Below are 124,768 nucleotides of genomic sequence, written 5' to 3'. Positions count from 1 at the left end.
CTCTCTCTCTCTCATGGTGCTGTAGTTAAGACAGAGGGAGCAGCTGTTCCTGTTGTGCCAGATGGACCTTATCCACAGCAGTGGGGTTCTGGTGTGATCCAGCACCTCCAAAGCAACTACAGGGACTGCCATGACTTCCTTGACTTCATGACCTCTGTGGGTGACCCTTGTCACATATCTTCTCTCGATTTCCCTCTGTGGTTGCAACTTAGCCAAATTGTCTGCACCAAGATTATATTTGTGGCAGTTATTGGAGACTGGTTCAACCTAATTTTCTAATGGTAAGACACCATCTGCTCACTGTGTTAATTTATTTTCTTTTTTTTACACTTGTGCTGCCATAACTAGTAAAGGGAGGGAGAGATAGTGCATGCAATCTATGTAACATTATCGGGATAGATGCTTATAAAATCATGCTTTTTTCTGTTTAGGGGACACATCTTGTTATATAAATGTTAATCTGACTGTCTCTTGTTTTTAGAATTCTGTTTGGCCAGTGGCCATACTGGTGGGTGCAGGAAACTGTCTTTTACCAGAATAATTCACTCCCTCAGCTGGAGCAGATCCACATTACCTGTGAAACAGGACCAGGTCAGTGTAATTTCCTGTCTGTCAATCATTATGATCATAAATTCTAGAAATTGATCATTACACAGGTGCACCTTGTGCTGGGGACAATAAAAGCCCACTCTAATGGCTTGCAAAATGGCACAACTGTCTGATGTATTGTTGTGTGAACTGAATTTTATCTTTGTGAATATCTGATTGTGCGTCCTGCTTGTATGATAGATAAACAGTGTTTATTTGTATTTATACAATGGGTGGGTCTAATCCTGAATGCTGATTGGTTAAAAGCGCATTCCAGCCGGTGTCTATTCCACAAGTTACCACTGGCTAAATCTATGACATTAAAATGCCTATTTACTCTGTTCCATCTGACAGCGCAATCCACTGTCTCATCAACCCAGCCAAGCAATTTATTAACTTGATCTCAACTATAAAAAGCATCTAGACATCTCACATTTCTTTTAGACTAACATTTCGTTTTCAACAGCGGAGATTTGTATAAACCTTGCTGTCTGTCTCTCCGACATTTGCAAAATTGTTTCAATATTCAAATTTGATCTCCAGCTGTCCCATAGTAATGAACGTGTTAGGAGTCGGGACGAGACAGACAGGCAGGCAGCGTTTCTCAGCCACTCGAAATCATCGATCAGCAGGCATCATTTTTATGGATATATACAAAGAAATGTCAATTGAAAAAAGGTCAAACGAAATGAAGTGCAGCTAGTTTGCGGTCTTTACAGCTTCAGTTTGAAGTGATTGTGTTAGCTTTGTTGTTGGCTAGCTCCTCTGAACAACAGTGTCCTGACGAGAGAGCACATTTTCTATGCCAGGCGAAATCGTGCCTCATTAGCTCATTGTTATGGATGTATCCAAATAAATGTCACTAGAAAACAGCTTAAACAAATGCAAATGCAGCTACTGTTATTATTCTGTCTGCACTGTTTGACGTGACTGTAAGTTAGCCGTAGTTGGCTAGCTAGCAAGCAAGGCATAAGAACGTTGCCAGCCAGTATGGCAATGGAACATTTAGAACGAACGACTGGGTCGTGTCCATAGATACAGAACAAAAAGATTGAACGACTGGGTCGCGTCTCTGGCAACGGAACCAATAGAACGAACGACCAGCCGGTTTGAGTAGCAACCCTAGATTTGTGTCGGGACTATATCTTGTGGAAGGATGAAATAGTATGAATAAATTCATCAAAATAACGTTTTTAATGAAAATATGTCAATCATTATTTGAAAATGTTGGTAACCCGTGTTATAAAAGTGATAATGCCCTCGAAGCCAGTGTTTGGAGGATATATTGGCATGGTTTGCCGGCCCTCGACTTCATCTTGGGACTAACAACACCCGTGCCAATATATCCTCCAAACACCGGCTTCTCGGGCATTATCACTTAAAGGCAGTCCTCTCGGTCACTTGTTCAATCAACTTCAATCAGTGTAGATGAAGGGGAGGAGATAGGTTAAAGAAGGATTTTTAAACCTTGAGACAATTTAGACATGGATTATGTGTGCCATTCAGAGGGTGAATGGGCAAGACAAAATATTTAAGTGCCTTTGAACGGGGTATGGTAGTAGTTATTCATGTTCATCTGTTTCCCGTGTATATCAAGAATGGTCCACCATCCAAAGGACATCCAGCCAATTTGACAAAACTGTGTCAAGCATTGGAGTCAACATGGGCCAGCATCCCTGTGAAACACTTTCAACACCTTGTTGAGTGCATAATGCTGATAAATCAGCAGGTGCTTTCAGAATATGCCCACTAATCACTTGGCAAACGGAGTTTGTGGAGGACATTGTTTGGGAAAGATCCTGGTTCTACTGTAGGCCTACTTATACCAAAAAGTATGTACAATAACCTGGTGGTTTGTGAAGGTTGTGTCAGCACTTAGTACACAATTGAGTTCGGCATTTCAAGACTGCAGATGAATGATAAACTACAGTTTGAGTCTCCAGAGAATTTTACCTTATACATACAGTTCATCCTTCATTTATTCCGTTAGATATCCATCAAGTAGCTGGTTCAATGTCTTTTTTTTCATCAAGGAAAAGGACAGAAATAAATGAGATGCAACAAAGGACAACAGAAAAAAACATTGCTGGACGTTATCTGTCATTTAGGGTGGCAGCACACCCTATCAACATTACACTATCACTTTCTCAAGGACAACACAATATACTTTTCCCAGTGTACGTAGCTTTCCTTTAAAAAAACTGCATTTTGAAACTAATAATGTATCTGTATAAATGAAATAAAATGAATCATCCATTACGACATGGATTTTCCTATTTGACAAAAGATCAAGCATCAAACACCAAACATTCAGTCTGTCAAAGGTTAATAAAAGCAAATATATTTTTCTGTAAACAAATTAATACAAATAAATATTTAAATCTGCGAGATATGATTCATACCAATAATTGTAACCTTCTTGAGCAAAAGTATACATTGGACTACAAATTACTTTAATTAATTACTTTAAAGGATCCATCTGTTTTGCAAATGGCCCTATATATTGAGTGTACAGAACATTAGGCCCTTTCACCCTGTTAATGGCACACATACACAATCCATGTCTCAATTGTCTAAAGGCTTAAAAATCATTATTTAACCTGTCTCCTTCCCTTCATCTACACTGATTAAAGTGGATTTAACAAGTGACATCAATAAAGTATTATAGCTTTCACCTGGTCAGTCTATGACATGGAAAGAGCAGATGATCCTAATGTTTTGTACACTCAGTGTATAATATCATATAAAAAAACTCAAGAGACATTAGGTAAATGAAGAGTATATCAAGCAAAGAAAGCCTTTCCCCCCATGGACTTTGATGTTTTTTTTCCATAGTTACTCTCACTAAAACGGCACATTTATGTACTTTGGTTAGTGACAAACTCCATCTCCTCATAATGCATCCCCTCTATAGAAAAATGACACCTACTCAGGTTTAGCTGATCGGAGCCCCTGTTGTGACTAGTTTGTAGTAGGCAGCCCTCTTAGCCATGAGTTCCTCATGTGTCCCCCTTTCTATGACAGCACCTTGGGACATGACGGCTATGATATCTGCCGTCTGGATGGTGGACAGTCTGTGGGCTACGACAATGCAGGTGCGTCCACGTCTGGCCTCATCCAAAGCAGCCTGCACTGTCTGTAGTGGGAAAACACAATGTCAGAAATAAGTTCAGTTGAGTCTGTTTGTTTTCATCATAAGGACATTCTATATTCTCTCTCATGTAATACAGTACATGGCATGCTGAGAAAATAGTATCTAAGCAAATGCATCATTAAGCTGTGGATAGAGTGATTAATCTGATAGAAAGGATAATCAAGAGGTGTTAATATTTACTGAACAAAAATATAAATACAACATGTAAAGTGTTGGTCCCATGTTTCATGAGCTGAAATAAAAGATAACAGAAATCTTCCATAGGCACAAAAAGCAAACTTCTCTCAAATTTTGTGCACAAATTAATTTACATCTCTGTTAGTCAGCATTTCTCCTTTGCCAAGATAATCCATCCACCTTACAGGTGTGGCATATCAAGAAGCTGATTAAACAGCAGGATCATTACACAGGTGCACCTTGTGCTGGGGACAATAAAGGGCCACTCTAAAATGTGCAGTTCTGTTACACAACCCAATGACACAGATGTCTCAAGTTGAGGGAGCGTGCAATTGCCATACTGACTGCAGGAAGGTCCACCAGAGCTGTTGCCAGATAATTGAATGTTCATTTATCTACCATAAACCGGCCTCACAACCGCAGACCACGTGTAACCACGCCAGCACAGGACCTCCATATCCGGCTTCTTCACCTGCGGAATTGTCTGAGACCAGCCACCCGGACCACTGATGAAATTGTGGGTTCTCAGGGAATTTCATCTGCACGCTCGTCATCCTCACCAGGGTCTTGACCTGACTGTATTCGGCGTCGTAACCGACTTCAGTGGGCAAATGCTCACCTTCGCTGGCATCGTGTGGGCGAGCGGTTTGCTGATGTCAACGTTGTGAACAGAGGGCCCCATGGTGGCGGGTTATGGTATGGGCAGGCATAAGCAACGGTCAATGAACACAATTGCATTTTATCAATTTGAATGCACAGAGATACCGTGACGAGATCCTGAGACCCATTGTCGTGCCATTCATCCACCGCCATCACCTCATGTTTCAGCATGATAATGCACGGCCCCATGTCGCAAGGATCTGTTTACAATTCCTGGAAGCTGAAAATGGCCCAGTTCATCCATGGCCTGCATACTCACCAGACATGTCACCCATTGAGCATGTTTGGGATGCTCTAGATCGACGTGTACGACAGCGTGCTCCAGTTCCCACCAATATCCAACAACTTTGCACAGCCATTGGAGAGGAGTGGGACAACATTCCACAGGCCACAATCAACAGCCTGATCAACTATATGCGAAAGGAGATGTGTCGCGCTGCATGAGGCCAATGGTGGTCACACCAGATACTGACTGGTTTTCTCATCCATGCCCCTACCTTTTTTTTAAGGCATCTGTGACCAACAGATGCATATCTGTATTCCCAGTCATGTGATATCCATACATTAGGGCCTAATTAATTTATTTCAATTGACTGATTTCCTTATATGAACTCTAACTCAATAAAACCTTGGAAATTGTTGCAAGTTGCGTTTATATTTTGGTTCAGTGTACATTGGTCTGGTCTGTGGGTACCTTTTCACTCTCTGTGTCCAATGCAGAGGTGGCCTCATCCAGAAGCAGGATCTTAGGGTTTCTGACTATTGCCCGAGCGATGGCGATGCGTTGTTTTTGCCCTCTGGAGAGCTGGGAGCCCTGGGCACCAACCTGAGTCTCATATTTCTGCCAGAGTCAAAGATAACACAGGAATGTCTAGTACGCTACTTACATTATGAAGAGAACAGTATCAGAAGATAATTTCATATTCCACCACAATAACATGTTTATTTTTTTACATTCTTCACTGTATTAAGGGAAGTGGGATAGTATGACATAGAAGTATTACAAAGATAGTACAATTTTAGTTCCACTACTCACATCTGGCAGAGTCATCACAAAGTCATGGAGATAAGCTTTCTTTGCAGCATCAACAATCTCCTCCATGCTCATGTTCCTGGTGTTATCACCATACTGGATGTTTTCAGCAATACTGCAGTCAAACAGCACTGGCTCTTGGGAGACAATGCCAATCTGAGCCCTCAGGAAGGGCACGTTGACAGTGTGTGATGGACGGCCATCGATCAACTGAAATGGGAATAAGGAAGTGTTTATTGTAAATACAAATAATAGTAATAGACTATGACAGGCACTGTGGGTACACTTGATGAATTGTACCTCTGATTCCATCTACACTGAGTGTACAAAACATTAAGAGCACCTGCTCTTTCCATGACATAGGCTGACCAGATGAATCCAGGTGAAAGCTATGTCACTTGTTAAATCCACTTCAATCAGTGTAGATGAATGGAAGGAGACAGGTTAAAGAAGGATTTTTAAGCCTTGACACAATTGAGACATGGATTGTGTATTTGTGCCATTCAGAGGGTGAATATGTAAGACAAAAGATTTAAGTGCCTTTGAACGGGGTATGGTAGTAGGTGCCAGGCGCACCGGTTCGTGTCAAGATCCCAGCAGGGTTTTTCACGCTCAACAGTTTCCGTGTGTATCAAGGTGTTCCTAATGTTTGGTATACTCAGTGTACATGGAAGATAAGGTAAAGCACAGGAGGTTGGTGGCACCTTAATTGGGGAGGACGGGCTTGTGGTAACGGCTGGAGCGGAATCGGTGGAATGGTATCAAATACATCAAACACATGGATTCCATTTTTTTTTATGCCATTCCATTTGCTCCGTTCCAGCCATTGTTATATGCCATCCTCCCCTCAGCAGCCCCCACTGAGGTAAAGGTAATGTAAATTAGGTTGGGTCTGGTCTGGGGACTCACCACTCTGCCCTCATCTGGATCATAGAACCTCTCCAACAGCTGCACACTAGTGCTCTTCCCACAGCCACTACAGCCCACAAAGGCCAGGGTCTGGCCCGGTTTCACAGACACCAGTAGTCCATTTAGCACCTGGATGTCAGGCCGGGTTGGGTATGTGAACTTGCAGTTGATGAATTCTAACTCCCCTTTGAAATCATCCTGGAGAGAGGGCATGGCATTATTACACACCAAAGTTTTTGATGTCAATGTGAATAATAATCATTTTCCACTTTTACTGAAAATGTCTGATTGAATAAATATACTTTTTTATGGAAAGAGTTTGACATGTTTCTCTCACCCATTTCTCCCCGTCTGTCTGACTCATGCTGATTTTGGGGACTCGGTCCAACAGTTTGAAGAACTGGGCAGCTGCAGTCTTGGCTTTGGCATAATCTGGGGCGAATGAGGAAGCTTTTCCCAGTGCTGTCCCACTGATCACAATGGCAGAGATCACTCTGGGGAAACACACAACACATTGGCATTAGTTTGATAATACAGTAAGCTTTTAGAACAGTTTACAGCAAAATGGATATGTTTTTGAAAATGTACAGTAAACATGTTGACCTATTCAGCAAAACAAACAAATTTACCTGAAGACCACCAGGTAATGTAATCTTTCAGAGCTGACAAGAAAGCCTCCATATCTAAACGAGGCGGCGTACGCCATAAAGATAACACACTGAGCAAAGGCAAAACAGATGCCATAGATGTTTGCCTTCTTCTTGGCAGACATATAGGGAGCCTCCAGCTGCTGTTCATACGTATCCACAAATGTGCTCTCCTTGCACAGCCCTGCGATGGTCCTGATGTTGGCTAGAGCCTCGCTGGACACCTGTGGGAGAGAAGGCAGATTGTCAAGTCTCTAAATCACTAGAGTGAATAACACTCTGGACCAGTGCCTCCTACGAGGTTATTTCATTTTACAGAAATGTTTTAACAACCCATTTAGGGACCTTTATTGAATTCTCTTACCGATAATGGGGTGTTTAACTCACCTGTCCTGCTGCTTCCATTGCCTTCTTATCCTCGTTTGCGAAACCTGTCAGCATTTTGACTTGGAAGACCCCAGACAAGCCAATGAGTGGTAAAAAGCAAATCACTACCAAGCTTAACTTCCAGCTGAAGGAGAACGCAATGATGAAAGACGCTCCGATGTTGGTCAAGGAGTTCACAATCATCCCAATCTGCGATCCAGTTGCCTGCAGAGAAACTAGTATTCATTCTCAAAGCTCATTACATAAACAGAAATATATACAGTATGAGGCAGAAGGAAATATTTCAAAAACAACCTCTTTGGATCAACTCATAATTTGTTATAAATAATTCTAATGGGTTCCAATGTACTGGTCCACAGTATGTGTCCCTGACACTTACCCCCTGAACCATGGAGGCATCGGTGGCCAGCCTGGTGGTGAGAGCTCCTGGGCTGTTCCTGGGGTCATCAAACCAGCCTACCTCCTGTTTCAACATGGCCTGGAAGCCCACCTTCCTTAGCCTGCGGGTCAGCAGCTCCCCAGACTTCCCAAATGCATAGCCCTTAAACAGAACAATAGTGTTCACACACATTACTAGCGCCTGTCCTCTGAATCACAGGAAACTGCTGAGGGGAGAATGGCTCATAATAATGGTCAGAACGGAGCGAATGGAATGGCATCAAACACCTGGAAACCATGTGTTTTGATGTATTTGACACCATTCCACTCATACCGCTCCATTCATTACCACAAGCCCGTTCTCCCCAATTTAGGTGCCACCAACCTCCTGTGGTCTGAATGTTAGCATCTTACTATGGACTGTAACAGCTTGATGTACAATATATCTACCTGTAAGAACTGAGAGAAGAAACTTGTCACCGCCACAGCGCAGAACAGGATACATATTCCATTGATCTGCACTCTCTGTTCATCCAAGTCACGTATAGAGAACGTCTGAAAATCAAAACAACAATATGGATGGAATGAAATTAATTTAAGGGAACAGCAACACCTATAAGTATCACTACTACCAGCCCAATTAATTTGAAACTAGATTATAAACATTGGCTTGATATGTACATAATCCATAGCCACTCACCCCAAGGATCTGGCTGAATAAAATAGCATAGATTGGATTGACGGAGCCGTTGATTGCAGCTCCTATAGATCCCAATAGCATGTAGGGCCACTCTGACTTGTTGTACTTCAGGATTCGAGCCACTGGTGCTGGCTCCACCCGTTCCTCTGCTTCCTCCTTGGAATGCTGTGGGAATATACTGTATGAGGGACACTCATTTCTCTCAGAAATTACGAGGAGGGAAAATTGACTAAAGTACACTAATACAAAACTGATAATACAAGGCTGCTTATAGAATGACCTCAATACCTTTGATCTTTGAGGTTCCATGTCGTTTTCCATTGTGGCAAGGAATTTGTCTGATTTAATTTTGATACTGCCAGCTATAGCATCAGGGATGAGTTCGTTTGAAAGTTGGGTGTGAGATCGCAGGCGAAGAGATTGCCTTTAGGAGAAAGAGTGAATAACACAGGCTTTACAAATTAGCTTTGCTGAATCATTGTTAATCATAAGCCTGTTCTGACATGACCATTAGATTTACCTCAACCCAGATTCATAGCTTCCTCGACTGAAACTCTGAAGGATTTCTTCCTCAATGGTTTTATTGTCCGGACCTAAAATTGAAAATGAATATGTTATTTTTATCCATACAAATAGACTCTATCAAAAGTGAACAATGAATCATTCTGAATGTCTCTTTATGTCAGACCTACCTATGTTTGCTTTGTCATTGGGCATGTCATTTCCTTGGTTCTGAAGGGTAACAAGAGTAAAGTAGACACCCTTCTTTTCTAGAAGATCATTGTGTGTACCGCTCTCCACTGCCCTTCCGTGCTCAAAGCCAATAATGACATCAGCATTGCGGATAGTGGAAAGGCGGTGGGCGATGGTAATGGTTGTCCTGCCCATCCGAGCCTGCACATGGAAAGAAATTCAATCACAAACATGATCCGTTTTGTAGTTGAAGTAAACATTAGAACATGGGTAGACCATGATGTCAAATTGGAATAAATATTCAAAGCACTGACTTTGTGGTGATATAATGATTGATAGATGTTGTGCTTGGAGTCACCCACCGTGTCAAGTGCCTCCTGTACAATGGCCTCACTCTCGTTGTCCAGAGCCGAGGTAGCCATGTCCAGCAGCAGGATCCTGGGGTTGCGGATCAGAGCTCGGGCGATAGCGATCCTCTGCTTCTGTCCTCCACTCATCTGACCACCACCCTCACCCACCAGCGTATCAAACCTCTGTATAACGACAGACAAACATTTACTCATTTTGACATTTCAATGTGTTTCTTGTATAAGACAGTATCCGAATAATCCACCGTATTTATTTGCTAAAGGTGTGTCTGTGGAACCTGTGGGAGGTCCATGATGAAGTTATAGGCGTTAGCCTCCTTGGTGGCCTGGATGATATCGTCCATGGTGACCCCAGGTCGCCCGTAGCGGATGTTGTCAGCGATAGTTGTGGCAAACAGCACCGGCTCTTGCTCTACTATACCAATCAGAGAGCGAAGCCACTGGATGTTCAGGCTGCGGATGTCATGGCCATCCAAAGTCAACTATAAATGAGAAGCAATATGTGCATCAAACACAATAACATCTTGTGCTGGGCTTTAGTCATACGTTTAGTGTCCCAACCACATTGCTGTAATAATGTGATAGTGAACATAGGTGTATCTTCTGAGCCTTATTACCATTCCTTCCTTGGGGTTGTAGAATCTCTGAAAGAGTTGAACTGTGGTGCTCTTCCCTGATCCGCTTGGCCCAACAAAAGCTGTGGTTTCTCCTGCTCTGATCAGCATGCTCAAAGAATCTAAAATCTAAGTAAACAGGTGGTGGTTGTACATTGAGATATCTTTTGAGGATGATTTTAAGTTAAAGAAAGTGAGCGAAGAGTGTTTACCTTCACTTCTGGCCGAGAGGGGTAGTTAAATGTGACGTTGTGGAATTCAATGTCACCCTTGACCTTGTCTAATTTGTGGCCCTCCTCTGAGAAACAATCGATTTCTGGCTCCTGAAAGTTAACAGATTTATAAAATACTTCAGAACTGAAATTGAATTGTTCTTAGTTCCTATATTTTCAAAAATTCTGGCCTTACCCGGTCAATGGTATCGAAGATGGTCTTGGCTGCAGCTCGACCTGAGGCGAAGGCTTCCAGGCAGGGTGAGGCCTGACCCAGGTTCATAGCTGCCATGAGAACTCCAAAGAATACCTGGAGACAAAAATACAAACACATCCTTACATTTTCACCACTCCTATTATTACGTATTGGATACATATATATTAAAGGAATATGTGAGTTGCCATACCTGGATAAGAGTACCAGGGGATAGCTCTTTGGTTTCGATGACCAGTTTTGAGCCATACCAGAATGCCAAAGCATAGCAGAGGAAGATGATACACCACAGGTATCCTTGAAACATCCCAATGATTGTCCCTTTTTTCACACCCCAGTTCTGAGCCTCAATAAGGTTTTTGTCATACCTGTTCAAATGTGAAATGCATATTTATAACTAATTTCAAGCGCTAAGACATTGAAGTCAGCAGGGAAGGGAAGGTTAATTTGACCAGTTTCTCACAGCAGGAAAATAATCCTACAGCAACAGGAAATGTGAATTATTGTGTGGATTATAATTAATGGACGTTTTTGTAGGGGTTGATAGTTAAGGCAAATCAAGTCTGACATTTTAAAGTGGAAATTACACTACAAGTTAGTATTTCCTGCTGTGCAGCACATTTTCTGCAACAACAGGGTGATCAAATTAAGATCCTACATCTGTACAGTATTTCAAGTTACCTTTCAGCCTCCTTGTCCTCCCCTCCAAAGGCTGCCACTGTTCTGATGGATGACAGTACCTCATCAGCTACCGCCCCTGCCTTGGCATAGGCCTGGAGCTCCCGACCTGTCAGTCTGGCAACAGCCTGAAGAGTGAATGAGTGGAGATGACTTAACAACATTCTCACATTCAAACCAGACTGGTTTGTCTGGTTTATCTGTAGTACATTTTAAACATCACAGAGAATACAGAGGTGGTGTGAGACTACCTCACTAACAGACTCAGAGGCTGTTACAACAGAATGAGTGACCATCACCAAATAAAGTAATTTAATACATTGAATTCAACCCATCTCACCATGGCCATTAGTCCAGCAGCAATTCCTATTAGTGGGCTTACTGCAATGACCACCAGAGTCAACTTCCATCCTCCAATGAACCCCACCATAAAGCCGAAGATAAAAGTGGAGATCCTCTCGATGAAGATAGACACCTGGTCAGCTATCGCATTGTTGATCTTGTTGATGTCGCTGAGGTGAGAGAACAAGTTCAATCACACAGTTGTTGTGGTCCGATTAGAATGGGTCAAACCCAAAATGTAAGGGTTATTTATAGAAACATCCTCCAAACATGCCCTCAATCATTCACACATCTCTGTTGAAAAGAACCCATGGGTTTAGGTCTTACTCTGATATCCTGGTGTTTAATTCTCCAACTGAATTGCAGTCAAACCAGCCAATCTCCATTCGCATGACCTTCCTAAAGTAAGTCTTCCTGATTCTCTGGATCTGTCTGGCAGCAGCAGACACCCAGAGGGCAATCTACACAGAGCAGCATTGAATACAGTTATTCAAATACCAGTTATAGATGGATTAACCTATTAAGAAGGTTGCAAAACTCAGTGGAGAGAAAGCACTTTGAGCATGAAGTTGAACCCACTTACTTGGAAATAACTAACAATCAAGACTCCTAATCCAATACCAACATAGTAATATGCAAACATGGTCATCTGTGCTTCGATATCCACCCTGTAAAAAAAAATTATGCTTAGCTATATATATTTTTATGAACATTTTATGATCCATAACCCATTCCATTCTAATCAGGAACTTCAGCATCAGCATGGACAGTAATATGAATAGATCAAAATAGAAAACCTTGACGCAGGAGTAAAATATAGTCTTTAATAGGAAAGTGTCAACTCACCCACAGAAGACTGTTGTGTTCTCTGCTATTTCAAATATGGAGCCATTGATCCAGGTGATGGTGTTGTTAATGCAGGTTTTGTTGGGGTCTGCCAGTTCTTGGACCTCTAGCTCGTATGCCACAAAGGTGTTTGTCATCATGCCGTACACCAGGAGCATGAGAGGGGAGGCTGCTCCGTGGACTAGAGCACATAAGCCCCCGACTACCATCATCAGTCTGTCCTTCCATGTTGCAAATCGAAACTGGATCAAATAGATAGGTTACATTCCTTTTCAAATAAAAGGAAACATAATATTGTGCAATCATAGCAAAAAAACATCATTATTAATCACAAGTAATAATAATTAATAATATCTTAAGGGTACAAAATAAATACCAGTTGAAAGAATCCAACGTCCAAGAGCTTTTGTTTTTTCTTTCCATCTCTGCAATCAAAACTATCAAATGAGAAAAGCTCTTGCATGGTGATGATTGAAGTTTATATGATACTTTCATGATGATAGAAGTGTATAGCTTTATGATAGATATTATGCTAAGAAGAACCAAGTTACAATTAGAAGAGTTTTGTTGAAAAGTACCCGTGTTATAGAAAATAAATAACAAATGGTCTGTGATATGGTCAAATTTCGTTTGTGAGGTTCATTCATCTGTGAATGAGGGCAATAATGCAATGAACGGAATGGAGTTTGACTTGAGTATGAATAAAATGTTGTTATTTGAAAAGTTAAAAAGAAGAAGAAAAAAGAAGCATAGGCCTACTGTTATTTCAATTCCAATCAAAAACAGACACTTACCCTTTTTCATTCCCTGTTCAAAAAGAAAGGCCAAAGTTAAATTGAAACTTTAGGAAGAGATTTGCAATATGATTCCAACTCTTACTGGGGCATAATCATGTTAACATTATGGTATTTGTGGTATAACAGGAAGAAATGGGACACTTACCTTTTTCTTCTCTGTCTGGTTTTGTTTGCCAATATTCTTTGTCAGTGTCGTCCTGTAGAGAAGTGACCTTTTTCTGGTAAATATGATCCTTCATTTTTGTAGCTTTAACTCTGGCAGGCACGTCCTCACTGGGCCTAATGGGAGAGAAGGGTCATTTTAGCTCACCGTCTTCTTTACAAACATCCACAAAATATACATTCACAGTCTGTAGTGAACAGTCTGTTCTACCATCCAAATGTGACTTCTATGATAACGCATTTTGTGGGATAAAATATACAACAAAACAATCTTAAAATCTCTGGAATTCAAAATTCAATTCTGTCATCTGTTTGTCATGACCATAGACTGTACAATACTGGGAATCAGGACTTTTGGACTATGAAGGACTTGATTACAAGTAGTTGTATCCTTGACAACACCATTATAGCCATATAATAAGTCCTTAGTGCTCTATTACATAATATGGACAAAACATTTGATAATTGAAAGTAATTTTATTGAATAGAAAAACCATAGAATGAATAGGATCTCTGTAAGAAAAAACATTGTTTATAAGGAGCTATCCTGACAAATTCTAAAATGTTTTTTAAAAAAAGATATAAACATGTAAATTACAGTACATGGATGGAAAAACAGACATACACAGAAAATATCAGTTTAGAGAGTTACTAACAAGTTCAACACATGCATGACTCATTTCTTATCAGAATAAAGAGCATTATTACCATAATACACAAGAAAATGCAAACAAAATAATATGTAGAATATAGATATGGAAATATCCAATATATCTACCATGAAGATCCACTTCAGCTACGCAGAATAATAATGTATCATATAAGCTTTCCTCCCTATCTTACTATAGAATGAAGAGCAAACTATAGCGTACCTGTTTTGTCTTCCTGTCAAGGACGCCTCTGATATCCTACAAGCCTTTCGTCACTACCAACAATAAATAATCCCTCCTACCAGAGGAAATTCCTATCTTATTCTCAGTGTACGTCTTTCCCACTATCTCCCCTTCTATTAGACTGATAAGAGTTCTATCAGCATTATGTCTCTAACTAAGGAGCTTTTGTGAGGCAAAGGTATATTCATCCAATCAATGAGTTAATATAAGTTAATGTGTTTAACCATGCATTGATTAATATGAGCATTACTCCGCACCTGTCTGACAATTTGTTCTCTTAGAAAGATTCAGGTGTGCAGTGTCTGCTGTATTTTTATAAATACATTTGAATAAACTTGAATACTGAAGTACATGTGCTTGCATCAAATTCACCAAATATCTGAATTACATGTTTAAATATGCCTCTTGATTAATATGGAATGAATGTTCAATGAGATGGAAAATATGAATGCAGTTAAAGTAAATTCTATCAATATTATTTATATGTAAGTCAACAGTTGGATTGTTGAAAGAACTTCTCCTGTTCCAGTGATAGGTGTGGATCACCTGGATGTCATCAGCAGAACGTTATAAAATGAGTGTACTGACCTGAAGGTCATTAGTCTGTACAGCTAATTCCCCCAGAGCCACCATGATACCATTAATTAATAACAGAACCACACCATAGAATCACACCATGGATAGTAAAATGAGTGTAATGACCTATGGGTCGTTAGTCTGTAGAGCTGATTCACACAGGGAATATATTGCAACATCCATCAATCAGAGATACATAGCTATTATGGATCAACTCCCCAACCTTGGACCAAATTAGGCTAATGAAAATTTAGAACATGTAATAAAGTGACAAGAAACTTGAAGAAGTATCAGGTCATAGTGTGAATGCATGTGGTCATTTCTTTGTAAAAGGACCCATGAGCACCAAAATGTGAAGTTCATATGTGCATGTCAAATTGGGTGTCAAATGAAAACCAAGACTCTATGTTTTTGAGAAATTAAGACGTAATCAGTGAGGGAAAAAAGTATTTGATCCCCTGCTGATTTTGTACGTTTGCCCACTGACAAAGAAATTATCAGTCTATAAGTTTAATGGTAGGTTTATTTGAACAGTGAGAGACAGAATAACAACAACAAAATCCAGAAAAACGCATGTCAAAAATGTTATAAATTGATTTGCATTTTAATGAGGGAAATAAGTATTTGACCCCCTCTCAATCAGAAAGATTTCTGGCTCCCAGGTGTCTTTTATACAGGTAACGAGCTGAGATTAGGAGCACACTCTTAAAGGGAGTGCTCCTAATCTCAGCTTGTTACCTGTATAAAAGACACCTGTCCACAGAAGCAATCAATCAATCAGATTCCAAACTCTCCACCATGGCCAAGACCAAAGAGCTCTCCAAGGATGTCCGGGACAAGATTGTAGACCTACACAAGGCTGGAATGGGCTACAAGACCATCGCCAAGCAGCTTGGTGAGAAGGTGACAACAGTTGGTGTGATTATTTGCAAATGGAAGAAACACAAAATAACTGTCAATCTCCCTTGGCCTGGGGCTCCATGCAAGATCTCACCTCGTGGAGTTGCAATGATCATGAGAACGGTGAGGAATCAGCCCAGAACTACACGGGAGGATCTTGTCAATGATCTCAAGGCAGTTGGGACCATAGTCACCAAGAAAACAATTGGTAGCAAACTACGCCGTGAAGGACTGAAATCCTGCAGCGCCTGCAAGGTCCGTCTGCTCAAGAAAGCACATATACAGGGCCGTCTGAAGTTTGCCAATGAACATCTGAATGATTCAGAGGAGAACTGGGGGAAAGTGTTGTGGTCAGATGAAACCAAAATCGAGCTATTTGGCATCAACTCAACTCGCCGTGTTTGGAGGAGGAGGAATGCTGCCTATGACCCCAAGAACACCATCCCCACCGTCAAACATGGAGGTGGAAACATTATGCTTTGGGGGGGGTTTTCTGCTAAGGGGACAGGACAACTTCACCGCATCAAAGGGACGATGGACGGGGCCATGTACCGTCAAATCCTGGGTGAGAACCTCCTTCCCTCAGCCAGGACATTGAAAATGGGTTGTGGATGGGTATTCCAGAATGACAATGACCCAAAACACACGGCCAAGGCAACAAAGGAGTGGCTCAAGAAGAAGCACATTAAGGTCCTTGCAAATGAAACATTTGAAATTAACAACTGGTTTTCAGCTGTGGTAGAAGTGTAGTTACAGCTTTTATAATGTCCAGCAGATGGAGTACGTCGACCGTCCATAAAACATTTGTTAAATAAAATGTCTTCACTCACCGGAAGGTGAAGAACACAGAGAAAATAAAAACTATTTCAGGACAAGGATGTTACGCTATTACCAGCCACTCAAGAAGCGCACTGAGGGGAGCGCAATTCTGTCGCCTGTGGTAAGTTTTCAGTGTTTCTTTGCCATATCTGAGAAAGGATATTAATCAGGCAGTTTGATGAACATGAAATGTTAAAAGCTCTTGGTTAAAAGAACAAACGTTACTCGAGTTGATAAAGTTGCAAAAGTCGCAGTTCACTGAACAAGTGATTCGAGCCATTAATGTATCCCATCTTTCAAAGAAGTGGGCTAACTGCCTTCTTACATTTTAGTCATGTAGAAGATGCTCTTATCCAGAGCGACTTACAGTTAGTGAGTGCATACATTTTTCATACTTGACGTGGTTATTGAAATATGTGAGTAACTATAATGAGGTGATTTTTAGGTCTTGGCGTCTGAATCTGATTAACGTTCCTCTTTTAAACAAACTGTTTTTATCGATTTTAAATAGTAGGCGTGGCTTTGCGTAGGTGTTGTAGGTCATTGCTGTCACGTGAGGTGCAAAGTTTTCTTATTTTTTTTTAACCTGTAGGCAACAATGGAGAGCCTACTGTATTCCAAGGGGCTAGTAACGTAGATGTGGGCTGAACATTTCAGGCATTTATCCAACTTATTTTTGCTCAATAAATACTAGGCATAATCTATTAGATAACCCATAGTGGTCAAAGATCATTCATGGTTAAAATGATAAACAGGAGATCTTATCATTATTTTAGATGTTATGTAAACAGTTAATGGTTTTGTTCATTCAGGGAATAGGGCAGGCTAATCAGTTTGGAGGTAGAATACTTTATAATAATACATCATCTTTTGTAGCCAAGTGGATTTACCCATCAAAGAAAGTTTCCTCTAATTCCATGCCTCACTTCATGTTCAAATGGCCATGTCATCGGACTGTTAAACTGTTCAGATTTAATCAGATATAAACTGTAGGCCTACTATATATTTCACTTGGAAATATTCTGTAATTACTGTAGGCAAGTGGTTCTTTGTCCTGGGGACCCAAAGGGGTGCACATTCTTGTTTTTTCCTAGCCCCTAGCACTACACAGCTGATTAAAATGATCAAACCATCATCAAGCTTTAATGATTTGAATCAGGGTTGTAGTGCAAAAACATAATTGTTGACCATTTGGGTCCCCAGGACCAGGATTAAGAAACACTGTTGTAGCTGTAGAATGGTCACTAAGCAGAACTTGCAGTCGCACACCAGATAAATGTAAATAGGCCTTCAATACTTAAACAAATGTCATAGAGCAAACAGCACAGCAGATATTTTATGAATTTGCTTCTAAAATCCAATTAAAATGGATGGAAATATACAGTTTTTCACCAAAGCTCTTAGCCGTCTGTCTGTAAACTACTCAAGAATTTGTCAATGGTTTACAAAATAGTATCCTACAAGATTCTGCTGTTTTTGCCATAGGACTGATTGCATTGATGTTTCTACTAGATTGTGCTCCTCGGTCAAATACTCAGAAGATAAAATAATATGCCCCCAATGAACCTTCAATTGTATATCTTTGCAAATAGAAAAGGTTTATTTGTAATATGATAAAATATTATATTTATCTGAATGAACCTCTTTCCTGTCTCAGAAATGTTCCTGTACATTCTTGGACTGGTGGCTTTTTGGTTTGTGTTCCGCTGGTACAGGGAACTCGCAAGAGTACCCAATAAAGGAGAGAAATATGTCTACATCACTGGCTGTGACTCTGGGTTCGGGAACCTTCTGGCCAGACATCTGGACAAGCTGGGCTTCTGTGTGATCGCAGCCTGCTACACTGAGAAGGGGGAGGATGAGCTGAAGAAGGTCTCTTCTGAACGATTGAACACAGTCCACCTGGATGTCATCAGCACTGACAGTGTCAACAAAGCAACGGCATTCATCAAAACCTTGGTTGGGGAGAAGGGTGTGTGTCTTTGAAGACCAGTTTAGCCAAATGTTGCAACTTTTGTAAAAATGGACTCCAATACTTTCCTGACTTTAAAAATGGGGGAAGCGTTTGGTATTCAAAATATCCAAGTATCTAGACTGACTTCTGGTCTACTCATTAATTGAGTCCGAGTAATATTACTATGAGTCAGTCAACTGGTGCTATGGAATTTCCAACCACAAACATCTTAAAGGTCCAATGCAGCTGTTTTTATCTTGATATCAAATCATTTCTGAGTACCTTATTTTGATTGTTTTAAATTGAAATGGTCAAAAAGAAACAAATTGCTTTTTAGCAAAGAGCAATTTCTCAAGCAAGAATTTTGCTAGGACTGTCTGGGAGTGGTCTGAGTAGGGAGAACTGAAAACTAGCTGTCACCAGACAGGCCAAAAACACCATCCCACTAAAACAGGCTGACATTTCAGGCGGTCTTTTCAAACAGCTCTTACACTAAAAGGACATTATCATAATGTTCACAATTTCACAGTATTATTCCAACCTCATTGTGTGGAAACAATATACATATAAAACACAGGAAAATCAGGTTTTTGACTGTACTGGGCCTTTTTAAGTGAACCCTTCTCACTGTAAGATACCTCACTCCCACACGTGACAACTGGCATGTACTGTAAGCACTTGTTGACACTTGTAGGCATGGAATGTTTTCCTTCATTGTGACTGCTGCCTGTGTCTTGCTGTGGGTGTGATTTGTTTGTACTATATGTTCTGCCTTAATGTTTTTTTCAGGTCTGTGGGCTGTGGTGAACAATGCTGGAGTCTCTGTACCATCCGGTCCCTGTGACTGGATGACCGTCGATGACTACAAGTCCATGTTGGATGTTAACCTCATTGGAGTCATTGGTGTGACTCTGAGCGTTCTGCCCCTCATCAAGAAGGCCAGGGGTAGGGTGGTGAATGTGGCCAGCGTGTTTGGGAGGATAAGCGCCTTTGGGGGTCCCTACTGTGTGTCAAAATATGGAGTGGAGGCTTTCAATGACAGTCTACGGTGCGAGGCCCTGCTTTTTGTCTAAGCATATACTGTATCACGTTTATTTGAATGTATTAGAGAATTGTAGCAAACTGAAAAGTGTTGCTCAGAGCTTTATTCTCTATGGCTCTGACTTTATATGGATATTGTATTGCAGACATATATTAATGTTTGTTGTGGCACATTTTTCTTTTGAATTCCAGGATGAACATGTCAGCGTTTGGAGTTAAAGTCCTGTGTCTTGAACCAGGCTTTTTCAAAACAAGTGTGACTGATCTACATCTCCTGAGAAAAAATGTGAAGACATTGTGGGACAATCTGTCTGAAGAAATCAAAGATCAATATGGACATGATTACCCAGAGAGAGGTACGTATTTTATATATTTTTAACAAAACAAACAAACATACAAATGAACCTGTGCATGCTGCTGTAGTATGATTGATGCAAATAGGTTTATCATAACGTGTGTGACAGAATGATAAGCACTCCAAGAACGCATTGACAGGGATTGCCCAGGGCATTGACAGGGATTTCCCAGGGCAAATGAACTGGGCAAGTTAAACCTGCCTGCCTTTGACGTCAGCTTGTTAATGGAGGTAATACCTTTCTTCCAGCAAATGTGACATTGGAGAAGAATGTTGCAACGTTGCTGGATGGGGACCTGATGAAGGTTGTGAGTTGTATGGAGCACGCCATCTCTGCTGTCCACCCTCGGACACGCTACTCACCTGGCTGGGATGCCAAGTTCTTATGGTTGCCAATGTCCTACCTCCCAACTTGGATCGCTGACAAAATGCTCTTAAAAGATATGGCCAAGCCAACAGGCGCTATTCTTTAATGTTAATGGTTGTCTGACCGAAAGTAGGAAGAAGTCTTTATTAACACCCACTGGAGAGCAAGAAAAATTGCATACTTTTTTATCATTGGAAAAAATGTATAGCATGTGAATGAAAAATAAACATTAATTTGTTTTCAAAATTAAACAGTTGTGATTTGCCTTTTGTCTAATCACATTTGTATTTGTACTGTTTCACTGGTCTCATAATATAACTGAATGGAAAGAGTTTCAGTAGTTTAAATTAAGCTGTGTTTTCATTATGTGTCCACTTGATACATACAGTAAATTATATTCTGTCTAGACCATAAATCTATGCTCTAATCTAGACCAACATTTTAGGCTGGGTTTCTGTATAAGCACTTTGTGACATCTGCTGATGTAAAAAGTGCTTTATAAATACATTTGATTTGATTAGCTTATAGCTACCCAATCTCATTGAAGGATACAACTAATACAAACGAATAGTTGTTTCCCACATTACTAAGGGGAGATGGCTGCTGATAATTATAGTATTATGTGCATTCTACTTTACCTGCACTGGCTGCCTTCCTCTCATTCATGAGTCTTCAACAACGGCACACTTACACTGCTCTGCTCAAAGATACTGTATGACTTTGTAGAATGGAGTGCACCTTCAAAAGAAAAACAGATGTGTGGCCTATTCCTAGTGGTAATCAGGTGAAAGAAGATGTATTTACCAGAACTCTTATCATCATGTAAACCATTGAAGGTCCATGGGACATATTACACAATCAAGCAGCACAGACCTTTGACACCGCTCCCAATCTGTAGCCCCTCATAAGTCCTTTGATTGTAGCCACTGGGAAGCATGTAGGTTAGACTGAGGAACAAACTCCATTCTGCTTTTTTTATATCCTGGATGAGAAAACACCAAACTTGCAAGTAGCCATGGTAGGTCCAATGTATAATCCACATTACAGAAGATCTTGTATATGATTGCAAAATTTCCCTAAATTCCTGGGTTTTTCAGAAATGCTGGAATTTTGGGAAAGTAACCTGACTTTTGTAATTCTAATCCAATGTAAGTGTAAACTGTAAAAATGTTCCACCTTTTTAATGCTTAATTGTGAACAAATTTAATTCAACACAACATACTTATTGCATTTGTGAATATAGGTTTATACATAATTGTGTGGCTATATTTTATACCTTTTTACATAACACTGCCAGAAAGAAATGACCGTTAACCTTGTTGACAACAGTGTGTGGACTCCTACATGATTTACTTTTACCAGTGTTTATGTGCACATTTAGGAGATACCAAGATGCCATCTGGTGGTCAGAGTAACACTATTACAGTTTTCCATTATAACGCTATGACAGAATAGTGTCATGAGCAAACAACATAGGCTTAGCCCACTGCATGATTTACAGCAAATTCTTCCTATCAAAAAACAAAAGCTTACTGTGCAACACATTCCTAATCAAATTATGTTTACTCTCATTGGATATAGCTGTGAATTGCTACCATTAATTCCAACTATGGAATCTGAAATAATTATTGAAAAAAGAGGGCTGTAGAATTGAGAAGAATTTTAGAATGTTTTATTCAGCCAAGTTCTCTCAAACCAGAAATACGCTTTTAGGTATTATGTTTCACCCTACTAGACATGTATACTATGTCATATGAAAAGCTGTGAGCTACTTGCAGCCAAGTTTGCTTATGACCAGGTGCATTGCTGTGATTATGACAAACTAATAATATAATCCTTCAGGTGTGTACCAGATCTGTAAGCAAGATAGACAAGGATAATGGCGATGGAGCACACAGACAAACAACTGCATATGAAAAGAAACGGAATAATTAGATTGTAGGCCTATACTCTAAACACTGAGCTATTGTCTTATTAATTTGAAGAATCATATTATTTAATATGGTTCTTTAGAGCCTATTCATCTTTGTCAATATAGTTATGCTGTTTTTATTATTCTAACATGTCAACTATTCAAATGAAGGAGCAATTAGAATACTAATGGCTGAAGACTCAGCTTTCTCTGATGTAAGTGTTTTGAAGAAAAAACAAGACAATAATATGTTATTGGAAAGGTACCATTATATAACTGAAATGTGACTCCCTATAGGTCTTTCCTCTGGTGTCTGAAGAGAATATTCTAGTGGATTTTTTTCAGGTGAGATTGATAAAGTTCCTTGTCTTTTATAACTTATTTATAACATTACTTTCTTTATTACATTGTTTGTTTATTATAAACAATGTTGTCATTTTTTGTCTGTCTGTTTTAGGCAATCCTATCACACTTGGCCCTATCCTGCATACTAATTTCAGTTACAGCCATAGCCATCGCCTGGTTTATTAGAGATTCTTTCAAAGTTGAAGATTTTGACAAGAAACATGTCTTTATCACGGGCTGTGATAGCGGATTTGGAAATTTGGTGGCAAGGCAACTTGACCAAAGGGGGTTTCATGTAATAGCCGCATGTCTCACGAAGAAAGGTGAATCGGAATTGAAGGCTGCGGCCTCTCCCAGACTGAAGACAGTTCTGTTCAATGTTACCGACAGTCTGAGCATCGAGAGTGCGGTGGAGGTTGTGCGCGCCGAGGTTGGAGAACGAGGTAAGTGAGGAAGGCAGCAGTGGGTAGATAGGGTGCCAGTCAGAGTCAAGCACCGGGAGAGATAAAAATGTGATGGGGTGCTTGACTAACCGAAACTGACCCATACGTCTGCATATTTTCAAACCATTATCACCTTGAGAGCTGCTGAGGAAACCTACCATAACATTACCAAGACACAGTGATGAGAAAATGGACCAACTTTTGTTAAGTCACCAGCCAAGTTTACTCTGAATCACATAAATGGTGTGTGATTTGAATTAGATGCCTAATTGGAATATTCTTGCTTTAAACACTAAACACTAAAACATAGTGATTTATGGCTATCCCAAGCTTTGAAATATTACTTCTGTGCTTGGCCCAAACCCTTTAGAATGAAATATTTGGTGCAAGATCCACAATCATGTCATGTATCCTTTACCTCTTTCCACAAGCAGATTAGTGAATAGAAGATTTAAGACAGCTTTGCTTCATATATCCAGCCCTGGTTAAATGTCTGGTTAAAGATGAATGAATTGCCTTTTGACATTCCCAGAATTCAACTAACTATTGATAGGACACATATTGCACTAGGGGGCATCACTCTAGGATTACATGTAATAGAGACCTCTGAGTGGAAAATACTGTGTGTTACTACAGTTATTGCACAGAACAGTTGCAGCGTATCTCTTTCTACCCACATTTCTTATCATACAGTTGAAGTCGGAAGTTTACATACAACTTAGCCAAATACATTTAAACTCAGTTTTTCACAATTCCTGACAGTTAATCCTAGTAAAAATGCCCTGTCTTAGGTATGTTAGGATCACCACTTTATTTTAAGAATGTGAAATGTCAGAATAATAGTAGAGAGAATTATTTATTTCAGCTTTTATTTCTTTCATCACATTCCCAGTGGGTCAGAAGTTTACATACACTCAATTAGTATTTGGTAGCATTGCCTTTAAATTGTTTAACTTCAGTCAAACGTTTCGGGTAGACTTCCACAAGCTTCCCACAATAAGTTGGCTGAATTTTGGCCTATTCCTCCTAACAGAGCTGGTGTAACTGAGTCAGGTTTGTAGGCCTCCTTGCTCGCACGCTTTTTCATTTCTGGCCACAGATTTTCTATAGGATTGAGGTCAGGGCTTTGTGATGGCCACTCCAATACCTTGACTTTGTTGTCCTTAAGCCATTTTGCCACAACTTTGGAAGTATGCTTGGGGTCATTGTCCATTTGGAAGACCCATTTGTGACCAAGCTTTAACTTCCTGACTGATGTCTTGAGATGTTGCTTCAATATATCCACATAATTTTCCTTCCTCATGATGCCATCTATTTTGTGAAGTGCACCAGTCCCTCCTGCAGAAAAGCACCCCCACAGCATGATACTGCCACCCCCATGCTTCACGGTTGGGATGGTGTTCTTCGGCTTGCAAGCGTTCCCCTTTTTCCTCCAAACATAACGATGGTCATTATGGCCAAACAGTTCTATTTTTGTTTCATCAGACCAGAGGACATTTCTTTGTCCCCATGTGCAGTTGCAAACCGTAGTCTGGCTTTTTTATGGTGGTTTTGGAGCAGTGGCTTCTTCCTTGCTGAGCGGCCTTTCAGGTTATGTCGATATAGGACTAGTTTTACTGTGGATATAGATACTTTTGTACCTGTTTCGTCCAGCATCTTCACAAGGTCCTTTGCTGTTGTTCTGGGATTGATTTGCACTTTTCGCACCAAAGTACGTTCATCTCTAGGAGACAGAACGCGTCTCCTTCCTGAGCGGTATGACAGCTGCGTGGTCCCATGGTGTTAATACTTGTGTACTATTGTTTGTACAGATGAACGTGGTACCTTCAGGCGTTTGGAAATTGCTCCCAAGGATGAACCAGACTTGTGGAGGTCTACCATTTTTTTTCTGAGGTCTTGTCTGATTTCTTTTAATTTTCCGATGATGTCAAGAAAAGATGTACTGAGTTTGAAGGTAGGCCTTGAAATATATCCACAGGTACACCTCCAATTGACTCAAATCATGTCAATTAGCCTATCAGAAGCTTCTAAAGCCATTACATCATTTTCTGGAATTTTCCAAGCTGTTTAAAGGCACAGTCAACTTAGTGTATGTAAACTTCTGACCCACTGGAATTGTGATACAGTGAATTATAAGTGAAATAATCTGTCTGTAAACAATTGTTGGAAAAATTACTTGTGTCATGCACAAAGTAGATGTCCTAACTGACTTGCCAAAACTATAGTTTGTTAACAAGACATTTGTGGAGTGGTTGAAAAACAAGTTTTAATGACTCCAATCTAAGTGTATGTAAACCTCCGACTTCAACTGTATAAGAGTACTCTAATACTTGATAATGCAGTATCACATGTCGTTACTGTGCGAAATTCGTCTCCCTCTCTGTATCACAGGTCTCTGGGGGCTGATCAACAACGCTGGGAGGTCCACACCTATAGGCCCCACTGAATGGATGCAGTTGGAGGACTTCAAGAAAGTTCTAGATGTGAATTTAATAGGTCTGATTGAAGTGACCCTGAAGTTCCTCCCACTCTTAAAGAAGGCTCAAGGAAGGGTGGTCAATGTTGCCAGTATCCTGGGGAGGCTTGCCCTCATTGGAGGAGGCTACTGCCTATCTAAGTATGGTGTGGAGGCCTTCTCTGACAGCCTTAGGTATCGTGGCATTGTTTTACAATATAATAAACTCAGTAAACTAGGGATTGATTTCCAAGCATTTTATTATGGAACTGTAACTGTGCAATGCTGTGCAGTGTAGATTCGCACCACAGAGTTATTCATAGATTTAAGCATCTTATTGTATTAGCTAGATAACAACTAAGCTGCCTGCTCTTATGTTCAGGCGGGATATGCAGCATTTTGGTGTAAAAGTGAGTATCATTGAGCCTGGTTTCTTCAAGACGGGTGTGACCAGGCTGGACCTCATTGAAGCAGACCTGCAGAGACTATGGAACCGTCTCCCTGAGGAGGTCAAGCACTCATATGGACCCAACTTCTTTGATGAATGTGAGTAAATACTGTGTACTGTTTTTAAAATGGTTGAGTCATGTCATTACAATGCTGAAACATTCATGTCTGACTCTCATCCATTCACTGTGGTCTATGACAGATGTAAAAGCTCAGGATTTCTCCATGGGTCTCCTGTGCAGTTCAGATATCTCCAAAGTGACCAGTTGCATGCAGCATGCCCTTACAGCCCGCCACCCACGGACCCGCTACTCACCTGGTTGGGATGCAAAGCTCATCTGGATCCCCCTGTCCTACCTCCCTACATTCATAGCAGACTTCGCCATCGCTGTTCTACTTCCTGTCCCCAAAGACGACAGAAAGATCCATGCAAACCAAGTGGGTGTGGCAAACACATGAGCCACTGGACTCTTTCCTTTATCAATCACATCTATGATACGTTTTAGACTGATTTATATTCATTATTTGCATTTCAAGTATGTTGATATTGTTTAACTTCAGTCAAACGTTAAAATAATAAAAATATAAATGCAAAATGTAAAGTGTTATTCCCATGTTTCATGAGCTTAAATAAATCCCCAAAATGTTCCATATGCACAAAAAGCTTATTTCTCTCTATTTTTAATTTTTTTGTGCACAAATTTGTTTACATCCCTGTTAGTGAACATTTCTCCGTTGCCAAGATAATCTATCCACCTGATAGGTGTGGCATATCAAGAAGCTGATTAAACAGCATGATCATTACACAGGTGCACCTTGTGCTGAGGACAATAAAAGGCCACTTTTAAATGTGCAGTTTTGTCACACAACACAATGCCATAGATGTCTCAAGTTTTGAGGGAGCGTGCAATTGGCATGTTGACTGCAGGAAAGTATGTGGACACCCCTTCAAATTAGTGGATTCGGCTATTTCAGCCATACCCGTTGCTGACAGGTGTATAAAATTGAGCACACAGCCATGCAATCTCCATAAACAAACATTGGCAGCAGAATGGCCTTACTGAAGAGCCCAGTGTCCTTCAACGCGGCACCGTCATAGGATGCCACCTTTCCAACAAGTCAATTCATCAAATTTCTGCCCTGCTATAGCTGCCTCGGTCAACTGTAAGTGCTGTTATTGTGAAGTGCAAAGTCTAGGAGGAACATCGGCTCAGCCGAGAAGTGGTAGGCCGCACAAGCTCACAGAACAGGACCGCTGAGTGCTGAAGCACGTAGTGCGTAAAAATCGTCGGTCCTCAGTTGCAACACTCACTACCGAGTTCCAAATTGCCTCTGGAAGCAACGTCAGCACAATAACTTTTCATCGGGAGCTTCTTGAAATGTGTTTCCATGGCTGAGTAGCTGCACACAAGCCTAAGATCACCATGCGCAATGACAAGCGTCGGCTGGAGTGGTGTAAAGCTCGCCGCCATTGGACTCTGGAGCAGTGGAAACACGTTCTCTGGAGTGATGAATCACGCTTCACCATCTGGCAGTCCGACGGATTAATCTGGGTTTGGCGGATGCCAGGAGAACACTACCTGCCCCAATGCATAGTGCCAACTGTAAAGTTTGGTGGAGGAGGAATCATGGTCTGGGGCTGTTTTTCATGGTTCGGGCTAGGCCCCTTAGTTCCAGTGAAGGGAAATCTTAACGCTACAGCATACAATGACATTCTAGACAATTCTGTGCTTCCAACTTTGTGGCAACAGTTTGGGGAAGGCCCTTTCCTGTTTCAGCATGACAATGCCCCCGTGCACAAAGTGAGGTCCATACAGAAATGGTTTGTCGAGATCGGTGTGGAACAACTTGACTGGCCTGCATAGAGCCCTGACCTCAACCCCATCAAACACCTTTGTGATGATTGGAACGCCGACTGCGAGCCAGGCCTAATCGCTCAACATCAGTGCTCTAGTGGCTGAATGGAAGCAAGTCCCCGCAGCAATTTTCCAACATCTAGTGGAAAGCCTTCCCAGAAGAGTGGAGGCTGTTATTGCAGCAAAGGGGGGACCAACTCCATATTAATGCCCATGATTTTGGAATGAGATGTTCGACGAGCAGGTGTCCACATACCTTTGGTCATGCAGTGTATGAACTGTAATTCAGTAAAATCTTTGAAATTGTTGCATGTTGCGTTGTATGTAGTGAATCATTCATGAATATTGATATTAAATGTTCCTGTGGTGCCAACAAAATAAACTACTGTGTTAATCACAATGTATTTTAAGGTAAGAAAAACAGACTGTTGAGATTGTATTAAAAAACAAAACATTTATTAATTTTACGTCTCAGCAGCATACATGTTGTCTCCCACTTTGCTAGCTAGAAAACCATTTGAGCATATTTAGAATGATCATTGATACAGTTTTTATTTGTCATTTTCATCACAATACAAAACAATCAATCTAAGAGCATAGGATTTATAGCCCATGTTTAGAAAATGACAGTCAGATTCCTAATTTCGTCCAATTCTGTATCTCCAGATATGGATATTTTGCTCTTGGACTTTACCAGCTCCAGAGAGTCACTGGAGGTGGCCAAAATTATACATCTTCACACATTAAAATTATTGGCATATTCAAGTATTGTTCCAAGTTCATTTAAAAAATATTCATAAAAAGTCTTACCTAAATATGAGAGTTTTGATTTAAATATGCCAAAAATATGATAATTTTGATCGTAAGTACCATTTACATACCATGTAAGTATGCTTAGCATACTATTCTTTGAGCTATTCAGAATTTGTATAGTTTTCTTTTTACAGCATCTATAGATTTAGAATAGCTAAGGTCATTGGATCAGTTTGTATTTGTTTTGCTTCGTTTTGTTTGTTTTTTTTAAGCCCTGAAATGAGGTATATAAACATGCAAGATGAAATGCATACATCTTCAGTTTTGTTCAGTGGCAAAAATAGTTAATTATCCTTACAAAACATTGTCCTAATGCGATATACAGTGGGGAAAAAAAGTATTTAGTCAGCCACCAATTGTGCAAGTTCTCCCACTTAAAAAGATGAGAGAGGCCTGTAATTTTCATCATAGGTACAAGTCAACTATGACAGACAAAATGAAAAAAAAATATCCAGAAAATCACATTGTAGGATTTTTAATGAATTTATTTGCAATTTATGGTGGAAAATAAGTATTTGGTCAATAACAAAAGTTACTCAATACTTTGTTATATACCCTTTGTTGGCAATGACACAGGTCAAACGTTTTCTGTAAGTCTTCACAAGGTTTTCACACACTGTTGCTGGTATTTTGGCCCATTCCTCCATGCAGATCTCCTCTAGAGCAGTGATGTTTTGGGGCTGTCGCTGGGCAACACGGACTTTCAACTCCCTCCAAAGATTTTCTATGGGGTTGAGATCTGGAGACTGGCTAGGCCACTCCAGGACCTTGAAATGCTTCTTACGAAGCCACTCCTTCTTTGCCCAGGCGGTGTGTTTGGGATCATTGTCATGCTGAAAGACCCAGCCACGTTTCATCTTCAATGCCCTTGCTGATGGAAGGAGGTTTTCACTCAAAATCTCACGATACATGGCCCCATTCATTCTTTCCTTTACACGGATCAGTCGTCCTGGTCCCTTTGCAGAAAAAACAGCCCCAAAGCATGATGTTTCCACCCCTATGCTTCACAGTAGGTATGGTGTTCTTTGGATGCAACTCAGCATTCTTTGTCCTCCAAACACGACTGAGTTGAGTTTTTACCAAAAAAGTTATATTTTGGTTTCATCTGACCATATGACATTCTCCCAATCCTCTTCTGGATCATCCAAATGCACTCTAGCAATCTTCAGACGGGCCTGGACATGTACTGGCTTAAGCAGGGGGACACGTCTGGCACTGCAGGATTTGAGTCCCTGGCGGCGTAGTGTGTTACTGATGGTAGGCTTTGTTACTTTGGTCCCAGCTCTCTGCAGGTCACTAGGTCCCCCCGTGTGGTTCTGGGATTTTTGCTCACCGTTCTTGTGATCATTTTGACCCCACGGGGTGAGATCTTGCGTGGAGCCCCAGATCGAGGGAGATTATCAGTGGTCTTGTATGTCTTCCATTTCCTAATAATTGCTCCCACAGTTGATTTCTTCAAACCAAGCTGCTTACCTATTGCAGATTCAGTCTTCCCAGCCTGGTGCAGGTCTACAATTTTGTTTCTGGTGTCATTTGACAGCTCTTTGGTCTTGGCCATAGTGGAGTTTGGAGTGTAACTGTATGAGGTTGTGGACAGGTGTCTTTTATACTGATAACAAGTTCAAACAGGTGCCATTAATACAGGTAACGAGTGGAGGACAGAGGAGCCTCTTAAAGAAGAAGTTACAGGTCTGTGAGAGCCAGAAATCTTGCTTGTTTGTAGGTGACCAAATACTTATTTTCCACCATAATTTGCAAATAAATTCATTAAAAATCCTACAATGTGATTTTCTGGAATTTTTTTCCTCAATTTGTCTGTCATAGTTGACGTGTACCTAAGATGAAAATTACAGGCCTCTCTCATCTTTTTAAGTGGGAGAACTTGCACAATTGGTGGCTGACTAAATACTTTTTTCCCCCACTGTATCTACGGTACATTCACAATGCACTTCACCTGTTATGTGTTACTTTGTTTATGAAGCACTATCGATAAGTTCATCTACTTCCAACAGCTAGAGAATATTATCGACAAAAATCTTACTCTTCAAATTTACAAATGTACAACATATTTATAACATTTCTATCAGCAGCTTCAGTGCAAAGATATACATATATTACATCACAATAAAAAAATCATGAAACAAGAATTGGCATCAGAAATATCCAAAGGCATAGTCATGACAGACCTCTTTTCTGTATGCTAAAGAAATGTTTGTCTAATTTCTTTTCTCAAAACAATCTTTGTTTTTTTACACAGGCTGCATATAAAAATAGATTCTGTGCAAAGGAGAGTGTCTTTGATTCCCGTCTGTGAGAAACGGGATTACACATCGCTGTCCTCTTTGACAAGGTTCGCTGTGTCTCGGAAAGTGTCCTCAGTTGGTGAGTAGGTGCTGGGACGATCCCTCTTAAAGGGTTTGGCGGTTGGGGCAAAGGGAGAGGGGTCGGTGGAGGAACTGTCCTCATTGCTTCCTACTGCTTTTTCATTCTGCATCTGAAAAACAACAAGGGGATGGACTAGCAGAAAACAGGCCAACACAAACCCAAGACCTCTTAACCTACAAGTAGCAATAAGAAGCAAACATCAAACAGTTAGAAGGAATACAAACATATGTTCTGTACGTTTCCCGTTTTCTACTGTAGAATAGGAATAGGTGCTGCTTGGGTGGCAGTATTGGGCTTACCTCTGAGTACGTTGGGTTTTCAAAAGTTGTGCTTGGCTTCAATTTTCTTTTGAAGAAGCTCCACCTGGACTCCTGTCAATGTAGGACACAATTGCTGTAAATTACAATTGAATCCCTTACCTTTAACTAATGATACAAGTACAGGAAGGGGAGAGTCACCTGAACCGGCTTGGCTCTGGCTGTGGAACTGTCCACGGTGCTCACAATCTGCTCTGTATGGTACGCTGAGTTCGCAAAGTTCTTCTCTATCTGCTCACCGCTAACAGTAACAGTCACCTGTTTGGAGTAAAACAGTGCAGAACAATTAGTATTGCTTTAACAATGATGTCAATCCAATCTGCCCTAGAAATGTTCATGCAACAGTGTTGTCTTGCGTACCTGTGTCGCGTGGATGACAGCAGGATCACTAGACGATCCAGCCGCTGCAGTGGCATACAGAGGGTTCTCAAACGTGATTGGCTGCCTCCCCGCTTCCACTGCAAAGTTCTCATCCTGAAAGAGACACAGTGTTATTCATCATCAATCAAATGTATTTATAAAGCCCTTTTTACATCAGCAGATGTCACAAAGTGCTATACAGAAACCCAGCCTAAAACCCCAAACAGCAAGCAATGCAGATGTAGAAGCACGGTGGCTAGGAAAAACTCCCTAGAAAGGCAGGAACCTAGGGGAAGAAACCTAGAGTGGAACCAGGCTCTGAGGGGTGGCCAGTCCTCTTCTGGCTGTTCCGGGTGGAGATTATAAGAGTACATGGCCATTTAAGGCCAGATTGTTCTTCAAGATGTTCAAACGTTCATAGATGACCAGCAGGGTCAAATAATAATCACAGTGGTTGTAGAGGTTGCAACAGGTCAGTACCTCAGGAGTAAATGTCAGTTGACTTTTCATAGCCGAGCATTCAGAGGTAGAGACAGCAGGTGCGGTACAGAGAGAGAGAGAGAGAGAGAGAGAGTCGAAAACAGCAGATCCGGGACAAGGTAGCATGTCCGGTGAACAGGTCATGACCATCAAAGGTGATTCAAACAGCATTGCTATCTATCACCTACATGTATTTCAGGATTTTAGTATGAACGCAATGCCCTGCAATTTGTCCTTTACATTATTAACTACAGTCCAAATCAACGCTGGCTGGAAATGTGTTGACTGTCTATTATTGTTGTTAATAAGGCACATGGGCTAATAAAATCATGAGCTGGCGCACACCCAGAGAAAATTATTTAGTGTAGAGGTGCTGACTAACGGCGAATAAATTGTAAGCTCTCTCTCTCTCTCTCTCTCTCTCTCTCTCTCTCTCTCTCTCTCTCTCTCTCTCTCTCTCTCTCTCTCTCTCTCTCTCTCTCTCTCTCTCTCTCTCTCTCTCTCTCTCTCTCTCTCTCTCTCTCTCTCTCTCTCTGTCTCTATCTCTCTCTATCTCTATATCTATATATATATATATATACAGTGAGGGAAAAAAAGTATTTGATCCCCTGCTGATTTTGTACGTTTGCCCACTGACAAAGAAATGATCAGTCTATAATTTTAATGGTAGGTTTATTTGAACAGTGAGAGACAGAATAACAACAAAAAAATAGAGAAAAACGCATGTCAAATAAAAGCTAGAGAATATTATCGACAAAAATCTTACTCTTCAAATTTACAAATGTACAACATATTTATAACATTTCTATCAGCAGCTTCAGTGCAAAGATATACATATATTACATCACAATAAAAAATCATGAAACAAGAATTGGCATCAGAAATATCCAAAGGCATAGTCATGACAGACCTCTTTTCTGTATGCTAAAGAAATGTTTGTCTAATTTCTTTTCTCAAAACAATCTTTGTTTTTTTACACAGGCTGCATATAAAAATAGATTCTGTGCAAAGGAGAGTGTCTTTGATTCCCGTCTGTGAGAAACGGGATTACACATCGCTGTCCTCTTTGACAAGGTTCGCTGTGTCTCGGAAAGTGTCCTCAGTTGGTGAGTAGGTGCTGGGACGATCCCTCTTAAAGGGTTTGGCGGTTGGGGCAAAGGGAGAGGGGTCGGTGGAGGAACTGTCCTCATTGCTTCCTACTGCTTTTTCATTCTGCATCTGAAAAACAACAAGGGGATGGACTAGCAGAAAACAGGCCAACACAAACCCAAGACCTCTTAACCTACAAGTAGCAATAAGAAGCAAACATCAAACAGTTAGAAGGAATACAAACATATGTTCTGTACGTTTCCCGTTTTCTACTGTAGAATAGGAATAGGTGCTGCTTGGGTGGCAGTATTGGGCTTACCTCTGAGTACGTTGGGTTTTCAAAAGTTGTGCTTGGCTTCAATTTTCTTTTGAAGAAGCTCCACCTGGACTCCTGTCAATGTAGGACACAATTGCTGTAAATTACAATTGAATCCCTTACCTTTAACTAATGATACAAGTACAGGAAGGGAGAGTCACCTGAACCGGCTTGGCTCTGGCTGTGGAACTGTCCACGGTGCTCACAATCTGCTCTGTATGGTACGCTGAGTTCGCAAAGTTCTTCTCTATCTGCTCACCGCTAACAGTAACAGTCACCTGTTTGGAGTAAAACAGTGCAGAACAATTAGTATTGCTTTAACAATGATGTCAATCCAATCTGCCCTAGAAATGTTCATGCAACAGTGTTGTCTTGCGTACCTGTGTCGCGTGGATGACAGCAGGATCACTAGACGATCCAGCCGCTGCAGTGGCATACAGAGGGTTCTCAAACGTGATTGGCTGCCTCCCGCTTCCACTGCAAAGTTCTCATCCTGAAAGAGACACAGTGTTATTCATCATCAATCAAATGTATTTATAAAGCCCTTTTACATCAGCAGATGTCACAAAGTGCTATACAGAAACCCAGCCTAAAACCCCAAACAGCAAGCAATGCAGATGTAGAAGCACGGTGGCTAGGAAAAACTCCCTAGAAAGGCAGGAACCTAGGGGAAGAAACCTAGAGTGGAACCAGGCTCTGAGGGGTGGCCAGTCCTCTTCTGGCTGTTCCGGTGGAGATTATAAGAGTACATGGCCATTTAAGGCCAGATTGTTCTTCAAGATGTTCAAACGTTCATAGATGACCAGCAGGGTCAAATAATAATCACAGTGGTTGTAGAGGTTGCAACAGGTCAGTACCTCAGGAGTAAATGTCAGTTGACTTTTCATAGCCGAGCATTCAGAGGTAGAGACAGCAGGTGCGGTACAGAGAGAGAGAGAGAGAGAGAGAGAGTCGAAAACAGCAGATCCGGGACAAGGTAGCATGTCCGGTGAACAGGTCATGACCATCAAAGGTGATTCAAACAGCATTGCTATCTATCACCTACATGTATTTCAGGATTTTAGTATGAACGCAATGCCCTGCAATTTGTCCTTTACATTATTAACTACAGTCCAAATCAACGCTGGCTGGAAATGTGTTGACTGTCTATTATTGTTGTTAATAAGGCACATGGGCTAATAAAAATCATGAGCTGGCGCACACCCAGAGAAAATTATTTAGTGTAGAGGTGCTGACTAACGGCGAATAAATTGTAAGCTCTCTCTCTCTCTCTCTCTCTCTCTCTCTCTCTCTCTCTCTCTCTCTCTCTCTCTCTCTCTCTCTCTCTCTCTCTCTCTCTCTCTCTCTCTCTCTCTCTCTCTCTCTCTCTCTCTCTCTCTCTCTCTCTCTCTCTCTATATATATATATATATATATATATATATATATATATATATACAGTGAGGGAAAAAAGTATTTGATCCCCTGCTGATTTTGTACGTTTGCCCACTGACAAAGAAATGATCAGTCTATAATTTTAATGGTAGGTTTATTTGAACAGTGAGAGACAGAATAACAACAAAAAAATAGAGAAAAACGCATGTCAAATAAAAAAAAACGCAATCTCACCTCGTGGAGTTGCAATGATCATGAGAACGGTGAGGAATCAGCCCAGAACTACACGGGAGGATCTTATCAATGATCTCAAGGCAGTTGGGACCATAGTCACCAAGAAAACAATTGGTAACACACTACGCCGTGAAGGACTGAAATCCTGCAGCGCCCGCAAGGTCCCCCTGCTCAAGACAGCACATATACAGGCCCGTCTGAAGTTTGCCAATGAACATCTGAATGATTCAGAGGAGAACTGGGTGAAAGTGTTGTGGTAAGATGAGACCAAAATCAAGCTCTTTGGCATCAACTCAACTCGCCGTGTTTGGAGGAGGAGGAATGCTGCCTATGACCCCAAGAACACCATCCCCACCGTCAAACATGGAGTTGGAAACATTATGCTTTGGGGGTGTTTTTCTGCTAAGGGGACAGGACAACTTCACCGCATCAAAGGGACGATGGATGGGGCCATGTACCGTCAAATCTTGGGTGAGAACCTCCTTCCCTCAGCCAGGACATTGAAAATGGGTTGTGGATGGGTATTCCAGCATGACAATGACCCAAAACACACGGCCAAGGCAACAAAGGAGTGGCTCAAGAAAAAGCACATTAAGGTCCTGGAGTGGCCTAGCCAGTCTCCAGACCTTAATCCCATAGAAAATCTGTGGAGGGAGCTGAAGGGTCAAGTTGCCATACGTCAGCCTCGAAACCTTAATGACTTGGAGAAGATATGCAAAGAGGAGTGGGACAAAATCCCTCCTGAGATGTGTGCAAACCTGGTGGCCAACTACAAGAAATGTCTGACCTCTGTGATTGCCAACAAGGGTTTTGCCACCAAGTACTAAGTCATGTTTTGCAGAGGGGTCAAATACTTATTTCCCTCATTAAAATGCAAATCAATTGATAACATTTTTGACATGCGTTTTTCTGGATTTGTCACGCCCTGGCTCTGGGGACTCTAATATGTTGAGCCAGGGTGTGTATAGTCTATGTGTGTTCTAGGTTTCACTTTCTGGGTTTGTATATCTATGTTGGCCAGGGTGGCTCCCAATCAGAGACGGCTGTAGCTCGTTGTCTTTGATTGGGAGTCATACTTAGGTAGCCGTTTGGCATTCATTTGGTGTGGTTTCTTGTTCGTATTTGGTTTGTGTATTACCATTGACTGTCACGTCATCGTTTTGTTGTTTTGATCGTGTGATCATTAATTAAATAAATATGTTCGCCTTCAACGCTGCGCCTTGGTCCTCCTCTCTCACCGACGATCATGACAGAAGAAACCACCAAGACTTGACCAAGCAGCGTGTCCAGGAGCCATCGCCAGGGAGATCTCTAGCAGATCTCCTTCGCCTCCTCGACTGGGTCAAGCCGAGTGAGGAAGAGAAGGGCTTGACATTGAGGCAGAAGGGCGAGAGGCTGGCGAGGGACATGGAGACCTGGTCCACGGGTAGGAGAGATGCCCAGAAAATTTTTAGGGGGGGGCTAACGCCGTGGACGACGGACCAGCAGGAGACCGCGGCAGAGCGGCCCAGCGGGTTGGCAGAGGAGGCCGCCAGGTTACGGGGGCCACTGGTCGAAGAGGGGGTGGAAGGTGTAGAGGCACGGCGAGAGGTACTGGGGTGTGTTACCAGTCCGGTCCGGCCCATTCCAGATCCCTGCGTAGGACAAGTGGTGTGTGTCCCCAGTACGGTCCGGCCCGTTCCTGCTCCCCGCACCAAGTCAGTGGTGCGCTTCGTCAGCCCGGCTCGGCCCGTTCCTGCTCCCCGCACCAAGTCAGTGGTGCGCTTCGTCAGCCCGGCTCGGCCCGTTCCTGCTCCCCGCACCAAGTCAGTGGTGCGCCCGTCAGCCCGGCTCGGCCCGTTCCTGCTCCCCGCACCAAGTCAGGGGTGCGCTCGACAGCCCGGCTCGGCCCGTTCCTGCTCCCCGCACCAAAGTCAGGGGTGCGCCCGACAGCCCGGCTCGGCCCGTTCCTGCTCCCCGCACCAAGTCAGTGGTGCGCTTCGTCAGCCCGGCTCAGCCCGTTCCTGCTCCCCGCACCAAGTCAGTGGTGCGCTTCGTCAGCCCGGCTCGGCCCGTTCCTGCTCCCCGCACCAAGTCAGGGGTGCGCTTCGACAGCCCGGCTCGGCCCGCTCCTGCTCCCCACACCAAGCCAGTGGTGTGCGTCGTCAGTCCGGCACGGCCCGTGCCTGTTCCCCGCACCAAGTCAGGGGTGCGCTTCGACAGCCCGGCTCGGCCCGCTCCTGCTCCCCACACCAAGCCAGTGGTGTGCGTCGTCAGTCCGGCACGGCCGTGCCTGTTCCACCGGTGGCTGGTCGGCACCGGTCAGATGCTTCACGCCGGAGCTAGAGCAATCCGCTCCACCAGTGTGCAGTCCAGCTCCGGCCAGCGGGGCCAGACCGGACCAGGGGTACTTTGGGGGGTTGGAGAGGGAGCGGGGATCAGGCCCGGAGCCGGATCCGCCGCCTAAGCGGAGTGCCCACCCGGTCCCTCCCCTGTGGTATTTGGTGGGCTCGGTCGGAGTCCGCGCCTTTAGGGGGGGGGTACTGTCACGCCCTGGCTCTGGGGACTCTAATATGTTGAGCCAGGGTGTGTATAGTCTATGTGTATTCTAGGTTTCACTTTCTGGGTTTGTATATCTATGTTGGCCAGGGTGGCTCCCAATCAGAGACGGCTGTAGCTCGTTGTCTCTGATTGGGAGTCATACTTAGGTAGCCGTTTGGCATTCATTTGGTGTGGTTTCTTGTTCGTATTTGGTTTGTGTATTACCATTGACTGTCACGTCATCGTTTTGTTGTTTTGATCGTGTGATCATTAATTAAATAAATATGTTCGCCTTCAACGCTGCGCCTTGGTCCTCCTCTCTCACCGACGATCATGACAGGATTTTTTGTTTTGTTATTCTGTCTCTCACTGTTCAAATAAACATTGTAGGATTTTTAATGAATTTATTTGCAAATTATGGTGGAAAATAAGTATTTGGTCACCTACAAACAAGCAAGATTTCTGGCTCTCACAGACCTGTAACTTCTTCTTTAAGAGGCTCCTCTGTCCTCCACTCGTTGCCTGTATTAATGGCACCTGTTTGAACTTGTTATCAGTATAAAAGACACCTGTCCACAACCTCAAACAGTCACACTCCAAACTCCACTATGGCCAAGACCAAAGAGCTGTCAAAGGACACCAGAAACAAAATTGTAGACCTGCACCAGGCTGGGAAGACTGAATCTGCAATAGGTAAGCAGCTTGGTTTGAAGAAATCAACTGTGGGAGCAATTATTAGGAAATGGAAGACATACAAGACCACTGATAATCTCCCTCGATCTGGGGCTCCACGCAAGATCTCACCCCGTGGGGTCAAAATGATCACAAGAACGGTGAGCAAAAATCCCAGAACCACACGGGGGGACCTAGTGAATGACCTGCAGAGAGCTGGGACCAAAGTAACAAAGCCTACCATCAGTAACACACTACGCCGCCAGGGACTCAAATCCTGCAGTGCCAGACGTGTCCCCCTGCTTAAGCCAGTACATGTCCAGGCCCGTCTGAAGATTGCTAGAGTGCATTTGGATGATCCAGAAGAGGATTGGGAGAATGTCATATGGTCAGATGAAACCAAAATATAACTTTTTGGTAAAAACTCAACTCGTCGTGTTTGGAGGACAAAGAATGCTGAGTTGCATCCAAAGAACACCATACCTACTGTGAAGCATGGGGTGGAAACATCATGCTTTGGGGCTGTTTTTCTGCAAAGGGACCAGGACGACTGATCCGTGTAAAGGAAAGAATGAATGGGGGCCATGTATCGTGAGATTTTGAGTGAAAACCTCCTTCCATCAGCAAGGGCATTGAAGATGAAACGTGGCTGGGTCTTTCAGCATGACAATGATCCCAAACACACCGCCTGGGCAACGAAGGAGTGGCTTCGTAAGAAGCATTTCAAGGTCCTGGAGTGGCCTAGCCAGTCTCCAGATCTCAACCCCATAGAAAATCTTTGGAGGGAGTTGAAAGTCTGTGTTGCCCAGCGACAGCCCCAAAACATCACTGCTCTAGAGGAGATCTGCATGGAGGAATGGGCCAAAATACCAGCAACAGTGTGTGAAAACCTTGTGAAGACTTACAGAAAACATTTGACCTGTGTCATTGCCAACAAAGGGTATATAACAAAGTATTTAGAAACTTTTGTTATTGACCAAATCCTTATTTTCCACCATAGTTTGCAAATAAATTCATTAAAAATCCTACAATGTGATTTTCTGGATTTTTTTCCCTCATTTTGTCTGTCATAGTTGACGTGTACCTATGATGAAAATTACAGGCCTCTCTCATCTTTTTAAGTGGGAGAACTTGCACAATTGGTGGCTGACTAAATACTTTTTTCCCCCACTGTATATATATAAACTCCCAGTAATTTTACAGAGGTCCGTCCAAAAGGCCAAAGTCAATCGGGGTCTTCCGGGCCTAACACGGGACTAAAATGCTGACAGTACAGTCTGAAGGTGCAGTGACACCACTAAGTGCTAAACCAACACAATCCAGTGTTTACCAACTGCATGGCCCTGTCAATGAATGAAACCCCGATGGGTGGAGTTCCCAGATCCATGGTGACATTGTCACCTGAGCGAAACGTCACCCCATTCCCAGTGTCACCCGATTTCACCAGACTGCTTAGGCTGGAAAAGAGAGAAGGAAGAAAACGGTTTACAAACTCCAGGGTAACAATTCTCATTTGAAGCTCTGGTTTTAAAACGACACAACAGAGGCACGCACAGATGGGTGAGATCAGGTCAAAGCTGAGATCCTACCTGGGTAGTTTGGGCATGGATGGGATTAAGGAGCCAGTTCGTTTGTAGTTGAGGAAAACCCCAACAGCCAACGCTCCAGTGATGAGGATGATAATCACTGCTAACAGTACGGCAACTGCTGAAGACAAAGATATCAGCAGCAATGTTTATTCCAGAACATTTCTACTCATTATTTGTAAGTGTCCAGGTAAACATGTATCAGCAGTCCAAAACTAAAACAATTTCTCACATATTGCTGGTAAATTACATGCAGATAACCTATTACTTCACTGACATTCTCCCAATTAAAGTTAAAAGGTTATAGAGTCACTTTACAGGAGAGAAAAACACCTTTAGTGTTTGCTGAGTCAAAACCAATCTCAAGGTCACAATCTAATGAGTTGTGAGACAACGGTTTGAAGAAAAATATGTAATTTGTCTCTGACCAATGTTGTGTAACTATTCTATTGTGAACTATTGATCAGTGGAAACTTTGTATGAAGACTGGCATGTTGGACTGACATGTTTGGGGAGAAATCTAATCGTGGTTGAAGAGATCCATATTGCAGGTCATGCAGTATAATATAGATATTCCACTTCTTATCTCATATTATAATGTACCTGTTCCTGCAGGGGCACCCCTGGACTTTCCCATCTCACAGTAACTCCCTGCATAGCCATACGGACACCTGCACAATAAAATAAGAAATAAACAATGTTTCTTCCTGGTGGAACGAAACACTCCTATGGCTTGTGGCTGTGGTGTTACATGTTATAATAATATGACAATTAATCTACTTCCTGATACCAGCTGCTGAACTCACTTGCACTTGGGCAGGCCCCCTTCGTCAGTGTAGCAGGTCCCTCCGTTCATGCATCTGCATGCAAGGGGCATTAAGACTGGAGCCTCAATGGCTGCAGGAGTGAAAGCCACGCACAACGTCAACACAATGTCACCACAACAATATCAAAGCAGCCATGCCTACATGGAGTATGATTTCAATGATAAATGATGGTGCAGCCAACATGGCAGGGAGGCTGCATTCACAGATGATGTGATTTAATGACCATACCTGCGTCACATTCGTTGGGGTTGAAGCCGACCAGGGAAGAGCCTTGTGGGCAGGTGCAGGTGTAGCCTCCAGGCCGCAGCAGACACAGGTGACTGCACATGTCCTTACAGGGGTTGGGTACTGAGAGAGGGAAGAGGAAACCCGTAACTACCTTATACTCACCAGACAGGAGAAAACTACAGTGTGTATGTTTTAGACTTGACAAACTCTAACCTGAACGGTTGTGTTTGTACTCCTGGTAGATGCGGACTTGAGTCAGCCAGGGGTTGATGGTCAGCACCTTCACTTTGTCCCCCTTCCCAAACTTATCCGTCTTCCAGACTTCACCCCGCTCCTTGGTTGTCCAGTACACATGGCCTTCAAAGACATCCAGGCTGTAGGGTTTACCAATATCTGAAGCAGAAAATGACCATGCTCAATTAGCCATAGTTTCAATAGACCCAGTCTATTGAAGGACCATTGAGGTAAGAAGACCTCTTTTACAAGAGAGACTTGGTCCTGGACATGTGGTCTGATTTAATCAATAACTATTAAGGGAGTTAATAATATAGTTATTACAAAGACTATAACATCAACATGTTAGCAACATCTAAGAAAGGTCTCCGTGGGTTCGGACCTCCTGACATGATGATCTTCCTCTCGGTGCCGTCCGGCTTCATGGACTCTATGATGTTCTCCTTGGAGTCACACCAGTAGATCCTGTCTCCATTCAGGTAGTCCAGAGCCAGTCCAGTGGGCCAGCCCAGGTCCTCGTCCAACATAACCTGCCTGTGCTGCCCATCCATCCAGGCAGACTCAATCCTGGGTCTCCTGCCCCAGTCTGTCCAGTACATGATTCTAGGGAATGCACAGACACATAAAACAGTCTTTGTTAACTAATGTCTTTGACTACTTTGAAATCTATTTACTGTCGATCACTCGACAATGCTGTTATATCTGAGAGGATACAGTGTATTAGCCTGTAGTTGATCACTTCCGTACCCGAGTGCTGGGTTGACAGCAATAGCAGCTGGCTGGTCCAGGTCAGTATGGATCAACCACTTCCTGTAGCGACCATCTAACTTTGCCACTTCAATTCGATTGGTCCCTGCGTCTGTCCAGTAAATGTGACTGAGAAACAGAAGGAAGATGTTAGATTGTATTCAACCCAAAAGGCATTTTCAAAAAACGAAAATAGTAAGCAATGAGTGAGGTGTTGTACCCTCCGATCCAGTCCACAGCGATGCCATCAGGGTTGGCAATGTATCTCAGGTTCAGATCCAACTCCTTCACTGGGTTATTGCCGTTGTCATTGAAAGTGGTCATGTAGGCCCGCTTGATAGAGCCAAACTGAGAGCCTCGGCCCAGGACCGTCCAGTACACAATACCTAAAAGCACAACAGGGTCATATTCATAAGTGCACATCATAGCAAAACGTTTTGCAACGGAAAATGAAAACAAGTGTTTCTTATTTGACAAGTTCAGGTAGTCCTTCCCCGTTTCAGCCCATTTGCTTCTTTTCGGTTCCTAATGAAGTGGAGTAAAAATGAAAACCTCCCCAGTCACTGTATCACTCCCATAGTGCTCTTCACATGAGCCAAATAGCACTGACTAGTTAACTAGTTGAGCTGAAGGTCTTACTGAGTCCGATGCCCTCTGGATCCCACTGGTAGTCCAGAGCCTGGATGTGCTCTGCGTTGTCCACGTAGTCTGAATACTGCTCCGAGGACAGGTTGAAGCGGCGAATCCGCACATTGTCGGGCAGAAGCAGCACTGGTGGGTTTCCTGAAATGGAGAATGGAGAATAGTGAAATATGATCACATCCTTAATAACCAGGCATCCTACTCCAGAGGACTAACAGATCGGAGACAAAGGTTGTATCCCAAATGGCACCATCTTCCCTATATAGTGCACTACTTTTGACCAGAGCCCTACAGATGTAGGATCTTAATTTGAGCCAGTTTACTACACCAGGAAATAATCCTGCCGCAACAGGAAATGTGTATTGTTATGTGGATTATCATTAATGGACATTTTTGTAGGGGTTGATACATTTTCCAGTAGGGCAAATCAAGTCTGACATTTCTAAATGGAAATTACATACTTTAGAAGCCTTTTCAAAACTCAAATACACTACAAGTTTGTATTCTCAGCAACAAAATAGTGATCAAATTAAGATACTACATCTGTATGGGCCCTGGTCAACAGTAGTGCACTATAAAGGGAATAGGGTGCATTTAGGATGCAACCAAAATGACTTGTTCAGCTAAGCTCTTACCCTCAGCAGCACACTCCATGCCATGCTGCTCGCTCACTGAGCGGAAGCCCTGGGCACAGAAGCACTCGTAGCTGCCCTTGGAGTTCTTACACTCCTGTGGACATGTCCCGTAGACCTCACACTCATTCAAGTCTGATCACAAACACAAAAACAGGAAAAACACAGAGAAAATACAAAAAGATTACTAATAGCGTAAGAAGAGGAAAGAATAGATAATCAAAGATTGTGATGTTACAGAGTGGTGTTTCCTTCTACACTCAGGTGGTGCTGCTGCTTCCTGTACCTTCACAGGTGTTCCTGTCTGTCTGGCTGGGTTTGTATCCAGGCCTGCAGGAACAGAGGAAGCCTCCGTCTGTCAGATCTGTGCAGTTATGCTCACAGATGTTCTCACTGCAGGAGCGCCCACTGCCAACGTCTGGGCAGAGCACATATACATGTGTCACATTATGAGGGTCGAAGTTAACTCTCACTTCAGTATTATACAAACAGCCATATAGCTTAGCATAAGATAAAGGTTGATGATGATTCAGATGCAGAGTAAAGACTGAGGTAAATTAGTTGGGTGGGTTACTCACTGCAGCCCAGCTCGTCAGAATGGTCTCCACAGTCATCATAGTCGTCACAGGTATACTGCAGAGGGATGCATTGGCCATTACTGCATTTGTACTCATCCGCTGAACATGGCCCATGTGTGGGGGTCTGGCCTGTGACAAACACAACATGTCAAGATGTCAATCATCATGTCAAGATGTCAATCATTTCAGAGAGTAAAATACATTGACATTAATTGGACGATCAACTTTGGTATTATTACATAATGATGAGCTACATTTACTCCAAACTCCCACGGAGATGGGACAATATAGGCCGGTTTCCCGGACACGGATTAAGCCTAATTTCGGACTAAAAAGCTTTATCAATGCAGATTATTCATTCAGTATTCTTTTTAGTCCAGGACTAGGATTAATAATCAGTGTCTGGGAAACCAGCCCTACATGACAGTATTGTAACTTGTGATTGGCTTACAGTGATCCTCTTTCTCGTCAGTGCCGTCCCCACAGTCGTCCACAGAGTTGCAGAGCTCATGGCTGTAGATGCACCGGTTGTTGTCACAGCGGAAACGGAATGGCGGGTCACACGGGATGTCCACTAGGGAGACAAGACCAGGACATTAACTCAATGTCATTTATCATTGTCAAAGAATAAATACTATCACATTCAACAATGTAACTATTTAAGGAACCGTGTAACTATTTAACCCTTTAACCCTATTCTCAACCGGCTGGTAGAGCATGTTTTGGCAATGGATTTAGAAGTGAAAATAAAACAAATCTTTACTTGAACTTGATTGGTCAACTCCCCCCGTCCTCCTGCATTCATCTTAAGATAGCTAGGTGGGACAACCACATATAAGTAAATTTTTCCTCTATAATGTAGCTATCAGCAAAGTCAGAGCTAGTAAGGGGGGAAAAAGTAAAGTGAGAGTGTTAGTTAAGACAGGCAGCACTTAAAGTAGATGGCCTTAGGTAGCAAAAAGACAGTACTAGACAACAACAGATTAAGACAACAATTATACGTATCACTCCTGGAGATAACAGGAGTCCTCTAGCTATAGAATTAAGCAGAAATATGAAAATAAATAGTTAAAATGTAAAAAGGCTGAAAAGCAAGAATTGTGAAAAATGTGCTCAACCAGGCGGTTGATATGTCAGTAAAAAGTATGGTGGACTCAGAATAGGGTACATTTAAACAAAATATATATATACCTATTATGGTGAAAAATATGATTGAATTGTAGACAACACACGATATATTAGGCAACATAAATTGGTTAAACCACCTTTCATGACCCATGGGGTCAATTAATCAATACTCAGACTTAAGGTCGCCTATAAAATAATGCCTATAATAGTAATAAAAACGGCACTTTGTCATATATTATCTCAAAATGTAGTCCGAACATGTGGCAAACATGGTGGAAGAATCTGGATCATTTGAAATTTAAGAAAAACATTTTGAGGGACATTGCAATACACACCACCTGAAAAAGCATTAATTTCAATGTCATTGAATATTAATGTTTGGACATTCACAATTACCATAATTTATCTACCAATAAAAGGCATTGAAGCAGACCTAAAGTACATTTGGTAATATTGTTGAGATGAGTAAAAATGCTATGCAAATTGCCATTCTAATATGGCATTGATGGTATGACCTTATTTTGACTTCTCAACTGCCTGGTAGAGCTCTGTAATTTCCAAAATAAACATCAAGTTAAAAAAAATAACTATTGGAAGTTCTTATTTGAGTTGTTAGTAATAGGAATTGAAGGTGAAATAATTGTTTCAACAAGTTTTTCAAGTAGAGACAGTAATAGGGTTAAGGAACAGTGTAACCATTTATGGAACACTGTAACCATTTAAGGAACAGTGTAACAATTAAAGGAACATGGTAACCATTTAAAGGAACAGTGTAACCATTTAAGGAACAGTGTAACAATTAAAGGAACAGGGTAACCATTTAAAGCAACAGTGTAACCATTCAAAGGACGGTGTAACCATTTAAGGGAGCAGTGTAACCATTTAAAGGACAGTGTAACCATTGAAGGTGCATTGGCCTTACAGCACAGATGGAGCTCCTCATCTGAATTGTCTCCACAGTCATTGTCTCCGTCACATTTCCAGTAAGGCTGCACACACACATGGTTCCTACACTCAAATAGAAACGGTGGGCAATACGTGCCATTGGGATAACGGGTTGCTGCAAATGAAAGATAAATGGACCATTACAATTCAAATTCATGGTTGTAACTTTGTAATTTAGATAACTGTAGAGGGTGCTGTAGTAACATAATGATTGTTCTGGACATTATGTGTTTTGTTAATCTGAGGAGATAGGAGCCCAGTGAGTAAAACTGGTTGAAAAGACGTAATTTCAACCGGTTTTGCCGTTGAAATTACGTATTTTTAACCAGTTTTGCTCACTGGGATTATTGTATTTGATGTCAGCCCATAGACACATTTATGATAACATCTAACACTTACGACATGATATCTCGTCAGTGTAGTCCAGGCAGTCGGCGTTGCCGTCACATTTGAAGCGGTCGGCGATGCAGTGGCCACTGCCACACTGGAAGTAGCCTGGGTGACAGGTCCGCAGCTCTGCAGCACAGCCATGCCAGCACACAACTCATAATTAATAGGTATTAATGAACCCATTTGTATTCAAATTCACTTTTGGAATTCAAATTCTATTTCAGTTGGCACTAATATCACTCCATACACTTCACTCATTTACAGTCATGCCAAGTACTGAGGTATCTCAGATTCTGACCTTGTTTTCATGACTACTGTAAATAAACATCTAGAATGAATTTGAATTCACAATCTGACCAGTATAAATGGGCAAGAGAAGAAGGAACGCCATGTTTTCCAGTAAGCTAAGTAAATTTATCCTGGTGGTACTTTCTGTGTATCCTGTGCCTTAAAAAGGTGAAGTTTTAATGCCTCTTTGCTTAGTGCTGTATTCCCTCACACATGAATAAGCCAAGACAGCGGCAAAACAAAGCCTCCACTCACCACAGTCCCTTTCATCCGAGTTGTCCTCACAGTCGTTGTCATGGTCACAGACCCAGCGGTCGGGAATGCAGTGCAGATTATCGCAGCGAAACTCGCTCTCGGAGCACACACGCGGGCCTGGGGGAACACAGAGAGGGGAACTAAAGAATTATCACCGCACACAAGAATACTAAATTAGTCATCATTGCCACAGTCCAAACAAACACGATGTAGACACAGCTGACAGAGGGTGTCACAGTATTACTACATTATTCTGTGATTGTTTACTATTTTCCATACAAAACAGCCACTGCTTTGATAAATACTATAGCTCTATTCCCTCAATTGGGTTATTGCAATAGCTATGACTTTTGTACATTATCAAGCACCCGACCAATCATGCAATCATTTTTCTGTGGTGAGTTCATGATGGAATTCACTGGAGGTGTTCTCTCACGATACATAACCGGGATTGCAACAAGAAGCATCATAGCAAATTTCATCATACAACACAGTGATTTTGCGCGAGACATTAGTTGTTCTTTGAAGCATAGACATTATCCTCATTAGCTGGCATGTTCTCAGACTTGTTTAAATTCTCCAGAGCCGAGGTGGCCGACTCCCTCACTCACTCCCTCCGTCTGACATGCTGAGGACAAGCTGTTTCTCTAGCAGCTGATAAGCCCGCCTCACATAACACTGCTTCGAAGACAGGAGTGTTGTCTTTTACAAGAACACTCTGTTATCTTAACAGGTCCATTCTTTGCCATCAACACCCCTATTTAATCTGGTTGACTCACTGTGTCTGAGCTACACTGGAATACCCCATTAGAATCGCTCAGAGTCTCACCAAAACCATGACTATAAGTATCCAGCCTTTTGAGTTGTCTGAGTTAGCCCATAACTGCTAAGCAGACACATAGGGCTGGTTGTACCAGTTGGACTTTAAAATGTTGGTCTTAAATGGATGAGATAGAATTACGACCTAGTTATGCCCAACTTGTGCAACCAGCCCATGAAGGCTCGGTGTAGAAGTCCCAATGCGAGCCAGCCAGGTGATCTAAGGTTAAGGTGTTAAGTATACTGAAGAAAAATATAAACGCAACATGCACATTTCAAAGATTTGACTGAGTTACAGTTTATATGAGGAAATCAGTCAATTGAAATAAATTCATTAGGCCCTAATCTATGGATTTCACATGACTGGGAATACAGATATGCATCTGTTGGTAAAATATACTGTACCTTAAAAGAAATGGGCCTCACAATGGGCCTCAGGCTCTCGTCACGGTATTTCTGTGCATTCAAATTGCCATCGATAAAATGCAATTGTGTTCATTGTCTGTAGCTTACACCTGCCCATACCATAACCCCACCGCTGCCATGGGGCACTCCGCTCACAACATTGACATCAGCAAACCACTTGCCCACACGACGCCATACATGTGGTCTGCGGTTGTGAGACAGGTTGGAAAGTACTGCCAAATGCTCTAAAACAACATTGGAGGCGGCTTATGGTATAGAAATGAACATTCAATTATCTGGCAACAGCTTTGGTGGACATTCCTGCAGTCTGCATGCGAATTGCACACTCCCTCAAAACTTGAGACATCTGTGGCATTGTGTTGGTGACAAAACTGCACATTTTAGAGTGGTCTTTTACTGTCCCCAGCACAAGGTGCACCTGTGTAATGATCATGCTGTTTAATCAGCTTCTTGATATGCCACACCTGTCAGGTGGATGGATTATCTTGACAAAGTAGAAATGCTCACTAACAGAGATGTAAACAAATTTGTGCACAACATTTTAGAGCAATAAGCTTTTTGTGAGTATGGAACATTTCTGGGATCTTTTATTTCAGCTCATGAAACATGGGACCAACACTTTACATGTTGCGTTTATATTTCTGTTCAGTGTAGATACAGTACTAGACAGTGATGGTGGGTAGATGTACTGTAGAACTCACTGCAGGCACGCTCATCCGAGCTGTCCCCACAGTCGTTGTCCCCGTCACACCTCCAGCGCAGAGGGACACACTGGTGGTTGTCACAGCGGAAGTCCCCCAGAGGGTCACAGGTAATCTCCTCTGAAACACATGGACAGGAGATAAGAGACAGAAGACGATGCTAAACACATACCTGCATTTACACTTCAGCTTAACTTCTTATCCTTCTCATTCTTTTCTTTTTTCTTTCATGTTTTTCGGCCAAACATTGCACTGGTGCAAACACATATAGTTCATTTTTACCTTGCTGAAAAATCAACGGTTCATTACAGCGATGTTACTTCTCCTCTTTTCGACCAAATTACAAGACACTTATGCCGTTACAGCTACAACCAACCATTGGTACTACAAGACACTGTCAGACTATGTGCCTCCTACTATTTAATATAGCGTCGATGATAACTACTAGACCACAGAGCTGAACTGAGAGGTGCCCTCTGGTTTTTTAATTAAAGCAGAGCTCATCATGCAGTGGGGAGTGCAGCATGCCTGAAGTGGCTGAGCTCTGAGTTATGCCAGGTCTATAGGAGAGGACAGGAGAGGAGGAGAGTAGAGCTGAGCTGTCTCTTCCACACAGCGCCGGCGGTTTGAAAGATAGTGGATCCAGGCCCTCCTTGCTCTTCACCTGGCCCGGCCGCTAGCTGCATTCTCTAACAGAGATTAGCACAGATCTCCCCTCTAGCGCGGGGATGGCACTAATGGAGTGAGGGCCTCTGATAAGAGATGGGAGGGCAAGGGCTGCTGCTATGTGGAATCGGGGCACAGTACAAAGAGCGCAGTGTGAACCTTTCCCCATACACACGCGCACGCAGGCAGACGCACACTCTCTCACACACACGTACGTACGCACGCACACAGGCCATGAATCCAGAGAGTTCTCTCATGGGGAGGTGAATAGAGCAGGCGGTGAGAACATCTCCATCACTACCTCCTGCTGTCCCACTATGTAATGTTCTGCTAATAACTCTTCATTCACTCTCAACACACATTGTTACCTCATACAAAGACTCAAATATTCAGCACTGTGGGTTTGCACCATTGGTTGATTTATGTCAGGATGCTGGTGTTTAAGTGGACTCACCACAGCTCTGCTCATCACTGTTGTCCCTGCAATCGTTGTGACCGTTGCACACAGACCACAGTGGCACACAGCGGTAGTTGGTCCTGCAGTCAAACTGGGTGTGGTTGTCACAGCGATAAGAAGGCCCCACTGTAAATAGACCACATCAAGGAAGTCAATAACAAAGACGAAGTGTTTCAATCATACCTGGTGGGAGCAAACCACTATCACATAGTTTAGGATGAACAGATCTCAGCAGCTCAGTGTGGCAATCACACTCAAGCCTTATAGTTAACTGGGTGTGATTTCACCACGTGATTCCCTGTGTGTAATGTTGTGCGCGTCACTCACTGCACTCTTCCAGGGGCTCGTCAGAGTTGTCGCCACAGTCGTCGTCCATGTCACACTTCCAGTTCTGGGGGATGCAGCGTCCGTTACGGCACTTGAACTGTCCGGGCCGGCAGGTCCTGCTGGAGCAGTGGGTGGGCTCCTCGTCAGAGCCGTCAACACAGTCGTCCTCCCCGTCACACTGCCACGCTTCGGGGATGCACCTCTTATTGGTGCACTGCCACTGGTGGGTCTCGCACTGATGAGTGGCTGCACAGACAAACAGTCAATTCAGTTTAAACACCCTACTGAAGTACATTAATCGATACCTGGTATTTAACAACAAAGAGACACAGATCATGCAAAATCAACAATTTAATAATACAATTACAAACAATGTTTCATACATGCTCAGATTGTTCTCTGAAAACAGAAATAACTGAGCTAAATGCCACCCACCACACAGCACAGGATCTTCATCAGAGCTATCATGGCAGTCCTGGTTGCTGTTGCACAGGAAGTGGGGGCTGGTGCAGTTTCCATCATTGCACTGGAACTGGCCCAGTTGGCAGTGGCGACTGGGGCAGGTGGAGGGCTCATCAGAGCCGTCTCTGCAGTCCCTCTGGCCGTCACACTTCCACCAGATGGGGATGCAGCTGTGGAGGGGAGGAAGGGCAATACTGTTCAGGGCTCACCAATGCCTCAATTAAAACAAAGAGGACATATAAAACAAAGAATGTGTGTATCGTATTAGAACTCTGAGGTGAACTCCCACTCACCGCTCATTATCCGCACATCTGTACTGGGTGCTGGTGCACATGGGCAGGCAGCGAGCCATGCCTCCCAGCTGTAAAGTCAGGAAGTGGTCGGGGCATTCACAGGTGTGACCCCGCCCCCCGTCGCGGAGCAGACACAGGTGTGAGCAGCCTCCATTGTTCACTGCACAGGGGTTGCTCACTGGGGGGAGAGAGGGGGTCAGAGAATCAGTCAGGCATTCAGTGCAGCTGGGCAAACACAGGCACGGCATTGTGTTAATGTAAACACTTGAATGGATCTAACAGGCAGGAAACGTCAGGATAATGAAGTGATAGCAATCTGAGTGTGGAGGAATGGATGTTGATCCAGGAGAAGAGGATACTCAGATTACTGTCTCCTAGACTGAGACTGACCTATGGGCTGCCTATAGGGATGGCACACGTGGATGTCGAACGGTCTGTGTGTGGTGTTGACCAGAGACTGGCGTCCGGATCCGTCGTATTTGTTGCCTTTCTCCACTGTACGGGTGTTCCAGTCAGTCCAGTACACGGTCTCCTCAAACACAGTCAGGGCAAACGGATGGGGCAGTATCCCGTCATACACGGTGTGTCTGTGATGTCCCTCCAGGTCTGAGAACCTGAGGAGAAGAGGAGTAGGATTACAGGCCTTTAGGAATTTTGGAAACAAAGCAAGACTGTATGGCAATATGAAGCACGGTCTTACTCAATGTAGTTGAGATGGGCATCTGACCAGTAGAGCTTGTCATTGCTGTAGTCGATAGTGACCCCATTGGGCCACTCGATCTTAGTGGTGATGATTGCTGTCTTGTTGGTGCCGTCCATTCCAACACGGCCTATGAAGGCTTTGTCCCCCCAATCCGTCCAGTAGACATATCTGACAGGGATCAAATAGGTTTAGGTTACTAAAGTCCTGGCTTATCGAATGAAACAAGAATAAATAAACTATTCTTAATTATGACCATATAATAATTTGTGATTAGATTTACTCACCCATATTTGGGATGCAGAACGAGCGCCCTGGGGTTTTCAAAGCAGTATGTGTTATTGGCATCCACACAGTGTTCAGCCAGTTTCTTCACAAAGCGCCCGTCCAGTTCGGACACTTTGAGACAGTCCAGGAAGCTGTCCACCCAGTAGAGTTTCCTGGCCACCCAGTCGACCGCCAGGCCCTCTCCATGGAGCACCCCGTTCACCACCACTTCCCTGTTACTGCCGTTATAGAACATCCGCTCAATCACCCTGCGGCTAACGTCAATCCAGTAGAACTTCTTGTTCACGCGGTCAAAGTCCATGGCCACCACGCTGGTCAGGCCCTGCAGGATGAGGGAGTAAGCCTCTCCTTCCGTGGACAGGTTACGAAGATAATAGCGGTTACTGAAGATGAGGTATGGCGTAATGTTGCTGTTCTGACGACAGCTGCGGCCATCCGGTTCCCGTAGGAACCCGGGGGCACATTTACACATGTAGGAGCCCACCATGTTCTCACACACCTGACTACACACACTGGGCGTCTCCGCACACTCGTTGATGTCGTCGCAGGTCTTGTTGTCGGACATGAGCCGGTAGCCGGGGCGACAGGTGCAGATGAAGCTGGTGGGTGTGTCAGTGCAGTTGTGGTCACAGTGGTGCATGGAGGGGTCGGTGCATTCATTTATACCTGCATGCAGGACAAGAGAGAACAGGTATTAGAGGAGATTGACTATAAATCCAACACCACACTGCTGCTCTGTGATACTAAATGGCTATATTGGCGTTGTAGTTTATGTTTTTATATTGAACTTAATATGTTTTATCGCTTGTAAGATATCATGCACTCACCACAGCCCTTCTCGTCACTGTTGTCTGAGCAGTCGTCGGTCCGGTCACACACGTTGAAGAGGGGGACACAGTGTCCGTTGTCACACCTGAACTGCCCGGGGGGGCACGTGGGCGGTGGCGTGCGGCACAGGTGGTCAAGCTCATCGGACTCGTCCCCGCAGTCGTTGTCCCCATCACAGATGAAGTCGCGGGACACACAGCGTCCATTTTGACAGGTGAACTGGTGCTGCTGACACGGCTGGTAGGTGCAGCCCTGCTCGTCACTGCTGTCACCACAGTCATTCCTCCGGTCACACCTGCCATCAAATAAATCAGTCACTCAGTGTGCTTCCCTGTACACCAGGTGGTGCTGCTGCCCAGTCCCCACATTCACACTGTAGTCTCATCATCTACAGAACAATTTAAAATGTCATTGTTATGTCTCAGTTATGTCCAAGTTGTCAAACCTGTAGGAGCTGCGTATGCAGAGGCCATTGCTGCAGGTGAACTCATTGACGCCACACGATTGGCGTGTGCAGTTCTGATGCTCGTCCAATGCGTCCGCACAGTCCGCATCACCGTCACACACCCAATCACGAGGGATGCACTTCCGCTGTGGCGCTTGGTTATTCACACAGGTAAACTCCAAGACTGAGCATGTGCGGTTGTCTAAAACAACAGAGGGGAGCAGGAAAATGACACCACATTAGAGAAGTTTCAAGATTATGAAGACTCCGAGACTGGACCTGAAATTTCTCACGGTCCAAACATTCCTAAGTGTATTTCAGGACCTCTAGCTGTGACTTCAGTTTCCTATCCATCTAATGTGATTGAGCCCCATTGTTTGAAGTGAGACTCCTGCCGAGGCCCGTGGTGCGCTGAAGCTATCCGCTCCAGGCTCCTTATTGTCAGAGACCACATTGGTGAGGGATGACATAATAGTTTAGTTCCACCCTGAGCCAGGGAGCTGAGACAGGCACAAAGTAATGAGTGAGGCAGGGGAAATCAGGAATGTGAGCTTCTTGGACTCTGGCCGGAGACCTTAAACAAGAGCCAGTATCCACCCCCCAAAATCCCAGCATGTATCCTGATCCCTCAGTGTCTGATTCCTGACAGAGAGAGAGAGGAGGTAGAGAGGAGAAGAATTCACACTCACCACAGTTGTGTCTCTGGTCCTCGTCACTCATGTCTCCACAATCATTGTCCCCGTCGCAGATCCAGGAGAAAGCGATGCACCTGCCGTCGTCACAGGGGAACTGGTCAGTGTTGCAGGTTCTCACCAGGGTGGCTGCAGGGAATCAAAGGTCACAGCAAACCAAGCAAAAATTGATTACAATTAGAATACTATAATACTACTATTGTCCTCTAAATACAAATATGTAAGTTACTTTAAACTTCCTTTGCATGTCCTAATTGACCTCAACTACTAATGACAACAGGTAATGCATATCTGAACCCAAATTAAACAAGTAAAGCTATCAAAATAGTAATGGCATCTCCTCCACATTCCAATCTATTGTATTCTATTGAAACACAAGATAAAGTGAGGCTGTGTAATTACCCTTGGACAAAAGGAAGACAGCAAAGGGGAGGGGCTGTGTTTGTCAGAGGAGACTAGTGGGCGTCAGTAGGGAGGAATGTGTCAGACAGTGGGAGGCTGGACTGACTGACTGGCCACATCACTAACAAAGGCATACACTACTGACACATCATCAACAGCACGCACACACACACACGCGCACACACACACACACGCACACACACGCACACACACACACACACACACACACGCACACACACACACACGCGCACACACACACACACACACGCACACACACGCACACACACACACACATACAGAAAATAAACTAATCATTCACCGACTCTTCAACTCAGGAGAACAAATTAATAATGACTCCATTCTGAAAACCTAGTTGAATCTCTCTTGCTTAGCATAGTGAGTGAAGGAGAGCTGTGGTACGTACTGCAGGAGGAAGGCTCATCAGAGCCGTTAGCACAGTCGGTACCCCCATCACAGTACCAGTGGGCTGGGATACAGCGACCACTGGAGCAGCGGAACTCGTTCTGGGCACACGTGGAGGTGGCTGGAAGAGGAAAAAGAGACATGCATATGGTCATTTAGGGGTCACTCTCCTCTCAAAACCCAGTTAGGGTGCATCCAAAATGGCATCCTATTCCCTATATGCACTATATAAGGGACTATATGCACTATATTAAGGGAATAGGGTGCCATTTTGGACGCACCCTTACTGTACAGACCAGGCCTAGGGGACTCACTGCAGTGTGTAGGGCTCTCGTCACTCATGTCCCCACAGTCATTGTCCCCATCACACAGGTAGGAGCGAGGGATGCAGATGTTGGTGGATGTACACTTGGTGTGTTCTGGCTGACATGTTCGCTCCGCTGAGATACAACAAGAAGAGGATGTGTTATTGTCTAGTGTATATATTTTAGTATATATTTAAGCAATAAGGCCTAAGGGGGTGTGGTATATGGCCAATATACCACGGCTAAGGGCTGTTCTTATACCCGACGCAATGAGGAGTGCCTGGATACAGCCCTTAGCCGTGGTATATTGGCCATTTACCACAAACCCCTGAGGTGCCTTATTGCTATTATAAACTGGTTACCAATGTAATTAGAGCAGTAAAAATAAATGTTTTGTCATACCCGTGGTATACGGTCTGATATACCATGGCTGTCAGCCAATCAGCATTCAGGGCTCGAACCACCATGTTTATAATTTAGTATTTATTTTACTATATATTTTAGTTACTTACCACACAGAAACTTATCTAATCTTCATGAACTAATCTTTTTACTTTAGATTTGTAACCAAGTGTTGTTTTGAGGACTTACGGCAGTTTTGTTCGTCCGAGGTGCCGTTGTCATAACAGTTGTTGATGCCGTTGCAGATGTAGTCCTTGGCGATGCAGCGTCCGTTGTTGCAGGGGAACTCAGTGTTGGGGTCGCACGACCTGAACAGGCAGCCTACCTCATCACTGTTGTCCCCACAGTCGTTGTAGTGGTCACAGCGGTAGTGGTAGGGCACACAGCGACCGTTCCCACAGGTGAACACAGTGGGCTCGCAGGTGTGGAAGGCTGTCAATCAAACCAGATACAACATCATCAGAGCTCTAGCCAACGGATAGGGAGAGCAGGTGAAGATGGATGGGTGTACAATATGGAGGCGGGCTTTACCTGACAAGGCAATAAATGCTGCTGCCATTTGCACTTGGACTGCATGCAAGATATAAGTACATGTATTCATTAGTTTAGGATGGGGTCAGTAGAAAAAAACAAGCATCACTAAATAGCTACATTAGATTAGTGAACTGCAAGCATACACACCGAAAGGTTGGAAATCCTTATTAGATCCTGAAAAATGGTTGTTGCAGTGAAAACAGAAAGCTGGTTAGAGGCAGCATGTTAGAGACAGTTAAGAATAGTTCAGAGTGAAGGACAGAGCATGTGTAGTGATAAATCAATCATAATTAGCTGTAATCACAACCATATTCAAGATGCAAAATCATCCCACTACAAGATATTTCTAGATAGACGAGACAAACAAATATGATTCAACAAAACAGGCACTATTTGTGGCCACTGAGCACCATACCACAGACTCTCTCCAGTTCGTCGCTTCCGTCCCCACAGTCGTTGTCATTGTCACACTTCCACTGAGCACGGATACAGCGTCCATTCATACAGGTGAACTGGCCTGCCTGGCAGCGGGTCCCGTTGTCAGGGATACAGTGCTTGTTGTCGGCCAGGTACCAGCGACCCTCTGAGGGACACCGACACTCAGCACCCTGGGGCCCTGCAGAGTGGGACAGGGGGGCAGGCATCAGACGGATGCGTACGACAGCCCAACTCACACCATCCCAAAACAACATTACAACACCAAAACAATAGGATGCTAGAGAAGATCACATTTTCAATGGAAGTTTGGTCCAACTCCGACATTTAGCTAAGAAATTACAGCCTGCTTCTATTTGATCAGGAAACTTGAGGGTTAAAACAGGGCCTAACTTCTAGTACCTGGGGTACAGATGTGACTGCAGCCTCCGTTGAACTTCTGACATGGGCTGTTGCACTGTTGCTGCTTGTTGCTGGCCAGCACATGGACGTCCATGGGCCTGGATGGAAGGTTCTGGGTCATCACCCTCTGGTCAGACCCATCGTGCTTGTTAGCCCGGTAGATACTGCGTGTGTTCCAGTCAGTCCAGTAGATGTACTGGCCATACATGGTCATGGCGAATGGGTAAATGGCTGTGCTGACGATGACCTCCCGATTGGCCCCAGTGAGAGAGCAGCGCTCAATCTTCTGTCTGATAACCAAAACCAGCACATATCATTAGCATCAACATGAAATGACAACGATTGACTTGTGAGAAGAATGTAAACTCAGCAAAAAAAGAAACTTCCCTTTTTCAGGACCCTGTCTTTCAAAGATAATTCGTAAAATTCCAAATAACTTCACAGATCTTCATTGTAAAGGGTTTAAACCAGGGGTGTCAAACTCATTTTAGCTCAGGGGCCACATGGAGGAAAATCTATTCCCAAGTGGGCCGGACTGGAAAAATCATGGTATATATAACTTAAAAACAACAACTTCAGATTGTTTTCTTTGTTTTAATACGATCAACATACAACATAAAGCTGGAGCCTGAGGACAGTGTGTCCAAAATAGTACAAGCACAACATCACTATTAATCATAAAACACGTCAAGTTTATTTGAAAATTCTAAAGAAAAAGAACACACAAACACACAATGCCTCAGTGATTAACAGAACTGTTTCACAGATCACAGAACTATATCAGGGTGTCATTTCTCAGGCAGAAATGTAGATACAAATAATGAAATCCTGTTCCCCAAACAAGTGCAAGAACCACAGAGTCAAGAATAGGTTAAATATACAAATAAAATAAAATCAATTAAAAACAATAGCACATCAACATATAAACATAAAGCTGGAGCCTGAGGACAGTGTCCAAAAGCACAACATCACTATTAATCATAAAACACCTCAAGTTATTTGAAAGTTCTGAGGACAAAGAACACACAAACACACAATGCCTCAGTGATTCACAGAAGTATATCACAGAACTATATCAGGGTGTCATTTCTCAGGCAGAAATGTAGATAAAAATAATGAAATCCTGTTCCCCAAACAAGTGCAAGAACCACAGAGTCAAGAATAGGTTAAATATACAAATACAATAAAATCAATTAAAAACAATAGCACATCAACATAAAAACATATAAACATAAAGCTGGAGCCTGAGGACAGTGTCCAAAAGCACAACATCACTATTAATCATAAAACACCTCAAGTTATTTGAAAGTTCTGAGGACAAAGAACACACAAACACACAATGCCTCAGTGATTCACAGAAGTATATCACAGATCACAGAACTATATCAGGGTGTCATTTCTCAGGCAGAAATATAGATAAAAATAATGAAATCCTGTTCCCCAAACAAGTGCAAGAACCACAGAGTCAAGAATAGGTTAAATATACAAATAAAATAAAATCAATTAAAAACAATAGCACATCAACATAAAAACATATAAACATAAATCTGAAAGCGTTGCTCAAACTCCCGTAACAGTCCTGTTATTTTATCTTTGAACCGCTTCATGTCTGCCACATGTTGGGTTGCGCACACATTTTTCAGACAGGGGAAGTGAGCTGCATCACCACCGGCAAGTTGCGTCTCCCACAATGACAGCTTCAACTTGAAAGAACGTATGCTGTCATAATACTGCGTGACAACTTTGTTGCGCCCTTGCAGCTGTTTGTTCAAGTTATTCAGGTGATCTGTAACATCCACCATAAATGCAAGGTCCTGCATCCATTCTGCGGAATGAAATTCTAACACTGGTTTGCCCTTTTCTTCCATGAACTGTTCAATTTCTTCTCGTAAATCAAAGAAACGCCTCAGCACAGCACCTCGGCTTAACCATCTTACCTCAGTGTGGTATGGCAGGCCATAGATGTGGTCTTTCTCTCTGAGAAGGCTGTCAAACTGACGGTGATTCAGGCTTTTGGATCGGATGAAATTAACAGTTTGGATGACCACCTTCATGACGTTATCCATCTTTAATGACTTGCAACACAAAGCCTCCTGGTGCAAAATACAGTGAAAAGTCCAAAAATCACGTCCTCCATTTGCAGATTGCACTTTCTCTCTGAACTTTGTCACAACGCCTGCTTTTTTCCCGATCATTGAGGGCGCACCATCTGTAGCCAGGCTGACAGCGCGGGACCAGTCCACTCCGACCCTGTCCAGCGCGCCGACGAAGTGCGGTAAAAATATCAGCTGCTGTCGTTGTATCTGTCATCGGCACCAACTCCACGAACTCCTCGGTGACGGTCAATGTGTCATCAACTCCGCGGATGAAAATGGCCAGTTGTGCAACATCTGTAATGTCCGTGCTTTCATCAATTGCAACCGAAAACGCAATAAATGACTTTACTTTTTGCTTCAACTGGCTGTCCAAATCCACTGAAAGATCGGAAATCCTGTCTGCAACTGTGTTTCTTGTCAGGCTGATATTTGCAAAAGCCTGCCGCTTTTCAGGGCACACAATCTCCGCTGCCTTCATCATGCATGTTTTTACAAATTCACCCTCACTAAATGGTTTTGAAGCCACTGCGATTTCATTAGCAATGAGGTAGCTAGCTTTCACTGCAGCGTCACTGATGTCTCGGCTGTGAGTAAACACAGACTGCTGTTTCTTCAGACCCGCCAACAGTTCATTCACCTTCTCTCATCTCCGCTGTCCTTGAAAGTTGTCATATTTGTCGGCATGAAGACTCACATAGTGGCGACGAAGGTTATATTCTTTCAGCATAAATAGGATGACCATTTTTCTTGGAACACTCTGCACTCTGCGTCCACTTTTCTCTTTTTTGACAGAGACATATTGGGGCAATGAGGGTGCCAAAGCACATAATGTTAAAAGTAGAAGCCGTAATAAATATCGCGGGCAAAACAAAGTAGCTCATTGGCTGCACGTGCTTGACCTACTTGCTCTGCCCCGGTATAAACAGTTTGCTTGCTTAACACAATTGCTATTGCGCCATCCAGTGGACGCAATTGGAACAGCAGTTTATTTTATTGAAAAATTGCAGCGCATTTTTATACTTTACAAAATTATTATAATTATAATTATTTTATTTTTATTTTTTATTTTTTAAATCATCTCGCCGGCCGGATTAAACCCGTTTGCGGGCCTGATGCGGGCCGGACGTTTGACACCCCTGGTTTAAACACTGTTTCCCATGCTTGTTCAATGAGCCATAAACAATTAATGAACATGCACCTGTGGAACGGTCGTTAAGACACTAACAGCTTACAGACGGTAGGCAATTAAGGTCACAGTTATGAAAACTTAGGACACTAAAGAGGCCTTTCTACTGACTCTGAAAAAACACCAAAAGAAAGATACCCAGGGTCCCTGCTCATCTGCGTGAATGTGCCTTACGCATGCTGCAAGGAAGCATGAGGACTGCAGATGTGGCCAGGGCAATAAATTGCAATGTCCGTACTGTGAGAAGCCTAAGACAGCGCTACAGGGAGACAGGACGGACAGCTGATCGTCCTCACAGTGGCAGACCACGTGTAACAACACCTGCACAGGATCGGTACATCTGAACATCACACCTTTGGGACAGGTACAGGATGGCAACAATAACTACCAGAGTTACACCAGGAACGCACAATCCCTCCATCAGTGCTCAGACTGTCCGCAATTCGCTGAGAGAGGCTGGACTGAGGGCTTGTAGGCCTGTTGTAAGGCAGGTCCTCACCAGACATCACCGGCAACAACGTCGCCTATGGGCACAAACCCACTGTCACTGGACCAGACAGGACTGGCAAAAAGTGCTCTTCACTGACGAGTCGCGGTTTTGTCTCACCAGGGGTGATGGTCGGATTCGCGTTTATCGTCGAAGGATTGAGCGTTACACCGAGGCCTGTACTGTGGAGCGGGATCGATTTGGAGGTGGAGGGTCCGTCATGGTCTGGGGGCGGTGTGTCACAGCATCATCGGACTGAGCTTGTTGTCATTGCAGGCAATCTCAACGCTGTGCGTTACAGGGAAGACATCCTCCTCCCTCATGTGGTACCCTTCCTGCAGGCTCTTCCTGACATGACCCTCCAGCATGACAATTCCACCAGACATACTGATCGTTCTGTGTGTGATTTCCTGCAAGACAGGAATGTCAGTGTTCTGCCATGGCCAGCGAAGAGCACGGATCTCAATCCCATTGAGCACGTCTGGGACCTGTTGGATCGGAGGGTGAGGGCTAGGGCCATTCCCCCCAGAAATGTCCGGGAACTTGCAGGTGCCTTGGTGGAAGAGTGGGGTAACATCTCACAGCAAGAAATGGCAAATCTGGTGCAGTCCATGAGGAGGAGATGCACTGCAGTACTTAATGCAGCTGGTGGCCACACCAGATACTGACTGTTACTTTTGATTTTGACCCCCCCTTTGTTCAGAGACACATTATTCCATTTCTGTTAGTCACATGTCTGTGGAACCTGTTCAGTTTATGTCTCAGTTGTTGAATCTTGTTATGTTCATACAAATATTTACACATTGCTGAAAATAAATGCAGCTGACAGTGAGAGGACGTTTCTTTTTTTGCTGAGTTTAGTATTATAAGAGGGTCTTACAGGCTGGCGTCTGCCCAGTACAGTCTCTGCTCTTCATAGTCCAGGGTCAGTCCATTGGGCCACACCAGACTACTGTTTACAATCTCTGTCCTGAAGTTCCCTCCCAAAGTAGCACGTTCAATCTTCGCATTCGTTCCCCAGTCTGTCCAGTACATATATCTGTGTGACATGGAAGAAGACGAGCTTTCCCATTGTTAATCAATGATGGTACAGTGCACATTCAACACATGCTGAATATCTATTGAAGATACTGAGTGAGAGCTCTTGCTATCATAACAGAAGGAGTGAAACGGTATTAGCATTCTTGGCATTTCTGGCCAGTCTTACCCCCTGCAAGGATCCAGCATTATGGCTCTAGGCCGGGGCACACGGGCGATGATGGATCTCTGAGTCCCGTCCACTGCCATGGAGCTGATAGACTGGTTGATGTAGTCACTGTAGTAAATCCTTTTATTGATCCAGTCATAGGCAATACCATCAGGAGCTCCTAGATCTGCAAAAACACAAAACACAACACTTAATGTAGAAAAGTACTGCAATAAGCAAATAGCCCAAAAAAGGTGAAACCAGATAATTACAGTATGATTTTGTAACATAACAGAACAAATCTAGTTGTTAAGTGTCTTACCTGAAGCCACCACTACTGGAGGTAAGGTAGGAGAGGACAGACTGATGAAGCTAATCTTGCTGCTCCCAGCCCCTGAGCTCTGGGTGAAGTAGATCCTATTGTCTGTGCGGTCAAAGTCCAGGGCCACGGAGGTGCCGGGCACATTGACCACAGGGAAGGGCAGTCCGTGGTCGTCCGTGTCCAGACGCAGGCTCCGCACCGTGCTCTCTGTTGTATAGATGAGGTAGTCATCCCGCGACACCACACAGCCCTCGTTGTCTGCCCCCAGGTTGCCAAAGGCACAGCCACACTTCTTGGTCTGGCTCCCAGGGAGGGCGAAGCAGAAGTGGGCACAGCCTCCATTAGTCTCCAGGCAGGGGTTGTTGTTGAGCTGTTGGGCCGAGCTGGGCTGGGTGCGCTGGTCGTAAATGGTCACGTCTCTCAGCATGTTGATGTTGTCTCTGATCACAGCAGGCTGCTCTGTACTGCCGGGCTCCTTACTGGCCTGGAACACCTTCTTCAGGTTCCTGTCCACCCAGATGATGCTAGTCTCAAACACAGTGATGCCATAGGGAGTCGGGTAGCGACTCCCATACCGGACTACCTCTGTCTCACCCCCCTGAGGGTTGACCCGGGCTATCATATCCAGAGAGTCATCCACCCAGTAGACATATCCAGTCTGGTAGTCCAAAGCCAGACCTCGCGGGGTTATAATCCCAGACGACACCAGCACAGTGCGGTTGGTCCCATCCAGCAGAGCTCTCTCAATCTTGGGGTTCTGTCCGTAATCTGCCCAGAACAGGTATCTGTTTTTAGGGTCCACCACGATGTGGCGTGGCATGTCCACTTGAGTCTTCAACAGCACACGTCGGAAAGTGGTGTTCAAGCGCAGAACCTCCACATAGGTCTCCGTCAGGAAAGCATTCGTGAAATAGAGGTTCCCTGAAAAGCACAGCCAAGTTGACATATATAAGTGAAAGGGTAATGGAGATTAGATGATCTAGGAAAAGCCTCTGGTCATGTAGGTCTTATTGAGTGGTTGCGTAAGGACAGGGTAAGCCTGCTAATTTGCATAGTCACCAGGAGCTGGTTTCCCACACCCAGATTAAGCCTATTTCTGGACACCAAAAGCAGAAATAGGCTTATATATAGTCTGGGTCCGGGAAACCGGCATTTCTTTAGTATAACCATCATTTAAATCCTTATTGGCCATAGTCCCAAGATAAGTAGCATTCTCCTGTCAGATATACTAATTTATTTCCAGTCAACTGACTGTTGTATAGGCCAGCCTGCTCTCTGGAGTCAGGCCCTGTGTTGAAGCCTCTTACGCTGTATCCATGGATACCTACTGCTGGCTGACCTTTACTTCCTCTACCTGCTGTAGGGCCCATAGAGAATGATAGAAGCCTCTAGTGGCCAAAAGGCAGTTTTAGCATGGGCAGTGCCATTGTGGGCTTCCACAATGCTTCCGCCATTTTAAAGTAGTCAAAGTAGTCAACTGGGCGGGGGTTCCTATGGATTGTAGCCTCAACGGCACTGCCCGTGCTGCAACAGACGCTATAATGGCCCAGATATAAAGATGAGTCCTCTATCTAGCTCTATAAAATCAGAGTTGCGTAAAACGGAATTCAACAATATAAAAAAAATGTCTTGAATTTAGCAGGAAATCAACTACAAAACAATGGTCTCTGGCTGGTGCACAGTTTAATTAAAGGGTAACTACACCGAATATTCTAAATGTCTTAGATATTACCCAGACATCAAAGGTGGTCTCCTGATGTGGTTTAAGGATTGTTGTGGACTTCAAACATCCAATTTTGCTGTTTTTCTATTAACAAAGTGTGATTTTTTAGCAAAAGCACCCCCCCATTTTTTGGGGGGAAAAACTGATACCTGGAAAAACAAAATGGAGAAAAAGCAATTTGGGAAAAAACTAAGAATCAGGCAAAAAAGAAAACAGATTTTATAGGGCCCTTGTACTGCTGGCATCATTTAAACACCTTTCATTTGAGCTCTCGGAACATGCCTACCTGCAGCCCAGTCCACGGCGATACCTCGTATCCCGTTGCGTCCGATTCCAGATGTGACCACACTGTGGAACCCTGCTCCGTCAGGCTTGATCCGGCGGATCCCATTCTGAGATGTCACGGTGCTGCTGAAGTCACACCAGTAGAGGAACCCAGAGGACATGTGGACGTCCACATGCAGAGCATTGCGGCCTGCACGACACAACCAGAGAGGTAAGACACAAACACTTGGGTGGTTGCTTCAACGTCACTCTGTCACATCAGAGTATATTGTCTGAAACCAAACAAAGTATTATTTCCTTGGTATGGTGTAGCATTCATAAAGCATCCATAAAGCCTACAAATGCATGACATAAAGAGTTATAATGCCCTGCAGCAGGAGTTTTATATCTGAACAACACCCACCTCTCCCAGCCACTGGGACCATGGCCTCAGAGTGGTCAGCTCCCTCCAGACTGAAGCCTTTGAGGGCAGACAGCATGGAGATGACCACGTAGGACTGGTATGAAGCACAGGTTCTGTTGTCAGCGCTCAGCTTGAAGCCCGTAGCACAGGCACAGGTATACAGGCCTCCGGGCCGGGGTAGACACAGGTGCTCACACACCCCCATGTTGTTGCTGCAGCCGTTGGAGGTACCAGCCGAGGCTTCAGAGGCAAAGACCACATGGTGGATTAGGACATCATTCATATACAACAGGAGTCTGCCCAAATAGAACTAGACATTTATTAAGAATTCCGAAACAACTTCTAGGTCATGGACAACAAGCGCGACGTCAGGAACTTTTCAAAATGAGACGAAACTATTACAAATGACATTACTGGAACTGAAAATAACCTGTGCCTCAATTCTGAGTCATCATTGGAATAATCTGATGCCAACACCATTTTGATACATTGTTGCCAAATCAGGCTCAAGGCTTGTTCTATTCCCAGAAACCATGTCACTTACAGTATCTGCTCTGTTTCAGGGGACAAAGCAACACTGCTTGTTCCGTACACAATGACCAGTGTTCCTAATAAGGGAAGAGGAACTGGTCAACTAATACTCCACTCCATCTCCCTAGTAATTACCCAACAGCTTTCAAAAAGGCTGAAGCAATGCCATTATTCAGCAATGCTATATCTTTACCACAAAAATCATAACAGACTAAATATGTATGTATGCATACTGATTAAACACTCAACACAATAAAAAGAAAACTCCAATACACTGGTAATCTTGACGCTTCCAACAAGTTAATGGATCTTATTGAACCAATGCTTCGGTCTCAAACCACCGCAATGGAGTGCGGTTCATATTTTCTTGGCTGTGTACCATAAGGTTGCTCAGATACTCACTCTCCCTGTAGTGCACCTTCAGTACTCTCAGTCCAGACACATTGTCCCGCAGCACCACCTTGTTAGCCCCGGTGGCCTTGTCCACGCGCTCTATCACCTCAAAGTCCCGGTCAGTGAAGTACAGGAAGCTCTCATGAACAGCAACGCCCCAGGGATGGGACAAGCCTGTCACTATAGTGATGCGATTGGTCCCGTCTGGGTCGCCACGCTCAATCTGTGGGGTTTTAATAACATCAAGACTGCCATTAATACCAGATTTAACATGTAAAATATATGTAAAATAAGCATTGAGGTGGACTACATAAGGGTATGTTGTTAGAGTCAGACACATATGAATCATAGGGACCATAGGGCACCCTATTCCCTACATAGTGCACTTTAATTGACCAGAGCCGTATGGCTCCTGGTCATGAACCCTATGGGCCCTTGTCAAAAGTAGTGTACTATATAGGGAATAGGGTGGCATTTGAGACACAGGCATAGCGGTTGAGGGAGTGATGAGGACCCACCATTCCAGCGCCTGTGACAGCCCAGTACAGCTTGTTCTCTCCAATGTCCACAGTGATGAACTCCACCTGATCCAGGTTGTTGGTGAACAGGGTGACAGGGTTGGAACCGTCCATGTCTGCAGCCGCTACCTTGGCAGGGATGCCACTCTCTGTGCCCTGGTCTGTCCAGTACAGTTTCCTAACAGAGAGACACAGCTATGAATACAGCCCCTCAGCATCTCAATCACCTCATATGAGAACATCTACAACAGATTCAATCAAAGTCCATGTGTGAGATTAAGTGAGAAATGTATGACTCAATTATGTCATTAAAGAATAAAGGTATGCTCCCATGGTGATATAATGAGACGCACAAAACGTTTCGATCCAACTGTTTGTGCTTCTGATTACCAGAGTTGCGGACATTCCCTTTTCTTTGATACGTTCTTCTGTCCTGCAGCTGATAAATTGGATGTGCATATATTTTTTTTATTATGTCATTACACATTTGATATGCTAACAATGAATAGGTGATAGGTGTACATATTCCCTGGTGTTGGCTTGTTGGAGTGCATTGTGTTGTGTGGTGTACAGTAACAATGGTAAGTCTCTCTCTGGGGATGGAGCAGATGGCAGGCAGGCAGATAGGGCTCAGTGACTGTGGGGATGAGCAGCCGTGCCAGAGCAGTGTTAAAATGGGGCTTACCCACGTGCCGGGTCCACAGCGATGCCAACCGGAGTGCCTGCGCCAGTCGGGGAGCCATTATTGGTTATTAGAGTCTTTCTGTACTGCATCTCCCCTCTCAGCCTCAAAACCTGACAAAACACACAAACGCACGCACATACTGTATCAGATATACCCCTGATAGAGGGAAACCAACTAAGATAACTACTTTATTTTCTAAATAAATACGATGATCACTGTCAGTACCATTCATTTTCCGAAATAACTGCGTTGTTTTCTACAGGAGCATAGACAGTATGGATGTTTCAGCTCACCTCAATAGACTGGGTGGCTGGGTTGGTGTAGTACAGGTTCTCTGTTATCCAGTCCAGTGCCAGGCCCACAGGGGAACCCAGGATGGCTGCCGGGGCAAACTCTGTCCTGTTGGTACCGTCTGACTTCACCCTGTGGATCTCACCCTACAGAGGAGAAGGGACAGGGTTTGTCAGAGCCTAGGGACAGTAGAGTAGTATCACTTTAGGTCTCTGTTTGTGTGGACAGTGCAAACACTTACCGGGTGCTCCACCCAATAGATGGTCTGCTCAGTGTTGTCAAAGTCCACATCGTATCCATTCTGAAGTCCAGCAACAGGCACCATGGCATCGTTGCTCTTGTCATCCGGGTTCAAGGAAATGCCGTATATGACACTGTCTCTCACCACCACCAAGAAAGGATCCTCAACTACAGGAAAACATAAGTATTCATCACCAAACAAGACATGATGGCTCCAAATGGACATGTCTATAGCCTACTGGGCACTGATTTTCGTTTTTAAAACAGGAAAAATACCACAATGTGGTATCACCATACTATCTTCCTATGACCTCTTAATGTTGAAAGAAGGTTGAAAGAGGAGGGGGTTCCGACGGGCTGGTGAAAGTTTGTTCCACAGTCTGATTTGCTTTGTCATCAGAGATTATAATCAATGGATAGCTCGGGGGCATTTTCATTCTTGGGTAATTCACCTCTCAGGGGAGAATGCGTTCTGCACGGCTAGAAAAAGCTGAAGCACTGCAACCTGAGATGGGTTAAGCTGTTGACCTAAAGAGGACTCTCTGGACTTCACATTAAAGGTCCCTTGTCTTATTGAAACCTTAGCCACACTTTTATGATCCTAAATATTTACTTCTGGAAAGGGATTTTACAACAGAATTTAAATGGGATACTGTTGACAAGTCCCTAGCCTTTAAAATATGAGTCCGGCGCTCTAGATTTCTAATTTTACCAACTGAGAGCTAGATAGGCCCCCTTAAAATATATTTGCAAAGAGCAGCACTGTTTGTAGGTTTGAGAAGGATTTACAGCAATTCCTACTCCATTAATAAAATCTTTATGAGTTATGAATGTTACAATCTATCTGTTCCATCTGACCTCACTTCCTTTTTAATCAAACTGTGAGTGATGAGTGTTTCCCTCAGGTTGGCATGGAGCCTACCTCTGGCACAGGTGATTTGGTCTGCAGCCAGGGTCCAGCCTGACGGGCAGGCACAGGAGTAGAAGCTGGGCCCCACGGCCGACAGCAGACAGATATGAGAACAGGGGCTGCTAAAGCAGTGGTTTTCACCTGCACACAGGTCCAATAACACACACAAGAAAAAAAAGTCAACAGTGTTCAGTCACCTCTGGTTTCATTCTAAAATGTCATTTCAAATACAATGTCAATACTGTACTGTGGCAATACTAGCTTATGATATCACCATGCCAAATATGTGTTTTCAGTTGGCCTACCATATACTACTGTATGTCCTAGAATGTTCTGGGGGGGGGGCAGTGCAAAGTTCTGGGGGGGGCAGTTCTGAGTCCCTGTCCTACCTGCAGGCTGCCTGGACAGGTGTACTGCCACCAGGCCCATGGGCTGAGGAAGGTTGTAGAGCATCACTGTCTGGTTCTCCCCGTGCCACTTATGAGCTCGGATAACGCGGTTGATGTATCTGTCGGTCCAATACACAAAATCCTCAAAAATGGTAATTGCGTGGGGATGTTGCAGTACCTTTTTATTGAGAGCAGCAAAAGACAAGAAGTGCATTTTATTGATATTATTCCACACAAAGGGTAAATAGGCAAATTTGAATTTAAATGATATTATGTATGTAATGTTCTCTTAGCTTAAAAAACTATATTAATAACATCTACAAGGAACAAAAATATAAACGCAACATGCAACAATTTCAAAGATTTGACTGAGTTAAAAAGTGTGAAAAAGTATTTGCGCCATCAGATTTTCTGCATTTTTGCATATTTTTGACACTGAATGTTATCAGCTCTTCAACCGAAACCTAATATTATATAAAAGGGATCCTGAGTGAACAAATAACACAAAGATGTTATACATATTTCATTTATTTATTAACTAAAGTAATGCAAAACCAATGCCCCATGTGAAAAAGTAATCACCCCCTGTCAGCTTCCTGCCTCCTGTTTGTCTCCGGGCCTCTAGAGGTCATCTGTGTTCCCCTCTGCCTTAGTTCTTCCTCGTGTGTCCTAATTAGTTTGATCCAGGTCACCTGTGCCTTGTTTCCCCTTGTGTATTTTAGCTGTGTGTTTTCCCCTTGTTTCTCACTTGGTTATTGAGTCCTGGCTATGTGTCTCCTGCTTTGTTCCACCGTGTCTTTCCAAGTAAGGTTTTCTAAGTTATCTTTGGTTTGTTTTTCTCCCCTCGTGGAGTTATTTTGTTTTGCCTCCTGTTTTGTTAGTATACCTCTTTCTGAGAAGAACTTTTGTTGGACTATTTTTGAAGTGCTAAGAACTTTTGTTTTTACATTAAATCTACTTGCCTGGAGTATTGCCTTGGGTGTTTCATTTGGGTCCTACTACACCTCCTCTGTGGCTAAGGGTATTACCCCCCAGCTCTCCACATCTGAGACCGGAGTTCAAGCCCAGCTTGTGACAGAATAACCAAGTCATCATGGACCCAGAAACACTCAGTTCCCAGGACCTGTTGGCGGTGATCACTCGACATGAGGCTTCTTTCCAGCGCCATGAAGCCGTTCTCAGCCGACAAGAGGAGCTGATGGCTAGACATTCTCAACTCCTGGCCGAAATGATGAGTTCCCTTCACCAGCTCTTTGAACGCCTCCTTGGTCCTCTCCCTTCCCCCAGGTCACCTCCCAGTGACGACAGGCCTTCTCGGTTGGCGGAGCCCCGACTACCACCTCCCAAGCCCTTTTCTGGGGATCCAAGCTCTTGCCAGGGTTTCCTCACCCAATGCTCCCTCACCTTCGAGCTCCAACCCTCAAGTTTTCCCACAGACCGTTCCAAGATTGCCTACATCATTACCCTTCTTTCAGACAAGGCGCTCGCCTGGGCCTCTGCGGTGTGGCAGTCCCAGGAGGCCTGTTGTGACTCCCACGCTGCATTTGTAGAAGAGTTCAAGCGGGTGTTCGATCATCCTGTCAGTTGGCGGGAGGCTTCCAAGCGCCTACTGTCTCTCCGTCAGGGCCCCCGAAGCACGGCAGATTTCGCCATTGATTTTCGGACCATAGCAGCAAGGAGCGGATGGAATGATGAAGCGCTGAGGGTCTGCTTTCAGGGAGGGTTATCTGAGCCCCTTCAAGATGAGTTAGCCACCCGAGAACCAGCTGGAGATCTCGAGTCCCTCATAGCCTTGGCCATCCGCCTGGACAATCGTCTAAGAGAGCGGAGAACGGCTCGCCGCCAGGTGTCTCAGTCCCAAGTTCCTCGGAGCAGCTCTGTTTCTCCTGTTTGGACTCCGTCATTCAGAGCTTCCCCGGCTCCTGAACTGCTCCAGGATTCCCCGGAGAGCATGCAGTTAGGCCGTTCCAGGCTTTCTCCCAACGAAAGGGGAACGTCGCATGAGGGAGCGTCGGTGCCTCTACTGCGGGGTTGCCGGCCACTTCCGCTCCACTTGCCCCCGAGCTTTCGGGAAACGCCAGTCCCCGCCCAGCTACAGGAGGGCTGTGATGGGGAGAATTAGAGCTCCTCCTACTAACGCTGTCCTGGCTATTCCAGCCACTCTGTCCTGGGAGGGCCACCAGCATCGGGTCCAGGCTATGATCGATTCCGGTGCCGCAGGTGATTTCCTGGATGTAACCTTGGCTAAGGAACTTAAGATCCCTACCCAACTACTTCCTCATCCCCAGGCAGTTACAGCCTTAGATGGCAGACCTCTGGAACCAGGAAAGGTTACAGAGGCGACTCAGTCCTTGCGACTTACCATCTCTCAACACCAGCAGGAGGAAACCTTCTATCTCATTGACTCTCCCGAGTATCCTATAATCCTGGGTCACCCTTGGCTATGCAGACATAATCCCCAGATCGACTGGTCTACTGGCACCATTCTAAGCTGGGGTCCCACTTGCCAACTCACCTGTATGCTTCAGAGTTCCTCAGCCCCTAGTACCCAGTTTCAAGAGTCTGTTGACGTCTCCCTAGTCCCCAGTGTTTACCATCGGTTCAAGGCTGTGTTCAGCAAGGCCCGGGCTACTTCCTTACCGCCTCATCGCACGTATGACTGTGCCATTGATCTACTCCCTGGGTGCTGCCCTCCTAGAGGTCGGATCTTTTCCTTGTCCTCCCCCGAGCACGCCGCTATGGACACCTACATTAAGGAGTCCTTGGCAGCTGGCCTCATCCATGCCTCTACTTCCCCGGCTGGGGCGGGCTTCTTTTTTGTTGAAAAGAAGGACGGGGGCCTTAGGCCTTGTATTGATTACCGGGGACTCAACAAGATCACGGTTCGGAATCGATACCCTCTTCCTCTCATGGCCACTGCTTTTGAGCTGCTTCAAGGGGCTTCCATTTTTACTAAACTGGATCTCCGCAATGCTTACCATCTCGTGCGGATCCGGCAAGGTGACGAATGGAAGACGGCGTTCAACACGCCCACGGGGCACTATGAATATCGGGTGATGCCGTTCGGGCTCACCAATGCCCCCGCAGTATTCCAAGCCCTGATTAATGATGTTCTCCGGGATATGCTTAATCTGTTCGTCTTCGTGTACCTGGACGATATCCTCATCTTCTCGAGGTCACTGAAGGAGCATGAGGGGCATGTTAGCCGGGTTCTCCAGAGGCTCCTGGACAATCACCTCTACGTTAAACCTGAGAAGTGTGAATTTCATGTTTCTCAGACTCAGTTTCTCGGGTTTATTGTCACTCCCGGGCACCTAGAGATGGATCCCAAGAAGGTCGAAGCGGTCCGCAGCTGGCCCACACCTGCCACGGTCAAGGAGGTTCAACGGTTCATTGGCTTTTCTAACTTCTATCGGAAGTTCATCAAGAATTTCAGCTCGGTGGTAGCCCCCTTGACGACGCTTACCAAGGGAGGAGGGACCAAGATTCACTGGGGTCCGGGAAGCAGCAGGGGCCTTCGAGGATCTCAAGCGCCGCTTCACGTCTGCTCCGATTCTGGTGACTCCTGACCCAGAAAGACCTTTCGTGGTGGAGGTGGACGCCTCAGAGGTGGGGGTGGGAGCCGTCCTGTCACAGAGGGGTGAGGATGGGAGATTACACCCCTTGTGCCTTCATGTCTCGCCGCCTGTCTGAGGCCGAGCGCAACTACCACGTGGGGGATCTAGAGTTACTTGCAGTAAAACTGGCCTTGGAAGAGTGGCGCCATTGGCTTGAGGGGCTCAGCACCCGTTCCAGGTTCTCACAGACCACAAGAACCTGGAATATCTCCAACAGGCTAAGCGGATGAACCCTCGGCAAGCACGATGGTCCCTTTTCTTTAATCGATTCCAGTTCCTCCTGTCTTACCGACCTGGCACCAAGAACGTCAAGCCGGATGCCCTGTCTCGAGCCTATTCTCCCGAGGTACAAGAGAAGCCCTTGGCATCGATTATTCCGAGGTCTAGGATCGTCGCACCTCTTCAGTGGGAACTAGAAAGAGGGGTACGAGAGCCCTTGTCCAGGAGCCCGATCCGGGCGGTGGTCCTGCCCGGTCGCCTGTACGTTCCTCTCTCTGTTCGGGCCCGCGTCTTGCAGTGGGGTCATGAGTCGCCCTTGACATGCCATCCAGGCAGTGCTCGCACACTGGAATTCCTCCGACGGGCGGTTTTGGTGGCCGTCCATCAGGAAGGACGTGCAGGTCTATGTTGAGGCCTGCCCGGTGTGCAACCAGGGAAAGTCGGCACGCCAGCGACCCCCAGGGACTGCTCCATCCCTTACCTATTCCTCGAAGGCCATGGTCACACCTTTCTCTGGACTTTGTTACGGGACTTCCTCCATCCCAGGGCAACACCGTCATCCTAGTGATCGTTGACCGGTTCTCTAAGGCTGCCCGGTTTATTCCCCTGCCCAAGCTGCCCTCGGCTAAGGAGACTGCTGAGCTCCTCATGAACCATGTCTTCCGGATATTTGGCATTCCCCTGGACGTGGTCTCTGACCGAGGTCCCCAATTCTCGTCCCGGTTTTGGGGGGCCTTCTGCAGGCTTATTGGGGCCACAGCCAGCCTATCGTCGGGGTTCCATCCAGAGTCTAATGGCCAAACGGAACGGATTAATCAGGATCTGGAGACCACCCTGCGGTGTATGGCGGCCAGTAATCCCACGTCTTGGGCCACCTATATCATTTGGGCTGAATATGCCCACAACACCCTCCAGTCTTCAGCCACCGGATTGTCCCCTTCGAATGCCAGTTCGGTTACAACCCTCCATTATTTCCAGAGGAAGAGGCGCAAGTTGGTGTTCCCTCGGCCCAGCGCTTTGTCCAACGCTGTAGGCGGACCTGGAAGAAGGCCAGGTGTATCCTCCTTCGGACCTCCCAGAGATACCAAAGTCAGGCTAATCGACACCGCCGGACGGCCCCTAGTTTCCGAGCTGGTCAAAGAGTTTGGTTGGCCACTAAGAACCTGCCCCTCCGGGTCGAATCCAGGAAGCTTTCCCAGAGATACATCGGCCCTTTCCGCATTGCTAGAAAGGTTAACCCTGTTTCGTATCGTTTGGTTCTGCCTCGCTCCCTTAGAGTTAACCCCACTTTCCATGTTTCACTCCTTAAACCTGTCTTGTCTTCTCCTTTTGCCCCCCACGCAGACCCCCGCCACCTCCCAGGATCATTGACGGCCAGCCAGCCTACACAGTCCGCCGGATACTGGACTCCCCGGAGGGTCCAGAACTCTCTGCAGTATCTGGTGGACTGGGAGGGCTACGGGCCAGAGGAGCGCTCCTGGGTTCCAGCCAGGGACATCCTGGACCCAGGTTTGATCCGAGATTTTCGCACCCTGGGGCCGGGGTGTTCTGGAAGGAACGTCAGGAGTCGTTCCTAGAGGAGGGGGTCCTGTCAGCTTCCTGCCTCCTGTTTGTCTCCGGGCCTCTAGAGGTCATCTGTGTTCCCCCTCTGCCTTAGTTCTTCCTCGTGTGTCCTAATTAGTTTGATCCAGGTCACCTGTGCCTTGTTTCCCCTTGTGTATTTTAGCTGTGTGTTTTCCCCTTGTTTCTCACTTGGTTATTGAGTCCTGGCTATGTGTCTCCTGCTTTGTTCCACCGTGTCTTTCCAAGTAAGGTTTTCTAAGTTATCTTTGGTTTGTTTTTCTCCCCTCGTGGAGTTATTTTGTTTTGCCTCCTGTTTTGTTAGTATACCTCTTTCTGAGAAGAACTTTTGTTGGACTATTTTTGAAGTGCTAAGAACTTTTGTTTTTACATTAAATCTACTTGCCTGGAGTATTGCCTTGGGTGTTTCATTTGGGTCCTACTACACCTCCTCTGTGGCTAAGGGGTATTACCCCCAGCTCTCCACATCTGAGACCGGAGTTCAAGCCCAGCTTGTGACACCCCCTTAGACTCAATGACTGGTTACGCCAGCTTTAGCTGCAATAACTGCAACCAAATGCTTCCTGTAGTTATCAGTTAGTCTCTCTCGCCGTGGAGGAATTTTAGCCCACTCCTCCATGTAGAATTGCTTCAACTCGGTGACATTTGTGGGTTTTCGAGCATGAACTGCTCGTTTCAGGTCCTGCCACAACATCTCAATGGGGTTTAGGTCTGGACTTTGACTAGGCCGTTACAAAACTTTAAATTCCTTATTCTTCAACCATTCTGATGTAGACTTGCTTGTGTATTTTTGATCATTGTCTTGCTGCATGACACAGCTGCGCTTCAGCTTCAGCTCACGGAGGGATGGCCTGACATTCTCCTGTAGAATCCTCTGATACAGAACAGGATTCATGGTTCCTTCAATGATGGCAAGGCGTCCAGGTCCTGATGCAGCAAAGCATCCCCAAACCATGACACTACCACCACCATGCTTGACCGTTGGTATGAGGTTCTTACTGTGGAATTTGTGTTTGGTTTTCGCCAGGCATAACGGGGCCCATGTCAGCCAAAAAGTTCCACTTTTGACTCATCTGTCCAAAGAACATTGTCCAAGAACTCTTGAGGATCATCCAGGTGCTTTTTGCTAAACTTGAGACGAGCATTCATGTTCTTCTTAGTGAGCAATGTTTTCCACCTTGCTACTCTGCCATGAATCCCATTTTTGCCCAGTGTCTTTCTGATAGTGGAATCATGAACATTGACCTTAGCCGGGGTGAGAGAGGCCTGGATGTTGTTCTAGGGTTCTTTGCAGAGGTGTGGACTCGAGTCACATGACTTGGACTCCAGTCTGACTCCAGTCACAAATTTGATGACTTGAGACTCAATTTTATAAAAAATTTAACAACTTGAGACTTGACTTCGACTTGGAGCCTCAAGACTCGGGACTCGACTTAGATTTAAGACTGATGACTTGAAATTATCTGGGCTGGTTTTGTAACGTTTTGTCACTCATTTTGTGGCAAAGTCTCTGTGGATCAGGCTACTCTTCACGCAGCCAGAGACAGTAGTATCGCACTTGCTAGTGAAACGCACACTCTGCCCTCTGATTGGACCAGCAAACTGTCAATCAACACTGGTAGCGCAGTGAGAAGGTTTTGGGGGGTCAAGAGTGTGAAACTGAATGAGAAAAATACATAAAAAAATCAGTGGTGTAAAGTACTTAAGTAAAAATATTTTAAAGTACTACTTAAGTCGTTTTTTGGGGTATCTGTACTTTACTATTTCTATTTTGGACAACTTTCACTTTTACTCCACTACATTCCTAAAGAAAATAATGTACTTTCTACTACATACATTTGCCCTGACACCCAAAAGTCCTCGTTACATTTTGAAGCAGGATAGGAAACTTGTCCAATTCACGCACTTCTCAAGAAGAAATCCCTGGTCATCCCTACTGCATCTGATCTGGCGGACTCAGTAAACACAAATGCTTCATTTGTAAATTATGTCTGAGTGTTGGAGCATGCCCCTGGCTATCTGTAAATAAAAAATACAAAGAAACCGTGTCGTCTGGTTTGGCTAATATAAGGAATTTGAAATTATTTATACTTTACTTTTACTTTTGATACTTAAGTATATTTTAGAAATTACATTTACTTGTGATACTTACGTATATTTAAAAACAAATACTTTTAGACTTTTACTCAAGTAGAATTTTACTGGGTGAATTTCACTTTTACTTGAGTCATTTTCTATTAAGGTATCTTTACTTTTACTCAAGTATGAAAATTGGGTACTTTTTCCACCACTGTAAAAACCGTAGCCTACCATTTCAATGTTATATTTATACCTTTGCTTATTCGATCTGGTCATTAACATAGGTCTACCGCATTGCACCAAATTATTGTTATCTGTCTTTCAGAACCAGAAAAGCATTGGCGCGCAAAGGCGAGCGCACATATCCAGATTAGTAACCAGAAATAAATCACTTGGTTAATTCTTTCCGTTTTGCCTGGCAAAAGCAGAGTAGCCTACCTACGTTAATATTATCCATATCAATTTCAGTTTAGCAATCTGCTACTGACTCATCTTTGCCGGAACAATAGGCTGGTGATTTCATTGATCATTTTCATATTTCATATAGTCCTAGTTTGGGTGGATTATATACCTCAGTGGTGGTACTGCCTTATGTCTAAAGATAACTGTAACATCGCACTACCTTCAATACTTATGGGATGAAGATGTAACATTAATTGGCTAATTAATTACGATATTTGTGAGGAAGAAAAAGGCTACTGACAGATCATGCTTTCCATCCAATCCTGCAACCCCAGCTGCATACAGGTAGGCCGTATGATCCTGCTTGCTTTGGACTCCAGAGAAGTTAAAATGTGACATGATATCCCTAGTTGATATTGACTGTTAACATGAATGACTTTCAGCTCAAAATGAAGGTGTAAAATGCAGTTTATTTCTGTATCTTGTGTTTTGAAAATGCTTCACCTGTGCGTGCGTGCATGTGCGTGCGCGGAGGTCGCAAGCTTTGAACCACTTTTTGCGGTTCGCGGGCCAAATAGTTTGAGAACATCTGAGCCAGCAAACAGATTGCCAATTTGCTGTACAGCTATTGAATCGGGTGCAGAGCAAAGGTCAAATTGTAGGGAGAGAGGATTGACATAAATAAATATGCAGATCCCAAAATTGTTTGTTTACTTTTCATGGTCACCAGCAATGGGGTCTCAAGCAACAATTACTAGCATAGGCCTACTGGTCTTTTGGTATGTCAAAACTGCTTGAAATAGATAATTGAGTTATGAACCTTGCATTTGTTAATTATTACATAATCAAAATGTGTTGTAAACAAAATAATGAAAAGGGCTGTCTGGTTCCTCAATAAATAGACAACGTTTTTTTGAACTTGGGACTTTTAGGTTCTATCAGCACTAAGCATAGTTCTGAGATATTGAGCATCAGATTTCACATCCCAGATTTCAGAACTGTTTTGTAGTGAATTCTTCTTTCATAACCCATTAAGGTCCTCCCCTTAAAAGGTACCTAAAGTCCTGAGACATTTGTAAATTAGGTGATGGCGGCGGATGAATGGCATGACAATGGGCCTCTGGATCTCGTCACAGTATCTCTGTGCATTCAAATTGCCATCTATAAAATGCAATTGTGTTCGTTGTCCGTAGCTTATGCCTGCCCATACCATAACTCCACCGCCACCATGGGGCACTCTGTTCACAAAGTTGACATCAGCAAACTGCTCACCCACACGACACCATACACACACTGTCTGCCATCTGCCCGGTACAGTTGAAACTGGGATTCATCCGTGAAGAGCACACTTCTCCAGCGTGCCAGGGGGCATCGAAGGTGAACATTTGCTCACTGACGTCGGTTACGACACCGAAATGCAGTCAGGTCAAGACCCTGGTGGAGGACGACGAGCACACAGATGAACTCTCTGAGATGGTTTCTGGTAGTTTGTGCAGAAATTCTGCGGTTGTGCAAACCCACAGTGTCATCAGCTGTCCAGGTGGCTGGACTCAGACGATCCCACAGGTGAAATAGCCGGATGTGGAGGTCCTGGGCTGGCGTGGTTACATGTGGTCTGCGGTTGTGAGGCCAGTTGGACGTACTTTCAAATTCTCTAAAACGACGTTGGAGGCGGCTTATGGTAGAGAAATTAACATTACATTCTCTGGCAACAGCTGTGGTGGACTTTCCTGCAGTCAGCATGCCAATTGCACGCTCCCTCAAAACTTGAGACATCTGTGGCACTGTGTTGTGTGACAGAACTGTACATTTTAGAGAGGCCCTTTATTGTCCCCAGCACAAGGTGCACCTGTGTAATGATCATGCTGATGTAAACAAATTTGTGCACAACATTTGAGAGAAATACACTTTTTGTGTGTATGGAACATTTCTGGAATATTTTATTTCAGCTCATGAAACCTGGGACCAACACTTTACATGTTGCAGTCATATTTTTGTTCGGCGTATATCAATGATATCATATCTATGTAAAGAAAAATTTCAATTTGCTCACCAGATCGCTGGCCAGAACTTGTTTCCTGTTTTTGCCATTGTAATCACAGTAGTCAATAAAATCCAGGTAGGCATCCGCGAAGTAGAGCAGATTGTTGGGATAGTCAATGGTTAGGCCGTTGGGCCAGTACAGTTTGTTGCTTATGATGGTTGTCCTCATCTTCCCGTCCATACTGGCCTTCTCAATGCGAGGGTTCCTCCCCCAGTCTGTCCAGAACATGAGGTGAGCACTGCACAATAGATCAACTGTTATAGTTACAGTCAATTACGCTGTTTTCATTCATTACATTTGTATTTCCACAGTGTACTCTACTCTCTAAAGATGAGCCTCACCTGTCCCTTGGGTCAAGCACAAGGGCTCTGGGATTGGTCACATTCTCACTGACCAAGACAGTCCTTTGGGTGCCATCCAGTTTGGACACCTCAATGGTCTCCAGAACATAGTCAGTCCAATACAGGTTCCTGCCCACCCAATCCACTGCCAGGCTCTCTGTCACTGTCACTCCACTGTCAAAAACCTGTCAAATCAACACACATATGTTTAAGTGACTGGAGTTCATTCATTTCCCTAAAGAATGTAGAAAATGTAGCATTTTTGTGGGAAATGGAAGGGCATTCGATACTCACCACAGCCCTGTCGCTGCCATTTTTGTGAGCGCTCCATATTCTGTCCTGGCTGGTGTCAGACCAGTACACACGATCAGTCACTGAGTCAAAGTCCAGCGCCACAATGTTTCGTCCATCCCGGACCAGCGAGCGGACCACATTGGGCTGAGTGGTTATGTCATCGGACACAATCTGATTTCGGCTGGCGACTAAAAGGAAAGCCTCACGTGAACCTGTAAACAAAAAACACTCTCTTCTCACCTGTGCATTATAATTCAAATGAGACTTCTCATCAGCTATAGAAAATGATTCCTTAAAGTACAAAACAAGATCAATTGAGCTCCTCAGATATCTACAGCAGGGAATCAATGCAGCCTTGTTGGGAATACTGGCAGATTGAATTACAGGGCTTTTCAGCTGGTTATCTTTGAGGTAGATGGGCTCATGTCAGGCACACTGCTCATAAAAAAGCCCTTTGTTGTTGATGATGTCCTAATTACCCTGAGAGAGAGTCATTGAGTGACATATATGTTATTTGTCTTATCTGGGGAAATCAGAGTAGAGTGGGGAGAGAATGAAGAAGAGAGAGAGTGCATCCGCCGGCGGTCTGGGGCCAACACCGGCTCCATTTAGATCATTCCTGTCCTGTCCTGTCCAGCCACTGGACAGTTTATCATGTCTGTGTGGGCCAATCAGATATATTGTATATCCATCTCTGCCTGTCATCTAGGAGACTGGATTTAATCCACAGTGGGAGGATGTGTCTTATTTTGAAATTAGGCCTATTATGTTTAGAGGAAACATAATTGAGTATGTTGTGGACTAAATGTATGTGAGTAATTGTTTCTAAGAGCACAAAAAGAGCACAAAAAGCATATTCAACCCCCCCCCTCCCCACACACACATCGTCCTCCTCACCTGAGACCTTGCATGTGCGTTGATCAGCCTCCAGAGTGTATCCGTCTGAGCAGTGACAGCGAAAGGAGCCTCTCTCGTTGAAGCAGTGCTGGCTACACAGGCCAGGGGGGCTACACTCATCTATGTCATCACACGTCTTCGAGTCATTACTCAGCTGGTAGCCCATGGGACACGTGCACTGGGCCCCAAACGGCCCCTGGATGCAACCGTGGGTGCAACCTGCATTGTTGTCAGTGCAGCTCTCCTGGTCTAGGAGGGTAAGAAGAGGAGAGAGTGGATAACAGATGGTAAGAAAATGAAACACCTTGGTGTCATACATAACAGGCAATGTGGATAAATGAACAAACTGAATGAAGACACTACTATAGCTAGCTGCTCAATTAATCACAGTGCTACAAATAGAGCATCGTCACAGCATCATCTACCCTAGATGATATCTATTGAATTTCTTCAAAGCCCACCATTTATACATTCTGAAACACATTTTCTACATTTGTAACTACAGACAAGAATTTCCTTTTATCCTCCAATTGTGTTTTGCAACATTCTACCCATATTGAGATGGTTAGTGTGGATGGCAGGTTTTGGGATGAATCAAAGCTACACGCGTGAGGTTTTACCAATGATTGAGGTTGTTCCTACCTGGCAAGGGCTCGTCTGAAAGCAGTGAGGAAGGCAAGAAAGGAAAATCATAGATCACTTTTAAGTTAATACAGACCAAATCAACACATGCATGATTTGAACACAAGATTCCACACATAACAAAAATTCCTCACAAACATTAACGCACTCAATTCGTTGGTGACCAGAAATGCTGTGCAAAATATGTCTAGATTTCAAGTGACCAGTGAAACTAGAAAATTACAAAGAGAAAAATTACAAAGAGTGCACTTCATTTTCGTAACATGACACTATTAGCAGGCTGGCCTAAAAAAGGCAGAGAACCAGAGATGGTGACTTACTGCAGAGCGGGGATTCGTCTGCACCATTGGGGCAGTCAGGTTTGTTGTCACACACCCTGCTGATGTTGACACACATGCTGTGGCCCGGGCACTGCCACTGCCAGCTAGGGCAGCGGAAAGGTGGCGTGGGGCAGTCTCTCTCGTCACTCATGTCCCTACAGTCGTTGTCGCCGTCGCAGAGCCACCCGTGGTACACACAGTTGCCATTGTCACAGCGGAACAGGGTGGTGGGGCAGGTGCGGGGGGGACAGACGTGGTGCTCGTCTGAGCCGTCCTCACAGTCCGGGTGGCCGTCACACTCCCAGGTAGAGGGAATACAGCTGCCGTCTGACTGGCACTGGAACTCACTCTCATGGTGGCACATCCCTGGGGGTCTGGTGGCTGGGCACAGCAGGAGAAGGCAAGGTCAGACAGTTTAGTGAAGTGTGGCTGAAGCTCCGGAGGAAGACACAACAGAACCTTAGAGATGATGTCACTTCACTGAGAGTATTGCTCAAACTGCTGTGCTCTAAGACCAGTTGGTTGATCAACTCTGTATGTATAAACTAATCCTTATATTTTCTTCTTGTGACTCAAAACAAAGAAGTTGGATACTTACAACAGCCATTGCATTTCTACTCTGTATCAAAACCCACTATGTGTACATTCTACATGTCACTACAGACAAAAATATATATATACAATTGTGTTTTGCAACATTCTACCCATATTCAGAGGGTTAGTGTGGATGGCAGGTTTTGGGATGAATCAAAGCTACACGTGAGGTTTAACCAATGATTGAGGTTGTTCCTACCTGGTAAGGGCTCGCGATCGTCTGATAGCAGTGAGGAAGGCAAGAAAGGAGAATATATAAACTGATCATTACATTTTCTTGTGACTTAAAACAAAGAAGTTGAAAACTTACGACAGCCAGACTCATCTGAGTGATCGCTACAGTCAAAGACCCCATCACAGCGGTAGTAGGAGTTGATACACTGATGTCCATTAGAACACTTGAACTCATAGAGAGTGCAGTTGTAAACTGCAAAAACAACAATGAAGGATGGCGTTTAGATGCAAAGTCATTGTGTGTACTGTTAAATACACATGGAATAAGATCAATGGGATAAGAGGCTAATGTATGCTTGTGTTTACAGTATATTCAATTGACTTGAAATTGTGTGACACTTGTTGTTGGTGCTGTCCAACTATGTAAGTTCCTAAATACAGTACAGTGCAGAAATAATACAGAGACACTCACTGCAGCCCTTTTCGTCAGCCCCATCCATACAGTCTCTGTCTCCGTCACAGACATAGCTGGGGCCTATACAGCGGTGGTCTGGGCACTGGAACTGTTCCGGGTGGCATGTACCACTGAGGTCTGCCAACACAGAGAGACCAATGGAGCTAACAGTTAGATGCAACACATCATGACTGACAGACATTCACAAAAAGACACTCAACAACAGAGGAATTACTCCTATAGTAAATGTGTGAAAATAAAAGTGATCCTTGACTAGGAGACTCACTGCAGTTGGCCTCGTCCGATCCGTCTTCACAGTCGTTGTCCGTGTCACACACCCAGGTGTGTGGGACACAGCGGTTGTTGGCACAGGTGAACTGGTTGGCCGCGCAGGTGCCAGGGGTCTGGGTGGGGCAGTCCCGCTCGTCACTGCCGTCAAAGCAGTCGTTGTGCCCGTCGCAGTGCCATCCACTGGGCACACAGTGCTGGTTGGCACAGGAGAATGCCCTGGGTGAGCAGGTAGTGTCTGAGAAAGAAAAGTAAGGATTAATGAAACATACATTTTTTGCTACTTTCTAACACTGTAACAAGCCATTCTAAGTATACTAAAGTATCCAAAATATAAGTATAAGTATATTAAAGATTATTTCTAATGCCCCAATAATGTGCCTCGAGTGACAAACAGTTAGTATACTCCATTGAAACATAACATAATGCATTACTATGAGCTCCGCCACAGTTGGCCTCATCACTGTTGTCATGGCAATCGTCAACGCCGTCACATCTGTAGTTCTGAGGGACACATTTCCCATTGGTGCAGGAGAAGGAATTGGAACCGCACTGCAGCGTGGGGGGCTCGTTGGAAGGGTCCTCTACACATGTCTGCTGGCTGGGCGCCAGCTTCATGCCATACGGACAGCCACACACCCTCTGGGAGTCCGGCGCCGGGAAGCAGAAATGGCTGCAGTCTCCATTAGGGTTAGTATTCCTATTGCAGAAGTTGGAACCTGAGAGGGGTAGCAAAGGATAAATGAATCCAGTGATGGCCACAGAGTTATCCTCCATAACATAAACACTGCAGCAGGGAAAACAATGAAATAGTTTCTCACCAGTCTGGGAGTTGGAGTTGAAAGATTTGACATGCATGATGTGGCTGATTCCCCGCCTGATGATGACCATCTCTCCCCCGTCAGTCTTGCGCACACGCACGATCCCACCCAGGCGCCAGTCAGTGAAATATGCATAACCTGGATGGGCCAAGCAGGAATGCTCATGAAACTGAGACCCGGCATTGGGAATACCAGGGCACAACCTATGACATTAGCTATTTTATCTCATATCATCACTGAACTAATGTTTGAGATGACACGGTAATTGCTCTCTCTAATGATCATCAATCAAGCTGGATTGACAAGTAGTAATGAAATTCTAACGATGAAAGCTTTTATACAATAACAAGGTAGCTTTAAATGCAACTGATGGAATAGTTTTGCATTCCATTCTTCGTGAATTTAAAAAGGAGAAAATTGAATCACCTCCAAAAATGGTGAGACCAAAAGGATGTGAGATCTGAGTGATGCGCTCCAAAGACAGCCTGTTCTGTCCATCAAAGGTGCTGTGTTCGATCTTATCAAAGAAGGCATCCACCCAGTACAGGCGCATGGAGCTGGGGGGAGACAGGACCAGTAGGACAGACATTATTAAACACTGTTGCACAAACATATTGTCAGGAGGAGTATTAGGGAAGATCAGTCTGATAAGAGGCTTAATGAGATCTTACAAACGTAGGATCTTAATTTGATCACTCTTTTGTTGCTGAGAATTTTCCTGCACCGCAGGAAATGCAGATGAGCTTTGTGATTTACATAAATTCACTAAAAACCCGCACTAACATACTAACAGATTAACAGTATTCCACATTTCATTCAGCCTCATTTTGACCAGTTAATAACCTAACCACCAATCAAGCAACATTATAGACTAAACGTTCAAATCTTGTTGATGCAATATTATTTTGCTGTTACAATACAGGTCAAATTAAGATCCTACATCTGTAGATGGGTGAACAATAGCATGATTTCAACTCAATGCAAATCGTGGCACAATGTTGAAATGTAGTGACAAAGTCAATCCTAATGATCTATTTGTTATGAATGAAATTGCTATTTCTTTTCTTGATGGAGTATTACTGGAAGAGGAAGAATGGCGTATTGTGAGGCCATTCCTTTGGTCCTGCTAGGCTCTGGGACCATTGGCTCACCTCCAGTCGATAGCAAGGCCATTGGGCCAGCCAAGAGTAGTGTTCACAATCGACAGAGCATGTGACCCATCACACCAGGCCCTCATAATCTTCGCTGGACGGTACCAGTCGGTCCAGAAAATATACCTGCCAAAGAAAACATACACATTAACCAACACTCACATTTATATGGGAAAAGATCATAGTGTATTTTTCACCTCAACCGAAGTAGACTCTGGCTTTAGGACCACTTCAAAATCTTTTATGAACTGAGAAATATAGACAGTTTATTTCAGAGCTCCACAGGGCTTTTTCCGTTTAAGCCAAGTTCTTAGTGTTCACTACAATACTGGCCTTCATGCAGCACTAATCTAGGCTATTGGACCCAGAGGCCTTATGACTTTGAAGCTATTGGAAATGTCCCACTAGCACTAAATAAAGAGTCCTTTTATCAGGTTTGGGATTTAAAGCGCGAACAATCTATGAATGGGTCGGTACCTCTCGCATTATACTAGGTGTGACTAGACAACTGCTCAGTTTGCTAATGCTTTTTCATGTTCTTAAGAGGCAGGGATCCAGGATGAAAGCATGGGCCTCTGAGCTCTGCTGGTTCTGGCTAATGCCCTCACTAAATTGTGCATGCCCAGGACATTGGAGTACTTGACCAATTTCACACACTAACTTTGTTTCCCTTTGACATCCTATGGTCCTTTAAATGAATCTTAAACAAATATTAACTTATTAGCATTTATATTAATGAATTGAATAGAACCAAACATTTAAATTAGGATATTATGCTGTAAAAAGCATGTATTCAGCGGTAAAGTCAGCATTCTTCAAGCATCAACAAGATATATAAGCCTATCATATCTGATCTCCCTCCCTTTTTTTGTTTTTGTTGCAACAGAGGTTGGAAGTGGCACCAAGCCTCTCTCCCTGACCCCCCCTCCTCAGCTCCAGCCAAGCTGTATTTACCCAATCACAGGGTGCACCACGATGGACCTGGGGTTGTTCAGGTTGCGTATGATGGCTCTCCTGGACTGATCGGCCACCTTCATGACTGAAATACTCCTGAAGCGTGGGTCCGTCCAGTAGAGGTTCTTTGAAATCCAGTCGTAAGCCAAGTCCTCCACGCCGTCCACTCTATTGGCAGCTAGCACCTCCCTGCCTGGGAAAATCAAAGCGGTGACACCGCCATTTAATACGGAGATGAAAGAGGAACACATTTAAGTAAATAGACTGTCAGCTTGCATTTGTCCTATGTAGACCTGACAGAGAAAACTAGGGCTGGTCAACCCTATGTTGCAAAAACAACACCACTGGCCAGTACAGATTGTGGTTTCATTTTCTACTGGAATTTCTTTACCACATTAGTAACTTATTTTACATGTAAGTTAGAAGATAAATATTGAATCTTCTACAACCTTTATTAATTATGTTCCCAGTGTTTGTTTTATCACATTCTGGAGCCTGACTTTGAGCTGTTACGTGATAGTTTCACTGCTGTCCATGCTCTTGTCCGTTCCCTTCCTCCTTCTCTCCCTCCCTCCCTCTCTCCCTTCCTCCCCCATTGCACTACCCGGCTCCATAAGGCACTCCCCTAACTGCCGGTATAAGCTCGGCTGGATCACATGCTTGAACTCTCTGTTTGAAAGGATATATGTAGGGATGTAACCATGGTTACAAAAAAGTATTTCTTCACATTCTAATAAATGGAAAACACACTCAGTAATAATGACCTACAAATTCAGTAATAAAAATATATTTAACAGAAAATTCAGTGTTTGATTCTACATACAGTATCGAGTCATCAATCCAACCAAATAAATGTAGGCCGCTCTCACCGGTGCCATCCACTTTCTGCTTGTAGATGATGTCTTTGGCCGTGTCTGAGAAGAAGATGGCATCGTCCTCTGCGCTGAAGTCCACCCCAACGAAGTAGGAGGGCGTTCCAGTGACAGGAAGGATGACATCCTCCTGAGAGGACAAGTTGAACGGGATGCCTCGGACAGCCAGCTGGCTGGAGAAGAGTAGGAACTGCCTCACCGCTAGAACGAGATAAGAAGACATCCACCACCAATCTTCTACCTCATATTTCACACCACATGGGCACTCACAGTATAAAGGACACAGCACATTGAAGTGTTCCAAGTCCAATGTTAATAGAGAAAAAGCAAAACGAGGTTTATGTGTTGGTCTTACCAACACATCTCTTGCCATCAGCATGCAGGTCGTAGCCCATACGACACCTGCAGCGGAAGCCCAGTCCTTGGTTGTCTGACCTGTGGCTTAGAATACAGATCTGCTCACAGCCGTCCCTGTCTGCGCCGCAAGGATTCGCCACTGTCAACACAACACACGCTCAGTCACTGACAGAACATGCAGAAGTGGGACAGATCAGTGTAGTTGTACCCGTGACATGCTTACCATATGGTTGTCTTAGTTGGTGTACCACTTGCACTCCATGCGGGGTCTGAGATGTGGTGTAGACCACCTGAGGGTTAGTGTCACTGAACTTGTTGGCTTTCATCACGGCCATCTTGGTCCAGTCAGTGAAATACACAGTGTGCTCAAACAGACTGATGCCAAAGGGATGGGGGATCACAGCACCTCCATGGACAACTGTTTTCCTGAAAGGTGGAGAGAATACCATGAGCAGACTGTACATTTCCCATTGTGAGAGACAGGGAACCTGCATTGTTTTGACTTCTTACATATGGTCTCTCCAGACATTTGGCCAAAAAACATCCAATTTGAGCTCTTTCATAAGGAAAATATCTGGTATGCTTACCTATGAAGCCCATCATATGTGGTGGTTTCAATATAGTCATAGCGGCTGTCTACCCAGTAGACTCGCTTGGCATCAATATCCAGTGTGATCCCTGCTGGCCAGCCCAATTTAGTCCTGATGATCCCATAGCGATTGGTGCCATCCATGTAAGCCCGCTCCAAACCTGGCTCTCCATTCAGAGAGTCCCAGTCTGAGAAGAACAGGAACCTGTGAAAAAAATGTATTTAGGCTTAGTTAGGTACAGATTAGGTACAGGTTACCAGTACAGTAGGTTGCCAAGAAATTGTCAAAGACTCCAGCCACCCAAGCCATAGACTGTTCTCTCTGCTACCTTACGGCAAGTAGTATCAGTGCACCAAGTCGGGAACCAACAGGACCCTGAACAGCTTCTACCCCCAAGCCATAAGACTTCTAAACAAGACTGCTAAATAGCTAATCAAATGGCTACCTGGACTACCTGCATTAACCCTTTTTTGCACTGACTCTCTTGCACTTACTCTATGCACACACACTGGACTCTACCTACACATACTTAATTACACTTACACCACAACTCACACACACACACACACACACTACATATGCCCACACACAAAAGAAATGCATACACATGCATACTGACGTCACACACTCACCTCATACCCCTGCATATCAACTCGGTATTGGTACTCCCTGTATATAGCCATGTTATTTTCTACTCCCTATATACACTGAGTATACCAAACATTAGGAACACCTTCCTAATATTGAGTTGCACCCCTTTCTGCCCTCAGAACAGACTCAATTCGTTGGGGGCATGGACTCTACAAGGTGTCGAAAGTGTTCCATAGGGATTCTGGCCCATGTTGACTCCAATGCTTCTCACAGTTGTGTCAAGTTGGCTGGATGTCATTTGGGTGGTGGACCATTCTTGATACACATTTTTTTATCTTATTTTTAACTCTGCATTGTTGTAAAAGGACCCGTAAGTAAGCATTTCACTGTTAGTCTACACTTGTCTACGAAGCCTGTGACAAATACAATTTGATTTGATTTATGTACTGGGTGCAATATTGAACATTGGTAAATTGGATTTCATAGCAGCAAAGTTATTCTTCCTTTTAGCTATAAAACGACCAAGATTGCAACTCAACAAAAGGCCAGTACATAAATACATAAGCGGATTTCCTTTTTTAATTGATTTTGAAACAGACACATCCTCCACTGTCTTTGTCCCCAGTCTTACAGGTGGGCCAGCCCTAAATCCCACCGAGGTAGAACAAGTGTGTACATTTATTATCACTTCCCAATTTACCTGTAGCCACCTGGGCCAGGCTCCCCTCTTGAACTGCACTATTGGATTACAATGAGGCTCATCACTTTTAATACATGCTCACTAATCCGCCAGGACAATCTGCGAATCTCACACACTCATTACTCCCTACTGGTACAGCATGACAGAGAGACAGAGAGATAGAGGGGTGGAGGATGGAGGGATAGAGGACTTGAGGATGGGAGAGGTCCCCTCGACTCACCCCACAGTTGGGTCCACGGCCAGCCCTCTGGGGTTTCCCAGATTCTCTGCAATCAGCGTCACCCGGTTATTCCCGTCAAAGTCCACCATGTCAATCCGGTTGACACTGGCCTCCACCACATACAGCTTATTGTTCACCCAGTCCACGGCAAGGTTCTCTGGGTAGTCAACTGATACATTTAAAACCACCTGCATATTGGAACCGTCCATATCCACCGAAAACACCTGGCCAGAAAAGAAAGCATTGTTGCTAAGAGATTAGCTCTTTGGTGGTTAAGGCTCCAGAAATTCATGGAGATATTTTTTAAAAAAGACAGTCCGAGAAACAGGGATGGGATATGTCACCATAATACCCCAAAATGAGAAGGAAATTACTGTCATTAAGGCTGGGCTTTGGTTGCTTGTCTGACTTCCATCTTGTCTGTCTAGTAGTATTTGAGTGGTGCCGTCGGATAGTATTCTGAAACCTGTACCCTACTGATTCCAAGATGGCACCAGTTTCTCAGGCTTGAAGCCTTGGCACCTCGGAAGGGATAGTGCTCTTTACAGCTCTGGCTCATTTGAAATAAGACACAGACGTCTAAAAAGCAGGATTTTCAGCTGACCTGTTTAAAGAGAAACTGAATATGTGGAAGTAGCCTGCTAGTTTAACCTCCCTAGTACGTTCACATGGCCTGTTTGTGGTCCCCCCACTTTAAATCAGATGACATTCCGCCATGGAGGTGGCTGATCTACACAGATACCACACTCCTGGTATGTCCCTGCTTTTCAGTCTCATGGCTGGGGTTCAAACCATACAGAAGCCAAGAGGCTGAACAAAGCCCTTTGAGCTGGCCAAAGAATGCATATAACAGGGTGGACTCGGTGAAAACAAACACTGCACGATTACTTTGAACACGATCGGGTTACAAAAATTACACTGAGCTATGTGAACATCATACCAGCATATCACTGTTTTCCAGATTAGACATTTTGGATTCCATTCCCAACCTACTTCCCCTTCATTATGACCCAGCCATTTGGGAGCCGACAGGTCTACCATTTGTACAGTATTAACAGTGGCGGTATCTTAAGAGATCTGTCAAAGTATTCCCTCTCCTTTGAGGAGGGGGGGGGCAGGTTCCTGTACAACTCAAGCATTTCCTCAAACAATAAGCCTTTCTATCCTGTGGACTGTAACTACGGTCCACTGTACAGGTAGTTCTAACGATGCACTGATGCCTTAACAGGGCCACAGGAAACCATTCATGAGAAGTATTTTAATGCCAGTATTACCTTGTTCTGAATAGTATCCGTCCAGAATACTCTATTGAGGAGGTAGTGGAAGTCCACCCCGACAGGGACTCCTCTGTTCTGGGAATGGACCAGGGTGCGTGAGCTGTGTCCATGGATGTCACCAATCAGCAGGTCTCGGCCATTAGAGAAGACCAGCGAGGCTATGCCAGCTACATACAGTAGACAAGGCAATCAGTAAGGTAACATGCTCAAACATTTCATAATCTCTTCTTATGAATACCTGTCATATGCTGTTTGAGCACTTGTTTTTTGACTGTATAATCATTCATTAATTTACTCAGCAGTGGAAAACAGTAAAGAAATAACAATACATTTTAGTCAGTCAGTTTTGATAACATACTATTGAGTTGATTCAAATATTAATCTATAGTAATACATTTTTCATTTTCATGTAATACATTTTATGTCATTTTTAGAAACCCAAATGGCTAAGATAATTTGATCTGTATTATTAATACAGCAAATCCCTCCTTGCTGCTGGCCTCAAAGTCAGAGGGGTCTGTCTCTTGGTCAATAGCCATTCTCTGGTCCACAGACACAAACGACTGGCTGAAACAACAATCAGTGTGCAACAATGCACCAGAAAGCAGAGCAGGCGGACAGAGGCTGGCAGACAGGAGGCTGGGTTGAGGGGCTGAGGGCCTCTAGCCAGGAGGAATGAGTTTGATATGTTGAAGTATATTGAAGCTCAACGCTGGCCACTCACTTGAGGTGTTAGCTCTGCAGTATCGGTGCTGCTCTAGGAAATAGCCCTCTCGACAGCTGCAGCGATGGGTTCCTATCCGATCTTCACAGAGCTGGTCGCAGACGCCCCACATCTGACAGTCGTCAAAGTCTTCACCCAATAATAAAATAAGAAAAAAACTGAATGAGTCAAAAGCACACATCCCATATTCTACCTCTAGTAGCCTGAGTTTCCAATTATTTCAATGTACTGTAACTGAGTGAATATGGCAGTATTTACCGATACAAGAGCGGCTGTTGTTGTTGTTGACAATGTACCCAGAGGGACATGAGCAGGTTCCTCCCTCAGGGGACGCATGACAGCGATGCTCACAGCTCAGAGAAGCACACCTCCAGATACCTGACAAACAAAGACAGACACACATTACTCCCAATGTCACTTCTCAAAATAAAGTGTGTGCGTGTGTGCACTTTAAACTGGTTGTATCGTTACTGACTGCAATTGCGTCCAGCAGTGGTGTTGGTCTCATCCTCTCTATCTGGACATTGGGCTGTCCCATCACACAGTTGGTCCATGGGAATACACAGGCCTGAGGATGGACAGGCCCATTCTCCAGGATAGCACTCACGTGATACAGCGTCTGCAGAGAAAACAAAGTCATCTTCACTGCCTTGCTTTGAGAAAACAGCAACAATGTGTGAGGTATGCATTGAAGACAGCAGCCTTATCGGAGGATTCTGCAACCCATCCTCTAAAAACACTCTTCAGAGCAGCGTGGAGGAATGTTTGTATATTATTTTTTTTAAACCTTTATTTAACCAGGTAAGACCCATTGAGGTTAAAAACCTATTTTGCGAGGACGACCTGGCAAGAAGGCAAAACAGGAAAATAGCAGCGTGTATATAAAATATTACAGAAAAATACATAAAATACACACAAAAGACAAAGTGTCACAAGTTACAGATACAATTGAAGATTAGAAACAACTGCAGCTATTACAAACAGTGTTGTCAATCAGAGTCTTAAAAACAGGTAAGACCACTAACTCCCCTAACTTTAATATATTTTGAAGAATTCTAAAGCTCTTTGGAGGGGTGAGCGATCAAAGAGGCATTTGACTACCACACTTTAAAAGCACAAGCACAGTGCTTAGCCCATACCAACCATGGAGACCAAAGGTGAATCAGGTTTATACACCGCAGTGTTTCTCACTCCTTCAAGTGTGTTTCTACTGAACCCGCTTACTGTTTCCTTTTCAGGGTTCTGGGTCCAATATTAGAAATGTGTCAAGAGGAAGGGGAGGTGGAACTCTGTAGCGTCCATACCACAGCCTTTCTCATCTGCATTGTCTTCACAGTCGTCTTCTCCGTCACAAAGCCAGACCTGGTGAACACAGCGACCGCTGGGGCACGTGAAGTAGCTCCCTCTGCAAGTGGGATAGGCTACAGGGCGAGAGAGAGAGAGAGAGAGGGAGAGAGAGAGAGAGAGACGGGGAGGGGAGGGGGGGAGAGCGAGAGCGAGAGCGAGAGCGAGAGAGAGAGAGAGAGAGAGAGAGAGAGAGAGAGAGAGAGAGAGAGAGAGAGAGAGAGAGAGAGAAAGAGGGGTAGCGGGAGAGAGAGAGAGAGAGAGAGAGAGCACATAGAAAAGGTCAGATTAAGTCCAAGTTAGGGGGAGAAACTATCTGGGTGAGGAGTTAAGATGAGAGGTGCAGATAGCAGTAGTGGTGCGAGGAGGGTAGAGGTACGCACTGCAGCTCTGTTCGTCACTCCTGTCTCCACAGTCGTCGTCATGGTCACAGACATAGCGTTGAGGGACACACTCTCCGTTTCCACATTGGAACAGGCCACTGCTGCAGTGCTGTGCTGAATAAAACAGACACAAAACCCCTTCAGTGACTGACTGTTTGTGTCGGACAGGAGGAGGGCCTGGTTAAATGCGTGGTCATGCGTCACTGCTAGGGCTGTGGCGGTCATACAATTTTGTCAGCCGGTGATTGTCAAGCAAATAACTGCCGGTCTCACGGTAAGTGACCATTAATTAATGTAAACACATTTAGCATTTCCTGGCTTCCATGCATAGCCTACAATTCACTGATGCAGACCTTTGGAACATCTACATTTTAAAAAGTCTAATAAATCCATGTAATATAGCCTACACCATAACAATAAATCCATTATTTATTTTAGAGAGGTCTAAAGAAACATGTAGTCTATTTCAGAAGAACAGAATACCATACTCTGTGTTGTCCTTCTGTTAGGCCCTGATCTGGCTATGGGCTACACTAGTTCATTTAGCTGACAAGATTTGCTTAGAATTCCTTGGCATTATTTTATATTATTTTATAGTATGAAGAATACAATTGAACATAGCTGAATAAAATAGAAAGGATATATTCTCCAAACGATTTTAGGGAGTGTGCACATGCGGCTATTCTGTGTTGAGTGGTTAACAAAGAAACAGATACTCCTAAATGCTTAATTTAGAGTTATTTATGTAACCTTAGTTGTGATACAAATGTTAGGCTATATGTTATGATTTTTAATACAATCTAAGGCTGCATGATGCGTCTCTAATGATGATTTGAAAAAAGTTGCATGAAAGGCATGAGCTCTGCCTTGTTTTTTGCGCAGGTTGTACACACTTCATCAGTCTCTCATTCACAATTTGACAAGCACTTAATAATGCCTCGAATTTCCTGGCTGCATCCCCTTTGTGTGGCCGTTATGCCCCCTAAAAAAATCCATGCCTTTTGTGGCCAGTGGCCGTTGTGCCCTTGGGCTGAATATAATAATTATAATTCCCTTCTCCCGGCTGTGTGCCGAAGCACCTCTCACTCACATGGCTCTCAGTCACATGATTGGGTCTTTCTCACAGGCTACAAGTGAAGACAGACACATCGGGGACGCAACTGCGCACGTCCTTATCCAATTCCCGAGGCGCATATTGAAGATATTGGAAGAACTGTCCACATTTACTTTTCGTCAGCCAACAAGATGAGTAGGCCTAACTAACAGCAAAAGCACTAGCCTATGTCAATCTACTATCCCCATAGTACAAAAGTTGACCTATTCTATTCTGTGCGAGAAATAAATATTCCAAACATAGTCCGGGACAGTTGTGGGATGTGATAGATCCCAAATTAATACAACCACTAGCATCAAAAAACCTGTTTTAAGCAATGAACCTGACGCAATAGATGAGAATATTTAGCTTAAAATGTTGATAAACTAAGGCTATTTCTTCACATTATAAGCACAGCAATGCACACACGGCAGTAGGCTATAAGCGCAAATGTTCCATTAGCAGAAAAACACCATTCTCAAAAGTGACCACAAATACAATTATGCATGTAATGCTTTCATTACAAAGGTGCATTTTCATGGTGAAAATTATCTTCCCCAAACTTGAAACTCACGCGCTGCGTATGTACACTACCGTTCAAACGTTTTGGGTTCATTAAGAAATGTCCTTGTTTTCGAAAAAAATTCACTTTTATTGTCCATTAAAATAACATCAAATTGATCAGAAATACAGTGTAGACATTGTTGATGTTGTAAATGGCTATTGTAGCTGGAAACGGCAGATTTGTAATGGAATATCTACATAGGCGTACAGAGGCCCATTATCAGCAACCATCAGTCCTGTGTTTCAATGGCACGTTGTGTTTGCAAATCCAAGTTTATCATTTTAAAAGGCTAATTGATCATTAGAAAACCCTTTTGCAATTATGTTAGCACAGCTGAAAACTGTTGTGCTGATTAAAGAACCAATAAAACTGGACTTCTTGAGACTAGTTGAGTATCTGGAGAAGTTATTTGGCCACTTTAGCTGTGATACAAACCTTATCAAAACATATAGGCCTATGGGCCAGGCTATTGAGGTGTGCGACTATGATTTTAAAAAGTCCCCAAAAACGCATGCACTGTTTGCCTTAAGCTGGGCATCATTCACAAGTGATAAGCTAATATTGTCTCCCATCACACTATTCTTGATTTAATCTTGTCTTTACATATTCAAAATAATATATGTGTCAAATTTGTTTTGATTTAGAATGGACCATTATTATGCGCCTGTCTCGAAACAGGGGCAGCTGTAAAAAATACATGTCATCTATGCACTTAAATAGAGAATGGAGGACGCTTTTCCCGTGGTCGTCGTCGGGTGAGGTTGTGTCTCTCTCTGGCGGGAGGTAAGCTTGGCTTATATGGCTTATATACATAGTTTGGGCTTTGTCGAGTAAAGCTTAAACTATGTATTTACATTGTAGTTAGGTATTGTAGGTAGTTATCGTGGGTTGTTGTATGTAATTATTGTAGGTTATTATTGTATTCGTCTGAGCCCGGTGAAGCACGAAGCTAGCTAACCCACTACCTGGACTAGCTGGCGGGTAGCTACTGGTAACTATTAGCAACTGTGGATAGTTGTTTCACGCCTGAGAGTACCTGTAATTACGCCAGCTAGCTGCCTACAATAATTACATACAATAATGCCTACCATTCAGCAGTTTTTCTAACCTCACTGTCTGAAGCGTTAACGTTAGGTAGTAAGTGGCTACTGTGCTTGAAATGTAGCTAGCTTGTTGCTACCTGGATAGCTACTAGTAAACAATAGCTGGAACGACCTAGCGAACAGACACGAACAGGCTGAGTCAATTCAGTGGATAGCTTTGCACTTGACTAGCTAACAGTAGCTGCTAGGGGTAAGTTATAATCTACATTTGTGTTTTGTTTTTACATACTGGTAGCCAGAGTCGTTCAAGGGAATTCGGGACATGGGTGACTAGTTAACGTTAGCTTGGCTCTCTCTGTGTGTTCGTGCCATGGGAGGAGGGGTTTCTTCTTTGTCTGAAAGCAATGGCTAGCTAGTATGCTAACTATTCTAGCTAACTAACTGGCTGAATAAGTTGACGACGGACTCGCTCAAGCTGTCGGGACTAACCCACAACGTTAGACACGGACACGAATGATCTGCTTGGCGTGTTGACACACTGGTGGTTTGTTGTGGCCGAGTATTGGTGCTAAACCGTGTTGTTGGAGTCCGGCATGCTAGTTGGCTATGGCGTCATATGACTAGGTGCCCTGGACGATTTTCACGGAAGAATACTGTACCAAGTTAGCTAGCTGAATAAACTAAGTTAGTCTATTCTTAGAAAACATTGAACCGCTGTAGTTTACAACAATTATAGTTTCTGAGGTGGAAGTTGGGAGAGTTATATTTGGGTGTTTCAGTGAAACGTAAGTGAGGGAGGCCCCGCTCTCTCCTTTCCCAGATGTTTAGTTCATTTCATTCCGATCTCCTTTGCATTATTGTAGCTATCATCTCTTCCCTCTGCTCAATCCTTCTCCTTCCAATCTCCTGATTCTGCCTCCTCAACCCTACTCTCCTCCCTTTCTGCATCCTTTGACTCTCTATGTCCCCTATCCTCCTGGCCGGCTCGGTCCTCCCCTCCTGCTCCGTGGCTTGATGACTCATTGCGAGCTCACAGAACAGGGCTCCGGGCAGCCGAGCGGAAATGGAGGAAAACTAGACTCCCTGCAGACCTGGCATCTTTTCACTCCCTCCTCTCTACATTTTCTTCATCTGTTTCTGCTGCTAAAGCCACTTTCTACCACTCTAAATTCCAAGCATCTGCCTCTAACCCTAGGAAGCTCTTTGCCACCTTCTCCTCCCTGCTGAATCCTACTCCCCCTCCCCCCTCCTCACTCTCTGTGGATGACTTCGTCAACCATTTTGAAAAGAAGGTTGACGACATCCGATCCTCGTTTGTTAAGTCAAATGACACTGCTGGTCCTGCTCACACTGCCCTACCCTATGCTTTGACTTCTTTCTCCCCTCTCTCTCCAGATAAAATCTTGCGACTTGTGGCGGCCGGCCGCCCAACAACCTGCCCGCTTGACCCTATCCCCTCCTCTCTTCTCCAGACCATCTCCGGTGACCTTCTCCCTTACCTCACCTCGCTCATCAACTCATCCTTGACCGCTGGCTATGTCCCTTCCGTCTTCAAGAGAGCGAGAGTTGCACCCCTTCTCAAAAAACCAACACTCGATCCCTCTGATGTCAACAACTACAGACCAGTATCCCTTCTTTCTTTTCTCTCCAAAACTCTTGAGCGTGCCATCTTTAGCCAACTCTCTTGCTATCTCTCACAGAATGACCTTCTTGATCCAAACCAGTCAGGTTTCAAGACTGGTCATTCAACTGAGACTGCTCTTCTCTGTGTCACGGAGGCTCTCCGCACTGCTAAAGCTAACTCTCTCTCCTCTGCTCTTGTTCTTCTAGACCTGTCTGCTGCCTTTGATACTGTGAACCATCAGATCCTCCTCTCCACCCTCTCCGAGCTGGGCATCTCCGGCGCGGCTCACTCTTGGATTGCGTCCTACCTGACCGGTCGCTCCTACCAAGTGGCGTGGCAAGAATCTGTCTCTGCACCACGTGCTCTCACCACTGGTGTCCCCCAGGGCTCAGTTCTAGGCCCTCTCCTATTCTCGCTATACACCAAGTCACTTGGCTCTGTCATATCCTCATATGGCCTCTCCTATCATTGCTACGCAGACGACCCACAACTAATCTCCTTTCCCCCTTCTGATAACCAGGTAGCGAATTGCATCTCTGCATGTCTGGCAGACATATCAGTGTGGATGACAGATCACCACCTCAAGCTGAACCTCGGCAAGACGGAGCTGCTCTTCCTCCCGGGGAAGGACTGCCCATTCCATGATCTCGCCATCACGGTTGACAACTCTGTTGTGTCCTCCTCCCAGAGTGCGAAGAGCCTTGGCATGACCCTGGACAACACCCTGTCGTTCTCCGCTAACATCAAGGCGGTGACCCGATCCTGTAGGTTCATGCTCTACAACATTCGGAGAGTACGACCCTGCCTTACACAGGAAGCGGCACAGGTCCTAATCCAGGCACTTGTCATCTCCCGTCTGGATTACTGCAACTCGCTGTTGGCTGGGCTCCCTGCCTGTGCCATTAAACCCCTACAACTCATCCAGAATGCCGCAGCCCGTCTGGTGTTCAACCTTCCCAAGTTCTCTCACGTCACCCCGCTCCTCCGCACACTACACTGGCTTCCAGTTGAAGCTCGCATCTGCTACAAGACCATGGTGCTTGCCTACGGAGCTGTGAGGGGAACGGCACCTCCGTACCTTCAGGCTCTGATCAGTCCCTACACCCAAACGAGGTCATTGCGTTCATCCACCTCTGGCCTGCTGGCCCCCCTACCTCTGCGGAAGCACAGTTCCCGCTCAGCCCAGTCAAAACTGTTCGCTGCTCTGGCACCCCAATGGTGGAACAAGCTCCCTCACGACGCCAGGACAGCGGAGTCACTCACCACCTTCCGGAGACACTTGAAACCCCACCTCTTTAAGGAATACCTGGGATAGGATAAAGTAATCCTTCTACACCCCTTACCCCACACCACCCCCAAGAAAAAAAAAAAATAATAAATAAATAGTAAAGTGGTTATCCCACTGGCTATAAGGTGAATGCACCAATTTGTAAGCAGCTCTGGATAAGAGCGTCTGCTAAATGTTGTAAATGTAAATGTATGTAAATGTTCATTTTCACGCCAGCCAGGTAGGCTATACTCCTGTTTTAAAGAGAAGCAATGTGCTTAATATCAGGAAAGTTGAGAAATAAATATAGTAGGCCTAGCCTATAGAAAGCTGATGGGATCCTCCTCTTTTTAATAGAGGCCATCACTCTGTTTTCTCACACAATTGCATAGCCTATAGAAATGTTGCGCAACATGAGCTCATGGGCTCTCATGAAGTGTTTGATTAAATGTTTGATTACATTTGCATTGATGTCAAAGTGATTAGAGGGACAATAGAGTGCTGAGTACCAGGCAGTTAGCAAGTTTGGTAGGCTACTAATGACCATCAGCAGCATCAGAGCTTGGAGAATCCTAATTACCGTGACTAAATGGTCACGTGGAATTTGACTGCCGTCATGACTCGTGACCGCTGGTGTGGCGGTAATACGGTCACCGTAACAGCCCTAGTCATGGCCAGAAGTGAACACTTACTGCAGTTGGCCTCGTCTGACCCGTCACGGCAGTCCACGACCTGGTCACAGTGCTGGGTCCTGTTATAACAGGCACTGTTGGCACACCTCAGCTCTGTACACTCTGGGTAGTCTGAGAGGGAAATAAACATGTCAAAACAGATGAAGACAAGTCAATCATACCCGACTGACATAGAACAAACCCATCTGTAGAATATTCAAAGAATTTAAGGAATAAGCATCAATTCCCTATAAAAAATAATTTGTTCAAAGAGGTGCATAATGCTTTCCCTTTCAAATGTCAAATGTCTCTTGTAGTCTTAAACATTTCTCAAACATGAAATGTCTCAAATGTCAGTAGTCTTAAACATTCCTATATAAAGTTCTCAAGTATTAAGACAACCTTGCAATTACCCAAATGTAACAGTCTGCTGCTAGCAGATCATTATCTTAGCTGCTGCGTCGGCAGCTCTAACCCCCTTTTAATCTCATTAACAGTAGAACATATACCCTTAGATACTCCCCCATGAAGTCATGGTGGCAATTCACCTCTGAAATATAAAGCTCTGTACGGAATTATTCAGCCTGTAATGGTGCAAGAAAAATGCTAAAAGCTAATGGGAGGATAAAAACACTTTATTCTGCCGTTGTGAGATCACCAAATGTGCAGTGCTGTGAGTCTAACATGTCGGCACAATAATGGAATAGCAGCTGAACTTCAGCTTGACTAATCCCCAAGGAATCTGCAATCAACCTCTGACAACAAGAAGCATATTGTGGCCATTCTGTCAGTCAGCAAGCCTCTTAATCTTACAAATTGATTAAAATGCCACAGGAGCCTGAGGGAAGAAGGTAAGTAAGCCACACTGGGGAACTTACGGCAGTCTCTCTCGTCAGCCCCATCGGAGCAGTCGGGCAGCCGGTCACACCTGTACTCCCCTGGGATGCAGGCCCCATTGGTACAGCTGAACTGCCCACTGGAGCACGTCCTACCAGCTGCAGAGAGATTGAGGAGCAACTTAACCACAAGTGCAGCATTTCTCTACCCCCTTAATTGCCTTTGTCATTGATTTTTGCGTTAACATTTGTGGCACCTGTCACATTGGTGAGAATTCTAAATAAAACATGTTGTACACTGTATGGTCTACTCAGTACTTGCGTATTGATTTCCTCTATTGTAGAAAGTGTGAGAACTTACGACAGTGTTGTCTCTCATCTGAGCCGTCCTCACAGTCCTCTTCGTCGTCACAAACCCAGACATCTGGGATACACTCCCCGTCACTCAAGCACTGGAAATGACTCTCATCACATGTTACATGGGCTGAGGACACACACAGCACATCCCATTTTAGTCTCCACACTATCAGCAACAATAGTCAATATGTAGGTGAAGGTCTAAGTAAGACAATGCCAGGTGATTCTTACTCAAGATAATTCTACGAAGCAACAGTTTTGCTGCTCTCAATACAATTTAACAGGGAAACGTGAGTAAATGTGACAAATCCTGATAACATGTAAAGGGAGAGGGTCAAAGTGCAGCCCAGTCCACTGTAAGATGAGAAGTTACTCACGGCAGTCGGCTTCATCAGAATCGTCTACACAGTCTAACGTTCCATCACAATGCCAGTGCTGTGGGATGCATCGGCCTGTCCCACACTGGAACTGCCCCGTCTCACAACCTTCACACAGGAGACACATTATTACTAAAGTTATCTTCATTCCATATTTTAGACCAATTCTCAGATACTATTTTGTAATACCTTCAGTCCCCAGGTGCATAATTCTTCATGATCTTAATCAGTTGATCATGATCATGTGTATTTCTAAACTAGGTCAGAAAAAATAAATAATTTCCTCTCAAATGTCCCTCTCTACTATAGTTAGTCCAATAAATTGATGGATATCTTTGTGTCTCTTATCAAAACATCTAAACAGATTTAAGTGTGTTTGGGAATGTCTCTTATTGATGAAGCATGGTGTTTACAGCATCGACAGGGCCTGGAGAAGAGCGTGCCAGCCATCCTCAAAACAGTTACTCAACCCTCAGCACACTCATCCCAAGCTTCCTTTTGATGTTCTCACTGAGTGGCATCTGAGGAGATAAGGTACCACCATTCTACCTTCCCTGAAGTTTTCCAGGAGATATCAACTGAGGCAGCATAGTTCAGTGGCAGAGCGCTCCGTCAGACCTGTCCGAATTGGAATGTACAATTCTCATTGTCTCTCTCTGACAACCTGATTTATGGTGCATGCTGTTCCTTGTCAGAAATGTAATTGGGATAAATAGTGGTACCAGGAGGTACCGCAACCCTTAAACCCAAATTCTTTGCTGAGGGAGATGTAAGGTGGTGGTTGGTGGTGCATGTCTGGGGTTGGTGGTCTACAGTGTCTTATCGACTACCTTTAAACACACTCCCTGCTTGGTCAAATATGTGCTGAAGAGAGAGGTTTTACATTGTGTCAACACCTCAGTTGCAAAACAAACTGAAGACTGTTCTAGAAACAAACAACACTGAGAAATATAATCAGTAATACAAATGACCTATGTTTTATTTCCAATCTATGAATCAAACACTGCCATCTGACCAATCAAATTACACACAAAACACACCCACATTTTTAAAAACCACATTACATTTCCAAACATTCGCAGTAAGATTTTTGGATACTGATTCATGACCAGTTTTCACATAACATAAATGTGTCAATGGGCGATATCCATAGATCATATGTTATACATGTATGAATACATGTATTGTGACTCCTAGAAGCAAATATGCAAGTAATCAGCTATTTCCATTGCATCAACTAGCTGTGCCATCACCAATCAGCATGTGCATTGGGTTTCTATTAGCACAACCTTTCACTTAGTGTTTCTCTCCCACTACAGCTATCAACAAATTACTTCAAATTCCAATGGCATAGGAGCATGTTACATGATAAGGACATGCAAAACAAGAAAACAGTGGTCAGTTGCAAACAAAAAGAAACCAACGTGTTGAATATACACCTACTGGACAATTTTGTAACAGAAAAAGCATTTTCAATCCGGTCAAACCATCTAGGCCTAATGCTAAACATGAGCTTTCATGAGATAAGGCACTGAACTAAGAATTAGTGTGATGTCATCCTTTGATCTTGTGCTGATAAGTTGAAATCTCTTAGGAAACTCCTGCCAACATACCCTCTGCCTTTTTATTCTTCTCATTTAAAAGAAACATAAAACGGATACAGCATCGGTTGCACGGGTCCTACTGACATTGATCCTTTAGCAGGACGTAGAGACACCAGGAGCTATTAAAGGCCAAGGTGGAATTGTTGGACACTGATATTATGAGTCGGCCTACTTAATTATAGAACAAGTCTGGCAAAGCATTTCCCTCTGACAGGTGAAAAAAGAGCACTTCCGATATGACCACTATTGAACCAAATGCTAAAAGCCAAGGGAAATGTTCCTTCTTTGTCAAACACCTAGTCCCGTGTAGCTCAGTTGGTAGATCATGGCGTTTGCAACGCCAGGGTTGTGGGTTCGATTCCCACGGGGGCCAGTATGAAAATAAAATATAAAAAAATGTATGCACTCACTAACTGTAAGTCGCTCTGGATAAGAGCGTCTGCTAAATGACTAAAATGTAAAATGTAAACAGACATACAATGTAATGAATTGAATTGAAAAATCGCAGCCCATTCAGTCGACAAATGTTGTGTGAGCAGGCACTTTATTATAGGCAAGTCAGTAGTTTATCATCTCTTTTATGTAATGTGCTCTTCAAAGATGGATCACTTCCACTTGAATTGTGGGGTCATGACTGTGCTACGGCACTAAAAGCCTTGTGAGGGGCTTCTCATATCATGAGGTCTTGTCTCAGATGAATTAGCCGACACCACCAAACTGCTTTTAAACTACGCCAGCCAAAGGGGCTTCATATTTAACTCATTCAGCAGCCAATTGAGAAGCAAGCTTTTTTCCTACTCAGTTTACTAATGAGAAAATTGCTTCCCCATTAGCTCAAAGGGTGCCTTTGTTGAGAGGCAATGATCCGGGAGGTTTCAGCATCATCTGTAACATGCAGGTAAGACAAACAGTGCATGCAGTATCGGAGCAGCACAGTGACACCACTGAAAGACATTTGGGTTTAGCTCTGTACCCCTGAACAGACAGTCAGTGGTCTCATGCTCCATGACATTACGATCATTATAAGATCAACTCTGAATATGTAATATTTGACAATATATGGTAGATATCAGACAAAAATCATGGGTGTACTGACAACTTCAAGGATAATACTGAAAATAATGATACATTTTGTCTAATGAGACTTCCAAAAAGACCCTAATTAAAAAAAAAACATGATCACTCGTTGCTTGACCCACAAATAGGATTGCATGTAGTATCAATATCCACCAGCTTATCAACAAAACCAACATATTTTTTAAAAGAGAAAAATACTAGAAGTGTCTTTAAGCATCAATGGACTTCAAGTTCAGAGGAAGGACACTCCTGAGGCCTCCTAGCAACAATGGCAATGTTCATAATCCCTGTTCATAATCCCTGTCTGCTATGCATTAGGTTAACAGCTTTCAACAACCTTTGCCAAAAGGAAACCAATCTTCTGAGACATTCAAATGAAGCCAGTGTTTCCTGACAGTATCAGTTCTGGGAAAGGTGACTGGCCGACTAAAGTGGACTTTTAAATGAATGTGAAGACTGGCAGACTAAAGTGGACTTTTAAATGAATGCTCTTACATTCAGCCATAGTCTTTTTTTATGTCATCTGATTTACTATTCCTTCAGGAATAAATTGGTAAATAGTTTATTTTTTAAGGCGAAATGTAACAACACTGATCAAAATACGGGCAATTTGACTGTCAGTCAATTTCTATTAAAATAAACTTAAGAGAAAAGTGGCCAATATGCTGCAAATAAGCTCTTAAGAATGTGGTGTCTAAGGATTGGTACTTTTTCGTTAGTGTCTTTGTTTAGCCTGTTTTGTTTAGTTTGGTGTTTTCTTTTTGTCCCTCTCTCTGACCATGTCTTTTGTAATTAGCCATCTTAAACCCACAGCAGGCGAGAACCTCACACTATCCACAGAGAAAGATAAGGACGCCCTACTACTGCCAAACAAAGAGGAGCAGCAGAGGAATTTTCATTCGAATGAAGCCTGCCAATGCCTCAGACCCCACTGTGAAATCACAATGGCACAATGGAAGAGCCAGCAGGGCTGCAACCTCATAACTGGAAGTGTCACCACGCCAATGGGACTATGGAGAGGGATAGCAGAATGCAGAATACAGTATAGCTTCCTGCAAAAAAAGTTTAACAGAAGTTTAACCCCAATTTTTTTTTTTTAAATCTTGGCCCTTCCCCAAAACATCTCTTTCCAATCATGTGGGGGCCCCTGAAAGAGGTGTAGCCTCTTTCATCAATACCGCCTTGTTTTTGTGCGTCCCCTCGCACTCTCTGAATGTGTGTCTAGAAAACGGCTGGCAGCGTGGAGCGCTGGATCCGTCCATGCTGTTAGAGCGAAGTGCTGCTCCATTTCATATGGAAATCAATTCAACAGAATGCAGTCAATTGCTGAACAACTGACTTTGGCTCTTACTGCCACACACAAAACAGAGAAAAGCCCAAGGGAGTTTGGTACTGGCACAGGTACAAAAGGAGGCAATAAATAGTGAGTGAGGAATGAAGCTGTACTTCTAATTCTTACTTTTAAAAAACTTTTATAAAGTTTTAATACATTTGTAAAGCTACATTTGACTAGAAATGTGTAGAAAGCAGCAGAAATTGAGATGTTACACTGCACTTCTGCAGGAGGTCAAATGTTTTTGTTCACACTGCCTATGACAAACTGTCACTCAATACACCATGAGCATTGTTAGCCTAAACATTGCACCCTATGCATCACATAATAGTCTGGGACCTGGGTTGAGAGTGCTGTATAATGGGAAAGGATTAGTCTTTAATTTGAGTCAACTGTGCTAACTTCTGTTCCCCTTTCCAATACAGCGTTAACGTTGCTCACGGATTTACACCAGAAAAGGCTGCAGCATCTTTAAGATTTAGCACGCGTATGCTGGCCGAAGTTTTCTGTGCCTTGTCAAATTTCAACATCAACCCACAAGTGTTTGTTGTTGTGCTATAACACAAATTAACTAATAATAGGTTAGGATCAATTAATGTGAGCAACAAACTGAAAACACCTATTTGAGTTAGTAGGGGAAATGTTCATAAGCCAACCCCATATCCCCCTGTTCTAGACATCGTGTGTAACACTGACACAGAACATCTTGTTTATCCTGGTTTAATTGTATATGTTTTTTTCTAATTCAAATCATGCATTTTTTTCACAAGATCCTGAATGACCAAGGCTGTTTGTGGCAAATTATTGAGGTTTGAAAGGCACTTAGCCCCAATATTCAAGCAATTAACCTGCAAAAACATGTTTTGAACGGCCACAATCAAATCTAATCTAATCAAATTTTATTGGTCACATATATTTAGCAGCTGTTATTGCGGGTGTAGTGAAATGCTTGTCACCAAGTCCAGTTCCTTTGTTACCTATTACTGTAACATTAAATCACCCTACAAGTGTGCCACATTAACCATTATGTCGACACAGGTGTTTTACAACACTTTTAAAGCCTCTTGATAATAAGCCACAAAAGACTGTCTGTCACACATTAAATTATCATCAAGTTGAGCCACATTAGCTTTGGTGAAACTTTGACAGGGCAAAAATGAGTGTGAACCCTATCCCTGGAGGACCCAGTGGAAATTAGGCTCAATGGATTAGAGAAAGTAACCTGTCCTCCAAGGCCCTTTTAGTCATTTCCTCTCAAACGCATGCTGGCTAAATCTGGATTAATTCAACCATTCCTGCCTCAAATTTCTGAGGAGATCAACAAGTGCCATGATGCAAAACTGCAAAAGATGCTGGAAGTGCATGAGGCTCTGTTGCTAGACAATGCATTTAAAACTTGGTATATACTGAAATAGACAACATTGATTACCTGTTGACTTGAATGTCTTTTTAAACTACGACGACACAAATCTTTGGTACATCATTGTTCATTTTTAAGGGACAAGCCTGCTAATTACTAACTTGAAAACGCTGGCAAAGGCCTGATTTGATTCAATATTATAATTAATTTTGGCGAAGACCATGCTCATAGCCTCAGCTTGTAGAGATCACTTCCATATTATGTACTACAAAATGCCACTGGATAATTACAATTGTTAAATTTGATTAAGATACGTGCTGTTTTTTTTCTCATTTATTTTGTCATACTTTCTTATTTTGTATAGTCTTGGAATGTAGCCTATATAGAGCAATGCAGCTAAAACATTAAGAAGAAACATACAGCCTATTTAGCCTGGGATGGTTCCATCTGAGGTTGTAAGAACTTTCCCCTTGTTGTTTACATGCACTCTTTTGCCTGTTGTTGCTTAGGTAGAAATGGTCGCTTTCAGCAGCAGCTGCAGCGTAATTAGTTGCTTGATTCACACTAAGGAGCTTACATACTAAGGGTTGAGCAAAAAGAAAGCAGATTACAATTTGAGCAGTAGGGTATAGGCTACACCAGTATGCAAGAGACAAAGATAACAGTATTTCAGATCTATCAAGCAAGGTATATGACTAGTTTCTACAACAGGAAAGGAAAGGAAAATGGGTCCTTGAATTAAGGCTATATAATTAGTTATCATCTATTGAGGTTTTGCACTAGGCAAGCCGTTGAGTTCCTCTGAATAAGATTTGTACCAGTAGTTTGCAGTCCACACAGATTGTCTGCAAGTCACATGCTCACTTCTGTTACCTAGCAACGACAAAGCTCAGGCAAAAGTTCTCCAAGAGAGAACTTCAAATCTGTCTGAGGGAGGCTTTGTGCTCAATACAAGCTTTAATAATGTTTAGAGTGGAATAGTTTCGATAAAGAAGTCAAATATTGTAAACTATATTAAAATAATTCTGTATTTATTGGTTGCAAAAAAAATAGTTGTAGAGCTGGGGAAATAACTGGCCAAGTAGTTGGTAAGATTTGCCACAATAAATTCAGATTTTTTTATATAGAAAGTACTCCGGTACTACTTTATAAAAACATAAATGTATGTTTTGTCACATACACTGGATAGGTGCAGTGAAATGTGTTGTTTTACAGGGTCAGCCATAGTAGTACCGCCCCTGGAGCAAATTAGGGTTAAGTGCCTTGCTCAAGGGCACATCAACAGATTTGTCACCTTGTCGGCTCAGGTATTCGAACCAGCGACCTTTCGGTTACTTACTGGCCCAACGCTCTAACCGCTAGGGCCTTTCACTTCAAAAAGGCCAAGCATTGCACAAACATGGCTAAATGGCTTGTTTTTTTACTTATAGATAGCCAAATTAGATGATTGTTTGCCTATCAACATCTTAGCTAAGTAAATTATGTCTTCAAAAAACATATCCAATAACTACAAATCAGGCCACTCTACCACATAGGTGTTATTGGTGTCTATGTACCAATGGTTTACATTTTCTCATCCAGGGCAGATATAGGCTACACAAACAACTCTCAGCAGGTTCACAATTAATAAAGGCTGTGTTTAGGTGAGTTTAGGATACTCTTACCTTGTGAATGACACCGGAAAGTACAGAAAATCAATATAACAAGAAGTTTTGCAAGCACTGCTCTCCACATTCTGATGCTGGGTCCCGGCTGGTCTGTCCAGCTCCTCATGAAGCCGGGCAGATGGAGGTGCTCTAGGGACTGGGATGCTGTTGCTTGCCTCTCTCTTTCTTGTCCCGCTAGTTGATGAAAAGGGGCGTACACAAAGCCAGAGACGGTCGCTCCCCCAACCCCGGCCCTCCCGATAAAACCCTTAAACCGCGCGCCCTGGAATATGCATAATTCCATTGCCCGGGCTGTCTCATCTACACGTGATCTACACATTGCGTTGTCCATCAGACAGCTAGGTAGGCCCTAATGGTGGCAACATTAGTGAAATAATAACGCAGCATTTTGTTGTCTAAAACATATAGAATAATTACTTTCGATGTAAATCAAAATAACATGGATTAGCCTAAAATGCAGATTCGCAAATAATTCCCTGGAGCCAACATTTTTTAAAAGCTGAATTGAAAGATTTATGTCCCAGGTCCTAAACGTGTATTTATTTACTGTTTATCTATTTACTATTTATTTAGTAGCCTATTTGATTAACTCAGTAGCAAGCAAACAAAAAAACACAACTGTTGCTGCTCTTCTACCATTATATTGTAGCTTAAGTTTTATCCACACATGATCTTTCACATCCAGTGAGTGATGTCGAAAATGAATAAGACAATTATTTGTCATAAGAGTAAAATAGACGAATCAATTATAGGTTACGTTGTTGCCACAGCACTGTAGAATGTTATTTTTGTTCTGACTGAAGGGGCTCAACGTTATTCAGCTTCAGGGTGACCTTGGTGTGTTGGTACGGGACTACACCGGGGTCAAGGCTCGCCTCAATTACATGGGGGCAGGATCAACATTTCAAGGCATGATAAATGGCAAAAAAGCTGTAAAATGAGACGAAATCGACTAATCAATAAATATAGGCCTGCAAGTTGGATCACTATTTAATCCTGTAAATTACAGCCTATTAATCACATACTTTAGGTCTACAAGCAAGGTTTCACCCAATAAATCAATTGAATATCCCAACATTGTTTTATTTCAAATAGAAAATGTGCCTCAAGCCTTGCACTTTCGCTCTTTTTCGTAAAAATGTTTTGATGTGCTGCATATCATGCATAGCCTAATACATAAAGTGTTATTGTTTTTGTACTCCTCGAGAACTATCTATTTGTATACATTGCTTTTAAATATTCGTGTTACGGAAATCCCGAAGGATTGGGTCTGGGACCATGTTTGCGGGTCACTTTAGATGGGCCTCACGTTTCGATGTGTTGCATGCAAATCCACTTATGAGAGGCGCAGCAGCCCCATCAGGTGGTGCAGAGGAGGAAATTCCACCTGCGGCGCGCCGTTTAAAATTACACCTGCAACATTTCCGAACAATGTAATGTAGCATTCCTTTTCCATTTCCCTTGTGCATTTGGGTCGAGCTGTATAATTCCGTGGCTCATGTCTTTGGCGCAAGCCAATTATCCAAATAAATACATAAAAAAATCAACTACGTTGTTATAAATTTAACAATTCTGGTCAAACATGATTAATGTTGGTGTATGCCACTGCTCACAGAAAATGGTGAGAGGAAAATGTAAAGAGGAGGGGAGAAAATGGTTTCCTCTAGGCAACTAAAATGACAGTTGCCAGTAGCAACAGCTGAAACTTTGTGGCTCTCCAACAAGACCCATTCTAAAAGACTCGTTGAAGTAGTAACGTTAAGTGAACGAAACTGATTTATGCACCTCCAAGCTCGTATACCTTTTTCTAAAGAAGGCAGTCGACATGGCATCACCCCACAGCAGTCCAAAAGACCTAAGGAAGATGATAAGAGACACCAAACAGGTAAGAAACAGTACCAGGTTATTATAATTTCAAGAAACATCGACGTCCGGCAATGCCAGATTCATGCTACTGTAGCTAGCTAGCGAGCTAACGTTAACCATCTACTCGTAATCATTAGCAGTAAAGCAAGTTTTGTTTTGCATTATTTAGCCACATGTGTGTATGGATCTCTGAAGACCGCATGGCCCATCTTATTGGCATATACATTTAAATTCCTTCGAACTAATGTATATAGCTAGCTAATTGACAGACTAACTGTCTGTTGTTCACTTGCTCCAGGCTGCTGGCACTTGCAGACTGGAAATGTTAACTACAATGTTCCAAATGATTGGAAACAAATTGTTTTCTCGTGAAACTCGAGTCTTAGTGGAAGTACAATGTTGCAATATTGTTGACAGGTAGAAAGGAAACTTTGGTTTGGGAGGATTTTGGAGTCGATGGGCATATAAATAGATTTTTAAGATGGGGATACATCAATAAATGGGAGGACACAGAGGAGGTACAACATAACATTTTGGTTGTTGTAAAATGCATGTGGTGCAACTCTACATGGTAGTTGGGGTTCTCAGATAGTCGGCTGTATGTGCAACCGAGAGTAGAGCCTGCATGGTCGTCACTAGTTACCACGCCTATTTCAAAAAATGTTCGTCTTAAAATGTGATTTTAAAGGTAACCACACTGCTAACCTTATGCCAAACCTTAAATGAAGACCACATATATAAACGTTTTACTTTGTGGCTGTGGTAGCTAGTGGACACCAGCCTGACTGGACTAGGACCAGTTAAGCCAAAGGATGTACTGCTACGACCCTTGGGCCAAGTGCAGCTTAAAAACAGTGTTAAAGTGGCCTGCGACATTTATACAATTATATGAAATGTGGCCAACAAGAGAAAATAAAACACAAAACATTTTGGTGCTGGTAATGTTTTATAACTACAGGACCTTTTAGGTACGTAGTGACGTGGTGGAATCTAAGAAAATTGCCTCAGATGGGTGTTTTTATAGCAAGAGAGACCTGGTTAACAGTATCACTGTAACAGTAACATGAGTGCCTAATGTAAGTCAACTAGGCTAGGCTACATGTCTATACATTTCACCTGACTTATTTTCTCCTCCAGGACATGGACGATGTCCACACGTCTTTAGAGAAACTGCGTGGCCTTTCCCTGGAAGAGAGGACGGAGTCAGGGATGCTGCGGTCAAGGATAGACGAGCAATCAAGTTTGATTTGCATTTTGAAACAAAGAGCCGATGACATGCTCCTTCGTTGTCAAGCTCTCGAGCAGATAAACTCAGAGTTAGAACACCTGAGTGCAGACGTACAGACCAAACTTGACAATGAAAAGAAGAAATCCATGCAGTTAGAGCAAAGATTTATGGATCTGGCAGCTAACCATCAGGAGCTGATACATTTCAAGGATGAGTACAAAAGACAGAATGCCAAACTAAAACAGGAGAACGAACGACTTCAGGAAGAGAACGATAATATTTTCTCTAAAGACTTACAAGACAAAGAAGCAGTTATTTTGAAACTAACACAAGAATTGAGAGACCTTGCTGAGCAACATAGAAGTCTTGATAATGAATATCAGTAAGAATGCGCCATTTGTTTTTCTATTTAGATTTATTGCTGCATTTAGTAAATGTTGACTGACTTCATCCGATTGTTCAATGTAGGAGTGTTATAACAATAGGTATATATTTTTTCCCAACAGGGGAAAAACAACTGGATTCCAGACCAAACTTAAAGGGCTCATGGGTCTCCATCAAACTAAGGAGGTGTCCTTACAAGATGAATTGCATGATGCTCAAAGACAGCTGAGGGATGCAGTGGAGATGTGCACAGGTGAGTTTGGCTGTATAACTCTGTATCCCAAAAAAACGTATTTCCTAAATGAGAAATATGACCGCTTTTCTAATGTCTCTTGACCAGAACTTGATCAACAGCTTAAAAAAGCAAGAGAAAATTATTCATTGAAAGAGACACAGATGCAGAAAAAAATTGAGGTCTTGGCCAAGGAAAAGGACAAATTATTGGATCTATCGATGCAAAGGGGTAAACTAATACAGGTAATGCATAACATACATCAATTTTTTAAAACAGAATGTCGCTTTTAACTACACATGGAAGCAGTTCAGCCAATTCATAATATTTCTGCCTTTTGAAAGGATAAACAGGTGGAAATCCAGCAGTTGGAGACAAAAAGGCAAGAGGTCGAAAAAAACAGGGCTGCTGCAGAAGAAAGGTATGTATATAATAGTTTAAAGGTCCAGTGCAGTCAAAAATTTGATTTTCCCGTGTTTTTATATATATATATATATTATATATATACAGTACCAGTCAAAAGTTTGGACACACCTACTCATTCAAGAGTTTCTTTATTTTTACATTGTAGAATAATAGTGAAGACATCAAAACTATGAAATAACACATATGGAATCATGTAGTAACCAAAAAAGTGTTAAACAAATCAAAATATATTTTATATTTGAGATTCTTCAAATAGCCACCCTTTGCCTTGATGACAGCTTTTCACACTCTTGACATTTCAAGAACTTTGAAAGTTTCTTCAAGTGCAGTTGCAAAAACCATCAAGCGCTATGATGAAACTGGCTCTTATGAGGACCGCCACAGGAATGGAAGACCCAGAGTTACCTCTGCTGCAGAGGATAAGTTCATTAGAGTTACCAGCCTCAGAAATTGCAGCCCAAATAAATGCTTCACGGAGTTCAAGTCACAGATACATCTCAACATCAACTGTTGAGAGGGGACTGTGTGAATCAGGCCTTCATGGTCGAATTGCTGCAAAGAAACCACTACTAAAGGACACCAATAAGAAGAGACCTGCTTGGGCTAAGAAACACGAGCAATGGACATTAGACCGGTGGAAATTTGTCCTTTGGTCTGGAGTCCAAATTTGAGATTTTTGGTTCCAACCGCTGTGTCTTTGTGTGGGTGAACGGATTATCTCCGCGTGTGTAGTTCCCACCGTAAAGCATGGAGGAGGAGGTGTTATGGTGTGGAGGTGCTTTGCTGGTGACACTGTCTGTGATTTATTTAGAATTCAAGGCACACTTAACCAGCATGGCTACCACAGCATTCTGCAGCGATACGCCATCCCATCTGGTTTGGGCTTAGCGGGACTATCATTTGTTTTTTCAACAGGGCAATGACCCAACACACCTCCAGGCTGTGTTAGGGCTATTTTACCAAGAAGGAGAGTGATGGAGTGCTGCATCAGATGACCTGGCCTCCACAATCCCCCGACCTCAACCCAATTGAGATCGTTTCGGATGAGTCGGACGGCAGAGTGAAGGAAAAGCAGCCAACAAGTGCTCAGCATATGTGGGAAGTCCTTCAAGACTGTTGGAAAAGCATTCCAGGTGAAGCTGGTTGAGAGAATGTAAAGAGTCCACAAAGCTGTCATCAAGGCAGGGTAGCTATTTGAAGAATCTCAAATATAAAATATATTTTGATTTGTTTAACACTTTTTTGGTTACTACATGATTCCATATGTGTTATTTCATCGTTTTGATATCTTCACTATTATTCTACAATGTAGAAAATAGTAAAAATAAAGAAAAACCCTTGAATGAGTAGGTGTGTCCAAACTTTTGACTGGTAGTGTATATTTCCACACTATGAAGTTGGAGTAATACTGTGAAAATTATGATAATGCCCGTTTAGTGTAAGAGCTGTTTGAAAAGACAGCATAGACATTTTTGCCTGTTTTGGTAGGATGGAGTTTTGGCCTGCCTGGTGATATAGTTAATAGAACAATAAGAAAGGGCGTTCCAAACCTCTCCCCACTCAGACCACTCCCAGACAGTCATAGTAAAATCCTTGCTTGGGAAATTGGTCTTGCTAAGAAGCTATTTGTGGTTCTATTTTTATGATTTTGATTGAAAACAATCACAGTAAGGTACTTAATTGTTACCCAGAAATGATTTGATATTGAGATAAAAACGGCTGCATTTGGGCCTTTAAAATGAAGTCCAACACTGGCATGTATATCAAAGATCTCTCTGCTTTAGGTTTGAAAGAGAGGCAGCTGTGGTGAACACTAATTTGAAAGTCAAAGCACTCCAGCACGCTCTTGATCAGTCTGTGAACACTTGCAACAAGCTGAAGAAGGTTAGTTGAAATGTGGAAAATGAATGATGTATATAAAACCTGGATTGCTAATGCCATGTATTGGCCATTGAGAGGCTTTGAAGCCACCGGTTGGCCATATTGGCACTCCCCAGTAGGAGCAGTCCTCCATAGGAATCAATGGACTTCTACAGTATTTCAATTAAATGTATCAAGGACAAAATTACATATACATATATATGTTATTTTTTTTGTAGTGGGGACAGTACTATTAGTAATCTCTTAAATGTATACTTTAAATAAAATGTTTTTCCATTTTTTTCTATTTTATGTTTATTTCACATAATATAATTTAAAAGTATCCATGAAGCTGTCTGTAATAGAATAAATGTGTCAAAAACGAATGTAGACATTAATAAATGCATTTCTATAGCTTTGAAAATATTTTTTGCAATGGTGGGGGAGTGCCAAGATGGAGGCACGGTGGCTTCAACACAGCGCCATCTATCAGTGATCTAGTGTACATATAAATCATTATGAAAAACATTGCAATATTGCAAAATAGAAGTGCCATCGTGCTCAATTATATACAATTATTTCATAGGATTTTGAAGCCTATAAAAACCACAGCACCGACCTGCTTGAAAAGGAAAAGGAGTTAAATGCCAAGCTGCGCCATATGATTGGCTAAGACTACCATTCCATCCAACCATTCACTGATGTAATAAGATAGAGTATGAATTTGCTTATCTTTTTTTACAATAAAACAAATTCATATTTTGAATTTACTGCTGTTCACTTAGTCACATTAAACCGATTAGACTTGTGATTCAGGATTTTCATTTGTTGATGGTTTAGGAAGTAGCAAAGTATTTATCCCCTATCAGGTAGAATTGGAAAATAACAAATATTTACCACAAAGAATCTTTTGCACACCACAAGCAACATCATAGTACTCAGATCCAATGTTTGGGTCAATGATACGACCAGTACAGTATAATCCAGGGAGTCCACAGCAGGATGGATACCCAGCTCAGCAATAGCACGGGTTGCATCGAAGTGGTGATCGAAAGTAGTGGCAGGGGCAGGGTCAGTCAAGTCATCAGCGGGCATATACAGTGGGGGAAAAAAGTATTTAGTCAGCCACCAATTGTGCAAGTTCTCCCACTTAAAAAGATGAGAGAGGCCTGTAATGTTCATCATAGGTACACGTCAACTATGACAGACAAATTGAGAAAAAAATCCAGAAAATCACATTGTAGGATTTTTTAATGAATTTATTTGCAAATTATGGTGGAAAATAAGTATTTGGTCACCTACAAACAAGCAAGATTTCTGGCTCTCACAGACCTGGAACTTCTTCTTTTAAGAGGCTCCTCTGTCCTCCACTCGTTACCTGTATTAATGGCACCTGTTTGAACTTGTTATCAGTATAAAATACACCTGTCCACAACCTCAAACAGTCACACTCCAAACTCCACTATGGCCAAGACCAAAGAGCTGTCAAAGGACACCAGAAACAAAATTGTAGACCTGCACCAGGCTGGGAAGACTGAATCTGCAATAGGTAAGCAGCTTGGTTTGAAGAAATCAACTGTGGGAGTAATTATTAGGAAATGGAAGACATACAAGACCACTGATAATCTCCCTCGATCTGGGGCTCCACGCAAGATCTCACCCCGTGGGGTTAAAATGATCACAAGAACGGTGAGCAAAAATCCCAGAACCACACGGGGGTACCTAGTGAATGACCTGCAGAGAGCTGGGACCAAAGTAACAAAGCCTACCATCAGTAACACACTACGCCGCCAGGGACTCAAATCCTGCAGTGCCAGACGTGTCCCCCTGCTTAAGACAGTACATGTCCAGGCCCATCTGAAGTTTGCTAGAGTGCATTTGGATGATCCAGAAGAGGATTGGGAGAATGTCATATGGTCAGATGAAACCAAAATAGAACTTTTTGGTAAAAACTCAACTCGTCGTGTTTGGAGGACAAAGAATGCTGAGTTGCATCCAAAGAACACCATACCTACTGTGAAGCATGGGGGTGGAAACATCATGCTTTGGGACTGTTTTTCTGCAAAGGGACCAGGACGACTGATCCGTGTAAAGGAAAGAATGAATGGGGCCATGTATCGTGAGATTTTGAGTGAAAACCTCCTTCCATCAGCAAGGGCATTGAAGATGAAACGTGGCTGGGTCTTTCAGCATGACAATGATCCCAAACACACCACCTGGGCAACGAAGGAGTGGCTTCGTGAGAAGCATTTCAAGGTCCTGGAGTGGCCTAGCCAGTCTCCAGATCTCAACCCCATAGAAAATCTTTGGAGGGAGTTGAAAGTCTGTGTTGCCCAGCGACAGCCCCAAAACATCACAGCTCTAGAGGAGATCTGCATGGAGGAATGGGCCAAAATACCAGCAACAGTGTGTGAAAACCTTGTGAAGACTTACAGAAAACGTTTGACCTGTGTCATTGCCAACAAAGGGTATATAACAAAGTATTGAGAAACTTTTGTTATTGACCAAATACTTATTTTCCACCATAATTTGCAAATAAATTCATAAAAAATCCTACAATGTGATTTTTTGGAGAAAAAAAATCTCATTTTGTCTGTCATAGTTGACGTGTACCTATGATGAAAATTACAGGCCTCTCTCATCTTTTTAAGTGGGAGAACTTGCACAATTGGTGGCTGACTAAATACTTTTTTTCCCCCACTGTAGATGGCCTGTTAATTTTTAAATAAAAATAATCTTCAAAATGAAGAAGTAAGGCATTTAAGAGAGGGAAAGTACGTATTTATTTTATGTGCTCCTTACCTGTACCGAGGTGATGGAACCCTTTTTGGTGGTGGTGATTCTCTCCTGCATGGTACCCATGTCTGTGGCCAGGGTACAGGCTGGTAGCCTACAGCAGAGGGGATACGACCCAACAAGCCAGTCACCTGAGAGAGAGAGAAGGCCTCATTTAAAAAGGACCATCAAATCAGAGTGGACAATGGGTTTATGGACAAAGCATTGCAAGATGCTTCAACTGCAGCACTTGGGTGGTGCATTATAAAAACCCAGTTTGACCATTCCTTATCTTCTTCCTTCCTTGCAGTACCAAGGGGGTTGTGGGAGGATAATTTGATGGGGTGTGAACAGGTTGTGTATTAGCATTATTGTACTTATTGTATGCCATTCAGTTTGTAATTGAAAAAATCTTTAATAAATGTTTTTATTAAAGATAAGATATTTATGTCAAATAAAATAAAATGTTATTTGTCACATGCTTCGTAAACAACAGGTTTAGACTAACACTGAATTGTTTACTTATGGGCCCTTACCAACAATGCAGAGAGAAAGAAAATAGAGAAATAATAGAAAAGTAAAACACGTAATAATAAATACACAATGAATAACGATAACTTGGCTATGTACACAGGGTACCAGTACCGAGTCGATGTGCAGGGGTCCGAGGTAATCTAGGCAGATATGTACATATAACTAGGAATAAGTGACAGATAAAAAACAGTAGCAGCAGCGTATGTGATGAGTCAAAAAAGTTGGTGCAAAAAGGGTCACATGCAGATAGTCCAGGTACAGTTGAAGTCGGACGTTTACATACACCTTAGCCAAATACATTTAAACTCAGTTTTTCACAATTCCTGACATTTATTCCTAGTAAATATTCCCTGTCTTAGGTCAGTTAGGATCACCACTATATTTTAAGAATGTGAAATGTCAGAATAATAGTAGAGAGAATTATTTCTTTCAGCTTTTATTTCTTTCATCACATTCCCAGTGGGTCAGAAGTTTACATACACTCAATTAGTATTTGGTAGCATTGCCTTTAAATTGTTTAACTTGGGTCAAACGTTTCGGGTAGCCTTCCACAAGCTTCCCACAATAAGTTGGGTGAATTCTGGCCCATTCCTACTGACAGAGCTGGTGTAACTGAGTCAGGTTTGTAGGCCTTCTTGCTCACACACGCTTTTTCAGTTTTGCCCACACATTTTCTATAGGATTGAAGTCAGGGCTTTGTGATGGCCACTCCAATACCTTGACTTTGTTGTCCTTAAGCCATTTTGCCACAACTTTGGAAGTATGCTTGGGGTCATTGTCCATTTGGAAGACCCACTTGCGACCAAGCTTTAACTTCCTGACTGATGTCTTGAGATGTTGCTTCAATATATCCACATAATTTTCCTTCCTCATGATGCCATCTATTTTGTGAAGTGCACCAGTCCCTCATGCAGCAAAGCACCCCCACAGCATGATGCTGCCATGTTCTTCGGCTTGCAAGCCTTCCCCTTTTTCCTCCAAACATAACGATGGTCATTATGGCCAAACAGTTCTAATTTTGTTTCATCAGACCAGAGGACATTTCTCCAAAAAGTACGATCTTTGTCCCCATGTGCAGTTGCAAACCGTAGTCTGCCTTTGTTATGGCGGTTTTGGAGCAGTGGCTTCTTCCTTCCTGAGCGGCCTTTCAGGTTATGTCGATATAGGACTAGTTTTACTGTGGATATAGATACTTTTGTACCCGTTTCCTCCAGCATCTTCACAAGGTCCTTTGCTGTTGTTCTGGGATTGATTTGCACTTTTTGCACCAAAGTACGTATGACGGCTGCGTGGCCCCATTGTGTTTATACTTGCTATTGTTTATACAGATGAACGTGGTACCTTCAGGCGTTTGGAAATCGCTCCCAAGGATGAACCAGACTTGTGGAGGTCATTTTATTCTGAGGTCTTGGCTGATTTCTTTTGATTTTCCCATGATGTCAAGCAAAGAGGCACTGAGTTTGAAGGTAGGCCTTGAAATACATCCACAGGTACACCTCCAATTGACTCAAATGATTTCAATTAGCCTATCAGAAGCTTCTAACGCCATGACATCATTTTCTGGAATTTTCCAAGCTGTTTAAAGGCACAGTCAACTTAGTGTATGTAAACTTCTGACCCACTGGAATTGTGATACAGTGAATTATAAGTGAAATAATCTGTCTGTAAACAATTGTTGGAAAAATTACTTGTCATGCACAAAGTAGATGTCCTAACCGACTTGCCAAAACTATAGTTTGTTAACAAGAAATTTGTGGAGTGGTTAAAAAACGAGTTTTAATTACTTCAACTGTAGCTTCTTACTTTCTCATGTTCTTCTTATTTGTATTTATTATGTGTTTTTGTTCTACCTTATGTTATTTTTAGGGCTACATTGATGTTGATTACTGCATTGTTGGGTTTGGAGCTTGCAAGAAAGGCATTTCACTGTACTTGAAACTTGAAACAGTCAGACCAGTCAGGGCAACTCTGGCACTAGCCAAAACTCTACTTGAGGTTCATTCTTCCTCTCAAGTCGAAAAGCTTTGCTGCCAAAATGTGCAGTTTTGTCACACACCACAGTGCCACAGATGTCTCAAGTTTTGAGGGAGCGTGCGATTGACATGCTGAGTGCAGGAATGTCCACCAGAGCTGTTGCCAGAGAATGTAAAATTCATTTCTCTACCATAAGCCACCTCCAAAGTCATTTTAGAGAATTTGGCAGTTCGTGCAACCGGCCTCACAACTGCAGACCACGTGTAACCACACCAGCCCAGGACCTCCACATCTGGCTTCTTCACCTGTGGGATCGTCTGAGACCAGCCACCTGGACAGCTGATGAAACTGAGGAGTATTTCTGTCTGTAATAAAGCCCTTTTGTCAGGAAAAACCTCATTCTGATTGGCTGTGCCCCTGCCCAGTCATGTGAAATCCATAGATTAGGGCCTAATTAATTAATTTCAATTGACTGATTTCCTTATATTTACATTTTAGTCATTTAGCAGACGCTCTTATCCAGAGCGACTTACAGTTAGTGAGTGCATACATCATTTTTTATACTGGCCCCCCGTGGGAAACGAACCCACAACCCTGGCATTGCAAACGCGATGCTCTACCAACTGAGCTACATCCCTGCCGGCCATTCCCTCCCCTACCCTGGACCAATTGTGCGCCGCCCCATGGGTCTCCCGGTCGCGGCCGGCTACGACAGAACCTGGATTCGAACCAGGATCTCTAGTGGCACAGCTAGCACTTCGATGCAGTGCCTTAGACCACTGCGCCACTCGGGAGCAGTGGTCTAAGGCACTGCATCGCAGTGCTAGCTGTACCACTAGAGATCCTGGTTCGAATCCAGGTTATATGAACTGTAACTCAGTAAAATCGTTGAAATTGTTGCATGTTGCGTTTATATTTTTGTTCAGTGTATTTACATCGTGTCCACATGCTTCATGTGATAGAAATCAGAAAATACTACCTGCGCTTATCATTTCCTGTGGATATATTGTTTCAAATTCCTTCCTACATAATAATAATAATATGCCATTTAGCAGACGCTTTTATCCAAAGCGACTTACAGTCATGCGTGCATACATTTATTTTTATTTTATTTTTGTGTATGGGTGGTCCCGGGGATCGAACCCACTACCTTGGCGTTACAAGCGCCGTGCTCTACCAGCTGAGCTACAGAGGACCACACATAATGACTAACCATGCAGACAACCGGTAGATAAAATTAAAATGTAATTTTATTCAACATTCCAGCTTGTAGAGGATCTGCGAGGACCATTTCAAACACAAACACTGAAATGTCCCAGATGGTGGATTTAGAAATTCATCCGTCTGGTCCCCAGGCAAGTGTGGAGAGAGCTGCTGGGGCTCTACTGAATGCTTTTAGGGTATTAAACCCTGGCTTCAGCGCTTGCAGAGCCCTGGTGCAGCAGCGTTAGAACCCAACATTGTGAATATGGCTGAAGGTGGAAAAGGGACAGTGCACTGTAACTTTTAAATGGAGAAGCCATGTGAAAATTATGTCTTAGTTTACGTCTCTCTCACAAGAGGGCAGTGCAGGTTCTCGGTGTGTGTGTGTGTGTCAGAGAGCTTTTGACCATTGGAACATTGTTATTTATCAGGCTTGAAGGTGTTGATATTACCTGGCTAATTCTTCTCATGATAAATTATTGACAGCTTTATGGCAACTGCTTATTATAGGAGTTATTTTGTCGTCACATTTCTTAGAAAAACACAAACACACACAGAAAGAGAGAGAGAGAGAGAGCTTTTAACCATTGTCCTTTACCATTGGAATGTTGTTATATCAGGCTTGATTATGTTGTTTCCTGTCTAATTCTTTGCATGATAAATTATTGACAGCTTTAAGGTAACCTAAGAAAGGTTGTGATGCCAAAATAACTCCTATAATAAGCAGTAAGCACTGAATGTCAAATGTCATGTTGCGCAAAAAGATGATCCACTGGCCATCACCCCCTTTTCAGTATATGCAAAACTGATTTGCAGTTCTCAATATATTTTCTATAGGTAGTTAAAAAGCCTGGTAGTATATGACATACAGTATACTGTGTTCCTGACACTTATGATTTGTAAATCACACCTCAGTGCTCGTTACTTTTGATAAATTAGGCCTATACAGATAGGTAAGTAATAGTTACTGCAGCCGTGTCTGTAAACCTTCTCTGTTCCCTTGGCAAAACAGTGCCACTAAGCATTACTGTAATTTGAACTCCATTTGTGAGTGTTTGTTTCAGGAAACTCTGCAGACATCCCTGAAGGTTATGCTGTTTTATGGGCAGGATTCGTTAAAGGTTGAAATAGGTGCAGACAAATAACAAATAAAATATAAAATAATTATATTTAGGCCAATAAGAAACATAACAAAAAAGAACGCACCATTCTTTTATGTTGTTTTAACTAAAACAACTGGTAAATCTATGTTTACATCACTTGTGATCTAATTGGCTCGTTCTGCTGTATCTGTTTCACACATTGAAGAAGAAACCCTTACAAGCTTCAACAATCAATGATAGTGGCCCCTTTCTTTACATTTTAACTAGTGAGATGCAAGATGACAGTCATCTGACTTACTAATACCAGGGTCATCCTAAGTGGGATATAGTACAAGGCCATTGGCATTAGCACAAGTGTATGGTGTCCATCCTGTCTATCAGTAAATATGTCAAACCTATACTGAACCAAAATATAAACGCAACATGTAAAGTGTTGGTTTCATGAGCTGAAATAAAAGATCCCAGAAATGTTCCATACACACTAAAAGCTTATTTCTCGCAAATTTTGTCCACAAATGTGTTTACATCCCTGTTAGTGAGCATTTCTCCTTTGCCAAGATAATCCATCCACCTGACAGGTGTGGCATATCAAGAAGCTGATTAAACAGTATGATCATTACACAGTGCACCTTGTGCTGGGGACAATAAAAGGCCACTCTAAAATTTGCAGTTTTGTCACACAACACAATGCCACAGATGTCTCAAGTTTTGAGGGAGCGTGCAATTGACATGCTAACTGCAGGAATGTCCACCAGAGCTATTGCCAGAGAATGTAATGTTCACTTCTCTACCATAAGCCGCCTCCAACGTTGTTTTAGAGAATTTGGCAGTACATCCAACCGGCCTCACAACCGCAGACCACGCCAGCCCAGGACCTCCACATCCGGCTTCTTCACCTGCGGGATCGTCTGAGACCAGCCACCCGGACAGCTGATGAAACTGAGGAATATTTCTGTCTGTAATAGAGCCCTTTTGTGGGGAAAAACTAATTCTGATTGGCTGGGCCTGGCTCCCCAGTGGGTGGGCCTGTCTCCCAAATGGGTGGACCTATGCCCTCCCAGGCCCACCCATGGCTGCACCCCTGCCCAGTCATGTGAAATCCATAGATTAGGGATAATTAATATATTTAAATTGACTGATTTTGTTTATATTTTTGTTCAGTGTATTTCAAGAAACAGGAAAACATATATCAAGTTGTATTTTTATATTATACCCCCTAAAAAAATAGTGTTTATATATTCCACAAGTATTATCTGATTAACTGTTTTGCACAAATAATTATCAGACTCAAGTTGCAAATGCTGGTAAACACTCAAATACATTTAGTTGACATTATTTCACAAAAGTAGTGCACGTGGCCTTTACTAGTGCTGTATTAGAGGACCGATATAGATGTCTTCAGTGCAGGCACAAAAAACATCACAGCACCCCCACCACCAAACTACTTCCCACAGCTATGCATACACAATTTAAAGCTGCAATATGTAACTTTTTGGACGACCCGACCAAATTCACAGAAATGTGAGTTATAGACCTGTCATTCTCATTGAAAGCAAGTCTAAGAAGTTCTATGTGCACTATTTCTATGCATCCCGTTCTTAAGTTTCATTTTGTCTTTTACTTTCGGTTTTATACACCAGCTTCAAACACAATATTTTTGGTTATTTTAAATATATTTCAGAGCAGTTTAGATGATACAATGATTCTCCACACATTTTACATTTTTAGTCATTTAGCAGATGCTCTTATCCAGAGCAACTTACAGTTAGTGAGTGCATACATTTTCATACTGCTCCCCCGTGGGAATCGAACCCACAACCCTGGCGTTGCAAGCGCCATGCTCTACCAACTGAGCTACACAGGACTACACCAGGGGTGTCAAACTCATTCCATGGAGGGCCTAGTGTCTGCGGGTTTTGGGTTTTTCCTTTCAATTAAGACCAAGACAACCAGGTGAGGGGAGTTAATTATTAATTAGTGACCTTAATTAATCAATCAAGTACAAGGGAGGAGCGAAAACCTGCAGACACTCGGCCCTCCGTGGAATGAGTTTGATGCGTGCTCTACACTATACTTGCTCGTTTTGTCACGAGGTTTTACTTACCCAGCTAGCACAGTGGATCTAGGCCGATTCCGGCTGAGAGTCGGGGCACTCGGCTGAGAGTCAGAATCGGCCGACTTCATGTGGCCCGAGTCTGGCCCGCCTTCGGCAGTATTACTTATGGCTAGGATGCGGGGATTGAGCTCGGGTCGATTCCGGTGTGAGTTATCTGGCCCAAATGTATTACTTGGGGCTCGGGCCGATTGTGGCTATTCTGGCAGATGATTACATGGCAGCTTTATATAATGAACATTTAATTAATTATTTATTTTTCCATAAAATGGTAGTTGAAATAGAATTGATACGGAAGACAAACTAAATTTAGATTTAGATTTCAGCTTTGAAAGTCATTTTGCACTGCCGTATTCAGTACCCAGCTAGCAATGAGGAATCGGCCCAGAAGCGGCCCTCTTCCGGGGGGCCAGAACTGATTGAATCGGCCCGGAATCGGTTGTCGGACTTAGCCCGGAATCAAAATGAATGACTGCCCAGAATCGGCCCAAGTACATCGGGCCGTTTCCGTCTACCGGAATTCAGCTGATTTTGCCGGCATCTTACCAGAATCCCCCCAGAAGCGTCCCGATGCAAATGTAAATAAATGTATACAAAATTACCCGATTTAGTAATTTTAAATATTACTGTTATACATTTTATACATACAAATTATACCCATCCACAAAGTTTTTAATGCTGATCAATTGCCTTGCACAAAGTATCAAAATACTAAAATACTACTTAAACAGGAAAGACTTAAAGAATGTAATTTAAATGTTAATTTTATTTTGTGATCACAGAAACAATGAAAAGTAGTTTGATTTAGTCTATTTAAGCTTTCTTTCTATTTAAGCTCTGGTAGGTATTCAGTTTTCTCCATCACTCCTCCAAGGTTTGGTCACTTCTCACTCGCTCTCTCCTTTTTCTCCCTCCATCTCTGTCAGGGGCTAGCTGCATCCATCGTTTAATGTCTTTTTCTATCTCCACATCAAGAACTTCAGAATGGCTGCGACGCACCTTTGTAAATATCAGAAAGAGAGAAAATAGAACCCTTATTGAAATACTCCCTGAAATATGACTTTTTATACAAAATATGATAGTTTATACAACTCCCCTATCCCTACAAAATAGTTTTATCAATGGCTTTTTGTAAAATATTACCAGTTCATTATATTCTCCCTGCTTTGAAAACTGTGTTGTAATAATGAACTTCCCTGCTGACAATCAAATTGACATGCTGGCCTGTTTTATTTAATTGATCACTTCTGTGACATTATGCCTCTCTGCCCCATGCAGTGGCCTTGAAAGCAAACTTACAACACTTTTTAAGGCAAGAGGTTCAAAAGCCTGTTTCCCATTGGCCCCTCTCCAATTCTTCAGTGCTTTGAAAGACTAGTCAAGGATCATATCACCTCTAGCTTACCTGTTACCCTAGACCCACTTCAATTTGCTTACCGCCCCAATAGATCCACAGACGATGCAATCGCCATCACACTGCACACTGCCCTATCCCATCTGGACAAGTGGAATACCTATGTAAGAATGTGGTTCATTGACTATAGCTCAGCATTCAACACCATAGTACCCTCCAAGCTCATCATTAAGCTCGAGGCCCTGGGTCTCAACCCCGCCCTGTGCAACTGGGTCCTGGACTTCCTGACGGGCCGCCCC

General features: G+C 43.4%; 5 protein-coding genes across 7 annotated transcripts; 3 read left to right on the top strand and 2 right to left on the bottom strand.

Moving 5' to 3' along the window:
- Window positions 1–3,271: 3,271 nt before the first annotated feature.
- On the bottom strand, window positions 3,272–13,636 carry abcb11a (ATP-binding cassette, sub-family B (MDR/TAP), member 11a). Its single transcript, XM_041865046.2, has 27 exons — window positions 13,543–13,636; window positions 13,395–13,407; window positions 12,977–13,025; window positions 12,601–12,842; window positions 12,338–12,422; window positions 12,082–12,215; window positions 11,753–11,924; window positions 11,416–11,540; window positions 10,928–11,102; window positions 10,717–10,830; window positions 10,521–10,631; window positions 10,312–10,437; window positions 9,973–10,176; window positions 9,689–9,859; window positions 9,326–9,527; window positions 9,154–9,226; window positions 8,922–9,057; window positions 8,634–8,798; window positions 8,384–8,488; window positions 7,935–8,096; window positions 7,556–7,759; window positions 7,151–7,392; window positions 6,859–7,015; window positions 6,522–6,719; window positions 5,616–5,822; window positions 5,274–5,420; window positions 3,272–3,724 (listed from the first exon to the last, which is right to left on the bottom strand). Exons 1-27 carry the CDS (start codon window positions 13,634–13,636, stop codon window positions 3,524–3,526), a joined length of 4,014 nt encoding a protein of 1,337 aa, XP_041720980.2. The 3' UTR covers window positions 3,272–3,523.
- Window positions 13,637–16,764: 3,128 nt separating this feature from the next.
- On the top strand, window positions 16,765–20,715 carry LOC121552276 (retinol dehydrogenase 7-like). The gene is made up of 5 exons (XM_041865059.1): window positions 16,765–16,868; window positions 18,405–18,719; window positions 19,491–19,749; window positions 19,935–20,098; window positions 20,347–20,715. The coding sequence occupies exons 2-5, from the start codon at window positions 18,407–18,409 to the stop codon at window positions 20,568–20,570; spliced, it is 960 nt and encodes a 319-aa protein (XP_041720993.1). The 5' UTR covers window positions 16,765–16,868; window positions 18,405–18,406; the 3' UTR covers window positions 20,571–20,715.
- Window positions 20,716–21,368: 653 nt separating this feature from the next.
- Window positions 21,369–26,668, top strand: rdh1 (retinol dehydrogenase 1). Of its 3 annotated transcripts, none has more exons than XM_041865090.2 (7): window positions 21,369–21,482; window positions 22,548–22,591; window positions 22,674–22,721; window positions 22,834–23,164; window positions 25,556–25,814; window positions 26,002–26,165; window positions 26,309–26,417. In XM_041865090.2, the coding sequence occupies exons 2-7, from the start codon at window positions 22,565–22,567 to the stop codon at window positions 26,326–26,328; spliced, it is 849 nt and encodes a 282-aa protein (XP_041721024.1). In that variant the 5' UTR covers window positions 21,369–21,482; window positions 22,548–22,564; the 3' UTR covers window positions 26,329–26,417. The 3 variants fall into 3 exon arrangements, with proteins under 3 accessions (XP_041721024.1, XP_041721008.1, XP_041721016.1); XM_041865074.2 differs by having other exon boundaries at window positions 21,370–21,482; window positions 26,269–26,668; XM_041865082.2 differs by lacking the exon at window positions 22,548–22,591 and having other exon boundaries at window positions 21,371–21,482; window positions 26,269–26,668.
- Window positions 26,669–30,640: 3,972 nt separating this feature from the next.
- lrp2a (low density lipoprotein receptor-related protein 2a) lies at window positions 30,641–107,538 on the bottom strand. Its single transcript, XM_041865108.2, has 78 exons — window positions 107,415–107,538; window positions 100,377–100,484; window positions 100,004–100,126; window positions 99,685–99,801; window positions 98,828–98,938; window positions 92,544–92,657; window positions 92,121–92,237; window positions 91,292–91,435; window positions 91,075–91,194; window positions 90,817–90,945; window positions 90,090–90,259; window positions 88,816–89,039; window positions 87,302–87,508; window positions 86,938–87,140; window positions 86,713–86,853; window positions 86,355–86,558; window positions 85,486–85,678; window positions 84,532–84,657; window positions 83,807–83,937; window positions 83,381–83,518; window positions 82,994–83,278; window positions 82,558–82,797; window positions 82,290–82,409; window positions 81,954–82,070; window positions 81,050–81,430; window positions 80,088–80,336; window positions 79,191–79,402; window positions 78,897–79,081; window positions 78,565–78,793; window positions 68,614–68,791; window positions 68,237–68,365; window positions 67,316–67,482; window positions 67,077–67,220; window positions 66,784–66,893; window positions 66,099–66,276; window positions 65,590–65,803; window positions 64,657–64,896; window positions 64,255–64,443; window positions 62,246–63,166; window positions 61,945–62,110; window positions 61,618–61,776; window positions 56,969–57,258; window positions 56,547–56,747; window positions 55,787–56,029; window positions 55,205–55,330; window positions 54,892–55,011; window positions 54,063–54,194; window positions 53,374–53,575; window positions 52,928–53,223; window positions 52,100–52,766; window positions 51,813–51,983; window positions 51,503–51,726; window positions 51,113–51,290; window positions 50,793–50,989; window positions 50,358–50,603; window positions 50,028–50,156; window positions 48,908–49,027; window positions 46,962–47,078; window positions 46,428–46,544; window positions 46,006–46,143; window positions 44,407–44,529; window positions 43,956–44,084; window positions 43,664–43,795; window positions 43,381–43,512; window positions 42,743–42,886; window positions 42,324–42,489; window positions 42,104–42,232; window positions 41,739–41,959; window positions 41,336–41,515; window positions 41,123–41,242; window positions 40,874–40,964; window positions 40,671–40,738; window positions 40,071–40,188; window positions 39,812–39,938; window positions 31,798–31,911; window positions 31,579–31,695; window positions 31,420–31,491; window positions 30,641–31,229 (listed from the first exon to the last, which is right to left on the bottom strand). Exons 1-78 carry the CDS (start codon window positions 107,521–107,523, stop codon window positions 31,059–31,061), a joined length of 14,010 nt encoding a protein of 4,669 aa, XP_041721042.2. The 5' UTR covers window positions 107,524–107,538; the 3' UTR covers window positions 30,641–31,058.
- A 1,539-nt stretch (window positions 107,539–109,077) lies between these two features.
- On the top strand, window positions 109,078–114,472 carry zgc:172182 (coiled-coil domain-containing protein 89). The gene is made up of 7 exons (XM_041869913.2): window positions 109,078–109,302; window positions 110,421–110,893; window positions 111,018–111,148; window positions 111,236–111,372; window positions 111,472–111,548; window positions 113,338–113,437; window positions 114,000–114,472. The coding sequence occupies exons 1-7, from the start codon at window positions 109,243–109,245 to the stop codon at window positions 114,084–114,086; spliced, it is 1,065 nt and encodes a 354-aa protein (XP_041725847.2). The 5' UTR covers window positions 109,078–109,242; the 3' UTR covers window positions 114,087–114,472.
- The last annotated feature ends 10,296 nt before the right edge of the window (window positions 114,473–124,768 follow it).

The sequence above is a fragment of the Coregonus clupeaformis genome, chromosome 4, assembly GCF_020615455.1.
Source record: "Coregonus clupeaformis isolate EN_2021a chromosome 4, ASM2061545v1, whole genome shotgun sequence".
Lineage (NCBI taxonomy): Eukaryota > Metazoa > Chordata > Actinopteri > Salmoniformes > Salmonidae > Coregonus > Coregonus clupeaformis.
Note: the sequence above shows the minus strand (reverse complement) of the source record. Positions and strands in the feature narration are given on the sequence as shown.

Bases quoted from the DNA above. Each gene is read 5' to 3' on its own strand.
- abcb11a (XM_041865046.2), bottom strand. From the start codon at position 13,636: ATGAAGGATCATATTTACCAGAAAAAGGTCACTTCTCTACAGGACGAC. The intron at 11,541-11,752 runs GTGAGATGGGTT...TTCACTCTTCAG, and splicing joins CTGCTGGACTAATGGCCATG to GCTGTTGCCAGACTGACAGG. The intron at 7,016-7,150 runs GTAAATTTGTTT...GTGTTTCCCCAG, and splicing joins CATTACCTGGTGGTCTTCAG to AGTGATCTCTGCCATTGTGA.
- LOC121552276 (XM_041865059.1), top strand. From the start codon at position 18,407: ATGTTCCTGTACATTCTTGGACTGGTGGCTTTTTGGTTTGTGTTCCGC. The intron at 18,720-19,490 runs GTGTGTGTCTTT...TGTTTTTTTCAG, and splicing joins AACCTTGGTTGGGGAGAAGG to GTCTGTGGGCTGTGGTGAAC. The intron at 19,750-19,934 runs GTGCGAGGCCCT...TTTGAATTCCAG, and splicing joins GCTTTCAATGACAGTCTACG to GATGAACATGTCAGCGTTTG.
- rdh1 (XM_041865074.2), top strand. From the start codon at position 22,565: ATGGCTGAAGACTCAGCTTTCTCTGAT. The intron at 22,592-22,673 runs GTAAGTGTTTTG...GACTCCCTATAG, and splicing joins AAGACTCAGCTTTCTCTGAT to GTCTTTCCTCTGGTGTCTGA. The intron at 25,815-26,001 runs GTATCGTGGCAT...TCTTATGTTCAG, and splicing joins GCCTTCTCTGACAGCCTTAG to GCGGGATATGCAGCATTTTG.
- lrp2a (XM_041865108.2), bottom strand. From the start codon at position 107,523: ATGAGGAGCTGGACAGACCAGCCGGGACCCAGCATCAGAATGTGGAGA. The intron at 81,431-81,953 runs GTAAGTTTTCAA...TGCTGTGCCCAG, and splicing joins CTCAGATGAGTCTGGCTGTC to CCACCAGACCCCCAGGGATG. The intron at 31,492-31,578 runs GTGACTCTCCCC...CTACATTGACAG, and splicing joins CCAGAGCCAAGCCGGTTCAG to GAGTCCAGGTGGAGCTTCTT.
- zgc:172182 (XM_041869913.2), top strand. From the start codon at position 109,243: ATGGCATCACCCCACAGCAGTCCAAAAGACCTAAGGAAGATGATAAGA. The intron at 111,149-111,235 runs GTGAGTTTGGCT...TCTCTTGACCAG, and splicing joins TGCAGTGGAGATGTGCACAG to AACTTGATCAACAGCTTAAA. The intron at 111,373-111,471 runs GTAATGCATAAC...GCCTTTTGAAAG, and splicing joins AAAGGGGTAAACTAATACAG to GATAAACAGGTGGAAATCCA.